The sequence below is a fragment of the Centruroides sculpturatus genome, unplaced genomic scaffold (genome assembly GCF_000671375.1).
Source record: "Centruroides sculpturatus isolate CEXI.00-Female unplaced genomic scaffold, Cexi_2.0 scaffold1528, whole genome shotgun sequence".
NCBI classification, from domain to species: Eukaryota; Metazoa; Arthropoda; class Arachnida; order Scorpiones; family Buthidae; genus Centruroides; species Centruroides sculpturatus.
The window spans coordinates 1-105,601 of NW_019385661.1; the positions used below are offsets into that span (position 1 = coordinate 1).

The 105,601-nt window shown below is 30.9% G+C and overlaps 2 protein-coding genes across 3 annotated transcripts; one reads left to right on the plus strand and one right to left on the minus strand.

Moving 5' to 3' along the window:
- Nucleotides 1–98: 98 nt before the first annotated feature.
- On the plus strand, nucleotides 99–7,204 carry LOC111640969 (methyltransferase-like protein 7A; the record flags this gene model as incomplete). The annotated part of the gene is made up of 7 exons (XM_023387068.1): nucleotides 99–166; nucleotides 236–304; nucleotides 386–474; nucleotides 557–639; nucleotides 5,233–5,321; nucleotides 6,278–6,816; nucleotides 6,886–7,204. Coding segments are annotated over 7 exons (1,210 nt in total), but the record flags the coding sequence as incomplete, so codon positions are not given.
- Nucleotides 7,205–38,979: 31,775 nt separating this feature from the next.
- LOC111640972 (zinc finger protein ubi-d4 A-like) lies at nucleotides 38,980–101,041 on the minus strand. Of its 2 annotated transcripts, XM_023387070.1 has the most exons (10): nucleotides 100,955–101,041; nucleotides 82,028–82,314; nucleotides 64,073–64,281; nucleotides 63,929–63,998; nucleotides 63,546–63,863; nucleotides 58,427–58,552; nucleotides 57,846–57,958; nucleotides 46,302–46,383; nucleotides 40,739–42,970; nucleotides 38,980–40,332 (listed from the first exon to the last, which is right to left on the minus strand). In XM_023387070.1, exons 1-9 carry the CDS (start codon nucleotides 101,005–101,007, stop codon nucleotides 42,924–42,926), a joined length of 1,305 nt encoding a protein of 434 aa, XP_023242838.1. In that variant the 5' UTR covers nucleotides 101,008–101,041; the 3' UTR covers nucleotides 38,980–40,332; nucleotides 40,739–42,923. The 2 variants fall into 2 exon arrangements, with proteins under 2 accessions (XP_023242838.1, XP_023242839.1); XM_023387071.1 differs by lacking the exon at nucleotides 46,302–46,383.
- Nucleotides 101,042–105,601: the final 4,560 nt, after the last annotated feature.

Consider the following 105,601-nt stretch of genomic DNA (forward strand, 5'->3'; position numbering starts at 1 on the left):
TGTCATTATATACGGAAGTCTTGTATCAGGAACCAGTTTCTGCTATTACATGTACCTGTATATAGAAATGAATAAAGTCCTGAAAAATATAATTTTAGGATTTATTGTTCTGTTAACATTCCTTTGTCTTGGTTGTTGTTTACTTATCAGCTGTTTGGCATTTTCGGTGAGTATAAATAATAACATAATTTAAAAAAAAATTTCAATTCTAAACATTGCATTTGTTGTTTTTCAGATGGAGAACACTTTTCAAGATATTCGGCAATTTTCGGCATGCAATTTGCATCTAGAATCAAAAATGAAAGTAAGTCTTAAGGAAATTTATATATTATACTATTAAAGAAATACAAGTTAAAATCAAATGTACGCTATTTCTATATTTCAGATGTTAAATTTCATGAAACGATTTGGGAAAGTGGCATTGAGAGTAACAATTGGTGGATTATTTATGTTAATAAGAGATTTCCATTAAGAGTATTTCCTTTGTTTCATCTGTAGATTTACAAAGTTTATGACAATCAGCAATGTTTTACGAATAATTTTAATGTTTTTTCAGATGGCGAAGTCATTGCACACTGTACACTCCGGACTGCTGAAGCTGAGAGATGTTTCTCACCATTCAAAACAATGTAATGAAATGTCAGTTGGAAATTTTACTGAAATGTAGTAACCGATAACACGTTGTATAGATCAATGGTGCATTATTACATCTGAAAGAATTGCATAAAGTAATTTTCTGTTGCCGAAATATATTTTTTTAATATTTTAATAGAAAGTTTCTTCACGTCTAGTTATTATTAATACTATAGTGCTCTACAATGTGTGTTTGTGAAGACTCGACTTGAGGTTCCCAAAAATGTAATTCCTCTTTCTTAAATAGCCTCTACGTGGAATAAATAGAGTAAAAAGAATTTTTGAAGTGTAAAATTTCTGTCTTTTATGTAATAAAAATTACATTATTTATCTTAATGTTAAGGCTCTAAAATCGTCAAATGAAGAAACTTTAAAAACAGCGACATCGGTAAAACTAAGAATTATTGCTTCATATTTGCAGAAAAATTGATTTTTTGCATTGTTTACATCGACAAATTTTATTTTATTTGTAAGAAATTTAACTGAAACTGAATCCTACATAAATAGTAAAGGAGTTAAACCGGACATATTGGTTCTCCATTTTTCTACAACCAATTTCCTCCGTTGTGAACCCGGCCTTTCTCATAATGAAAATAGAAAAATGGCACTCAAAATGCACTCACTATGGAAATAGTTTAAAATAATTAAACTAGAAAAGACATAAACCATAAAGATTAAGAATTTTCTCGTAATCAGACATTCATGAAAATTGCAATTGTATTTTACTTTTACTTCACTAAAATAAAATCAAGTTGTAACTTAAAAAATACAACGTAACGAGATTTGCAACATAATGAATATAATACAATTTGTAAAATATTTAATAACGTTTATTTGTAACCTAGATTAATCATTTAAATGTTGCTGAATTGGTTAAAATTTCTATGAATGTTGATGTCAATAAAATGAAATTTTTAGTTTTGAGTTTAGTTTTTAATTCGTGTAATTACTGTAAAATGAATTTACAATTTGCACATGAAGTTTCCTGATCTCTGTCTTTTATTCAATTTAATTTTAGCTATTGCAGAGTTTTTTCGGGGCTCATCATAGTTTCTACCATGCCACGATCATATACCTGCTGGAGAGCGATAAGCCTGATATATCAAGTCCTGTCTTTTGCCACCCAGAACACTTTACAATTCTTCAACCCATTCGTTTATGAAAAAATTTTTGGGATACTTCGTTTGTCCAAATTTCATCTTATCTCAGTTTCCAGAGCGGGAAAATTCCTCTTCTAGTTTTTGCACGTGTTGGATAGTTTTAGCAGAAGATCTTTGAATAGTCAGCACTGCTATTTTATCTTTTATTTCATCCTGCTTTTTGTGTTCATTAGTTATTATTTGTGTTCTAAAATCGATTGACAATTGGTTCCTCAATTCTCATTAGGTAGTTTTTGTTTTACACATGTTTATATTTCGTTAGGTTTAACTATTTTAGTCTCTGCAGTTTGGCTAAGGCACTTATTGGTTTTTGCTTTAAATTTAATTTCGGTTATTTTGTTCTTTACTTGTAGAATTAGTTTTTGTTGTTGTGGAGAGAGCAATATTAGCATCTTATATGTTGTGCCGAATGTACCTGATGGTGTTTTTAAACTCTTTGAAACCAGTTGGAGTACCATTTATAACCTTGAGCTTTAGGTCGGGTACCCGTAGTGCTTTCGCGTAATTTGAATAACCAAAGTTATGCAACGGGACAAGAATGATTGTTTTTTTTTTGGTCCCTCAAAACCGAGCCGTTATTTTGATTTTACAAATTTCATTATTATAAATTCTCGAGTCGATACAGTATATGCACGTTTTAGTTACTGGGAACGTTGTTTCTCAATTCCACAGTCACTCATAACCCGAGCAACGCTGAGGACACGTCACCATATAGAAAGCATATATGGCTGCAATTTGAAAAAATTGTAGACTTATACTGTAGACTTATTTCCACTGTTGTCTGTCTGTCTGTCAGCTCGTCCGCCTGTCGTTCCTTAATATCGTAAACAGAGTTATATTCTTAAAATCCGAAAAGAGATCTGGAAACAATATGTGCAAGAAACCCATTTTGTTTCCAGATGTTGTTTCCAGCTATTTTTATTGATGACGTTCGTTCTAGAGTTATTTGTGATTGTATCGTTGCCATTTTTCCCTGGCCTGCCAGTTTTCACATTCCACAATCGAGTATTTTTGGATCCAGATAAAACGCATGCTTCAGCAATTTAGACCATGAAGCGACAGTTGCAATATCCACAAGCATATCTGTCGCAGGATAACATATGGTAAATGACCTCATGACCGATGCTGTTGTGGAGACATCTACCGTTTTAATTACTGCGACAATGATATAGCGCGAAATTCAAGCGCTACATAATTACTGAGATAGTAGGTAGCATATAGCAATTGCCTGAATGAAATCCAAGGTATTACTCTGTGGAAATTTAATTTTCCACATCTAACCACTCGGGCTTTTTCATTTCTGAACGGTATTTTCTTAATTCTAATAAGCCCTCTTCGGTGCCAAATGCATAAAACCGCCGAACTCTGGTAGTTAATTAGTTTTATGTTCGGGTATGACAAACGGCTGGTCAAATGATTTTCTGGTTTTTTTAACTAAATAGGATCCAGTTTCTCGTGAAAGTTTATCTGCGATGCATTTCCCCGGCAGATCGCTCACGTTTCACGTTGAAGTAACCAAATAAGCCAAACTAATTATAATGAGCGATTATTTATTATGACATTGTTACAATGTTCTCAATTCTTTAATGGTGGTTTGCCCCTGTACATCATACTTTTTCTGTTAGCAATAAAGTCGTGCCGGCCATCTATCTAACTTCGTTCGAGGGGTAAATTTTGAATCGAAGTAACGTGATATCCATTTTAAACCTGAAGTTCCTATATAGTTATATAGTTAGTTTGGTCCTCTCATCCGTACTCTTTCTATAACTTGATTTCACATTTATCTAACTCCTGTTTCGAGATTGAGGAAGGACAGTCAGACAGACATACTGACAAACAACAGTCGAGATTTATAAGTCTACAATTTTTTTCAAATTGCAGTTTAATAATTTTTCTATAAACGCAATGTTTGCGAAAGTATACTTCCCACATAATTTATACAATCTGCTGCAAAAATATAAATACTTTATTATAATATAAAATACTTAATTAATATCCAGCTAGATGCTGCATAACCTGTGCAAAAACATCTTATTTCACCGAGAATTATTTATTAACCGTACATAAAAGTTGGAAATTTCAGATGGGATGAGAGGAAGGAGTTGAGTGTAAGGTCGAGTTTTAAGTCCGTAACGTAGTTCTATTAAATTATAAAGTCCGCATTGTATCCATGTGGCCGTACTCTATTCCGTAAAAAACTTCGGATGGATCAAACTTTTACGATAGGGATACGGAAAACTGGGCATGTGTTAAGTCGCCAACAGTCGATATATACAATCGGAAGTTGTGCCGGAAGCAACCGAAAAAACTTTGACAAATAGACAAAATGGATACTCGTCAAAAATGTGCTGCTATGATTGCGTTGTTGGCAATCAGTGCCGGCACTTTTATTACTAATAAACACCGAAAAGGTCAATGGCAAACATGCCCCATCAACGTACGCAAGCCACTTTGTCAATTCACTTTATTTCTTTATTTATATTCTTCAGTGTTATCCATTTTACTAATCGTAGTCATTGATGCCAGTCTGTTGCCAGATTAAGCAAAAAGTAACAAATTAGTTGAAACAAATTAGTCTAACTGCTGACATGTTGACGAAAGGAAATGAGAAGTCGTTTAAATCGATACTGGCCGGGGTATGCAGTTATAGCAAATGCAATAAAAGAGCTAGGTAACGGTAGCACCTATAATGGGAATGGAAGACGTATATCTAGTTTATTTTTCTTTGAACTCAAATAACGTTTCCGTAGTTAAACTGAAATTCACCAAACTACAAAAAATATCAAGCAACTGCGTGACTTTATATTAAAAAAAATAACACCCAAAAATGTCAAAATACTTTTTTATTATTAAGCGTCAAAAAGACAAAAGTCGACACTTTCGTTTTTTGAATAGATCTTTTCTCCGAGTCAACTATATATTCCAAAAAGTAACTTATACACATGCCAGGATATCACTGAGCATTTTGACACCGAAATCATCAAAATCTAACATGGAAATTTTTTTTAAAAATTAGACACGAAAGTGAAAAAGCTACTGCAAAAGCCTGGGTGAAGCCCAGGCTTTTGCAGTAGCTTTTTCACTTACGTGTTCCCCTACGTGTTCCCCTACTGCAAAAGCCTGGGTGAAGCCCAGGCTTTTGCAGTAGGGGAACACGTAATTTAGTGGTTTTTATGTTTTCATCTCTTTTCAATGTTGTATTTCCAGGCTGAAGGTAATACATATGCATCTCTCACGTTTAAACATTAATTTTTGAAAGTACTGTACATTCTCCAACCATCGCTATGAATATGGAAAAAATAGATATGTTACTGTGAAAGACCGAAATTAGAGAATGTCGATATTCTCTGGTGAATGTCGACACATACAAAATACGTCGGTGAAAGACTGAATATTTGGTTATATTATTATACATTCGAACAATCGCTGGTGTATGTAGACAAGCACAGATAAGCTTTGGTGAAGGTCGAAACCAATGTCAACAGAGAGGCGACAGTCTGTCACCAAATCCTTTATGGGTAGCCGGAGGTAGGACAAAATCGCACCTCTTTTCCCGGCAACGGTTTGATAGAAACTGCTCACTTTGTCACTGAATAGTGTTTTTGTTCTTTTGATCCCGTGAGATGGGGATCGGTTTGTCTGGTCGAATGGCGGAGGATGAGAGGGGTTGTCGGTAAGACGTCGGCGATATCCGAATAAAAGACACCGTTAACATATCAGTTCGTAATTTGTAAAGAAAAGTTACTTTCCATAGATGAGATTTCTTCTAAAAAAATATCGTTGAGAGAAGCAGCTGCAGCTAATTTGAAAAGTGGAGGTCAAGGCTATACACGCTGTCATTGCAAAAAGAAGTGTTCCACGAATAAATGCAGTTGTAAAAGCAGGGGACGCTTGTGCAATTCAAAGTGCCATAGCAATTTAAGTTGTTGCAGTAAATAAGATTGTATAACGTTAATCACATAATTTACGTGTAAGTTTATTATTGAATTAATTTCTTTTCTGATTAAGAATGTACTGTACGTTTTAGGTTCAATAGTTTATTTACATGTGCTATTACCTAAGCTTTCTCCTATTTTGACATATTAAAAAGTTACATTTTTGACTTAACGTAATAAAAATATTTTTATTCAACATTCACCATCAGTGCATGCTGAATGTCGACATTTGCCAGTGTAAGTGAGAAATAAGGATATTTAGCAAATATTTCGTACATACACGAAACGACTGTGTGAATGCTGACATTCACCGGAGAATGTTGACATTCGCCAGATATCGGTCATTCACAGTAACATATATATATGATAGCATGATCATCTTTTCTGTTCAGTTTATTAGTTTTTAAAACTTATCAAACAGTTGACACATATATGAACTCTATTATTATATAAATTATATTATCTTGGATTAAAGTCGAATATTGTAACTTCGAACTTGTGATAATACCACGATAAAGTTTTGTTTAAATGCTTATTTCGTGCCGATAGAGGAACAAACAATAAGTAAGAAATTAAAAACTTTTAACAATGATGCCGATTATATTTGGTATTTTTTAACGTTTATTTTACTCTACATTCTGTTGAAAACGTCAGAACGATTCAGTAAATTGTGGTTTGTAATTATTTACGAAATTTTAATCAAATTTGTTGTAGAATTATCTTTCAGTAAGATCAGAAAATGTTGTTTTCGAAATTTAAAATCAGAAGTATCTAATGACCCTGAACGTTCGCGTGAAGGTCGACTGAGGATTTTGGAAATAGGACCGGGTGGTGGAAGAAACTTCGAATATTTTCCCGAGAAGACTTCATTAATTTGTGTGGAACCGAACGAATTTTGCCGAAAATTTCTTGAGAATAACATAACGAAATATCCGAATATCCATTTAGAAGATTTCTACCACTCTGGAGTGGAAGACATGAAAGAAATAAAAGACGAAAGTTTCGATGTAGTCGTAGGGTCATGCGTACTTTGCTCGGTGCAAGACGTAGAAAAATCTTTGAGTGAGATCAAAAGGGTCCTAACTAAAGTAAGTACTTGAGTTTATAATTTAAAATCTTGATAAAATAATCGAGTTGTGCAATTATTTTTATTTTAGGGAGGAAAATATTATTATATGGAACACGTTTTAGATCCGAAGCCACGAATTTACTTCATTCAAAAATTAGTCGAACCTTTCTGGAGTCTAATGTTTCACAACTGTCAACTTACTCGACGTACCGGAAATTACGTCAGGAATGCTGGTTTTAGTCAAGTTATAGAAAACAGTATAAGAGTGCCCATCCTTACGTATGTAGTTCAGTATAATTTAATACGGTATTGCTGTAAAATAATCTTGTTACATTTTTTAAAATGTATTTTTGCTATATAAATGTAGCATGCTTTGTCTAATATTTTAATTAAAGATACAAAAAATATTCTTATTTGTCTAATAGGAGAAAAGGTTCGAAAGACCATTGTTGCTAATACAGTAAAGTGTCGTTTATCCGAAAGAATTCCAGTCGGCAAATTTAAATTTTCGCTAGTGCTGTGGCGCTGCAATCTTTGGCTATATCTTGGGCTACTCCAATATTTTTTTTGTTGACGTGTGTTTTAGCTGCCAGCACTGGCACTTTTGTGTGGTGTTTTTCTGAGGACTTAATGTATTTTTTCGTACGTAATCGGTTATCCGAAAATAAGTTATCCGAACAATCCCAGTCCCCAATTGATTCGGATAAACGACGCTCTACTGTACTAATGATTGTAAATATTTTAGTATAATTTCAGACTGTACTCCAGATATCAACAGAATCGAGCAAATGTATTCGGTTATTCAAGTTGTGTCTAAGGAGAAATATTCTGAATATGTACCCAAAAACATTTTATCAAGTTTCTGCCTGTGAAATTAACTATTGCAGCTGGTTTCTCTAAATTACTGTTGCAATACCAGAAATCGTTAGTATAAAAATTGAATTGAAATTGAAAATATGCGTGAATAGAAATAATGGAGCAAATATGACAGGTCTCCACTCTGGTCTCCGTAGACAAATTTTTAATTAAAATCCTACACCTCTTTTTGTTCTCGCTCGTGCCATTCTTTAAACCTTGATGTCAGTGATGCAGCGGCAACTTCTGGGAATTCGTTGATTTATTAATTGATCATTTTTCCCTCTGATACAAGAAGTGTTTGTATATGTTACACTCAAAGACCGAAATCGCTCATTGAGCGAAAAAAACGACCACAACGCGTTGTGGCTAACTCAAAACGACCACATAGCGAAATTCGCGTCGTGGCTTTCATGATATTTGACCACTATTCATTGTGGTGATTAAGAAAAGCCATAACGTATTCTGAACGTTAGCTGATACAATCAAGATACGAAGGATAGGTTGTAACTTGTCAACGGGTGCATTGCAAACACTTGCGGAGTTTGTATTGTGTTCATTCTTGACCAGTGCTGGCGTTTCTACAGTAATTACCCTTTTCTAGAGTAATTTCAACCTCTCAGAGTAAAGTTTCGGGTAGTCTCATATTTAGGGTGAATCTAGGGTAAACTACCCTGTGTTCTGATGCTATTACTTATCACTCCACAAGATTCGCTGGAGAAAGTTTTGCTCTGATAAAGCCTAAAAATCCTAAGACATTTTAGTTATTAAAATTTTCAAAAACAATAAGAATTGTTCTGATTATTATTTCACAATAATAGTACAGGGATATCTGCATCACAGAATCGTTCGTCTTATTTTTGTTTATTCGAGCTTGAGCTCGAGCTCAGAGAATTTTCTCAATTTAGGGTAATTTTCTGCAGTTGAAATTGGTTCGATTGTTTTGGTTAGGGTGACTAATGTTGATAGGGGACGTACAGCTCCCAGAAATGTTTTAGCTGTTGTTACCAGCATTAATCCATCAGGTCTATATTACTTAGGAAACAAGGAAAGTCTTCTCGATCGGCTTTATGCTCGTAATGAATTTACAATTTCTACAGTAACTTTATTAACATTCAGAACGCACCCTCAACTTTATTAACACTTCGCTCAGCATCACATGTTAACATCTGGAAGTATGCAAGGGTTTATAATGTGTCGCTGTAAAAGATACTGTATTGATAAAAATGCAAATGTCGCTCAAAGAACATAAAAATGCATGAATAATTAAAAGTTGTAAAGTAATCAAGTTAAATTTCTGTATACGGTGAATAATTTTGTTACCTGCGTATCTAAGACGATTGAAGATAAATAAATCATAATGAAAAAGAAGGTTTTATTTTCTTATCATCGCTCGTTATTAGTTAACATCCAGAACGTGTGGTGGCTTTTAACCATAATAAATCCGTGCACAGTTGTTTTTAACTTTAGCAGCTGATTTTTATTTTATCGTGTATAGTATATCAGGCACCTACAAGTACTGTATATGTAATTAGACCTATAGCACTTTTTAGCAAAACAAAAGAAACAAATGTATATTTTTCTCCAGATGTTTTATTTCTTTGAAATTTTTTTAAGTATGAAAAGTAATTTCTAGAAAAACTTGGTAGAACTAATGTTGTTTGGCATTAAAAATTGTAAATAAAAATATTTCGAGCCTATAATCCATATTTTAAAGTTACATACCACTGTGCGTCGTATGATCCTGTATCGTGGTTGCATCAGCTAATGTACAGAATGCGTTATGGAGTTTCTTAATCACCGCAACGCGTAGTGGTCAAATATCATGAAAGCCACGACACGAATTTCGCTTTGTGGTCGTTTCAAAACGACCACAACGCGTTGGGGTTGTTTTTTTCGCTTAATGAGCGATTTCGGTCTTTGAGCCTAACGTATATGTCAAGAAATTGCGGCCGAAGTTTTCATTTCTAAAACGTGAACGTCGAACGTTAAGTGCCGCCATCCTGTAAGCCTAGAAGTTTGACAATGGCGTTTGGAACGTCAAGCTTGATTCCACTGATGGTCCAAACGCCATTGTCAAACTTCATTGTAAAATTTCTGAATTAAAATTTGTGTGTAGTGTTATTATTTAGACCGAAGTGTTATCTAGGATTAACATAGCATCAAAATTATTAGAAAGATCAAATACAGTCTCATCGAAATGCACAGACGTTTTAAATTACATTGACAAAAATACTTTAATCTAAAATTATTGAAATGTTTGTATATCATTGAGAATTTTTTTCAACCCTTTTTGTGTCCGTTGCCACTAGAAAACGATCCTATTGAAGCTTAAAATTGATTAAAAAGAGATTGTCATAAGTCGATTAACATAATGTTTCGTTTTTAATATAGTCTTTAAAAGTTTATTTATTACATTATTTCTATTTATATGAAAATAATTTTCGTTTTGTTTTTTTTCTATAACAATTAACCACTTATAATAAATCTTATCGTAATATTTTATTTCGTTTCTATTGCCACGTATCTATAAAAAAGTGTTATTGCTTTTTCTTTGTCCTTACCTTACCAGCAACTCGGAAAAAATGCAGACATAAACGTGGCTCGTTTCAAGCAACAATTTTTGGGGCGCCGACCCTGTTGTGGGACGTTTGTTTGCTTTCTAAAATTTACTTTTTTTTTATTTCTGAACTTAAATGTTCTGCCCACCTTGAGTATGTGTCAGACTTGGAATATTCTCGGTAGTATGAGAGATAAGATTCACAGTAATATGACACTTTACTTTTCACGATAACACTGTTTCATCATAAGATATGAAAACGGATCAACGACGAGGATGAATTGTCAGTACATTTTGATTTCTGGAATCCAAATACCGTGCTTTCTGCCATATTGTCTTAGTGTGAAAACTTGTATGGACATTACCTGACACGAAAACACGCAGCAATCTGATTAATTCTTGAATTATATTGCCTCGATTGCTATGATTTTCAATATCAGTTTTCGGTGTTGCTCCTTCAGCAAACTATTGACGTATTCTATGCAGTCTTGCTACGCCAATGCCACTTAAAACTGGCTAACACATCACAACACTTGTGTTCTAGACCCGGAATTGGTAACTAATATAAGGGGCTTCGTATAGTGCTAAAGATGACAAAATGATTGTTTACATTTAGGCTTAATAATCATACCTAAACAAAACTAAAATGATATACATAACGATGAGTTCGCCAATTTTGTAACTTTTTTGACTGGAGGAGAAAACAAGAATAATTTTCAGTGTAACAAAAAATATGGATAAAAATTGATATCTCGGGAATACATGGAAAATGAAGCGTATATCTTTAGTTATTTTTAATAAAGTGTGTATTGGGATAGACAGAAGTTGTTCTAATTCCAGTAAAATAAGGTTCGTTTTGTTAAGCCATTCGTTCGTTCGCGTACTTGACGGCTTACTTCTATCCAGCCTGACAATATAATTCTATAAATTAATTGAGTTAATGTTAAATTTTGACATAAACTTCAAGGAATGTATGAAGGTTTGAATGTATGCTAATATGTTAACTTTAAAATAAAATATTTAGAAGATACCTCATTAATATTGCAAATGTTAATTTTTTTGCGTAGTGTAATTATGTTTATTACATTCCAGCATCTTAATTGTTAGTGTAGAAAATACAAAAGAATAAACTTTCTTGAAATTTAAAGTAAGTTGATTAATTTTTTATTCTACATATAAAAACAGTAAAATGAAATGTAAATACTGCAATGCATTAGCGATACTATTCTTACGTATATTCTAAATTACTATTGATATAATACATGAATATCTGCATTCAGAATTATACAATGAAAAGTATTTGTGTTAAACACGAAGTTTTTTCTTTATGCTTTTTCATACTGTTACACAAGGTAGTACATATGTTAGGAGTGTTTAAACCTTACCATTATCTACTTAGCTCTTACATTAAACGTTACTTTTTTAATAATTTACAGTAAGCATTTATTACTGAATAATTATAAATAATAAACCGGTGCCAATTAACTGCTTAAAATTGAGCTTGAAGCCTTGTTTGAATACAACAGTTATTTTTGGAGTCCACCCATTTTCTACTTGTCAATGCGAGCGTCATAAAAATAGAAACTTTTTGCGTAATTTAATAATAATGTGCTTATCTAAGGTTAATTAAAATACTACTACTATGGGAGCATTTTATACTTTTGTAGATGCAGCTAATTCCATGCGTGAAATATTTTGCTCTATGCAGAAAGCGGTTTAAATTTCTCAAAAATTTCTGGTTAAAGAGCTGTTCGTGCTAAAGAAGTGCAATCCAGAAATACAGGTAGACAACATTTGGTGTACTTATTAGAGAGTATTTTAGTAATATCAATGGTTAAATATCAAATGTGAATACTAAACACTTACACCATGAGAGAGCCGTAACCTACCTGTATCATTGCATCATTATATAATGACGATATCATTTCGCGATATCTAAGTCATATCCTGACTATTTCATCTGCATGATGCAACAGATAGCGCGATTTAATGGGCCTTCAAACTTTCTTCCGGTTGTCAATTGTCCACAGTCAATGATTAGAATCCCACTAATGCCAGAATATCTTGTTTTCGCTGACATGGGTATAAATCGTATGTGTCATTAGTTGTTATACATCATACATAACGATGTCTGTTCAGCGATACTATTCTGCAACCCGATGAGATAATATTCTATGATTTAATGAATAACTATGTGTTGGCTCCGGGTCGATTTTGTTTCTGTATGGTGTCACTTTGAGCGCATACTACATACTGTCATTCGTGTAAAGTCCACAAGTTCGGCGATATCTGCGACACAAAAATCACTGTGAGGGTAATCACGCCAAGTTTAAAACTCGCTTAAACCTTTACCTTTTCCGATTCTATTGTTAAATTCGTGCAAATTAAAGCAGTTATTCAAAGATACTACATACGATCGCAATTACATACAGTAATTTCCTTCAATTTGTCTCATTCTGCACAAGTTAATTTCTCAGCATGTGGTCTGCGTAAAGTGGCCAATCAGTCGAATCTTCACTTTAACAAGTACAGTATTGTAAAAATTTTGAAGATATACCAATTTCACAAATACACTTATTTCATTTAACTTTTTCAGTGTACTATTAAAAACATATCGAAAAAACACACTTAATGATATGATGTGAAAACGTCTATGTGTGAAAACATCCAGTAAAAACAGAACGCTTCATTAATAAGAGATTATCTAACGCAGTCCAAGTGCTATTTAAATTAAAAACTGCGAGTTAGGAAATTATATTTCAGTGTAGTTTCCAATTGATACATTACATTTTTCTGACTGATGCGAAACATCCCTCAGCTTCAGCAACCCAGAGTATACAGAGTGCAAAGATTTCGCCATCTGCAAAGATATTAACATTGTTCATGACATTTTGTTTAATAGAGAAGTATCCTAGATCTACAAAAATATGTGAAACAAAAAACATACTCTAAAAGGGAACCTCTTATTAACGAAGAAAAGACCACCTATTGAAAGTCTCAATGCAACTTTTCCAAATCGCTTCATGAAATTTAACAGCTATAATATAGAAATATTAAACATTTCTTTCTTCAGTTAGTAGATTTTAATTAATGCAGAATTATATCAATTGCGAAAATCCTTACTTTCAGTTTCGTCTCTAGTGGCAAATTGCATGCCGAAAATTGCCGAATATCTTGAAAAGTGTTCTCCATCTGAAAAACAACAAATGCAACGTTTACAATTCAAATACTTTTTTAATTATGTTTTTATTTATACTCACCGAAAATGCCAAACAGCCGAAAAGTAAACAAAAACTAAGACAAAGGAATGTTAACAGAACAATAAATCCTAAAATTATATTTTTCAGGACTTCATTCATTTCTATATACAGGTACATGTAATAGCAGAAACTGGTTCCTGATACAAGACTTCCATATATAATGACAAACACAAAATTCATTTTATTGTTGAACTGTGATATGAAATTCCACAAATTTTCGTGATGATTCATGAAATTTTTCAGTTCCAATTCCAGATTCAATTTTCTTCTTTTTATTGATGCAAACGCTTCTGACAAATGCTGAAATTCCAATATGGCCACTATTACGACTACGCCATATAATAATAGAGCATAAGCAATACCTCCAGTTAGGTAATTGATCCATAATGCAAAATTGATGCTACAGAATAACGCCTCGTACTCAAAATTTCTAGCGTGGTGCCATAATGGATATAAAACAACACTATTATGCATTGTTTCGCAAGACATGACGATAATGACAATGAATGATACTAGTAAACAAATCATGTTTATTGCCTTATGTATCATTATGCTTTGAAAGATCTCATTTCTCATTGAAATCTGGAAAGAAATTTTGTTCTGTTTGATAAATCTAATTGTTGCTGCACCAACAAACGCTAAAAGTAATCTAACAAACTTAACCATCGTCAGTGAACCTTTCACTGCTGAATACATTCCAATGCAAAGAGCGGATTGCTTTAGAATCGGTATCATTTGCCACATTATCATGAAAAATTGAATCCATGCTAGAATCTCGATAATTCTAAAATACCATGTTTTCAATAATTTTTTAATGCTGGAAACTGGTTTCCTTCTTTGATAATTGCATGGAATTTCGGGTTGCAAAGCGAAGATTAATGCAAAATCTAGTATTGGTTTTAAAAAACAGTTTAAGCAAACGTATCGTGAATTCGAGCTCATTTTCTGAACTAAATATAATATTATGATGCTAGTAATTATTGATGATGAAAGAGAGGAAACTTGTATAATTATATGTAATGTTTTTGGGCAGTTTAGTGAACAGAATTCATAGCGTCTTCACTAAAGTCTCAGGCTGGAGTGAACTTTGATATTGAGTCATAAATTCATAAAGCAAAGAAATGGAAATGTGCTAGAAATTTACATTTCATTTCCATGAATTATATTTATGTAAATTTTCTTAATGCCTGTTTATCGTTCGTTGTTTGTAAATATTAATGTGAATTATGGTAATGGTTGCTCGTTGATAGAATAAGCACTTATGCGTTATATAATGCAAGTGACATTAGAAGTTTATGAGATATTAATAGTAAATCAGCCATGAATAGAAAGCAACTTTAATATATAATTTGTAATGTTTTAACATTAAAAATAAAAATTAAATTTCGCATTCCCATTGAATGTTTCATTTCATAAAATGTGAAAGCTCAAATCTAAGACTTGATTAAAATCACGCCGTGATGCCGTGATACTATTTTGTATCGTTCGGAAAAACTTTACTAAAATATAATCAAGAGTGCCTAGTTTTAAGTAAGCTATTCTTTGCTCCGATCCTGTTAATTTATTACTCTATTTTGCTATATATTTTGAATGACATACTGAATGTAAAATTATTAGACTTTTGATATTAAATCAAAAATTGCCAGCGGAACCAGAATGTATCTAGTCTTATTATTATAAATATTATATAACATAGTATAATGCAATTGCAGTTATTTGCTGAATTAATAGTAATACATTAATGCATTACCTAATTAAGTAGCAATAAAAGATATCAGAAATTTCGAAATTATCTTATATTAAGCATTGAAATATAGCAATTTCAAAGTAAGATTTATGGTAATAAACGAAACGAATTATTATCCATGCTAATGATATGATGTGTGAAAACATCCAGTAAAAACAAAACGTTACTCACATATCGACCAAATTGACTGATTATTGTGTTCGTAAATGAGCGTGAACAAAGTTTCTTCACGTCTGATTTTATTGATGAATATTTCTGCATATTTTAAAAAGAGTAGTATTTTATTAGCATAAAAATCTCTCAAAAAAATGTAGAGGTAAACACTTAAAAATAGGCGAATTTTAACTATAAATTTCTACAAATAATAGTGGACAATTCAGTATTATCTACATTTATATAATCCATTACGAAATGTTTGTACTACTCTTTCACTCGTATCGCGTAGATTAGAGTGGATCGATTCGATTAGATAACGCCGCTGCATTTACAGTAGGGAATCTGCCTAGGAGAACTTACATAAAGAGAACTTGCATGAACGTCATCTCACGTGACCAAATAGTCATCGCTTCGTCTGTGTGCCTGTTGTGTTCGTGGTAGTGTAAATAGTTTGGCTTGCGTCTGAACGTTTGCCATATTTAGAAAATGAAAAAACATGCATTTTACTTTTCTGGATGTTTTATACACATCAAAGGAATATTGAAACATTTTTACATGTTTGGACTCGAGACCTTGAAACGTCGACAAGCGCAAAAAAAGACCAAAATTCGAGGTTTTATCTGTATGTATTTGTGTGGAGTAGTCACGTTTCGTTCCCCAATTTAAAGCTTAATAATTTCCATGACTTTTGCTGAAATTTCTGAAGATCTTCAGGGAGAATTTTATGTTAGAGGGATCGATGCTATCAAAGTTTGGTAGTTAAAGGTCGAGGGGATCGTGAAACATATATCGAGTTGGGTCGAACTTAATGAAGATTTTACTTGTTACTACTAACATTTACAATTTTTTTTTATAAAATTCATTTCTACCCTCCAAATTAAGCCTTTTGACATTTTATAACTAAAAATATAAAAAGTTTTTATAACAAAATTTCATAAATAATGTGTCACACACAAATTTGTTTATGCTTAATAATATAAAATTTATTTTTTAATCTAAGATTTCATAAAAGCCGGGAAAGTTACGCAACTCGTTGTTGGATTGTTTTACTAGGTTATTTAACATAACTTACTACTCAAGACGACCACTGGTACAGAAGTAAAATTGTATTGTATAGTGGAGTTGATCCGTACGAAGATGACTCGAATTCGTCTTCAGAGGGTCATAGTTCGTGGCTGAAGATAAAATGGGTTGATCCAAAGATTTTAGCAAAGACTTCTTCAGAACATACCTTTCTTAGAAAAAAAATTTTAGCACATTAAAACAAATTATTACACTTGTTCGTTGTACTGACTAAAAATGTACATTTTATGATAATGTGAGAATTCAGAGAGGGTCATTCTGAATATTCACAAAGTTGAGAAGAAGAAGAGAAAATTAATAAAAAAAATAATATTTTTCTAATTCAACGAATTTTTCAAAAACGGAATAACATCCGATTTTGAAAGGAAGTTGATTTCCTTTCCCAGGCCGACTCAGGATGAATCGAGTTTCTGCACACGTTACTGGAGAGCAAATAAAAGGGACGTTTTTCCGCCACTCGAGGCAGTCCGTTAGAAAAAGGTTGCCACGCAAGAAATCCACCATACGATAGAGGCAGTCCATCAAAGAATGGTTGTCATACGATCTCGTCTTATGAAAGAGTACTGCATTCGAAGTATACAAGAGAAGATTTAAAAGGACTTCCCAAAGAAAATATTAGAAGAGAAATAATCAAGAAAGGAAGAAGACCCTCAAATAGATATAGAAAAAGATACAATAGACTTAAAGAAGAAGGTAATATGAACTCTAATAGATTAATGTGAACTCTCTCACGCGTTAGGTGTAGAGATAATCTTAGGTTAAGAATTAGAGTTAAGATTAGGTTTAGATTCATTCTTTTGTATAATTTCATATTTTTGAACCATTAAATATTTTGATTTGTTATATAAATATGGCTTCTTCAATATTAGTGTTTAGATATTCACGAGTTTAGGGATAACGCGTGTTAATCCGCATATAAAATAATTGATTAACTGGTGTCGGGACTCCTGACGTAAGGAAAAGGTGATTACGCGATCATCAAATTTTGCTTTTAAAGTATTACATTAGCTAAAACCCTCCACCCTCGATTTTCTTTATAGAAAAACCATCCTTGTAAGACAAACAGAAGGCTATTCTAGAGAATAGTTGCCGAGTATGCAGTGGCGTAGCGTGGGTGTCAGTCGCCCGGGGCGGACGAAAATTTCGCCCCCCCCTTATTCAGTTTCGTCACAGAATAAGTAATGAAAAATTCCGTGCTAGTGTTGCCACCTTTTTAAAATCGCTGACCTGGACGGCAGGTGAGGTTTGTTCGAATAGAAGTTCCTGACGCATGCGTATGTCATTTTGCAATGCGAAGAATAACGTGCAGTGCATGCTGGTTCTAAATCAGTTATAGTTAGCGACTAGGGAGACTTGGGTAGAAGTAACGCAAGTGACTTGAAGTAACCTAGCTCTATTGGATATTGGAAGTATATATATATATATATATATGAATAAATCATACAAGCAAAGAAAACAAAAAAAGGTCGACAGGTTGCGCACGATATCCCCAGACGGTGAGTCGATTCCAATCGGTCCGAGTCGTAGGTGGACGAAAATATGAAATAAAATGGTTCAAATTCTTACAAGATATTATTATTATTTATTGTGAAATTTTGCCGCGCCCCTAAAAAGTGCCGCCCCTGCCGCCCCCACTACGCTACGGTACTGGGTTACCCTGTCGTGTATGAGGTAAGATTAGAAAAAAAACGGAAACGTCACAAACATGGCGCCGAGCACAGCGCACATGCGCAACACGTACATCCGGGACTCCACTACGTCACATGTAAGTTGTCCATATTTAGTTATTGGATACAGGAAATAATCCCACAAAACTCACACAGAGCCTTTGGCGGAACCCACAACCAGTGTTTAGAGGATTTATCTACTCAACCACTGGTGCCCCATGTCTCATGATACAGTTACTTAATCCTTGTCTGGTAGAAAAAGTAAAGATTTTACATAATTATGATTCTTCTCATTTTTGATATTCTAATCCTGATACTTCACAAAATCAATGAAACCATTCCAACTCATTTGAACAATTTTTCATACCATTTTCACCAATCTTCGTAATTTTCTACTGTTTCAAACGTCCGCTGATCACGTTTCATAGCCCAAACTAGTGTAGCGCAGGACAAATACTCGCAACCACGAGCAGAAAGTTAATGCCCGATTTTGCAAAAATTCTAAAACAAAATTTTAATTTAAAACAACATGATTCAGGTTATGGCACCATCATTGATTAAATACAGTGTTAAGAAAATGCCGGAATTTGTATTCAAAATACCGAGTCGAACAAGTCAGAACAGAATCTGCCAAATCTTTGTTTCATGTCGTATGTGGTTAACATTCTTCCTTGTTTTTCACTTCTTATACAGAAATAGTATAGCCAAATTTGCCTTATTTAAAAGTTTTTATCAACAGGAATAAGCGGAAAGAGAATGTTTAAAACCGAAAGTCAACTCAGCAACATTCACCATTACTCAAACTTCTCTTAATATAAAACTGTTTTGTTTTCTGCTTGTGAAGTCTTTGCTTGCTTTTTAAAATAAGCCTCATGTTTTCCTTTTTCTCTGCTGAAATTTTAGTGCAATTTTCTGCACACACCTACTGTATGTGTCAGTCTCGGAGTGTTCTCTGTAATATGCAAGAAAAACTTCACAGCAAAATGGCAACCCATCTTTCACATTAACATTCCGTTTAACAATGAGGAGGAACTCCTGGTACATTTTGATAATACTTTTGAATTTAAATACTATACTTTCTGTCATGTTTTCCATGGTGTGAAATCTTGTATGGACATAATCTAATATGAGAACATAGAGCAGTGTAACCAGTTCTTTTGTTATTGCATTGTCTCAGATTCTATGATCACTTTCCGGTGTCACTCCAGCAAATTCTATGCATTCTCCTATGCCAATGCCATGTAATCTGGCGAATACCTTACAACACTCGTGTTCTTAACGAGGAATTTGTAACTAATACAAAGAGGCTTTCGTATAGTGCTGAAAAAAGGTAAAATGATTACGTTTACATTTATGGCTAATCGTTATACCTATATAGTAAGGTAGGCCTAGATACAGGCCTACTTTTATTATTCAATAACTACGGTATCTTACAGTCTAGTTTGTAACGTAACTGTTAATTATATTTTATAAATATTTACGTTGTTTTAATTAATAATAACAATGCATGCATTTTTATATAATACAGAAATGTTGGTCAGCAATATGTACGTTTATTTTCGCAGATAGTTTTTCTGAGTGTTCCTAGATGGCGTTGAGTGCAAATGAAAACGTATACATCGTGATGTTTACTGTATGTCACTTTTTAATTAAATTTATTCTAGTTTACAAATATATTACAAGATGGCGCATTACTTAATTTATGTAGGAAGTTATTTCAATAATTTCCATACAAATATAGCAGAAAATTTGCCTGTAAAATTTTTATGAATTACAGTCGACCCCCTATAACACTGTTGATAATTCCGATTTATACGAATTCCACGTTGTACGAGTCACTTAGATTTTACAAATACGTGAACCGTTCGCGACCCGGCACACGTATTTGTAAAATCTAAGTGACTCGTACAACGTGGAACTCGTATAAAACGGAATTATCAACAGTGTTATAGGAGGGTCGACTTGTATGCATTTAAACTTTATATATAAATTTGGACTATTAAAATTATTGTCTTCGTAATTATATGTTAATTATTAAATTTTACTAATGCAACTTGTATAAAAGCCAATATTTATATTATTTTATGTAGGAGAAAGTTGAGAAATGACACTCAGCATTTGTTTTTTTTTTTTTTTGAGGTGACCTCTTATAAAATTTTACTTTGGACTCACAAACATACTACAAAGCAGGTTCCTTAGTAAAGGGACAAAGTTACCACTATATGAGACACTAATTAAACCTGCGAATCCGTATGGATATGAAACAGGCCAATGACAAAGCAGGAAGAACTACAACTACGGAGACAAAATACTAAGGAGAATCTTCAGACCCGTGGAAGACCATGATGATAATGTGATTATAATCAAGGGAGAACCAATATGGAGGATAACAGACAACCTACAAGCCCATGATCACACAGACAATTAAAACCAGAAGATTGCAGTAAGTAGGCTATGTCGTAAGGCTGCCTACGATGGCAACAGCATCACGGGAGCTCCATTATGTGAAGAAAAGGTCGTCCCAGAAGACGATGAATAGATAGGGTAACTGAGGATCTTCAAGACCTCAGAATCGAGGTAGCATAGGCAGTCTATGGACCGAACGAGATGGAGGGGAATTGTGACTGCGGCTAAGGGCTACAAAGGCCCATGATGTCAGACGAAGAAGAACAACTGAGGATTACTACATCTTTATTTTAAATTGTTAGTTTTAATCATTATGTATATAAACGACATATATTTATCTTCCCACTGCTGCTTTTTGTTCCATATATAATATACTGTTAGGCCAACGAAAAAGCATCGAAATATTGATACAATATGGCGATAAAGGGTAATGATGCTCACGTAAGCTACGTTCAACAACCAGTGCCTTTAGGTTATATTTCACTCGTTTCTTTTATATCAAACAATAATAAATGGTGAAAATTGAAAAGACGTAATAAAAAACTGAAAACAGCTACTCCCAAAAATCACAAATTAGAAGCGTCACAAAACGGAAATCCAAGAAAACCAGATAAAAATATAAAAATTGATGTAGAAATAACAAGGTGTAGAAATAACAAATAATTATAAATGTGGCTATTGTCGTATGTAAACCTTTGAGTAAAATTATGAGTGCCAATGCCTAATCATTGAGCGGTAATACCCGACCATGTCGAGGATTCTTGCTCGATGGATAGCATTGGAAATTGATTAATAAAACTTTTTTAAATAGCAAAGTAAATAAAATCAAACTGTAAAGAACACTTCAAACTTATATTTTACTAATAAAGTTTTGATGTTTGTATAAATTTCAGTATGTTATTTTAGTTTTCTTGGGGGCAGGCCATTACCCTACCTTTCTTAAAAACTTAGATTATTAACTATTTTTAAGTTGCAGATGTTCAAAAACGGCATCGTAAAATAGTTCTTTTATATAAGAAATCACGCATTAGAAAATTAAATATATCATATTATTTGGTTTATAAAGTGGCGTAAAATTAACACAATTTACCCATCGTATGACTTATGACCAGATTTTACATAAATTTATATATCAGTCTCTTGATAATTACGTTCCCAATCACGGAAATTTCTTTAGATTTCATAATACTTTCCTAAATTTTCTTTTCAAATTACATGTGCCATATGGAAAGATTACAACTGATATGCAAAAAACAAATGATTTGCCTCAAATTTTAATTTCTTCCCTATCCAGGTACAAAATTAAACACCAATTCCATCATGGCATTTCCTAAAGAGCCCGAACTGAGCATTCCAGATGTTCTTACTTATCCCTTTACAATTCTTACTTCCTGCACTGTCACCTTTCCTTTATACAGCGCAACAATCATAGTATCTGTCTAATCATTCGATACTCAACCTTTCTCCCAGCACATGCAAAAGAAATTCGTCAGACATACCATCACATTTTAACATATCAACTTCATACATTCAAACACATCCACAGCTTTTCCAACTTTCAGCTTGTCAATAGACCTTCTCGTAAATTTGAAATGAACAAATAAATATTAATAAATAACGATACTCGTATAACTTTTTTTCATTAATTTCTGAAAATTCACCACAGATAAAACACTTATTATTTTTGAATAGTTCACTATCATTTACCAGATTCATAAACCATTCTCGTCCACCAGTGGCCGTGTGAATAAAACAACCAAACACTGGTCGAGGGTCCCGCCTCGCCAACGGGGTGTAGAAGTGGAGTTTTCCGGGGTTTCTTCACGTTTGAAACACCTAAATAGGAACAGTTTCCCATAAAAGTCGTCTTGAGAGGCATCCCCTCAGCAGATCAGGTTGTCAAAACCAAATAAACCAAACCATAAATCATTCGCGGATTTAAGTTACCCAAATCTTACAATTTAATCACTTTCTATTTCGATCATTTTACATTTATTTTTCTTTACATTACTTTCACTTTTCATCAGCCAAAACGTTTCAAAGAATCTCGAAAATTTAGTAAATGGTACAAAGATCAGTATTGAGCTTTGCTCTTCGTTGAGCCCTTCTTTAAAGAAGACAACCTTGAACTTTAATCTCGCTGGCTTCCTAGTACTTAATGAAAATTTATGACTATCTGTAGATTGATCACGTGACACTAAAATAAACCCATCAGTACTTACAAACAGGAAATGGTAAACCATAAGAACTTTCTAATAGAAGAATAGAAAACACGTTTAACAAAACGTACAGGAGGAAAACGTGAGTAACAGCCGTGACTCTTCGTCACGGCTGTTACTGACTAATCTTCTCTTACTAGCAGCTGTTATAAATCAAATAAAAGAACAATATTAACGTATTTGTTAAAAGTGACGAATCGATACGTGCGTGTTTAAAGATTACCACAATATACAAAAGAATTGTATACAGGAAATCCCTCTCTCTAAGATTGAGAAATTACCTGGATAAAATATATAGAATTTATCCTTCTTTCTCTATGAATAATTGAAATTTCCAATAGTCAACAAGTTTGATGGCCATTTAAGGGTAATTACGATATTGAAACAATGGAGAAACAAATTTAACTTAATTTTTAAATTTGAGAAGAATGCAATAATCTGAAATACTATATAAATAAACATATCTGTAAAAGTGGGACTAATTAATTTAATAAACAATCAAAATTAGCACAAAGATCAAAGTGGAGGTTTGCTAGTGTGGCTATCAATAGTGTTAAACGCATTGCCGAAGTATCAAACCATAAACAGATATTACTTTAAACACTATTACAACGATTCCTTTAGAAAATAACTTGAAACCTTCAGCCAAAATCAGTTGAACACGACTTCAAATTTAAGAACTGGAAATTACAATGTCTATCAATTAATTTGGATACATGCCGCTGTTTATATATTCAGAAAACAACTTGCAAATTCTTTAAAATATCTCGAAACAAATAAAATAATATTTGCAAAAATTGCATACCCGTTGCAATAGCATCCCACAAATAAAGCAAGAGGTATTCAATTATAGGCGGAATTTAGGAAAGGGAAACCTGCAGATTCTGTTAAGTAAAGAAATAACCTGCTGTTACTGTCAGAAATAAAATGAATGTCGAAACAATTCGAACGATTGTTTCTACTTTCTTTCTGCGAGTCATTATGACGACAAAACAAATATTTCATATTATTCTGACAATATTTCGATATGCGCTTATAACAATTAGCAGCTGCGTAATGTAATTAAAAATTTACTTCAGTAGTTACACACTATGAAGTAATTAATTGTAACAATAGTTTCAATACTACACAACTAGGAATTTAGCAAATTTCAAATGATTATATTTCTGGAATTAATTGAACTTCAACCACTATTACTATAAAACAGTAAATAACTGATTAGACTTCATTATTAATAATAAAAATGCCATCTTTATACTAAAAGAGCCTACATTTGTCATTCATTAAGTCTTAGTTTCATAACAATTGATGAAATCTTTAAAATTCTATTAAGTTGTATACGTCACAGTAACTTAAAGAACCCTTTTGTGAGCATCTTTCCAATAGATTGGATTGAAATGCGCGATTAGACGATCGACCAAGGGAGTCTTTAACTTAAGAGGAACTTTGAGGTAAACTGGTTCCTAAGTGTTGAAAAGAAGGAAGAAACCCCGGAAAAGTCCGCGTGATCAGCCCGTTGGTGAGACACTAACCAGCTACCAAGCTAAGCATTTGGCTACTGGTGGGTGGCATCTTCCAAATGAGTTTTAGATGTATGTTTCTATGTTCTTCTGTAAGAATTTCTATAGAATATAAAAACAAACCACTAAACATATTCAAATCATTTTCTCACAAACGAATGTAAGTTCGTTAACATTATTATATATAGGATATTTCAAAATTATACGAATCAACTCAATGGGATGATTCTTCATATTCTGAAACACCGTATAATGTAATTCTTTTATGACACTAACAGTAATTGTCACTATATTCTATTGTCTTGCATCAATTAAAGGATTATATTACCAAGTAGACAATTAAAAATAGATTATATTACCTATTTACAGATTTGGAAATTGGATTTTTTAATCATTTCTAAGTGTAACTAAGTTATTACTATGCCATTGTGTTTACGTTATTGCGAAATTGTTCATTGTATTGTTACTATTTAGCTGTTCGATATTTCTAATATTATAAAAATAAAACAAAGATGAAGAGCGAGAACACAATCCTTATAAAAATCATTGACATTGAACTTCCCATTAAACCATAACCATTAAAAACATGAAGTCAATGACCTCTACAAGAAACATATTCTTATTTTATGAGCGTTTTAAGTGTTAAACATAAATAATTTTCAGTAGAATTAAAGAAAACTGTAGTCAGGTTACTTTTAATTCAGTCTGACTTCATTCTGAAGTGTTGAAGTCACTTTGCAAAGAGGGGGTCTTTCAGTGCTTCGAATCACATAAATTGATTTTATAGGAAGATGATTGGATTTCGAATTTGTTTTACTATTAATTACATTCAATACATCGTAATTTCATGGCAAACTGATAATTTTTGAAATTTTAAAACATCTCATGATAAAATCATATACAAAACCTGCATTCTGGTAAACAGGAACCTTCGAAGAACAATAGGTTCTTCGAAGATTCCTGTATTTCAATAGTAAAATAAAGAATATTTCCTGAATAAATCCTGAATATTCAATAGTAAAATAAAGCGGAAAAACCAACCTTTCAACTTGTTCCTCTATTGCAGGAAATTGTAAAATCATTTTTTAAAATTTATCCTGTAATATAAAGGAGTACAGGAAATTCACTGTTCCGCTTTGCAAAATATTCAAAAATCATCCAAAAATTGAAAAAATATAATAAAATGCATCTAAAGTAAACGAAAAATATGAGTTAATAGTTTAAATTTGAAAACAGCCAAAAAACTATCCGAAAGGGAAGCCGGAGAACCCTGAAAAAGCACCATATAAAGGTTGAAGATGCATCGAAATGTTACTTCGTAAAAATAGGGATTTAAGATCTAAAATAAGGTGTAGAGAATGAATTTTTAAGTACTTTATTGTACTTAAAAATTCATTCTCTACACCTTATTTTAGATCTTAAATCCCTATTTTTGTGATTGCAAAGTATGGATAAAACCCTTACTTTGCGATCACCAATGATTTCGAACAAAAGTGGCATTTTAGAGGAATTTCACTGTACTTTTAAACATAAATTGGTATTTTAATTGCTGAGTTTCTTTGTTTGTAAGGATTTCTTTAAAAAACATATGAAGGTTTAGATCCATAAGGACCGGTTAAACCTCTATGATACAAGTGTTTAGACCCATAAGAATGTTTAAACCTTTATATAGATATCAGAGATGAAAACAAAAATAATTAGATAAATCTTTTTACTCTAATCATTGAATTTAGGGAAATTCCCTACAAACCGATAGAAGCACTGTTACAGTTATCTTTGATTTCCTTATCCACATAACCTACATTTAATTGTAATAAACACAATTAAAAAATAAATTAAACAAGCAATTCGCTAAATTTCAAGATTCTATCCCTCTGTAAGGGGGAGTCTTAAAACATAACATAAGGTCAAAGGTTAATCAACTCTGTCTATTGGTATAATAAAAACTATTGTGTTGATAAATCCACAGATGACCATGAACAATTAGATCACGGAGAATTTCAGAAAAAAAAAAAAGTCAGTTAAAGAAATTCTACTGATTTTTCCTTGACTCCTGAAGTGTGTTACCACTCCACAAATTGGCATACAAAACCAACACTGATTTAAGCAATTTTTTTTTTAAATTTTTCTAAAAAATCACCGAAAAATTAGGCATAAAATCGTCATTAGTAGGCCAGCAAATGCTTTTTATTTCTTTTGAATTTTCTAAAAATACCAGAGAAAAGTCGGTTGGTGAGGGAACTTCCTCGTTCTAAATACTCGACAAGAGTCACGTGTTTAATTAATTAAAACAATATCTCAGGAAGTTATAAACTAGGATTTATCATCCTATGCGGATATATAATATATACGTTATGCAACTATATGAAATAATCTATAAAATAAATCTATTTTTAATACATTTAGTCACTATCAACAGTTGTTTCGTTACTACAAACAGACAAACTGATTAACGATAGTTGAGTTATGACTCAGTTAAAATCGAATTGGTATTGATTACTTATCTAAATATAAATGATTAAACGGACGAATGACCCACGCAAATTATGAAATTTTTTAGAAATTTTAAGGTCAGGGATGAGGATTTTACATTTTGCACGTGGTTAATGATGTAAATAATCAATTTCAGAGGTGTCTCCCCTGTAAAAAAGCCATCGTATTGTTCTAAAACACGGGATTTATGGTGTGTTTTTTGAACACGATACAATGCAATTCTATACTTTTCAGTGTGCGCTTCAGTGCACATAAACACGCAGTGTGTGTGTAACGTTGTTGTGTGTTAAATGTCTCTTAAAATTCTAAAAAAAAAAACATTTCAAAACCACATTCGTCTGTGTATTTTTACGTGTTTTAGTTGCTTAATTACTGCTAGTGTTTATATCCATATCAAACCTCATTTGTGACGTGTTCTCCTCATTTTCCGTCATAACAAACTTATTCGTTACGTTCAGCAGACCGGACAGTTTTAATTGAGCAGAACGTGCTACAACGTAACACAAATTATGACGTCGACACGCTATACTTCTGTAGAGGGTATTTAGGAGAAAAATGCCCAATTGGTGATAAGCAAGCCAATGACAGGCCTTATTTTATATGAAAGGAAGTGCGTCACAGACTTGTTTACTTAGCTGCTAACATCTAGATGCAGCCATTTTGATATGTCTATGATAATTATTACGCATTCAAATATTGTTTTATAAGCTGCGTATGTGAGACAGACCCACGAACGTACGTTTTAATTTATAAAAAAAAATTGAATAGCGTATTTGAGTTCGCATTTATGTGACTCAAACTCGCTTCTAATGCCAAAAAAAGTGTTAATTAGACACTTAAAACTCCATTTTTTCATGTTTTAGTGGGTTTTTTAAAGATTCTGCTGCGATTTTCTTTCCTTAGGTGTACAAAACAGCACGATTTTTGGTGCTACAACTGTTCCTACTTCTCATTTTCTTGAGAAGTTGATTTAATATTTCAAAAAACACTAACTTTAACCAATCCCGCAAGCAAATTTCCAACTTATTTCATTAAAAAAAATCATATTTTACAATATAAAATATCGAAATTGGCTTGTATTTCCTTTTGTATAATATCTAAAACTATCAAACCGTGCAAACTTCCTTCAGGAAATTCCATCTAAAAAGTCTTTCCTAAAGGAAATTTCACTTAAATTTTGATATTAGAATTCGATTTTAGCAGCAAATTTTTTTAGAATTTTACTATCAGGCATTGTATTACTACAGTAAATCAGTTGTTAAAGCTAGTAAACCGCCGTTTACAACACTAACAGCTATTATTTTTATAAATTTAACGATCGATTTTGCAATTATTTTACTCTAAAATTAACTAATTAAACATACCAGCACGACCAAGTGTAAGAGGAGTCATGCAAGGTCGGGCTAGTATGTTTAAACAGTAGAACTGATGCAACGACAGACGGACGTGCTCTTGTTTTCCTACAGACGTATTTATTTTATCTTGTGAATTTAGAAATTTACAGCTGAATAAGCACAGGGGTGACGAATACGTCTCACGTAGCGAGGTGAGTTGGTGTTAATTCTATCAGATTCTACGGCATTTAGTGAAATTTTGGAGTGAATTTCATGCATTTTATCATCTAAAAAATCAGTTTTTTTGAGACATTTCATATGAAATGTTATTAAATTGCAAGTTCTTAAGTTATAAAAACTGTGAGTTAAAGTTATTTTTAGATCTGTTTAATGAAAATTTGTGTACTTTTACACGAATTCTTTACACTTTTTACAATTTAATCCTCATTTTAAATAAATTTATCCAAATAAATCACTAAATTATTTGTATTTTTAACTATAACATTGTATTTCGTGGTATGTTTTAGTGTCTTTTTCATCGTTTTTACTGGAAATCTAGTATATTTTTTTATGTTTAAAAACATCAAAAATATGAAATTTAATTCTAAAATATAGACAACAAAAATCTCAATTTTTAAGTCGTAAATCAAAAAATAAGGCAAAACATCCCCCAAATTGAGGAAAATAGGACTTAAAAAGCAACCCAATTTTGTATAGTTTATATAATAAAAATTTATTTAAATTATATTTATACACCAAAAATCTCGTGTTTATAAGAATTTGTAAATTATTTATTTTAAAAAAATCTTATAAAATTTTGCAAGGACTTCCGTAAAGTCCTTGTAACATTTTAAGTTCCTGGTCTTGCTTGATATCTAGTAATATTTATATAAAAAAGCCCTTCCTTAAAAAATATTTATTATTTTAATCTATAAAAACGAAATTTTAGGCATTTTTCTTTTATAAAATTCACTAAATTAGTGTTTATAGAGAGAAAAAATAAAAAAAACACCTTAAAATGAGGGAGAAAAAACGAAAGTGGATCAGGAGCATCGACTTTCTAAGAAAAAAACTCAAGAAAAATCATTTAATTCTGGAATTTCTCGCCCACAAATTCCTGAAAATACAGTACAATCCTACAGGAAATGATAATGGAGAAATTATTTTAAAAAATCGCATTTAAATAAATAATTTCTTTCTAAAAAAACAAATTAAATTCACCAATGTCACGCCTAAAACTACGTGACACGTGAATCAGCATCGTTGTGAAATGGACGAATATTTCAAAATTTAAAAAAACCGTCTCGTAGCTCCGATTGGTTGGCGATTTTCAAATTCGTATTCTTCTTCACCGTCATTGGTCGATTTGAATTTAAATATGCGAACCACGTGGTTTTGGAAGGAATTTTTATCTAAAAAAAATTCTAATTAAGTGAATGCGATTTTAATGAATTGAAAGTAGGAAAATTCGAATTTTTTTTATTTTTGCGCGTCACGATATTACGAAGAATTACGTAATAATTCTTACTACGATAGTACACGTGGTGTAATATTGTTACGTACTGTACGTGATATAACAGTAGATACGTTGTGTGACGTATTGATGACTATTTAAATTCGAATTTTTAAATTTTTTAATAAATTTTAGAGGAGGGAGCAAGAGTATTGTGTTGCTATATGTTATAATACACATTTATGTGTGACGCAGACGAAATTCATGTGTTACGCCACAGGTAGGCTATACTCTGCAGTCAATTGTTTGTTTTTTGAAGGTTATTAATACAAAAGAAGGTATCCTTGATATATTGTTTTATAATACAAGGTCAGTGATAAAGATATCTAACTTTAAACACGTCACACAAGCTCGATATTTCGGCATCTAACACCTAAGTTACGATATCTTAACGGTATTTAGTTGTTAGATATGAAAAAAATTCCGGCACGTGGCATCTAAAAACACTACTAAAGAAGTGTCGTACACGAATAACGCGTGTTGGGCTGATTAAATTAGTGACTAGGAGTTAAAATTTACTCAAAAAAACATAGATTTATTACATAAATAAATAAAAAAACTAGTACAAAAATAACTTATAGTGCAACAATAAAGCTATTCACCAACATAATACTGCTTCGGTTCATAAATTAGAAGTTTGGTGAAGGAACTAGGTGGGTGATTTGCTGTGTGTTTTCCTTGGTGTTTAGCTAGGTACGTACGTAAGGAAGCTGTGACACCATTCCTTGATGCCATCTTCTTCACGACAACACTTGTTATACACCGAATGATTTTTAGTAAACTTGGCACACCTCTCGCAAAGATCACGTACTTCCAAATATTGTTTTCCCTTACATTTGTCCATCTTCTTCTTGGGTGCAGACTTAGGATCAGCAATGGGAGAACACGTGAAAATCTCGAGGAATAACACAACTAAGAGGAGATACAGCGTAATGCGTGTCATCTGGAATGAGAAAACACAAGGTTAGTAATTACAGATAGAGGAGGATTTATCAGAGTAACTTACGTGTCGTAACACTCACCTTCTATCGTTGTAGCGTGTTGAAGTGTCTGTGTTTGAGACTGGTAGGTTGGTCGTATTTAAGTCGTTTACTACGTGTGACGTCAAAAATTCACGCTAGGCAGTCTCATTCACGAGAAAGGGTATGCGAAAAATCCCGTACAATTGAAGCTATTGTAGGGATTTTTTTTAGGTCAATTGTCGTTTAAAAGGGTGAAGAGGTGGCGGATCGCGTTTCTAATTGTTCTAGGAACGATCGCTTGTATATTTTTCACGTTTAAATTACCTGCGAGATTTTTAAAGGAAAAATCGGGGAATTTGCATATTCGAGCGATCATTTCGTGGCATATTCACGCATTTTTATTAAGTTTTCGCGAAAATTTTCGGTATTTTCGTGATGTTTTCTTTGTGATTCTATTGAGTAATTGTTAAAATTAATAACTGAACGCTCTTTTTTTTTAAGTTAAATTTCTTAGAAAATCCAGTCGTGTTGCAAAATTATTTGCTAAGATACTAAACATTTGTTCTTATCTCTGTTATCAGACACCTAAAACGCTTCTCAGCTCTATTTATTTAATGAGTAATTTTTAAGATTAGTTTGTTTCTTCAATAGAAACGGGGCAAATGTTCAAACTGAAAGTGTTTTAAGGTTCGTTTGCACATTAAAAACGCATACTTCACCCATTTCTGATACTGTTTATTAATTCCGAATTTATTTTTTCTAAGCGAAATCACATTAAACAGCCATGAACATAGAGAACAGACAAACAAGAAAGGGGGACACGGCCGAGACACAAAAAGTGATTAAGGTCAAAGACATGTTAAAAATCTGTTTATGCTTCGAGTAAAAGCCTGTGTTCAGCTTGAAGTTTGCAGATCTGAAACATCACACGCCATTTAAAGTGACTTTATCAACACCTGTAAATGGACTTTTAATGTGTTTTCTGGTCCAGGTGGGTTAACCTATTCAAACCTATATTTTATCGTACTTTCCTGCCTTATTTAAGTGTTCATTTGGGGTTATGGACACATACAATACGATCTGTGATGCGCCTCGAGGCGCAACTATGCGTTGTAGATAATAATAAACATTAAATAACACCCAAATATGCAGATAAAGTGTAGTTCCGGCGCTTACACTCAACACCAGGAACGCTTATTACTCATGAAACTCATTTATCATCCCTTCTTTAGTCATCATGTCTTGAACTTTGCTGAGTATTTTCTAATATTGAAACAACAGCGAGGGAGAAATCGGGTGACGTAACAGGCGCCAGTAGTTTAACTTCCTACAATTAATAAACGATTCAATCATTATTAAAGTTCGATCAGGAACGCACAAAAATAGAGGAAGGGGATCGATTTCGTCATCAAATAACTCAATAAATCCACCCAATTTTGCTAGATTGGGATGGAATTATCAAGTTACGAATGTAGGTTAGACGAAAATTATGCCAGATATTATTTAATACGAGTCGTAACGACCTTAATATGTATACAATCGTCTGCACGAATGCTTAAATCTAGCTTAGAAACACAAGAAAAAGTGATAGAATGTGTTACTTATCAACAAAAGAACTTTCGAAGTTTGAAGTTTAATGAACTTCTCGACTTTTAAAATGAGAAAATTCCAAAATCTGGTGCAATTCCTGGTATATTTAAAGTAATTACAATTGTTTTGTTTCTGGAAGTTGAGAGACCAGGAAGTGTGCTGCAGGTGTTCTTAAACTGTTATAGATCCAGTTTTCATCATTTGGGGCCTAAAAAATGGAAATAATTTGCGTAGGGAAAGCATTTTTAACGGATAAATACGATCATTTAGATTTATTTGACCTCAACAAACCCAGTTTAGATGGTGATTTAAAGTTCAAACTAACCCCGAAATCACCATTTCTGATCCCCAAATTGTCATGTAAGTGGGTTTGTTTGACCTAAGGTTACATTATGATTTGAGGGTCAAACTGTTGTACCTGTATTTTCGTAATTTAACTGCCACTATACCCTGAATTCTATACCCATTGCTGTGTTAAAAATTCGTTAACGTACTGTACCACATTAGTGAACTGTTGTATTGTATTTTTCAATATTTTATGGGGCCACTAGACAATTTGTTTACGTCACTGCACGCGTATTTAACGACAATACATCGCACAAATACGCAAACGTGTATTGTGACGTTGGTAAAACGCTTACAAGTCGATAAATCGAGACGGTGATCATGCAAAACTTAAATTAGTCACATCTTATTTGAGTTACGAAGTACATAAATTACATAACAGAAACATCCACTCCATCGAAAAATGCTAAATTATGAAATGCCAAGCTGATTCAAGTACGTAGAAACGTTTGTAAACCGCCACATTTTACCAAAAAAACGCCTTAATTAACGTCTGGTTCCACTCGAATTCCAAAATTCGCCTTCAAAATTGTGACGCAATACCTACGAAACACAAGAACTGTGACGATTACTATAACTCTTGTTCCAGATATAAGGAATGTACACACACACGCCCAGCGGGGTTGAAAGTAGTTGTAATGACGTTTGTCCAATAGCTCTCTTTATTCTAATCGGTCATTTTATACTAAACGTCGTTGTTCTTGTATATTAATTAGTAGTAAGCGATCCCTCATTAAGATTATCTCATTGAGATCGGTTTAGATATTTCTGAATAAAAAAACATCAGGATAAACACAAACTCTAATTAACCTGCTAATAAGTTTATCTATGAACTGAAATCCCTTATTATACTATTGATTATCTCTGCAGCTATCTGTAAGTCTTCTTTGCTTATTTTGCAATCTATTCTGCCTACTCTTACAAGGAATTTCATCTGTATCGTCATGAAAGAAATTCTAACCTATTTCTCGCCGGTCACGTAAGAAATTTCACTCCTGTCCGTCTTCGCTTATATATACAAGTCGACCCCCCTATAACACTGTTGATTTTTCCGTTTTATATGAATTCCATGTTGTACGAGTCACTTAGATTTTACAAATACATGAGCCGTTCACAGAACGGCACACATATTTGTAAAATCTAAGTGACTCGTACAACATGGAATTCATATAAAACGGAAAAATCAACAGTGTTATAGGGGGGTCGACTGGTATTTTTATCTTTACTCTTTCCCCATCATATAAAATAGTTCGCCCTTAATTAACCCCATTTACGCAAGAAAGTTTTTCTCTGTGCCCATATACACAAAAACTTTCACTTCGAACCTTTCCATTCTTATAATAAATTTCACCCTTACTGTTCCCCACTCATACAACGTACAGCGAAACCTGCTAATGTGACCACTGACGGATCCAGCTCAAAGTGGTCGTCTTAACAGGTTGGTCACCTTATGCAGAAATAGGAGGTAGATGTTCATCCAACTCAACTACACATTTCATGCCTCATCCGCTCATATAACACATTTCGTGCCTACTCACCCGCTCACACAACACATCTCATCTTCATTCTATCCCACTAATCTAAGATATTTCATCCCCGTTCGTCTCCACTCACACAAGAAATTTCGCCCCCATTCTCCCCACTTACGTCAGCCATTTCATTCCCTACTCTCCTCGCTTCTAGAACGTTTGCTCCCTCCAAATCCACCCCGTTTGCTTCCCTACCAAATCCACCCCGTATCAGTATTTTCACCCTATCTTCACGAAGATCTCACTTGCTGGAGAATTTCCAAAAACTCCAGTAAATTAAACGTGGTTAGAGGAAGAAGAGGAGAATACGCGATAAGAAGAAAGACACGTGCTCCTTTCTTATTCTTCTATATAAGGGAATCGAGTAACAGACTGACGTCACATAACGTTATGCAAATGATTGTAATAACAGCGAGCGCTTTTCGTGGAACTAATTAGTGCAAAAAATACAATATCTTATCAAAAAGCCCGATTAAAGTGGATTTGCTTCCATTTTTCTGGATTAAAAACTCAAAATAATCTAAATGGTAATTTTTCTACCAGTTTTTAGAAGTAATTTTATGTTTTTAAGTGTATTTTTAGAATAACAAACGCTGCTTAAGTTACCTGTCTGAAGGTCAAAACAATTTATTTAAGTTTTGTTAAAAGGGGAGATCCTAATCTGTGCAAGTTATATTGGTAATTACTTTTAGAAAATGACAGAAATATAATAGAAAAAAACGGCAGAAAAAGGTCTAAAAACACAACGAAATGTAGCCAAAAAGCATTTAAAAATACAACAAAAATAAAGCCAAAATTTGGCTAAAAAACAGGACAAATATCGTTAAAAAAGACAAAAAAAAAGTGGAAAATTATGATCTAGTAATCAACAAAATACAACTTAAAAAAAGGAAAAGAAATCATCTAAAAGTACATCCAAAAGATGGTAAAAAGATTTTTAAATGGTACACTAAATTATAATTTTAAAAAGGGCAAACAAATTTGGCAATAAGTGATAAAACATCACTGAAAATTTTACAAAAATACAATAAATGAAAAAAAAACAGGAAATTATCTCATATCCAAACACAAATAGTAGCTCCTCCACCCTCAAGACCTAGTGCTGAGAGGAATTCCAGGTGTGTATAATAATTATTCTAATAATGTGTTTAGGCGTAGTTCTTAGATCATTAGTAAATTAAATCTACATTATTTGAACAATTAAGTTATAAAAATTCATTACCTTTATTTAAATATCCCTTTGGTATTTCAGGGTCATTTATTATTTGAAATTCATCATAGGATACAGATCATCAACTCAGAATCATCCTAGGATGAATCTATACTCCATTTGGTATCTTAAAACCATCACAGAATACAGATTATTAACTTCATATTATCATTCCAGGATGAATGTATACCCTATTTTGTATCTAAGAATCATTATAGAATATACACAAATCATCATAAGATATAGATTCATCTATTCATTAATCTAAACTCATCCTATGATAATAGCAAATTTTGATGAAAATGATAAAGAACTCTATGGCCTATGAAGCTCAACAGCGCATAGTTTAATAGAACCCGAAGAGCAACATAAAATGGCTTTCAATCTGGTTTTTGCAGTATCCAGGATGTTGCAACAAGCTTCTAGTGGTGTTGAGAGTTTTCCTAATATTTAAATTTTTAAAATATTGGCTAAGTTACTAAAAGTCAAATGTGCCGCACACACCAAAGTTAATACGATAGGGCGTTGGCTTCAACAAAAGAATGAAAAATTTCTCTAACACAGTGATTCTTAAGAGTGGTGCAAGGACCATTGTCGTCTGCCGATGACTGTCATTTGGAATGGAATCTTATGCTGTTTAGCCAGAGAAAAAAACATTTTTAAACATTGCATATCCGTTACATTAAATTACTGAATATACAAAATATTTTGGCACTCGTCTAAGATGATATTTCTAGGATAAGAAGTGAATAAAGTCCACAGATCACATGTAAATTGGCTTAGGTGACCCACAGGTTTAATAACTTTGAAACCATTGCTCTAGAGAGTAACCTATGGTATATGGTGACACAGACGAATGCAACTTTCTCAATTCGTAAACTGATCTCCACTGGTTCAAAGTTCCCAGATTCATTAATTAGTGATGTGCAATTGTCCAAGGAAAGGATCCAAGCATTATTTAGTCTTTGGACATCTCAATAACCCATTAGATGAAGATGTAACAAATCGCATCAGTTACTTCAATCCTATCTTATGCAATCAAATTTAACTTGTGATGATTTTTATTATATTATTATTAATATAATTTTTATATAAGATGGCCTAAAAATCAGTTAACTTTAATAAAGACTAATTGACAATTCACGAGCATCTGAAACATGCAAAACAGTTACTTGACTTATGGGGTATTCTGTAGTGTTCTTGTATGTCTATTCACATTTTAAGCCCATTTTTAGTTAAGTTAGAAGTGAAATTTTAATAATTAGATACTAAGACGTCACATAAAATCACATAAAGAGGAGATTTCACATAAAATTATTGTAATTACATTTTTATGTTCATTACTTTCATACACAGTTAAGAAATAATATGTCAAGAACAAGGACATAGCTTTATCTTTAATGTAAGTAAAATTACCGAATTACCAAAAATTAATGTTATCAGAGTAGAATTAAATGTTTTTTTTACATTCGTCTATAACTGATGAAAGTAACAGATGTCTGCAATGAATTTAGTGTTAGAAAGTGTGTAACACATTATCTCTAATACAAAAGGTTGGAGTTTCATGTATCGAGTGTTTAAAAGCAAGGGGTGTGCAAATGTCCGAAATATGAAGTGAGACATAGAGAGATTCACACACATTAATTGTAACTTTATATAAAAAAAAACAACTAAAAGCTTTGTTTTGTATTGTTATAGATAAAATTTTACAGCATAATCAACATTAATTTGAATGTTAATTTATAAGACAATGTTTCTAATTTAATTATCTTGATAGAATGTTTAGTATATTGTAGAGACAACCCATATGTAAATAGACACCCTAAATGACGACAAATGCACGAAGCAATATGAAAAATACATTGCCATATTGGAGAAGGATCTTCTTCCAATATTCTCCAGTAGCTGGCCAATGGCCAAAATGTCCACTCTGTCCACTGACGATAGTACTTCTTGTAGCATTGCCACAAAAACTGAGAATTAGCTGGCAATACAAGGTATCCACAAGTTTTCTTGGGCTGATTGGTCACCCGACACAAATCCCATTGAACACGCTGAAACCTGCTGGATTGTGCAGGATGACGTTTACAAAAACCTGCTTCTCATGAATAACTTTTAGACTGTTTGTATGCCAAGTGGGCCAACATAAAAGAATTCATTGATTCTGTGCCCAACTGCATTAAGACTTTGTGGTTTTAATATGATAGGTGGCATTTGTATCACATGGATACTGTGAAATAAAAGATGGTGTCTAAAAATAAGATAGATGTAACATAAGAAGTTACTAAAATGTGTAATCAATTTTTCAAAATGTGCTGCCATATACTTGATGTGGATAATTTGTAAATTTTGTTTAACCAAGTAGTTATGCCAATAAGAAACTCATTATCCGACATCTATGAAATGCAAATGATTTCATTAGAAATCATAAAAAGTTAGTTTCTAAAATATAAATTGCAGATATCTGATACTATAATGCATGGTATCTGCACAAAAATTGCTTTGGTAGTAAAAATTTTGAACTTAATTGTTTTTGTGCATTCCAGAATAATGTTATAATTGTAGCAAAATATACAGGTAAGTCAAAAAAGTTCCTGAAATATAACACTGTAATGGTTATGAAATATAAAATGCTTACCCAATCATCTTCAAAGTAAAACCCTTTGGCACATATACACTTGCCCCATTGATCCTGCAATTGTTGATCAATTGACACCATAAGGAGACTTATGGAATATTTCAAGAGTTCAACCATTGCATTTGATTTGTTGCCTCCATGGTTGAAAAATGTAGTTTTGGAGGAAACAATGCAAAATGTGTAAGGGAGAGTGGTTTCTGCATCATGATAATTCACTGAGTCACTAGTTGTATAGCAATTCCTCATCCAGACTTTCTGTCATTGCCGAAACACCTTACTCACTGACTGTTGCTCCCCTGTGACTTTTGGTTGTTCCCTATGCTGAAAATGGGTCTTGAGGAACATGTTTTGCAACTGTGGAAGACATCAAATCGAATCTGAAAGCTGAACTCCCAAATATTCCAAAAGAAGTCCTCTGATGGTGCTTCCAACAATGGCAGAATCAACGGGGCGAGTGTATGCATGGAGGGTCCTACTTTGAACATGATTAGGTACATGTGCCTTTCTGACTGCCCATGTATAGCAAGTATATAATGGTGAAATAATTGATATAAACAGAAATTAACAAGCTTGCAAACTAATAAACACAAAAGCATTTATTAGTATGCAAGCTACGTAACTTCCTAGCTGAAAGCTACAACATGCTTTCTGGTTGGGAAACAAGCAGACCTGAGTCATAAGAAAGTGGGCTTACAAAATACTCTGCAAGTGCCATTTTTGAAAAAATTCATCCATACTAATTACATTCATAAATAATAACAAGCCCGCCAGCTTGCATGTTACTCAGCTCCCTCACCAGAAAGTTAATGAGCCAATTCAATTCAACTGCTCAAGAAGGGAACTTAGCAAGTGTTACGCAAGTGCCTACTTTCAAACAGTTCCATTGTATTTTTTATTAAGAATAAACACAATATACCATTATGAGGCTAATACAGGTAACATTTTATTTGTACTACAAATCACATTTTGATTACAACCAAAAACAGCATTTCTCTTAATGAATTGTCACAACAAATGGTATTACTAGCTAGAGCACATACTGATAATGGACTAACAGAGCATTGAGCAAATGTCTTGTACTTTTTTATTTATATATATATATTTCTTTTATTTTTTTATAAATTAGCATGTATTGTACATGCCACACAAGAAGAGACAGATTTTTCTTAAATTTCTTTGGTGCAAGATGCTAAACTATTCTATCAACATCCAAAATTTTGTTTTCTTTTTATTTACTTTTGTACAATTTATCAACTTTTTTGTTTTTTAATTAATCTTGTCGTCGTTAGCCTCTTTTGTCAAATTTTGAACGATCAAATCCAACAAAATAACAATATTCTATCACACAAACAGAGGAAGATTTTGTGATTCTGCGACAAACGAAATCATCATCTCGCCGGACAATCGACCAAACGATCGATTCCTTAAAAATAAAGAGGGGGAAAGAATCGGGCGACCTGATCCATTAACGATCCCTAACAAAAAATAACATAAAACCAGGCCTTTTAGTCCCGCCGGAAGATTGTCTTCCGACACCTGTCTCGCATAAAAACCTTTTCAACAATAAAAACATTTTGGTAGACTGAAAAACTTGTAAAAAAAACCCTTAAAACTCACACAAATTTACGTAACATGACTTAAAAATGCTCAAAAATACAAACCTCCAACTTCATTATCGAACAATTCCTCTTCGTTCCGACAAACAACAACATGCAACAATAATTAATTGGAAGATTAAAAGTTGCAAAGGAAATTTGGAAAGATATACGAGATATATATATATATATATAAATTTGCCAAGCGGGAAGAGGACTGGAAATATAACGAAAAAGCAAAATGCCTCTTCTTGTGTAAGTAGAAATAGCTAGAAATTCTGACTAGTTATAATACTTTTTCTTTATATAGTATACAGAAGAATGTTATGTTTCCGGTGGTCTTAGTCACCTCAAGCAATGATCGAACGTATATAAATGGTCATATGTCATGGTGAGCGCAACGGGTGGACCGAAAAGCCACCCTAAAAAACCAACCCTGAGTTAAAGAATCAGTCATGAGCAACTATACTTTTTTAAAAACTCTAATAATTGAAGAAATAAATAAGATCGGCCCTGCAGCATAAAATACTTAATGAGGTAGCGCCAAACTACATGCAAAAAATATCTTTTTTTAAATATATATATATATATAATAACAACACAGTCAACCGTTAATTGGAAATAGAAAGCAAAATGCAAAGATCCGATTCAGGACTAGAGCAATGGCGATAATATGAGGAGAAGTCAGTAATTAGGCTATAGATGGATGCTTACTGGCAAATAAGCAAGAAAATGAATAACATAAAGCATTTGTTTTTCAATAAAATCCATATAAATACCAAGCACTTGTACAACATTCTACTGGCTTCCAAAAGCCCACTGTATAAAAATCAATAAATTGCTATTGTAACCACTGTTCTATGTGTTCCCAAACTCTTCATTGGTTGGAAAATGCCTATCTCTCAAGTGTTCTTTAAAAGTTGGAAAGATGATAATCGCTCAATATCATAGCCAGAGCATACAATAACCTTTTCAGAACATGTAATGGAGTGATTCTGACAGTAATCAAGAGATTTTCAGACATTACATAGTACAGTGGGTGATCGGTTAATGAACAAATCGGATAACGAACACTTTCGCGAAAGATTTTTATGATCGGACAACGAACATATGTTCGGATAACGAACACTTCACTGAACAAACACAAGAAGTGACGTAAAATAACAAATACCAATTGGTCTTCCTTTGTCTTTAGGCAACAATTCGAAACTTTTTGGAGCGCGGGAGACGTCGACATCGACGTTCTACCCAGTATATACNTGTTCTATGTGTTCCCAAACTCTTCATTGGTTGGAAAATGCCTATCTCTCAAGTGTTCTTTAAAAGTTGGAAAGATGATAATCGCTCAATATCATAGCCAGAGCATACAATAACCTTTTTAGAACATGTAATGGAGTGATTCTGACAGTAATCAAGAGATTTTCAGACATTACATAGTACAGTGGGTGATCGGTTAACGAACAATTCGGATAGCGAACAAAGTCTTGGAACGGATTATGTTCGTTAACCGATCACCCACTGTATTAGAATATCCTGAATATCCAGAGATTGCTCAAAAAATATGTACTGCATTAAAAAATTTCTTGCTTATTTCTCAACAAGTACAAGTTTGTAACATAATTATGGACTTCCCCTCACAAACATCTCCCTTCCATTTTACACCAAGCGAAAAATTAATTAATAAAGAATAATTACAAAATAAATTTTGCAAATAACCACACAAACCCACCGACTCGCTCGCTCCTTCTTCTGCCTCGATATTTAAAATGATATCTTAGGCACTTGCAATCTTTTTATTATTATTAAATTCAAAGGAAATTCTCAATAAAATTATGTAATAAAAATGGCTATAGGACAATACTAATACAATTACTAATACTAAAAGTTGCAAATGCAACTTGTCCTGAACAATATTATTCAAAAATTTGACAGTATTTTTTTTATATCTCAGACCTGAGAGAAGTGAAGACTACTGTGATATAACTTTTGTTTTTTTCGTATTAATATCATGCATATTGTATAAGCACCACACAGTACACAACCTAATCTTTATCACCATATCCATCTCCGCGTGCGTCTTGTGATCGAAACACTTTATCACTAGAGAAACGAGCTACATCTCTTGATGCGGAAAGGTCCTAGGCATATACGTGTGCCGAAGAATGAGAAAAAACAGGGTCGAATGATATTTTATAATGTGCACAATGCCCAACGTGCTTATCACAACCATAGTTTTGAGAAAAACATTTGAAGATATGTTAATAAAATAAAATCCAATCGAATATTTGAATTTTCAAATCAAAATTGTCAGAATGGAGACATTTAAACACGATCTTAGAACTTTTTCTTTGTATTAATGATGAATGAATACGTTCACAGACACACTTCACCCTGAATTCTGAAGGCAAGGAAGATCTTAAGAATATATCAGAAAAGTAGATGATACTTGAGTTTAAAAATGTAAATTTTTTCCATTATAGACACATGATAGCGTGCATGATTTTCATTCATTCTGCTTTTCAATTAGTCAAAAGCACTCATTACATCAAGAATATACACCAATTTTGGCTACCCTGTTTATCCTCTAACAAATTTGAAATGCAAACGAAATGGGGAAGCAACCTTTGCCCGTCTTTTGCGTAAAACTATTAAATCCTACCTTAATAAAAATGTTGGGAATATCAAAATTGTGTTATTTAAATACTTCCGAATGCTATCTAAAATTTCTTTACACAAGTAAAATAATTAAAATACACAAACAAGCTACCAAAAAACTCGATGGCCCCTTAATGGAACACCAGGAACAGCAGTGACCGACATCACTAGGATATAATTCTTGTGCCGGTTTACGGTGTAGGAACATCGACGTATGGCTACGCACAAAATATTCCAAAATTTTAAATATTAAAATAGGTAATATTCAAAATTTCTCTTTTTCTTTTATGAATAGCCAATGTTGAAGACTAGATTTGAAACGCAAAAATGAAAATATATATCTTGGACTGTTATTTTACTGAGGTAACATTTGATAATAAAGAACGATGTGTGTTTGGATACTCGAATAATCCCCCTAAACGTGTACGAATGCAGCCCATGGGCTGCAATTGGCAGCATTGTATAGCAAAGGTCCCTGCAATCCAGAAATTAGAACGGCCAAAACCCGTCCACGACGGAAACGGAGCTTCGTAACCGGAAACGGTTGCCAAAATTAAATTCCGAAACGTACCAAATTTATATAAAAGAAAAAACAAAATGACGTCGGCTTACTTTTTGTACCGTATTCTACACAGAAATCTTCCGAGACATGTATATATATATATGCATATATTCAACTAAGAACCAATAACGGAAAAATATTTAAATGAGGTATATCGATTACAAGAGAAACAGGCAGTTTCATATCAGTTGTAACAGTGTCAAAATTGGGTTAGAGGAAATTTCCTGTCACTTTCGACCATATTCTTCAATACAGAGATGACAGCTCCAAGATCCTATTCAAAATAGAAAAAAAAAATTTTTTATAATAATTATAAGCATTTTCAATAAATTTTATGAAATTTTATTTTAGCAAACTGAATGATTAACAAAGTTTTGTGAAGACTTAGACTTAAAAGATTAAAATTCACATGTAAAACGATGAAATGTTGTAATGTTGTGTGTATGTTGAACAACACTGCAGCTAAATAAATCACAAAATTTTGTTTTAGAACAGGCTTAAACTCATTAAATAATATAAATAAGTGTTGAATTACTCTAGAAGTCAAGCATTTTAATTCTATTTGAAAGCTGAGTAGCTACAAATTGGTGATAAGAGTATTCAAATGTAATAATCAAGAACTATCCGGTTGCAGAGAGTACTTGTTGTTCCTGAGAATTTGTGCTAGGTATTGAAATGCTTCATGTGCTTGCACGACAGTGAACAATCTGATTCAAGAATCAACAACTATGCCTCTCCCCGCTATCAGAAATTCAATTTGCGTTAATCTCAATGCATCCAGATTGACTACACAGACTGAGCTATTCTAAGATTGAGTGTGAATTCTCGAGAAATTTTAATACATTGATTAATTGTAATTCCTGTAATAAATTTGCTAGGTAATTGACATTATTGATAGAAACTACTTTTTAAAATCAAATAGTTTCTATCGATTCTTGGATTCAAATAATCTCGTCATTAATTAATAACTACTCTGTAGCCATACAAAGCAAATTGGCAGCACTCTGTAAAATTTCTTGTTTTTGAGAACACTGTTCTCGAGAACAGTGTTGTTTGAAAGTTCTCGAGAAGAGAGCTAGAGTCTAGATTGCTAGGAATACTGTGTTAAAAGCACTGTGAAAAATAAAAACATTTATTATGTACACTTGCCAATGTTTCTATGCTTTATGTCCATTCTATGGTAAAATGTCTTAGCTCTTGTGTGATTATAATATACAATCAAGAAATGATTTGTATACTTGGCTTATCGAGACACTTCCAGTTGTTGCAATAAGCTTATAGAAACTCACAAAATTTCCTGCTATTCAATAATTTAACACATTCACTGCCAGTTGATGTAATTGTGCATCGTTTGAAGGTCAAACAATGCAAAATTGTGTCAACTGGCAGCAAATGCCAAATCAAAGTTAAGCTAGTCAAAGTGAAGATTTCAAAATAGACTGCAAACCATTGCTATAGTGTTATTTTGATGCTATATTTGTTGATGAAAACTTTAAAGAAATAGCTACTTAAACAAACTCATGTATAGAAGAATCACAAAGACTTCAATATTTATCCTTCTAACACAAGTACAATAATATTCCATGGCAGAATCGACCTTTACTTTGAGGCTCTTCTCCACCTCAATATGTAAAAAACTGTCTAGTTAAACTTGTATTTGTAACACTTAATTAAAAAAAGATTCGACTAATGTGACAGAATGAAGCATTCTGATTGACTTCCATTTAGTTCAGATCTCAAATCACTCCAAATTAGTGCATTGAAGATGGGCTGTTATTAAATTTAATAGAAAATCACTCACTAGATTCAATACATTGACAAATATGGCTTCTAGCAATAAGTCAGTCTTTTGTATGTAATGAGAAGTGAAAAAACTAATGTTACCATCTCATATTAAATTTAACAGTTAAAAGAATTAAATTAATCTATGATTCAAATCATACAACTCCTGCAAATAAGGCAGATGTGTGCTTAATTTTATACTGTTAAAATCACTGTTCCGCTCCATCTTCATATCCATCATATCCAGATATGTATACAAAATTTAGAATATCATACAGCATTTGTTTATGTATGTATTTGGCATGTTAAGAATGGGCGTTCTGATCAAAAACCCCATTAAAACTGTGGCCCCCTTAACTACAATGCTGTATTGGTGTAATTTTAGATAAGTGAAATATAGTTTAAGTATCTACACCTTACTTCCACATATTCACTATATCTATTGAGGCATTTATCCTAATGCCATTTGAGGCATACAGCTGCATACAGTGGATGGTCCAAACACTTTACAAACCAAACCTCTGACCTAACCTATCGTCACCTTAAAGCCTGAATCACACCAAATAACTCTCATTTGGACACATGAAGAAACATGCTTAAGGGAAGTGGTTTTTATTAAACATCATAGCAGCCGAAATTTGTTGAATGTTGTTTGCAACCAGTGTGTAAGTGTGCTTCAATAATATATACACAAAACTAACATATGCACTCCCTCTCTTAAATTTTCATAAGTACCAAAGCACCCCCTTGTCAGAAAAAATTTTGCTGTTGACAAGAGAAGTACTTAAAAAGAATTACTTCAAAATGCTTTCATTATTTAAACATGTAAAACATGGAAACTTTATTCGTTTAATTTCTGTTAAGCAAGTGAAAAATTGTATATCTGTATGTACTGCTCCAACATAAAAATAGTTGGCATGCTCTAGTGTTTGGCAGTTACCGTACAGAAAACCTTACATTGCTGCATTCTTATGATTTTGTTAAAAGTTTAAGTGTGTTTTAAGTACCAAACATTAACTAAACAGGCTCTTCGCAATTGCAGATTTAGTAAAGAGTAAACCACTTCATTCTAAATACAATCATTTGAGCCTCGTTTACATATTTCACGTCAAACTTTTACACTCTGAAGCAAAATTTCATAAATATAGATGTTAAAGAGCTTTTCTTAAGCTAGTTTCCCAGAAATGTAACAAAATTCAGATGACTGATAAATTTACATTGTATTAAAGTTTTAATGTTTTCAAAACATTGTTAGACATTTTTGAATCAAAAACTGAGTCAAAAAACCTTTAACCAAACTTATTTTGAACTAGAATCGACAGCAATGCACTAAATTCTACAGAAACTAGTACAAGAAAGTTTGAATAAAGATTATTTGGTTTCGGTCCTTCAATTTTTGAATCAAAGTTCCCGATGGCAAAAACATTAGTGCCAATTTACACAGCAGCATGCCGAACCTGCAATATCGGCCGCTTAAAGACTTACACCAAGGGCTACTTTTGGACAATCAATAGAATTTCATCCCCACTCGAGTACAATTAGCGTAAATGCTTGAGCAGCTGACAATGCGGGTTTGTATGCAATGCCGCTTATACTTGTCTAAAACCGTTCGGAAACATTAAACCTTTAATAAAATAAGACTTATCCATTGTATTTCTGTCCGCTTAACATTTAAATTAACCAGTGCCGTGCTCCATAATCAATCAGTTTGCTAATTATGTTTAAAAAAAATTGTACCCAATCTAACAATAAAAAACAGATCATGTAAATACTGAATTAACAGTAGCTATTAAATATTTTTTTTGATTCAAATTCGATCTCACCTTCAGGCGGTTCAGATAACGGCGGATTTAGACAATACATGTGATAACCACGATCACAGTCATCGCAGAAAAGTAGCTGATCCTAAAAACACGTGGATTTAAAAGAATTACCATGAAATTATTTGAAACAGAAAACTAAAAAAAAAAAAAAAATTAACATAAAAAATAAAGAACAGAATTATTAGAGATATGGAGCTGAATATTAATTCTACTTTGCCAAATTAACTTAAAAAAGAATTAATTTTATATTTGTATACATTTTCTTTTTTTTAAATTAAATTTTTTGATATTGCCACTCGCTCGCCGACTAACTCTATTATTTTTGTTTTTTAATTAAAAAAATAACATTTCTGTTAATTCAGTGCTTTGCTGTTTAATTCAATCTTTACAAGACCGTTAAGAAAATATATTTAGTTCTTATTAACGCATGGGAGATAATCCAAAATGGAATTTTGACTCCAAGTGCATTAAATTTGATCCGTCTTGTTCTTTAAACTATGTATAATATAGCATGTAACTGTCCTATAAAATGCTGTGTTCTTATTTTATTAGAAGGAATAAACTTGAATAGTAACAAATGCAATGTAATGTAGAAGAAATTAAGGATTTGCTACAAAATATATAAAATTCCACAATAAAAACAAATTAATTACCTGTAAAATACAATAAAAACTATATTAAATATGTTAGATTTTAAATTTTACAACAGGACACTGGCAGTTGTCAGTGTCCTGTCGTAACCACTTAATGACTGTGGTTCCATACAATGATAACAGAGATGATAAATTCATAGCTGCCTCTATTTTCTACATTCAGATATGTTTAGATACATCACACTCTGTTACAATTGCATTGCATTTAGACTACACAACAGTACCACACCAATAGATTTATCAAAATGTACTGTATGATACTCTCTTAACAACATATTCCTCTTTGTCATTAAGTTGTGTACACCTAATTAAATCCAGATTTACATTTGTCTTCTTAGTTAACCTAAGGCATTTTTGTTAAAATATGCACATACAATAAACAGGAGTAGAATGTAATGATTTAAATTCTTGTTACGTTGTTTACACAAGTTAATTTTTAAATAAAACATTTAAATTATTCATTTAAAAACAAATTAAGGCATTAAAAATAGACTTTGGGCATTACACATTAAAACAGCATACAATACTTTAACTAAATGCTTCCATTAACCTTGAAATTGTAAAATAACAAGACTTAATCAAAACACTCCGTTAAATTATAAAGTTTCATTTTATTTTTTATGCCCAAAGTTAGTTTACTTTGGACATAAAAAATTTGGGTAAAAACATACAAATTTACATGTTTAATAATATATTAAATATATCAATGTTGTAACTGTACTCAGAACATCATTACTTCCTTCTTAGTTACGTTTCTAAAATTCTGTCTTATACATTATACTAATTTACAAATAATTATGTAGCCACTATAGCATAAGGGTAAGTTTACAGTCCAGATGCAGCACGGTGCTAAGATGGCAAAGTTTGTAAAGTTTTGTAGCATTCATCAACCTCCACTCTGCTAGACACTGAACTAAACACACAGGCTTCCGGTCTAGTGACACGTTTGATGACAACACCATGCTGCACAGACTTAGTCATCAGTCAGCGTTTGACAATAAACCATATGATGTTCTTGTCAACCCCAATGATGGGACCCAACACTGCCACTGGACTATAAACTGGCGTTTAATGTATTTTACGAGGATATTTTTAAGCTCAAAATTGTTGCTAAAAACTATAAATGTACTTTATAATCATATGATTGTAATTTTGCAATTCTCCCTTGGATTTTAATATTTTAAATTCAAATAGTTAGATAAATATAATTTGTTTGTCTCATATACATCTACTTACTGTAATTTACTTATTGGACTTTTCTTCTTTAATATATTAAAATAGAATGTAATGAATGATCATTATGTTGTACTAACTTCAGGCATTAAGCATTGAAGATGGTTCAAGTTACTATTATTTGTTGGAACGAGTACAGGTACGCACTGCTTAATGATCCGACGACACTGAGTCATTTGATGACAGCAAATGAATAATTAAAGAGTGTAAAATTTATTCCTTAAGTTTCATTAATAAATTTACATTTTTTATTAATTTTTTTTTTTGATTTCCTGGATTGGGTTAAAATTGAATAAATATACATTCATAAGTATGAAGCCGAAGCTACACAAAGGGTGTAAACAGACAACTGACAACCATCACATGTGGCTAAAACACATCCATATATGTGCAACCGCACTGTGGAGAATCATAAAAATTAAATTTGCAAGGCCAGTCGGCTTAAAGCATTATCTGACACGTATAATATTATGTGTAATGGTACAAGAATTTTAAAATATGGTAGTTCATGATCTATGCTCCATTAATTGAAAGTGTATATCAAAAATATTAAAACCTGGAATAGTTAACAGACAAACTATTATGAAAAAGACTGAAAGAAGTGCTTACAAATATGTCCTGAGCAATTAAGTTTAAATTACTTTAAAATAAATTATAGGAATTTATTTATTTTAAACAGACTTCACTAGATGCATAGATAGAATCTTTTCAAATGTACTGTACATGCTCGCAAGCATTGATGGTTACTTTTGGAGGTGGACGGAGAAGTTCCAATATACACGATTACGCTTAGTGTAAATGGTTAAGCCTTTGACAATGCAGGTTTGTGCTGCTTATGCTTCGTATAAATCCTGCTTGATGTTCATAACAGGCTTCTTCTTGTAGGCTGCCGTTAGACATTTCAGTTTTTATCTTCCCCACAGTTAAACTTTTGCTAGAACCATCATAACAATCACATTTACATAAATGTTCCAGTAGACACTTAATGATTGATAAATAAAAACTCCATCCTCTGGCAGCATCCTATGAGAAAAAGCCTATTGAAATTTGGTACAATTTTGTCATCAAGGAGCTATTTCCTCACAAATTTACACTTGTGTTCTGACAATTTATCTCCTCTATTGTTGTAGAGAAGGTATTTAAAAGCTCTACAATCAATCCATTGGTTGGTCCCATAGTATTTAATAATAAACCTTTCCACGAAAAAGGTCGTGGCACACTTCATTATTAAACTATTGCCTTAGAATTATCTATTATGTTTAAAACTGTTAGTAAATATAAATAACACAGTACATTCAAAAATGTGTATCTGGTATTAAGGAACAAGATAGCTGAATATTATTATGCACTATACTATGGAGCTCTGTAAATTACATACCGCAGATATGGATGGGTGGAAATGCTGGTAATAGGTATGATGCTTTAGAAGGGAGTGGTATGTGTTTACTAAAACATTACATAATGCTAGGGTCATGTTGCATAACCAATCATACTGTTAATGTCACTGGTTTGTATATTATACAGTAGAGCGTCATTTATCCGAATCAATTGGGGAGTGGGGTTGTTCGGAAAATTGATATTTCATATAACCGATTATGTACGAAAAAATATATTAACCTATCCCATGTTTTATTTATTTATTTATGAAAAGTAGGGAACTCCTGGTATCACTCATAGGTACGACCAGGAGGGGAAAAGAAATGAAGGAAGAGGGAGAAATGCGAAGGATAGGGGATGAAAGTGGGGGCAGGAAGAGGGAGGAAGAGGTGGGATCCCACAGCGCACGCTTCACATTTATTTACAAATAAACCAGAGTAAAAAAAAACAACAGACAAATAATGAGGACAACTGCCTGACAAGCGGTGGGGAGAACAAGCAAAGCAGTAAAACAGATAAAACAGTAGCATGTAGTGTGGCGATCAGTAGCATAACACTATGATACAGAAAGCCACAAAGGAAGTGAAAATCACAAGGTAACAGTTCCTGGGTACAATGAAGAAACACTTTTGAAGAGAAGTCCACTCAATCAGGATTTCGAACACTGTTGTTTGCGATGTGTAGACTGCTCGCTGGATTCAGTGCTGCCGTCGCTGAGAGAAAGTCTGCTAGCTTATAATAAATGTCCTTGTTTTCAAGGAAGACGTTAAAAGGACAGGGCCAGTTGAAGCCAGCATAGAGTACACTGCCAATAAGAATGTCACGGTTCTGGTTGAACAGCGTACAGTCAAAGAGGAAGTGACTGCTGTCCTGGATGGAAGTGCCATCACACTGACAGATGTTGTCTTCTAGAATATGAAATCTTTTTAAGTATGCCTTGAAGTTGCCGTGACCAGTAAGCAACTGGGTCATAGCGAAAGAAGGAGAGAAGTGTCTCCACTGAAGGCGCTGGGTGATGTTAGGGATGAAGTTGAAAGTCGTCCTGCCGGTGATGCTGCTATCCCATTCCTGTTGCCATTGGTGGATTGCAAGCTGGAAGTTCCAGTACTTAATTTTAGAAGGTGGGATCTTGTCGTAGCTAGACGGGAGGGAGGAGGCTGCGGCGGATTTAGCGAGGCTGTCGGCGGCTTCGTTGCCTGCTACACCCGAGTGGCCACGTACCCATTTAAAATGTACATTGTGGTTGTGCGTATTAGAGGCAAGATGACGGTGGATTCGAAGAACGTTATCGCCTCTGCGTCGGAGGCCAGTAATGTAGTGGATGGCAGTGATGCTATCGGTATAAACGATGATGGTTTTGTTACGGGGGAACCAATCGGTGAAAACGTAGTCGATTGCCTTAGTAATAGCAAGTATTTCCGCTTGGGGGACGGAACAATGAGGACCTAATTTGAAGGCAGACTTATGAGTGTCGCCGTTTTGATGGTTAATAAGAACAAACGCTGCCCCCACATTCTCGTTGTTCTTGGACCCATCGGTGTAGATGGAGATGTCACAGGTATCATCATGAGGAAGGGTGTAACTACTGATGGTAGGGTAGCCTACCGTCATATTAGAGTTAGCATCCTTCACCTCAATACCGTAGGATTTGATATCTTCCTTTACTTGCTCAGGGAGATCAGAAAGCATAGTATTATTCTTATTGGTGTTGCAGAGGTAGTTGCTGGTGCCTAAGTTGTTAATGTTCCAGATCCTGGCTGCCATTTTGGCTTTTATGTGGACAGGAAGCAGACCAGCAATGACCAGAAGGGCAGAGGTCGGGGCCGTCCGGTAAGCCCTGCAGATCCTAAGAGCTGCAATGCGCTGGGCCTTAGAAAGCTTCCTTTGAATGTGAACCTTCTGTGCAGCCTCCGCCCAGATCGGAGCCGCATAGAGCAAAATAGGTTCAATTGCTCCTAGATAAATGTATTTGGCTGCTTTGTATCCAATGCCCCAGGTATTCTTAGCGATGGAAAAAAGGGCGTTTGATGCCTTAGTTGCTTTCGAGACCACCATGTCAATGTGGCTGGACCATTGTAGTTGTTGCTCGAGTTTAACACCTAGGTATATAAATTCCTTGACACGAGAGATTTTGACACCATTGATCTCAATGCGTGGGCTTCTCTGTAGCGGAGTGTTTTTAGAAAAAATTATATAGCAGCACTTGTTGAAATTTTTCTCCGTTGTGTGTCGCTTCACGTTGAATTTTCGTCGATGTTAAGCCTAACGTAAACTTTTTAAAATAATAATCATGGCTATTGTATCGTTAAAAATTATTTCTTTATTTTTCAAACAAAATAAATATATTGAAAAATATATAAACAAAAAAATTATACTTTAGATGTTAATCTAGTATCAAAAACGTTTGATTCAGCATGACACACAGTCCTCAGAAAAACACCACACAAAAGTGCCAGAGCTGCCAGCTAAAACACACACATCAACAAAAAAAATATTGGAGTAGCCCAAGATATAACCAAAGATTGCAGCGCCACAGCACTAGCGAAAATTTAAATTTGCCGACTGGAATTCTTTCGGATAACCGACGTTTCGGATAAACGACGCTCTACTGTATGTGTAATTCATAAAATAATATAATGTTCAGTACTGCATGCTCATTAGTACAATTTAGACGCTTGAGGATCTGTTACGTAATTTTAAAGGTGGGTACATGCAACAGCATTACAGAGAGGTGGGACGATAGTTGAAAAGTATAAAAATAGATTACGTAATTTATAAATGTTTCCTATAACACAAACAAATAGTACTGGAATCACAACTAAGTGTTCCATTTTTTATCAACACACTTCTTATAGGGATTTCTACATGGAAATCAGCAGTTCATTATGGAAATGAATACATTTAACCTTCATTCTAAGCTCCTTAAATCAATAGTGTTATAAACTGGACAAATCCATGCACCTAGATTTGCTGGACATACAAACAAGTCAATAATTAATTTTTCCATTTATTTCCATTATGACCATAAATGTCACGACATCCGTTTGATATTGTGCACTTAAAACTGTATTTTAATGGATTTAATCTCGATTTACAAACTAAGTCTTTGGAAAAGGAAGTATCTCATTTTCTCACTGTTTATCAGAAACCAATTAGACATTATAGTAAAAAATGTGGCATTCATCACTAGTTGAAATCAGTTTTTAACTATTTCGGCACAGGAAGAGCTCATAATCCTATCATTCTATGAAAAATTACAATTTTTAACCATTAGTGTTCTCATTCAAATGTCATTTCCTTTATAGTATTCACTTTAAACGCTCAGAATAATAATAAAAAACAGACATTTTATTTCTTGCTGAACTCATAATGGGTTTGATAAAGATCCTCTAGTGCCCACAGGTCAGAAACACTTTAATTTCATAAATCGCCATTCAATAGCAATACATGTTTCAGGATCATTTATCCCTTTAGTATATGGAATTTTACATTGTTCCTATTTTGACAAGACATAAATGAAAACTTACAGGAGAAATGTAAAATTCCCTACTGAAAAAAGGTAAATAGTATAGAAACTCATCTACAGCAATTAAATAAATATCTGTTTTAATATTTAAATATTAGACCTCTACTATTAATTAGTAAGTATGATTTAATCTATTCAACTGGTTCTTAATCTCTTCTGCTGACTACTATTTAAATTTTTAAAGTGCACTCTTACACTTCCATAAAAAAACTTAATTTTCTATTTAAAGGTTTAAGAATCATCCCATCTTCTTGTTTACCATAACTTAATTTCAGACACAGCTCAAATGATTACAAAAGAAAATTTATCTATGCACATTCATCAGAAAAAAAATACATAATTACACATTTATATTTAATATTAATTCATTTTATTTCAGATTTTTAATGTTTTTCTCACCTTTATTCATGAAAATTGAGTCAATATTCTTGTAGAAGTGTTGTGCCCCGAGTTAAGTATCACCGATTTACTCTACTATTAAACGGGGAGAGGTTATTGCTTGCCATAGGCATTATATACATAAATATTAATATTAAATGAACCTTTGTATGTTACTAAACGAGTGAATTTGGCTGGATGATATTGAACAGTGTTTCCTTCCATTATATAAATTATACACATGTAAAATCATGTTACTCTTTAAGGAAGATGTTTCAAAGTTATAATCGTGTGAACATCTTTATATTATGTAATGTACTGTAATCATCAATATAGACGACTTTAATATTATCATTATAAAATCAACACAATTAACAGTGTAACGTACCAATATCGTCAATTGTCAACGAAGAATACTTTGCCGTATCCTTTGTCGACAATTTAAATATGTAAAATTTCCATATATTTTGTCGATAAATATACAGAAAATTAGCTTAAAAGGCAAAATTTTTGGCAAATTCACAATTTTGGATTATCTTCTATACCATATTACTGTTTCAAGGCATTTTTAATACGTAAAAAAATTAATTTGTAATTATAAATATTAATATATAAAATTATGATCGTTCATTTTCTTTTCTTTTTAAATTATTGAAGTTGGAAAAATTAAGAATAAAATGATTAAATATTGAAATTTTTATAATTAATAAATACATAGACTTAATTTTATGATTAAATAAAGTATACTCCTGATAATTCATGGATAAAAAAAAAATATATATATATAAATGTATTAATTAATTGAAATCATTTGGAAACAGTAATTATATGTAAAAAGAAATTTTTATTTATAATATTCAATACATGTTTATAAAAGAAATTTTTTTACCATATCAACTATAAAATATGTACACACATTTCAAATATATACAATACGCGATCAAACAAATCGTATAACTAATATAATACACAAGACATCCAACAAGTTTATCCTTCAAGCCAGCACTTATACTTAACGAAGACTGATTTAATTTGATTATGAAGAAAACGTTTAACGTTACATTAAAAATTTCTATGAAAGTAACAAGAATTTTAAGATAAATGAAAGAAAGAAAAAAAAAAACTTTGTACTCAATTCTACATAATCGCCTTTGTACTAAATCTACATTTTGTAAAGTGGTCGTTGTTTCAACCAAACTGGGCAGTGATTAAAATGCTTTGTGTTGCTGTAAGTTACACGATGGATGTTTTATCAATGAAAAAATTCAACTAGTGAATTAAATCTAAAGAAATGCAATAGACCTTCACCTTATTAAGAAGTTTCAATTATTTGTCATTGATGTTTGTCTCCATATATTGTGACTTCTAGAATAAAAAATAAATATAGGATCTTCCAAAATGAATGCTACCATTTTAAATTACTGCAATTATGTTAACTATTATGCAAGAAGTATGCAATATACACAATTGATAGACTAACCATCAGAGTTTCACCTCCCATTCACATTCGAACATCTTGTCTTCTACTACCTCTAGGAAGCACCGTAAATAATAGTGACTATGCAAGAAGGCATTTTACGTTCTGTGGTCTGCAAAGTGGGAATTGCTCATTGTCAGGCAACATGACAAATGTGCAGGAGCCTTAGTATTGTAGCTACCATGAGAGGAATGACAATAGATATGCTGTAGCAAGCATAGGAAGAAGTTGAATATCAGTTGGATGCATGCTTTGTGTTGCAGCATGAATGCATCGAGAAATTGTACTGGGCAAATGTGAAACTTACAATTTTCAAATTTTTTAATGTACACTGAGTTTTCAGATAATAATTAATGTAATTATAATTTAAAATGGTAGCAATACTTTTGAAAAACCTTGTAAATTCAGCTTAATTTTGTTAATATTCTATCAACAAAAGATCATTTATGGTCTTGTTTCAGACCATCTTCAGTGTAGTATTTTCAATTTTGTGAACTAATAATTATTATTTGAAAAAAAGTAATGTGTTAAAACTTCTAGATTATCATGTAATTACATTAATTTAGAGCCAACTTTGTGAATGAATTCAATTAAATGAGAACATTTGAAGAAGAGGACTTATTTACTCTTGTAAGAGTTGTGGAATGTCAGGAAATATCTCGAATATAATTGCATAAATCCTGAATTTCATTATTAAAGATTGCAAAGTCCCAATTCTCCAATTACTTTCTAAATAAAATTAACTGAAGAGAAAATTTCCTTATTTTAAAGGAACGTATTTAACTTTATAACACTTTGTAAGAGGTGATAAAATAGTAATATAAATTTAACCATTTGCACAAAACAATTTACTACTGTTTGTATGCTACAACAGAGCATAATTAGATAGAAATTAGCATATCGTAACAGAATCTAATGGCTTAGTAACAAGTTAGAGCATTACTTGGAATGACCTAATATGCCTTTTAAGCAATTTTTCTCAATAAAATATTTGCTTTAACATATTTTACATGTTATTTGCATTTACCAAAGATTTTGTTTCACTCGTAATAACTAATTATTTACCAAGTTGAATTAAAACAGAACTAGCCACTATAGTTACTTGGCCAAAGTAATCAATGTACCTGTAATGGCAAGTAAAGTGTAAAAAATGCTAACATCTTTGACCCCATGTAAACTGTATGTGCCTGAAAATAGTAAATTTTACTGGGTTGAAAGCATTAGCATTCTTAAACTTCATCCATGTTACAGGAGTAATGATTAATTTGACAATGCTTAATAAATCTATGCTTCATACTTTAAAAATGTGAAACAAATTGAATAATGTAATAATTGCCCTCCATAAGTTCCAACAATTTGACCCAACACATCTTAAATGACAACAATTTGATTTTTTAAATTTCAAAATACATTAAAACTGTCAAAGAGAAACAGAAGAATTTCTTGAAAAGGATTGAAAAATTAATAAAAATTAAATTAATTCAATTATTATCATCAAACTTCAATGAATTAACAAACTGAAGTTATATCCTCTGAAACATAATATGTTAATTACTTAAATATTTACATAACAAATATAATTATGTCATTATAACAATGGATGAGAGAAGTTTTAATAATGCAAGACTTCAATTGATGAACGTTTACTTAAATATAGTAAATACTAAAATCATATTAGCAGAGTCACAATATTATATGATAAATCAGTCATGCGATATTCATGCCTGTGCTGCTATTATGAAACCCTAATGTGATGAGAAACATTTAAACTAAACTTGACCAGGGAAAGATAAGAACAAACTAGTTTGCATATTATTAGCATATAAATTATTATTTTAGTATCTAGTGTCCTGTAGATTATGATGTGTTGGTACTCAGCAGGAGTAATCCTGTACATATAAGGAAAATGCATGCAAACTGCTGGAAGCCATCAAAGTTTACTTATGATCCCCAACCAGAAAAGGCTGCTTATGATAGTGATAAACTGTCATTCTCTAATGTTTTTTAAATAGTACATAGAATTATAAAGAATATAAGTGATGATATGATAATTTACAGTGGAAAACTTGCAATTTGATCAATAATTGTCTTCAAAAGTTAAGATGACTCATTAATCCTACTATATTTTCTAAATGTATTAAAGAATTGTAGAAAGTGTTGCATAGAACAGTAGCTCAATTGCTCAAAGAAAGAAGAAAAAGGGTAGTTAAATAAATCTGAAAATAAAATTCCTCATTAAACAAAAGTAGAAAATAGACTCAGAAGGCACCTGACAGGCTTTCTGGTTTGATTAAAATGCAACAATTAAATCTGCATACATTTCAGTGGCATAAACAAACAAACCAGTTGTTTAGACAAGTGGTCAGCAAGTTCTTGGAATGTTACTTACACAAAAAGTATTCAAGACTTCTAATTTATATATCTAACCTCATAACGAAACAACTGATGCTTTCTAAAACTATTTTTTATAATAAATAAATAAAAAAAGGGGCTTAATTATCTTAAAATTCTGTCAATGTCTCTTTGAATGTCTTTAAAGATCAATATAAAATGTAGTGTTTTTAACATGAATAATTTGGGAATTCATTATATCTTATGATATATTTGAAACAATGCCGAACGAGGAGATAAATCAATTTTATCTCGTAACAAATATGTCTAGCTTGAAGGATTCGAAATGAACATGAAAATAAATTAAATTCTCTGAAGCGTGAATATCACAAATTATCAGGAATCTACTGTATTTAAATACGATCTTATAAAAAAAAAATAAATAAAAACTAAAACCAAAAGTTTAAATATGCTCGTCAATATAATAATATAATAATTTCTTTAAATATGCTCATCAGTAACAAAATATAATTTTAAATATTAATAATAGAAGATATAAAACAACATACATCATTATCAGATGTACCACAAATGCCACACGATTTGCATTCAATACACTGCCATCTATACTTCTTCACCGATAAGGTCATATTGGGAGTAAATTGAAGACATGTTGGATGAGCTATAAAGAAATATAATGCAAGAAAAATAAGTTTTGCTGCAAACAATTGATGAAATATCTCTACATAAAGTAGAATTCCGAAGTAACTAATAAATACTGTATACGGCTAAACCGATAAAGAATAAACTATCGGCATCGGTCGACGTAATTATTATGTTTTAAATAGACTAATCTTTATTAATTTTACGTCGTCTTGCAGCTTTTAAATAGGACATGCACTTTATGTATAATGTTAGTGATTCGAAGATAAAGTGTGGGCGAAACTGTTTCGATACGAAGCTCCTCTTGCCGTGTACACATGGTTTATCCACGACTGCGATCGATGATAAACACCAATCTTTGAAATTCCATGTTTGTACAAAGTTCTATGCTTAATCAAATTAATTTAACTTCCGTGGTTTCTTTTCTCGGATTGCTCTTAACCAATTACGAGACGAAAAAATAACTGTTCTCTTTATATAAATTTACCCGAGCGTCCGCAGTCAGAACAAGAAACCAGTTCTTCGGCTTGTCTTGTTTTCTTATTCTCGGTGCTGTCGCCAAGACAAAAATCACAATAAGGACTTGGACTATTTCCTGAGTTTGGTTTCCTTGCTAAAGAAAAAACAAAAATAAGAAAAAAATTAGAAACTGCCATATATTTATTTATAGTCCAATTATAAAAATTAATTTTTCATTAAATATTAACTGCGTTATTATTAATAAAAATGCAAACCTAATTAATTAATTTTTCTTTATTAGAATATTCTTTTTCTGCTTATAGGAGTCTAAATAAAAATTTATACATACATTCATCTATTTGGTTAAGCATTTTTGAGCTTCTTTGCCATTCTTCAGAATCCAAGAAAATCATTATCTTTTTATATTCCATTCAAACACTCTACACTTTGGAACATTTGAAACAAAGACAAAACATAATGCACACATCTTCTTCTACATAAGTTATCAAATCTTTTCTTTTAGCCCTCATCATCTGCTGTTTTCTTGCCTCCGTTGCCTTTTCACTATCTGTCTCCGTGCTGCTAACAAATTACTGGTGTCCCTTGTTAATTACTTCACTTTTAATCTCGCCTTCTAAATCTTTATGTTTTTTGTTGACAATAGTTTTTATTTTTATAAACAGTATCTTTTATCATTTGGAAATTCAAAACGAAATTCTTCATTTCATAGACATATTATTGGTTTAAAACTTTCAGCTTTTGGTATGTTAAGATATGAGAAAGAAACACCAAACAATTACAACAAAGGAAAAACATAGTAGAAAAAAGTTTTGCGTAAGTGCCACTAGGAAGAAGTTTGGGAAACAAATGAAAGAACAGAGAAGATTTAAGAAAGGGTACAGGGAATATAATGACCACTTATGATAAGGAAATGAAAGTGGATTTTGACAGCAAAACTTGTGATGTTTGTGAGAGACCAAAGGAACCTAAATTGACCGAAAAAGTAAAGATTTACAAAGAGAATTTTAAAAATTAACACGAGGAATGTTGGTAATTTGTCGGCAGCACAGACAGCTAGCAAACAGACAATGGAGACAAGAAACAATGATAGATGAGGGTTAAAAAAAAAACATTTGATATCTTGATGTAAAAACATGTGCATTACATACTTTTTGTTTTTTGAAATGTATAAAATGTAGAATGTTTCAACAGAAAACAAAAATATAACAGTTTTCTTGGATTCTGAAGATAAGCAAGTGAGTCTAGAAGCATTCAGTCAAATAGATAAATGTACATAGACATTTTTATTTGCACTCCTATAAGAAGAAAAAAAATTGAATTAAGTTATGAATTTCAATAAAGATTTCTTTATTAGTAAAATTTTCAAAAATAATAAACTAAATAAATAATCTTTTCATAAGTTATTAACTTTTCAATCCAAAATCAATTTTGTAAAACATATCTATACAAAATTAGTTAAATATATTGGGTTAATCTACAATCTAAAAGTCAATACAAAAACATCATAATCAAATTTTTAAGTATAAATTATCAGTCAATAGTCAATACTATGTAGGGTACATCACTCAACCTGTAACAAGCAGAATATAAGTTGACAATAATTTATTATATCGGAAGTATTTTTGAATCTTTCACCAGCATCAATTGCTGATGTAGATACATTCAAAAACCTTTCTGATGCAATGAAGTACCAATTCTAATACAGTAGAGTCCCATAAACTCAACTTAATGTGGACTTAGAAGATAAGTTTTATGGATGGCAATGGTGCTAGTATAAATAGCAAAATTGTTGTAAAAGTATTGTACTTGCAAATTCATATATGTATTAACTATATGCCAGTAGTGACTATTTCTATTTGTCATTAAATTTTAATTTAACGAAACATTGGCTACTTTCAAGTTTGTGGCATTTGTGTGGTGGCATTTTGCAGTGGCAACTTGGAAAAAGGGTTGTATTCTTTGTCAACACTTGGAATTGATGCTATCATCAAGTGTCACCAGTGAATAATAATATATTTGATCCTAGTGTTTTATATTATGGAAATAAAAACTAGATTACACATATTTTGTGTTTTTGGACACGACAATGAGTTTTCTGGACTGTAGAATATCTGAGACTCTAGTTAGTTTACAGTCCAGTGGCATTGTAACAACAGAATTTGTGAAGTTCCAGTTTGATGTTGAATTATAGATGCACATTTCTGGTAGTGGCATCTATAATGTAAACCCCCATTGCATTATGCTGCTAGCCAGATTGATTATAAAAACTGGATGAAGTTCTTGTCAACTCCAGCAACAGCTAACAATCTTGAAAATCTTTGCTGCTTCTGGACAATAAACTAGCCTTTATATGTCAGTTTATTTATTTATTTTTTTCTTTGCTTATTAAGTAGAGTCATTACTGATTTATTTATTTGACAAACTATTTTTATAAAACACAAAACTTTTTTCAAGTTAAAATACTTAACTTTAAAAACAAGGCAATAAATTGGACTAAAAACATCCACTCACTGATTTGCTCAAAAACACATCTAAAATCATCTTAATTAGCATATTTTTACTGTAGTTTGTAGACAAAATTTGATGCTACTATATATGAAAATCTTTTCTAAACATATTTAACCAACTGCAACTATTATAAATTTTATCTCGTATTAAATTACAGTATAGCATTGATTATCCAAATATTGATCAACCAAAACATCAATTAACAAACAGCTTTCCAGTCGGCAAATTTAAATTTCCGCTAGTGCTATGGTGCTGCAAATCTTTGGCTATGTCTTGGGCTACTCCAATATTATTTTTGTTGGTGTGCATGTTTTAGCTGATAGCACTGGCGCAACCATGAGAGGGTAGTTAAGAACGTTCCAGGATTTGAATGAATTCCAACATGGGATCGGTTAATACATTTTTTCGTACATAATCGATTATCCAAAAAATCAATTTTCCGAACAACCTCAGTTCCCAATTGATTTGGATAATTGATGCTCTACTGTAATTAACTAAGATACACATAAACACAAAATACTAGACAACCACTCTGCAACTTGTATAATGATCACATCTTCCTCAAACCTTCAAAATATCATTACTGTGTTCACTGTTCTTGTAAGTAATTGACAGCTGTCTGTTGAAAAAATTACAGAATGCAATGAAAAAACTATTGTACCAATAAAAAATTAATGAATAGAATAATAATAGTCTACACAATCAACAGATATAATAAGTTCTTAGACGTGTACGATAAACAAAACATTACAATCAAATTTACCAAGCAAAAAATGTGGCAAACTTTTAAATTTCATATTACTGTCTTAAATTTTTATCCTATCCTACCATATGATACTAAAATTTAGAGAAATACTATAACATTTTTATATGTTATAGTATGGAACAGCAGACAGAGAGACTATAATATCTTTCATATTAATATAAAAGCTAGACATATATATATAAACAGAGTACAGAACAAATATATTTTTGCATTTTGATTATTTTGGTTCCATTTTCAGCCAAATCAATCGAGAAATTCTTGAATAAATAATTATTCCAGATTGAAACATAAAAGTGGAAGCATTACTATGATCTTCAAAAATTTATCTATAAATAGAATACAAATATAAGGTCTTCCAAAAGAATGCTACCCTTTTACATTACTGTTTTATGTTAATTATTACCTAAGAAGTATGCATTGTACACCATGTGATAGAGAAACCATCTAAATTTCATCTACCATCTGCATACAAATATATTTTTGTCTGTCACCACTAAGAAGTGCCATAAATGAAAATGGCAACTCTGCAACAGAGAAGGCATTTTGTGCTTCACAAAGTTGGAATCAGTCATTATTGTGTAACAAGAATGTTTGCTTCACATAGGATCACTTTGAAACTGTCTGTGGATTAATTCATCATGCTTCACAATAATGAGTGATTCCAATTTTGCTAATTACAGAACACAAAATGCTTTCTGTTGCAGAGTCAGCATTTTTGTTTATGGCAATTCCTAGAGGTGGAGACAAAGAGACATTTGTATGCAAATGGTAGATAAAACTTGGACATTTACTCTGTTGATTGATGTATGTCGCATACTTCTCTAGTAATAATTACCATAATTACAATATTTTAAAATGGTAGCAGTTTTCATGAAAGACCCCGTACTTTCAGAATCATTATTATACATAATTATTATTTTTATGTGAAGGTATGTAATAGCAAAATCATAAATTGATAAAGCCATATAAGAATAAGTAGTGGTTTATGAACTAGACTGTTTCACAAGTCTTCTTGGTTATTAGATCACTGAAAAAACACTCATTTGCATGAGCTTTAGCCTGAATGTCTGAAAAGCTTTTTCATTGATTAAACTGTTTGGTGTGAAAAATTCATTCTAATATCTTGTGTTTGAATTGTGCCTGGAAGAGAAGGTTTTTGTAGTAAAGATGGCCTTAGAAAGGCAAAAAAATGTGAGTTTAAAGATTTCAACTGAAGTGTAACATTAGACTGTAGTATTAGTATAAATCCAATTAATTTATTATGTATTTTCAGGTGTATCTTGTTTATTAGAAAAAACATACTTGCAGAAAAAGGCTTGTGTCATATAAAAAAATATTATTTGTTAAACTATACATAGTAGTACCAAAAGTCTCTCCCATGTTAAATGATGGTAAAAATCTCAGCCCCCTAAATGAAAAATGTTAATTACAAAGTATAGCCTATGAAAAACTACATACTATTTCCTCCTTGTACATTCCAAAATATCAAGTAAAATGTCAAATATAACAGCCTCACTGCACAACACAAGAGGCACATCACTGCATAACACATATGTAATGTGAGAGCAGCTGACTATGCAGCTAGATTTATGTTAGCAATGATATGGATATGCAAATGTTGAATTAAATAAAAAATATCAAATGCTTTTAAATAAAACTGCTGACTAAACTGCTATATCACAGCTAACCTAAGCCTAACTGCACTTTCAACCACTCCTACTTTGCATTCATGCTATACAATGATGCACTACTACCCCTTGTATATTTGCAGTTCAACAAAAGTGTTGGAAGATAGACTGTTAAAGTATTTAAAGTTTAAATTTTTAAAATAAAAATTGATTATTTTACCTACTTGTTATTGGTTCTTCCAATGGTGCAGCCATCCAAGTAAATGCTGAGCTTGTCGGCTGAGCCACAGGATGCAGAGGAACGGCAGGTTGAGGCGGCGGCGGCGGTGGAGGAGGAGGAGGTGGCGGTGGAGGAGGGGGCACTACAGGTATTGGTATTGGAGCGGGAATGGGAGGATGGCCCGTCACGGGTGTTGGATGAATGGGTGGTTTCGGAGGAATATAATTTAATTCTTCTTCGGTGTTGTCTGTAGAATCATTGTTATGACCATGGGTATAATGATAAGAAAGACCAGGACGTGTTTTGTAACGAGCACCACATACTGTAAGAGTATTTCATAAGTAAATTTCTTATCCACTCATATTTTATTTATTTAAAAGTACTTACTTTCACAACTGTATGGCTTCTCCATATCAGTGTAATCAAATCTGTCAGCTCGTTTACGACCTCTTGTACTCTAAAATGCAAAAATAATCTTACTATGATACTCAATAAAGCAAGGTATTTAAAAATTTTGGAAATGTTTCTTACTCGTACTTTCTTCTTCTTTTTACGGGCATATGTCTCTTCGTATTCCTCCATGTCCGATTCTGGATCTTCCATATCACCTATTTCGGGAATATCTACACCGGTATCTTCAAATTCTTGATACCAAGAATCTTTAGAATCGTCCGCTGCCTTCTCACCTCCTTCTTCTCCTTCTAATCGAGACGAATTTTCCAACATGCTCATCTGGCCTTCTGTTTAGATGAAATTACAAGGAACATTTCATAAATTAAGAAGAACAAACTCGTTATTAACAAAGCATTATTTTAATTAAAATAAATTGAATAATTAATTTTTTAAAGCATTTTAGTTCACTTAATACACATTAATTTGCAGTTCTTATTTTCAAATTTTGTCATTTCTTGTATACGCCTATACCAGGATGCCAAGCCTCGTCATGATAGGAAAAAAAATTACAAATACATGAGAGCCACATCCTTTATCAAAATGCATTTCAGACAGCTGCATCTATTTATATTATATACAGTTAGAACACTATAGTTATCACTGTTCTATAGTAAATATCACTATTATTTTACCAATACTTTATGACTAGATAAGCAATAATTTAACTGATTAAGCCATCTAGCTAAAATAATAGGGTTACTTTTACACCATATTAATTATTAACACATAGCCTGATAATTTTATTAATATCATCTTAGACATTTTAACCTTAGACTATAATACAGTATTGAATTAATGAAATAAGACAACATAACACTCAGGCAAGCTATAAAGCAGGGTAGATCCTGAGAGGGGTATCCATAAGAAATTGGTCCCTGTTTGGATGGAAAAAAACCCAGAAAATGCTAATGTTTGATGGTTCACCCACAGTACGTTATTATATTTTACTTGTAATAAACGTCCGACTAGCAGGAGTTGCAAAAACAAGTCAGTGTTTAAACCAATAAATCTAGCTTTTGAATTATCATCATATAAAATTAAGCTTTGTTAAATGGGGACATTTTTAAAGTAAAAAGGATGTATTTTCACAATCTCTCAGAAAGGTTTATTGAAAAGTTAAATTTATAATATAGACATTATAACATAGATGTTTGACCATATTTTATAAGTAATTCCTGTATTTTCTATAATAAAAGGCCATCCAGATTCAAGAAAATCCTTCAGGTTTTCACAAATCAACAAAAATGTCTGCTTTAATAAAGTCATAAACAATAAATTCTATTTATAATAACCTCCAAATTACCCATTTTCAGGAGAAAATATTACAAAAATGTCCTAGTAAACAAATTTTTAATATTTGTAAGTTACAGGTATAACTGGATTATTTGCAACAAATAATACATCAATGCTTGCAATAAATTGCGTAACTTTTGTATCAGCTTAAATACTTTAAAGGCCATTTAAGTGTTGTTTTGGAGAAATTTATTTATGTTAATTACATATTTTAGTTATTTTCATATCTGAAGATAAACAGAAATGTTTGGAAATGTTTAGAATTTATTCAACATGTGTGTTTAGTATACAGAGCATCTGTTTGGGCTTTGTTGCAAAGACATCAAACACCTGCAACCTAAAATTTCAAGCTTGTAGTGTCAATATTTATCTAAATAATTCAATTTTTAATGAAGTCCTCTCTAACAAATTGTCCAATTAGCTATATAATTATTTCAAATCGCTCACGCTTCAACTTATATTTACAACGTTACAATTTATCATCAGGGTGTGAGGTTAAAGGTCATATGTCACATATTATAAAAAATATGTTATAAAAAATGGAATTATGTCAACTAATGTCCAAAGTGCTCCATTAAATTTGACAGAATAGAATTTTGCTAAAATTCAGAAATCAATAAGACTTAACCAAGACACTTGACCTCCTATTTTGGTGGTTAAAGGTGGGGTGGGGGAAGAGGGGGCTCGTCTCTCCCACCTTTAAACACCAAAATTTATCATCATCAATGCCCTTATATACAAACATACTATGCTAAATTTCATTTCTTAATCTTTACACAGTCCTAAAATATCAAAATACACACAAACATCAAACTGTTTCCCTATTTTTTGAGTTTTTTTGGGTAGATAACAGTTTGAAGAAATACAAATGTTTCTGCCTTGGTTAATTGGTCATCTTCAAGCATAAAAAAAATATATGCTAAGTTAGATGCAGGATAAGAAAGATCAAAGAGTAAACAACTAAGGAGAGCTGTAATATGACATTGATAGGGGAACGAAAGATTAGGTAGAAACTGTCAGGTATAAGGAAGGCATCCAATATTCTTACTGATATGTATTTAAACAACAGAGACAATGTCTCCCTCATTTCTGTCCGACAGTTTCTCCTTATCTGTCACATCATCCATCAAAGTCATACTTCACCTCTTTTTGGTCAATTACTCTATTTTCCTTTCCAACTTACATCCTCTTACACTTTATAATGGCTCAGTGCTGAGATGTTTATAAGATGATACACTTGAAGTAGGTCAAAAGCAGATTTACTCAAAAGCATCCAGTTTTTATCTCAAATGACAGCTCCTGTTTCTTCTGATATTTGAATGCTCATAAAAGAATAGCCTCTAGCATCTTCAGCTGCTATTTTTACTTAAATGGACCATAAAGTTTTATGATTCTCAGTTAAATGGTCTTCCATAGTTTGCAAGGAGAATAGAGAAAAAATGTGCCCATCAACTCATTAGAAAAATGATAAGATAATTGATGTTTTCTTTATACAGCAATAATTTATTACATTTTCTGACAAAATACATTAATTAATATCTTCTAAAATAATTATCTTCACAGTATAAATTTAATATTCTTTTGCCTATCCCTACTGCAAGGTTGCCTTCCATTTCTAAGAAAGGGACGAGATAAGAGAAGGGTAGATAGGTTTCAACATATGAATCATCTGCCAACGGGAGTACCTTAAAGGAAGACTTTCTAAAAAACACAGGCCTGTTTAAGTGATAGATGTGTGAAGAAAATCTGGATAACCCCTATGCAGCTAACACATTGATTCATGCTTCAGCTCACGTATTTGTAAAATCTAAGTGACTTGTACAACATGGAATTTATATAATATGGAAAAATCAACAGTGTTATAGGGGGGGGGTCAACTGTATTCAGTGTAGTGTTGCCACCAGGCTGGTTTTCACCCAGACAAGCCAGGTTTTAAATCCATGGTCCAAATTAATTATTAATTTGTCTGGTTTTCATAGAAATGTGAAAGTATGATGAAACAAAATAAATTTATAAAAATATTTGTGCGTACTTTATTTTAACAGCTAAAGACTTTAACTTCACGCCCCCACCCAAACTTATTCCTAGGGTAAGGATGACAGAGAATGTACTTTTAAAATTCTAACTTGCAAATATCTCTGGCAAATATTAGGTTTGTTCCAACACAAGTCTCTAACTGGTTTAAAACTGGCATGCGCATTGTTTAGTTCTTGGCTGTAAAATGACTTTGCACATGTCTTGTACAGATTCAAATTCAAACCGGTCAGGGACTTTTTTTTAAACTCTTTCTACCCTGTGGGCACTAAGAGGGTCTCTTTTAGCAAACCCATTATGGATTTGGCCAGGTCTACAAGGGCTAACCGTGTGGTAAGGGATGGGGCCCAACATATCCGGACAAACCACCCCTGAAAAATTCCTGGGAATTTATCAACCCATCCAGATTCAAACCCAGGTCTCCCAGAGTGGTAGGCTGACACCTTGACCACTCGGCCATCTGGCCATCCCGGTCAGGGACTTGTGTTGAAACAAACCTATTGTAAAATAAATGTGACAGTTTCGTTTGTTTGTTTTATTAAGTTACGGCAACACAATACTTGGTCAATCTGCCTAGGGGATGCCTTCCAGGAGGTCTCTTTAAGGGTAACTGGCCCCTATTCAGGTGTTACAGACATGGAGAAAACCCAGAAAACTCCATGTGGCCAGCCCATCCTGCAAAGGCACAAACCCACGACCAAACTTCCGGTGTGTTCAGGGAACAGAACCGCTTGGCAACTGATGGACCCTGATTGTTTCAGTTTACAAGTTTATAATTTCTATTTTAATTATTTAATATGACAATTCAAGAGATTGAAAATCCAAAAAAGAAGAAGCAAACTTATAAATTTAATAAAGATTGACTGATACAAAACGAATTTCAAAACTGGTTATGACCAGGTCAAGACAGTGTTGCCACCTTTTCAAAACTGCTGACCTGAACAGAGTCAGCAATTTTGAAAAGGTGGCAACACTGATTTAGCAGTTTTACCCACTTAAATCAAGAGAAGTGAAAGTAGGTAAATTTACTTATGTCTGTAAAGACAAATGCCCATTACATTACATGAAACTGAAAAAATTTAAATTTTCCAATGAAATGTAAATGGAATAAACTTCAATACATTTAAAATAAACAGTAATACACAATACATTTAAACTCAAATCATTAAATGTAATAGAAAATGATGTCACCACTGATCTTTAGTATACATTTAATGTAACTTCCTGGCTGTTTTGTTAATTTTTTCATTGTACACATGTAAAATAATTACAATGAAATTTATTTTCAGAAAATATTAGGAAAAAGATTGATATGATATTTAATCCTAATCTGTGACTTCTGTTTATCATATAAGCACATTACCCTTTACATTATTACTGTAATTATTAATCTTAGCAAATAATGATGGCCTACGTACATACCTTTAATTATTGACTCACTATATTGAAGGTTTGCAGTACTATTGTTAGCATAATTATGGTAAGTTCACATTTGAGTGTACAGATAAAGAAAAATTTACCTTATGGAGTGCATACACTACACAAATAAAGGAGGGAGTTACATGGAAGGAAACAGGTCTCACATTCTTAACATTTCTACCAGCTCATATCAAAGGTTGAATACACACTTTCTTTTGCTCTAAATTCCGCTCAATTTATCACTGAAATGAAACAAAGTGAATATACACACTCTACCCAAAGTGGACACATGTATGTGTATCAAAATCCTGCAGTTGTTAATATTTGGACATTAATAAACTATACTTTGTTGTTGTTAACATTAACTTTTTTAATGATAAATTTATCCATAATTTGAATAAATTTTTAAATGTATCTTTTAAATAAAAAAAATACTAACATTATGCTATAAATGCAATAGACTCTTGCTAATCTGACATTCAATTATAAAGAAGACCCTTCAGCATATCACCCACATGTTTCCATTTCCAAGAAAATGTTAGTCATGTCATGCATTCTGTTTTCCTGCTTACTCAAATTTCGTTTCTACATATAGTGTTACATTTTGGCACGGCTTATTATTTTCCACCTGCTTTCAAATAGAATCGGTACTGAAAAGTGATAGATCGAGTCATTCATTGCATTTATGCAGGCTTCAGACTTATACTTTGTAAGTAATCTGGCATTCCTTGCACAGCCCTGCTTAATGCTTCCTCATTCAATGTAAATGCAAATGATCAGTAAAATGGTATTTTTACAGAACAGACAATCCTGGTGTGCTAACCGAGAAGGCTGAAGTGGAGAGCTTCTCCCCACTTACCGGCTTGGCTGTCAAGAAATGGCTATAGGAGGGCTAATGATATGAGTGGGGAGGAGTCGGAAGTCGTGACCAGGTGTCCAATTGATTACACAGGTTTAAAATAGACAACACATTTAATAAACAGATGAGAAATTATACATAAAAATAATAAATATAACACTCACGTATCAAGATATAAATAGGTATTCTAAAATCTATCCTAACCTAACCTAATGCTAAAGTTCGAGAGAGACCTCACGTTGGAGAAAGATAATTATGGCAAGGGTTTACCTCGTAGGAAACGTTCTCATATTATAGGGCGTTGATAAAACACTCTGTGATCATCGTCTTCTACTCCGAGGTGTCCTTTGAAAGCTATGTGGAGCGATGTCCTTCTCAGGTCGTGCGGCTATGTCCAGATGCGGTGTATGCTCCGTCGCTCCTAATCCGTAGAGAGTTCTTCCAGGTGAAGTTTGCTCGGAGGTTTCCTCTGTTAAACTCTTCGAGGAGTAATTCCGTTGTATATGGAGAGAATAGAAAATATTCAAAGTTTTACCTTTCTATGGAGTGGCGATTATGAGCTTCTTAGATCCTGACGGTGCTGGAAGAGTAGTCCACTGCATTTTCTTCCCTTTGACGATCGCTGTCCGTTTTTCCTTAGCTGTCCAGAGGGGTTTCTTCGGCGTTAGCTCCTCGGCTAAGCGCCCCGAGTAGAAAATCTGACCCCTTTATATACCCGATCTGCGTGGAAAAAATCTGGGAATTTGTTGACGTCTTTTGACATCTCTCCCTGATTTATTACCATTTCCCGCAACTTATCTCCTTATATAGTCATTCTTTTCGTCCTGTCGCTCGGACGTATGGGGGTCACATGACATCGTGGTCCCTCGTCGATGACCTTCGGACGACGAAAGTCACCCTCCGCTAACTACACAGTTAGTGTGAAAATAAAAAGTAACGTCCGCATTCTCACACTGGCATTCCAGAAAATTCCAAACTATTCAGCTTTGAACAATAATATAACAATCCAGAATTTCTGCAGTCCTGTTACAAGAGTTGTAAAAAGATAATCTTTGTATTTTCTTTTTAATATAAAAATATCACAAATACGCAAAGAAAAAGTTTCTCTTTCAATTTTCTTTCCATCAACAGTGACAGTCCAAAAAACAGAATCTTCTCATACAGAGACGACCTTTTCTTTGAGGCTTCACCTCCACAATATCATGCAAATAGAAACATCATCAGCAAACATTTAAAATATTTACTTTGTAAATATTATTGTGAACTTTCTGAATCCATTAACAGAATAAACTCTCTCCATAACAATAAAGAAGGAGATTAATCTTGACATTCTCAAGTGAAGTGTCAGTTGACATCAGATGTTATTCATCATTATTAATTATCTGAACTAAAATATATTAAGCTAAGCTTAAAGCTTTTGAAATAGAGATTGGTTTTAAGATGTTTACCAAAAGGTTGGAGGATATGTAATAACATCGCATTACATTCGCGAGAGGAAGTAAATAGCTTCTGTCGGCTCCTTTCTCTTTTGCATCTGCCTTACACACAAACATGATGAAGACAGCCTGATGTCGAGACTTCTTAATGTAACAAAAAGTAAAATGTTTTTAGAGCCATTTTTAATATCATAGAAAAATTTTTGCAGATTATATGTAGAAGCCTGTAATCTGCTCCATCAAATTTGACTGATTCCTTGACAACACAGCCTACATGTTATAGGCAGGATATTTAGTAGTAGGAATTATTAGCAGATTTTTAATGCTAAGAGTGATGTTATGAAAATAATAATCTGCTACCAAGAAATCTTTGTGAGAAAAGGAAGTCACATTTGACAATTTATAGTGAAAACTAGCTTTTGCCCGCAGCTTCGCTCGCGTTAAGAAGTATTATTATTAATTAGGTAAAGTTTTTGCGGCTTTACTTTTGTTTAGCGTGTGTAAAAAATTAGGGCCTACAAAACTTATTTGTACACAATATTCTTAACTAATCTGTCATTAGGCGCTAAAACTATCAAGCTATTGAGTGAACTTACTCGTGAGCAAGCAACATAAAACTGTCCATGAGAGAACATTCTTCAACTTCTCCATTAACGTTCAGATTTTCTTTAGCCATTTTAAAAAAGTCTAACCGACAAAATTTTAAAAATGTCTAACCAACAAAACCTATACTTAAACCAAACGAAAACAAAACAAATGCCAAATACAAAGCAGAGTCTATAACCAAAACTACTAAACCGAAACAAAGCAAATGCAATCCAAAATATGCCAAGAAAAGAACAGCCAAAATCGTCAAATATAATCCGCTAGAAATATTTAGGTATAGTATGTACTATTAGATACGGCGGCCACTCATCATCGGGTATATGTAACTCAGTGAAAACACAACGATAGCGCGTTTTAAAATACTACTAACGCCATCTATTGTCAACATTTAGAACTAAAAATTATTTTGTTCGTCTTATTTTATTCGTTCCATTAGGTACTGATAGGTTCAAACTAATACATTTATATCCTCCATCATCCCTTATTTTATCCCCCATGGGAGTTGAATTTATCAAAATCCTATTTAAGCGGACGTCTTCATCATAGTAGCTCCAATCTTTAATTTCAGTTCAATCAGTCGAAAATCTAAGATTTATACAAACTTTCATCCCCTATTTTATTCCCTTAGGGATGGAATTTATAAAAATCCTTTCTTAGGGAATGCCTACGTCATAGTAGCTTTATGCATGAAAAGTCTCAGCCCGATCGGTTTAAAATTGACAAAGTTTCATACAAACATTCATCCCCTATTTTATCCCCTTGGGGGTAGAATTGATCAAAATCCTTTCTTAGCGGATGCCTACGTCATAACATCTACCTGCATGCCAAATTTCAGCCCGATCCGTCCAGTGGTTTGGGCTGTGCGTTGATAGATCACTATGTCAGTCAGTCACCTTTGAGTTATATATATTTAGATTTCAGTACAATTAATAAAGTGAAAAACTTTAAATATAAAATTTCTAACAGAACAAATACATTTTTTAAGCACACTATGCTTGCCTTTGAGTGCATTTCACTTCCTCCCCATTAAGACATTCTTAGGAATTTATGCAGAAAAATCTTCTCTAGGAGTAATTTCACTTTTATAATGAAAATTTAATGCTTTAAAAGTACTGTAAACCTTATTTTATAGGATAGAAACTCTCTATTGCACTCCTAAAGTTAACTAAGGTTAAAGGCATTATACAACCCCAACAAAAAAGCTCAGACAGAACCATTTATGACAAATAGTACCTCAGACAGTACATTAAATGACCTGTTCCTAAATGTGTAAATGAGCCGATATGATATTTGCATATGTTTTCTTTATTAACATTATTAAAGTGTATTTGTTTAATGAAAATGGCACCTGGTAATACTGTAAGAATTGATGAACATGAAGTAATTATCATCCACCAAAGACAGGGTAAATCCTTAAGAAAAAATGCAAAGGAATTAAAAATTGGTAATTCTACACTATGGGTATTGTTTTAAAATATCAGAAAACTGGTAAAATTTATCCAGAAACATAACAAAGACTGAGCACAAGCATCTTCATGAAATAATTAAAAACAATTGAGGGACATCATTCAATGAATTGGTGAACAAATGGAATAAAGTTACTGTAAAGGAAGTTACAAAAACTTGTCATATCCATCTGCACAAACTTGACTATAGCTTCTACCAGATAAGAAAATATGATTATTTTTTACTTAACAATTGTGACAGGTGACATTTCTTAGACAAAGGCAAAACCATATCTCACAAAGCACAAATAAAAAATTGATTAAAGTGGGTGAAAAAACACCAATGCTGGACACAACAATAGTGAAAGCAGGTTGTTTTTAGTGATGATGAGGCAAAGTCTGCACTGGAGGCAATAGAAAAAAGTCATTAGGAAGCAAGAGACATCCCATCACAACTGTCTACAGAGAACTGTAAAATTTCCAGCAAATGTTATGGTGTGAGATTGCACGTCAGCCTAAGGTCTGGAAAATTTGCATTTTATCGAGGGATCAGTAAATGCAGCAAAATAGTAACAAATCCTTGAGAAAAACCTATTACCCTCATTTGAAAAGTTACAATATCATGAATATTTTATTTTTCAGGATGATGCAAGTTGCAATATTTCTAAACCACCAAGGCTTGACTAGCCAACATAATATTAATACAGTGGTACCTCAGGATACAAAATTAATCCGTTCCGAAACTGAGATCGTATCATGAAAATGTTGTAAGGTGGATCATCTTTTCCCATACGATTACATGTAAAACCAAATAATTCGTTCCAACGCGAAAAACATACTCAAATTAAAGCTAAGTAATACATTAAAAAAAATAACTGTAGTAAGAGAAACAAATGAAAAATGCGAACTAATGTAATGTCATATGGTGAGTTTTTGTTCATATCGTGGAGCAAAAATATGTTCGAATTTCATATCGTATCCTGAAAATTTCGTATGCTGGGGCGTTCGTAACCTGAGGTACCACTGTATATTAAAATGGACATCAAGCAGTCCCAACCTTTCCCCCTTAGAAAATATGTGGGATAAAATTTAAAAAGCATTGAAAAAATATCCTCAAAGAAGAGTATATAGTTTAAAGCAAAAAATCAAGTAAATTTTGGGATGAAATTACTCCAAATAAATACCAGGCTCTTGTTGATACAATGAATGATCATACAAATGCTGTTATACACAAGCTAAATATTAATTACTGTCCAAAGTATTATTTGTCAGAAATGGCTCTGTCCGAGCTTTCTTTTTTGTCGCACATGCTTTTCTCAACTGCTCATAACTTTTTTATGTATTATCAACATGAGAATTTTTTATGTAAAAAATCCTCTGTTATAATAAAAGTTTACTAATATAAAATAATTATAAGTGTACAAAATTTTTCTGTTTGATATTATTGAAGGATAAGTTAGAAATGGATTAAAATAACATGCTGTCTGAGATTATTTTTGTCGGGGTTGTACCTACAGATTTAAAATATTTTAAAACTTAGGTACTTGATGATTACATTGCCAAAATGCCGAAGATCTCAGATTTCTAAACTTGAAGTTAAGTAACAAAGGACTTAGACATAACTCCAGCTTGAAAGAAAATAAGTTATATCAGGTGCCATTGTTTGCTCTACCAGGGACAATAAATGTCATAAATCTTGAACAGGCTGATGTAATGTGTAGTAGCAAGTAAACTCATCCTTTATGTATTTCAAAGCAGAACATGGGAGAATGTGCACTTTGTCTGAATTCCACTTGACAAATGCTTCTAAACCTTACCTATGGTGCTGCCACTTCCACAAACCAGTATGGGTCTTCTGTCACAGGTATTGTCTTGGTCCCTTCCCATTATTCAAACACAGCTATCTCTTTCTACACACACCATTCCAATGTATTATGCAGTTTTCTGTCATACAGAATCTAGTGACATTATGAATTCCCAGTGTCTGTATTAGGAATTTTCAATATACAGTTAAATTGACTCTAACTGTAATACATGTTCTATCCCTATTTCGGTGTATTGCAAGCATGTCACCCCATATTTAAAACAAAAAAGTTTCAACAGATTTCTCACTTTCCGTGCTCCCAGGATCATCTCTAGTTGATCAAGTTACTTTATGACCATCCTATATACCAGCTTTTTCAACTAGTAGTAATTTTTAAAATTTTTTGAAAATTATAATCCAAGAAAACTGTTTGTACCTAATAAAACCCTGTCGAAAGCAAATGTCTCAGGTAAACTTATACTTTTACAGTTAATGTTAGGCTTCCAGTTATAAGTGAATGAACAAGTGTTTGTATATGTACATAAATTACAACGACAAACTGTCAGTCTTGCTTGATTTATCTGGCTCTTGAACAGGAGATAAGAAGACCATTAAGAAGTCCAATAATACAGTTATATGATTTTAAGTCAAATAATTTTAAATTATACTGGAATAAATAATTTAAATAATAATAACAAAGCTTAAAAGTAGTAATTTTGTCAAAAATTATAATAAAAACCTTCATTAAAAAAACAATACCGAAGATGAAAGAACACTATGATACTAGCTCAAAATTAAAATTGTGTATGGTGCCATCTGTCATAAAGTTTTATTAAAAATAACTTTTATATTATTCATTATTATAAAATGGCAAAAGGCATAATTTTGAGGATAGATATGACTTTTAAAAATATGCTAAATGTCATTGAGTAAAATTTTCATTAAGTCCAACTCAAGATTAAATACATGATCCCCTCTATCTCCCCTCTGTAACCTTTAACCACCAAACTTTAATAGCATCAATGCACCTTATATACAAATTACAAAGTCGAATTTCATTTCTTAACCTTTACTATATCCTTAAATGAAATAGATGCTGACATACACTCCAGAAATCCTCCTTTTTGGGTTCAGATCTCAAAACAGAGATCTGCAAAACGCCTGGAGAATCAAATATGGCATGTTTGATATACTTTCCTGTGTTATAACATAACAGCCAGGAAAGTAAAAATAAATTGTGTACAGTACATCTATTACATTATATAAACCACTCTTTTCTTACCAGTCCTACTAGAAAAGCTGAAATGTCTACAAGTCCACAATTCATTTCAGATTAAAAAATAAAAAAAACTGGGAGTGTATACATAAGAGCAGTGCTCATTTTTAAGTATTCACTCAAGTCACTCTCAGAAAAAATTTTTAGTCTTTATAGTTTTCCCTTAAAAGTTTATTGTAATTGCAGTGAATCTGCCATAAAAAATATTAACATAACATATTTAACTTTCGTGTAATCTTATCAACATAAATTATTACATATTTGGAGTATTGGATTAAAAATATTAGGCATTTACATTGTTATATATGAAATTTTGCCTATATAAATAAATAATAACAATATTAGGTGTATTTTAAATTTACATAAGTTTATGTATTATATAGGGTGATTCAAAAATCTTAGACAAATTTTAATGTAAGGTCAGGAATACAAAAACAAACCATTTTTAAGAAGATACAGCCACAAACAGCACCTTGAGTTGCTAGAAGTACAGGAAGAATCACACAGAAAGGAATACACATAAGGTACACAACATGTTTATTATTACACTTGGGTGGCATTTGCAGCTATATGTTCCAGGTAAAAATGGTTTGTTTTTGTATTCCTGACTTACCCTTTAAAGTTTTTCTAACACCTTTTGAATCACCTTGTATACTGTATATGCTCTGTTCTAGATGCTATATATATATATCACTATAACTAATAAGTGTACATAACAAGTAAATTCTTGTTTTTGTTATAGTGATCAGTCTGCATGTCACATGAAGAGACTTTTGAAATGAATTACACTCTCTGTTACACTCTGTACTTCTATTCAATGTTTATGCACTATAGAATGTTCAATATGAATGTATAACTTTTGTTCTATGTTTACATCCTATATCAAGTTCTGTCTTGCTAAGTACAGTAGAACCCCTCTAGTCCGCCCTCGGCTAGTCCGTCACTCCAGTTAATCCGACCGTGGTTGGAGTCAAGAAACTTGTCCTGACTCGTCAGTGACTCACCATCCGTGGCGTTCTTCTGTGTTCGTTACAGTATATGTTTTACATTGTGTGTGTTTTCAACGTGCCAGGAGTGAAACATAAACACGTTACTCTTTCATTAAATGAAAAATTAGCAGTGCTACAAAGACTGGACAAAGGGAAGATTGTTTATTTTACTTTTTTCTGATAATCTGACCTTTTTTGCGTTCCGACCATACCCCCAGTCCCAAAGGTGACGGATTAGAGGGGTTCTACTGTATACTCTTTCACAATTCTTCTGATACTGAAGAACCTCAGTTAATTTTTAATGTAATATATAAAATTTTTTTAACTTTTTTTTAAATTCCTACAATTCTGCACACATCGTTTATAAAAGAACAAAACTTTATCTGAAAACAATAGTATTTTTCAACCCTTCTATCAGAAAATATAACTTGAAAAACTAGATTAAAAAATAATTTTAGTTAATAAACAAATGAGTTAAAATCAAACAGTTTATACCTAATGTTACAAACTGATTTTTTATTTGTCATTCAGCATTAAGCAATTTCCTTTAATATCAGTTTACATTAATATCAATAAATGGCATTTATAACTCCTCCCTTCAACCTTAACTACAAACAATTTTTACTTTTTTTTACACATAATTTGAAACGGTCTATTAAAAGTAAAAATTTTCTGACTAACGATTAAAACATATGTTATTCAAACGTAGAAAATATATATTACTACAGTAACTTCAAAAATGTGGTAAGAAATTGTAAAAAAAAAAGCAAGCTATATTTGGAGTAAAATACATGAAAAGAATAGAAAATGAGTGTGTTTTTGTCTTTGTGTACACAGGGGTTAACAAAAAATAACATTCTTACTAGAGCAATGTAATAACAAGTATAAATACACTTACATAAATGTAAGAAAATCTTAAAATATTGAATATTACAATCAAATAATGTAAAATACATATTAATTAAACTTATGTTTTAAAATCATGAAGAAGCTTATATGTTAAGTTGATGATGCTTATCACCTTACTATAAATTATAAAAATTGAACTGTTACATTTAGGCAACTAGAATATCATTTATTTAAGAATGTTTTCGCAAATGATATGGCCACCTTTGGCACAGTTGTGTGTGTATATTCTTATAACACACAACTGTGCCAAAGATGGCCATATCCTTTGTAAAATAATTTGGCCATACCAAAATTATTTTAGTCTGCCTCAAGCCAAAAATGAAATAATGTCATTGATAGGTAGCACTTGAGTTGAGCTAAGTAATGGATAATGTACTATATTTAAACATTTCAAAATGGTATTAGTATTGGCTACAAACTTCCCAAGTATGCAATGCATTTTGTGATGAGTCTGGTCCAATACATTGTGAATCTGGAAGCATGTACATGTAACCATAGTGCTATGCTTATCCATAGTAGATTGAATGATTTTGACCTATGCTCTCAATTAGATGTAATGACTGAGTGTGTTTGAATGGAAATATGAATAGATGCAAAATGCCAACATGTAGAAGCTCACTGGTGATGCATTTTCTCTTTCTAACACTGAAATCAAAGATTCCAATGCCAATCCTGACTACATTACCACAGCAGACGAATCTGAAAAAAACAAAAATTTTACTATGTTCTATCAATTTACTGTCTAATCAATGTGCTTCAATTTTCTGTAGTTGCTGAAGATGCTAGAGGATTCTATGACACTGTATTTGAATTGACAGGTGAAAGTGAAAAGAACTCAGATGTTGAAGTTTATGATGGTAAATTGTGAACAAGATCACTGCAATAAAATAAGATGGAAAATGTTAATCAACTCCATGCTAATCTACTACAAATCCCAATTATCACCATAATCTAAGCTCTATCTTGGTTCATATCACCTGCTGCTGAAAAATGCCTCAATGATTGCTGATCACATTTGCTAGGAATTTTCATAATGATGCTAGGTGTCTCATAGCCAATATAGATTTTTTCTATGTGTTTTTGAGACAGTCAAACAAAAAAAATTCAGTTAGTTCCAAAATACCTCAAGTTCCTGGACTGAAAGTATTTTAAGAATAATTACAAATTTGTCAAAACCAGAAAGTTATAGATTTCATCTTTATTGGTCACCAGACATCGATTATATTCACTGCAAATTTCGTTAAGCCATTTCTTGGCATCAATTTTTTGGCCCTCCTGAAAGTGGAATGGAACCATTCAATTCCTTTTCATACATTAAGAAATTAATTGTTAAGTTTTCTTATATCTTTTTAACAGTTTCAGTTATATTAGTTATGGAAAGGAACATTAATCCATACCAATGCTTACCTTGTCATACCATCTTTATTTTGTTAATGCTATGAACTTATTTCAGGAACTTTCTTCCCCTCTTCAGTATGGCACCTGGGATATTTTATTTTTCTATTTACCAATACTATTTTAGTTAAGTTCAATTATATGAGCACTAAGGTGGCTTTTCTTTTTCGCTAGACTTATTATACCATCAATAAAAAGGAGAACAAATTTTAGAAAAACTTTTTATTTCTTTGAGTATGCATTTCAGACAATTACATCCATTTTCAACTCGTGTTACAACTATATAGGGAAAATTACATACAGGTTAGCTTAATGTATACAAGTTAGCATAAAATTATTGTAATGTTACAAAATTGTAAAAGATCATTAGGAAACTTATATGGATTATGAGAAATGCATGAGTTGTGACATTAGATAAAATATGAATGGTGATTATTGATTAACAAGTATAAGTTAAAATAATGATTAAATTGGAAATGATTTACTATAAAATTTGGAAAACTGCGACCTTGGTTATGGTAAGAACAGTAGAAAAAACCCAAAAAAAAACAGAAAAAAAAACCCAAAAAAAAAGAGAAAAAAACCTGTTCTACTATAGTGTATTGGGTTTTTTCTACTGTTCTTACCATAACCAAGGTCGCAGTTTTCCAAATTTTATAGTAAATCATTTCCAATTTAATCATTATTTTAACTTATACTTGTTAATCAATAATCACCATTCATATTTTATCTAATGTCACAACTCATGCATTTCTCATAATCCATATAAGTTTCCTAATGATCTTTTACAATTTTGTAACATTACAATAATTTTATGCTAACTTGTATACATTAAGCTAACCTGTATGTAATTTTCCCTATATAGTTGTAACACGAGTTGAAAATGGATGTAATTGTCCGAAATGCATAATCAAAGAAATAAAAAGTTTTTCTAAAGTTTGTCCTCCTTATTATTGATGGTATAATAAGTCCAGTGAAAAAGAAATACCACCTTAGTGCTCATATAATTGAACACAAAACTAGACAAGAAGCATGTCTCATAATTTAGTTAAATTGTTTATTTACATTTCTTATCAACTAGGCATTTCTGCAGTAAGTTTACATAAAACAGCAGTAACTTTTTAAAATTCATTTACTTTTCTCATCCAGATTACATAAAGGAATTGTGCAAATGAACTGTCTTTTTGAAATATTCAAATGTAGTATATAGCATCCCATGCACATGTTGAAACCCCAAAATATACATATGGGTACTAACATGATTTGAATTATATTAATAAATAGAAAACTAATTATCTAAGGAAACAAACTGAAGAAGAAAAGAAAGTTGTCAAAATATATCTATGAAAATTAAATAAAAATAGTCTGAAAAGGCAAGCATTGGTGTGGTTTAATGTTCTATACCTAAAGAAATAATTCACAACATAGAAATTACAATGTGGTTCCAAAGTACAGCTATATCAGTTATCTTGATCAGTTATATCAATTCAGAACAGATTTATCTTAAGATCAAATTTCTGTTTTTCTATATAATACACTCCAAATAAAGCTATTTTAATGTTTTTTTGTATTTTCTTTGCACATTTATAAAAAGTGTAATTATGATAAAATTCAAAATTTTAAACTTAAAAAAAATCTATTTACTTTCTTTAACAGATATAAATGTATGTGTTTGAATAAGTCCCAACTGTAAAGATCAGCATGGAATAGAATATAAAACATAGGGGTGTCAAGATTAATCAGATGACAGGAAGCATTGAAAATTGAATTGCAGAAACTTAGATACAATATTAAGAAGCCAGAACTATGTTCTCCCTTTCAGTGTAAACACAGCTCTGTGTTCAATGAAGCAAGACTAAAGTTATTACAAATGCGATATCCAATCCATACAGACACAGGGTTTCCAAAAAGTACCGTGTGGTGTGAAATTTATAATGACATTAAAGTTATACATATAGTACTACTTATGAGACCTGTAAATTGTATGCAATACCATTATATAACTGGTCAATGACACTGAATGGATAACTTACAGGTTCTCATATGCAATACCATATGTATAACTTTAATGTCATTACAAGTTTCTCACTGCACAGTAACTTTTTAGATACACTGTATTATCAAATGTCCTATTCAAATGTCTGTAATGTGTTTGATTTTATAAATTCTTCTTTCATGATATTCTTTAATTAATGTAATCTGAGAATTACTTGTTAACTGAGATCAAAATGTTTTGTCTTAATACCGTTACATTCATTTATATTTAATTTTAAGAAACTAAAAAAAAAAATAAATAAATAAATAAATTCTATAAATTATCATAGACTATAAAATTAAAACAATTTAAAAGGAAAGAAATTAGAAGAAGCATTTAGTATGATGCAAAATATAGCAAATTATTATTTATTAATGAATTCTAATGTTTCCATATTTCAGAGAATCATTAGAATCTGCTATTCATAGTTGTTTTGGCATGCTATTCTGTTATATGTTATATATACTTAATTTTAATGATTTAATATTTTATATAACCTGTATATAAAATATTACTATGAATGAAATATTAACCTGTTTCATTCATTTCCACGTCTTTGATTCGACGAGTGAGATAGAAATCATTCATGAGATACTGCCGTTTCTTCTTCCTCCAACGTCTAGCGGGATATGTATACAGTTGTCCTTCTGTCTGGCCTGGCATTCGTTGCCATTTTTGCATCCATAGAGAACAGTCACTTTGGGCGACACCTGTCTGGGCATCGAGAAAAGGTAGCCTCATCTTTCTCTCCATACATAACCTTGTATTATAACTGGCAGAATTTTCAGTTGCATCTTTATAGAATGGATCACTTAAAATGCTAAAAGATAAAAAAAAAAATTATTATATTCTAATGAACTTTGATCTACTTGTCTAAATTAATAATAAATTAAATTAATACATTATAAAAATTAATAGGAGTTTTAACAAGACATTATATACAGACAGTGTCAATAAATATTTTTCTTTCACAAATAAGAAGTATACATCAAATAGCACTTACAGAAGAATAAAAAATAATCAAAACTCTAGCATAAAATGACAATTGAGTGCATTATAAACAGCACTTATAGCAGGGCTGGCCAAACAAAGAATCTACAGACCAAGTTTACAATGTCAAGTCAATAGTGTACACCATTCTTAAGAACAAGAAAGCAATAAATGCAGCAAATGTGGATAAAGGTGTGACAATGTTGACCTCTAGAAGATCACACATTATTGAGGAGGTAGAAAAACTCCTCCTAAATGAAAAGCAATTGAATGATTATATCATCTTTGAAAGAATTATTTGTGAGAAAGCCAAGCAAGCTGCATAGTGACATTAAGAAACAGGACATCACCACTCCTTACTAAAGTACAGTATATGCAATTTTTATTTTATTCTTCAGTATTTACATATTTTATTTAATGTTTTCACATTACATCACTTAAATAAATTTATTATAGATTAATTTATTCTCTTTCATCTAAATGTATATTAATGTTTCTCTTCCATTACTTACTGTAGAAAGTTTATGGATGAAGTTAGAAGACCAACTGTTTAAAATTTGGTTCATACAAACATACCTTTAGATTACAACTGTCTATTAAAGCTACAATTTATGCTTACAAACTGTGTATATCACACTGTGCAGAGAGTAACTATGCAAAATTTGGTACAAATCAATCAAAGGGTTTGCTTGTTTGTGGGGACAATACTGGGGGAAGGAGTGAGGGTCTGTGTTTTAAAGCAGCATATATTTTCGGGTAAATTCAGAAACTGTGAAAAGGATCTATAAGAGGGACATATATCAGGTACTCCAAATTCAAACTTAAGTTCCTTGGAGCAATAGAGCGATACTTTACAGTTTTGACCCACTTGCTATCAACATAGATAAATCAATACAATTGTTTAACACATGGCCAGAAATGCCCAATAGTGCAACATTTTTTAAGAAATCTACTTTAAAGAATTAATCTTGAATGATACAATTTTCTTTCAAAATAAAAAACTGTATATTGGTTGCAGTTGCATCTTAAAAAATGTTTAGTTCCGTTTTTTAATTATGAGAATTAATTAAACCCATTATCAGTTACGGGTGTGTGCACACTAGCCAGGTGAGTAGGTGAAGGGGTCAGTTCACAAGAGAAAAAAATCTGCTTCTCTGGATGGAGGCAACATTTTCACCTGTCCAACTCAAACCGACAAAGTCACTAACTCATGTACCCATATCAGGTATTTAATTAAGGGGAATGTTGCCATTTGTGCCCATTTCTCTTATAATAGCAGACTAAACTTTAATTTCTCTATAAATTAGCTAAGTAGACAATAGGTGTCTTCTTTTGCTATCCTTTTCTTCAAGTGTGTGCAAAAGGACAACAAAAGAAGACACATGTATTGTCTACTTTGCTAAATTTATTTAAATTTTGTAAATTTTAAAGTATCTAATGGGCATCTAATCTAATCTAAAGCTTTTAATAATCAGCAGTTGACTACAAATTTAATTACTTATGGATGTTACTAATACTGAATAACACATCTCATCTGAATACTTTCATTATTTTGCTTTAAATTTTTCTCATTCTGCCACTGCAATCAAATCCAACCAAGTGCGCACACATTTGAGATTCACACCACTTTGTCTGCTCTGTCCAATGCATGCATCTGCTCATGTAAGCTTATCCTTAATCTTTAAAATGCATAATGAAGATTGAATTAAAAACACAATGAAAAATTCCAAAATAATTTTAATATCAAACATTTTGGACGTATGATAATCAAATATTCAAATTTTTACATGAAAATCTTGTAAATTTTGTCAAAACACACATTGTCAAAATATTGAATGCCATTAATTCAAAGACAGAATTTGCTTAGGAAATAATGCTTGAATATATGTAAATATTTGGAAAATGTAATCTACCAAATTTTTCTGTTGTTTATATAAAGTCATATATAAAATTTATCAAATTATATAACAAAATAGCAGAATAAAAAATTTATTTAAAAATGTACACAATTGCACAGTACTAGAACTGAATGATAAGAATAAACTAACATTTTAATCCAGTAATTAATTATAATTAAAATAAATATATTTGTCTATATGTCTTCAAGTTTGAGGTTGATCTCTACTTACGAGTAACTACACATTTCGTACTTCATTCATCACAGACTATAACTTTTAAAGAAATCAATCTTTAACACCAATAACACATTTTCTAAGACGACCATCTTCTCATCAAATAGAAAGCCAAGCTTCGGGCCTAAAACAATCATAGAAATATAATTGTATGGTTGTTAAGACAGCTATAAGTTCAGAGTGATGCTCAGTTTTTGATCTGATGAGGATGCATTGGTCATACCACTGGATACTAGATGGATGCAGTTTTTGCCATCTATTATTTTCTGTTTAATAAAGTCTATATTCAATGGGTATTCGTAACTATAAATCGTTTCTTAGAACAGAAATTAAAGTCAACTATCAATAATAATAAATGAGCTATAAAAAGAGAAATATGTCAACAAAAAGCAGAAAGGGATAACTGAAGTATAGTTGCAAAAAACCAAAAAGAAAAAGTGAAGTATATCAACAGAAATTAAAAGGAACTGAAGGAAAAAACAAGGAAGGAATTTGCATAAAAGTTAAATAACCAAATAGTAAACATCTCCAAAAAGCATTGCTTATCCCTTGTTCAACAATAAATAAAGTTTCAGATTAGAATTCTTTCAGCATACAGCTTTAGCATAGCACATTAAAAGTCACAAGAAAATTAAACAAACGGAAAGAATACAGAATTTCCATTTATAGGCAAATACCAAAGATGGAAAATAATATATTTTACTTAGTTTCTGATAAAGAGAACAAAGAAAAACAAAAAAAAATGGGCACATTCCAGTATACATCAGTCTCAGGCACAACCAATGTATAGGCGAATAGTTTAATAAACTTTTGCCAAAAGGTCTTGTAAGCTAACAAGATGGCAGAAGCAAACAGCACTATATTGGCATTTGCAGCCTTATTTTGTCAAAGTATCTTTGAGTTAATACAGATGAAAAGTAAAAACGGTATTAATAATACAACTATGGAGATAACCACTTGCTCACTGTATCCGCAGCCTAACAAATGCAATGCACATCAGTCACTTAACTGACAAATTCATTGGTGAGTATCAGAATGCATTTTAGTGTTGCAGTTCACAGATGCACATTTTGATGTTTCAATATATCCAATATTTTATATATTTAATCTTTTCGTGCTATTTCTGTGTCATATTTTCTGATTAGGAGGTTTATGAGTTATTTTACATTAATTATAATCTAAACAACCAAATGTTAAATGGTACAAGTGACAAAAACCTTTCCTAAAAAAAGATAAAGCATTTCTACAATAATATTTACTACTATCAAACTTTTTAAAATTTTGCCATCTTTATTATCTGTCTGCCTTGCTAGTCCTGTTTTAGAGCTATACACTGATGTAATTAATACTTGTCTAATTAAGATTGTACTACAATCACAGACTGCTTAAAATAATCATATTAACATACTATATAATCTACAAGTTCAAAATAAAATTCAATTACATTACATTGAAAAAATTTTAAATCTTAAACCTAAATTCAAGAAATTTAATTATTTAATATAAATATAATAAACTCTTGCTTTTATGACCTTACTAGTTCCTAAAAAAACAGACATTAAGCAATCCGTTTATAAACAAATTCCAATTTCTTAAGTACGACAGTATAAATTGTGCCTTCGTTCACACACACACTTTATTTGCAGAATAATACAGAGGAAAAAAAAAAAACACAACAGTTCGTAAATCATAACAGAAAATTTATGCTGGGTAAAACAGAGAACTATAAAACAAGAAGTTATCATCATAAAGTCATATCTTACACCTAATCTCTCCTTTTCCAGTTAAAAATCTCCAAAAATTATACTAAAAAAAAAAATTGGAGTGTACTTTAACAAGATTAAAATTATAAGCTTTCCAGATTATATCACCACAAAATCAATATTATCGTAAATGACTTTGAAATTTAAATATCAGGTCACATCTATAAATATTGATTTTTAACCTTATTCTACACATTCAAAAAATAGCATGTCTGTTAAAATATGTAATATGTAAAAATGTATGTAGAAAATTACATAATTCAATTAATTTTTGTTTATATAATTTCGTTAAATAGTTTTAAGTAAAGATGAAAACCTACTTTCATTCTGGACAGTGTGTTACCAGTCATTTTAACATACAAGTTTTGCGTAGGTTGCAAGGTGCAGTCAAGAGAAAAATGACTATACTCCACACATATCAAATCAAACCAAACTGTGGTTGGCACAGCAGAATTGGGAGGTGTGCAACATCCTCCATATAGTCCAAATTTAGCCCTCCATCAGATTTTCATTTATTCGGACCTTTAAAGAAATTTTTGGTGGGGAAATGCTTTGTGGATCAGGAGGAATTGGAAGACACCATTCTGGAGTACTTCAAACAACATTACCATGAAGGGATGTTTAAACTAATGTCACACTGGGATAAATGTCTCAACATTTACAGCAATTATGTTGAGAAATAAACAAAAGTATGCAGTTTTTGTAGAATGTATTAAATATTTTCTTTATTTATAAATATTAGTGTGATTTTGGCATGTACCTTTAATATCGGACTCCCCTTATAGTATGCCAGTCATGCCCACAATGACAGCTATTATGATTACAAGAGCTGCCACTCACCATCATGCTAATCTGCTGGTTTGTCAAACTGACTTTTCTGGTGGTTGCCACACTGACAAATTAAAATTTATCAATCAGGAGAAAGCAGCTGTCATATTTTAAAATGACATGAAAAGTACCAACAAAGTATAAATACTGTAGATGTTTTCTTGCGACTCTTAACACTGTGACAAACATTTCATTTGTATAATAGTGTTTTATGTTGTCATACACAGTTCATTTTATGGCAAAAAAATCAACAAAATTAACTTAGCAATGATTAGAACATATTTATAAGTTTTCTTATTAGTTAAATGAAGTGTTAGTCTCTGGTGCTGGACAGATATATCAATGGTTTTGTTCTTTTGCCGGTTTGACTGGCCAGCACTGCCTGCATTTCAGATTGCACTTGTTTTAGATCAGATATGCATTTTAACAGGGAGATGTCTTTCCAGCATGATACATACCTATCCTGTAATATGTACTTGGAACACTTTCCAAGTACAGTTGTCCCTCTATAGTCCGACGTTTTTTAATCCGACATGCTCAGTAGTCCGACGCACCTCCCGTCAAGGTACCCGTCCCCATTACATGTCAGCTTGCACAGAAGCATGTCGTGATGTGAATCTCCCCATCCAATTTTTACACGATGACACACATTTCGTGTGTTTTATGTGAGCAGTTCTGTTCGAACAGTTGGAGTAAAGAATATTGTAAGTTACTGCTAGCAAAACAATGCGAAATATGTAATTATTTTCAGTAATCCGAACACTTTTGGTAATCTGACACACCTTTGGTCCCATACCTGTCGGATTATCAAGGGACAACTGTACATATTACAGGATTACAAGTACATATATAGTTTATTAATAATATTTTTATGTTCTACTATACAAACAGTTAATTGTCTAGTTATCACTCCTATGTATTACAGGTTTGAACTACTGTGGGATGCGAGATTGGTAGAGGATACATATCTGAGCATTAAAAAACACTGAAAGGTGTTCTGTCAGCTAATAACCTCATCAAGTTAAGAGAAGAGATAATTGATAGGATGAACCCAAATTTTTTAAACAAATAAATATTTCAGATAGATTACTTATATAAGGGATGGCTGATGCACAATATATCAATACAGTTATCATTATCAATTGTAAACAGAACTATAAATAATTGTTTTAATTCTTATTTGCTCACTGACCCTCCAAGCCATACATTTTCTAACTTGCTTTAACATATCCTTTTAATATCTGAGTCAATAAAACCAGACTAATTGTAAAATATTCCACTAATTATAGTCTTTTTTACTTATCCTGGTTAATGTTATCAGTATAAATGAGTCCTAAAATGATTATGACGAGCAGATTTTACTGTAGCAGTAAATATTTATGAATACAATGTTCAAAGTCTATCAATTCTTTGAACAAAGCTGATTTAATTCACACTAACTGTATGTTTTCAGCAATTTTGTGTTGACTAATACGGTATTATGTAGAACAGTTCACTTGAATATAAAAAATTCATATTATACCCTTATTTATTTAACAATATTATATTTGTAAGAAAATACAGTTCGTTTGTTTATTTAGTAATGATTTATGATTATTCAGTCCTACATCATATGCAAATACAAGGTGGTTATAATTAAAGTTGCCCTATTCAGACCTGTAGAGCCCGTTCTCTTTGATATATTTTAATTAAACTTGGTATATATGTTATGGACAAAGTGATTAATTAATCGGGCATTATGAATAATGACCAAATAGGGAGGGCAGTGTGATAAATATTGATTCATTTATCAAATTGACCGGTCATTATGAATACTGCTATCACCTAGTTGGGCAAAGTGATGATAATAAGTTGAGGAGTGATCATCTGACATACGCTAGCCAATCGGCACGCTGACTTGCGTGTGCGTATCGTACAGCGTTTAGTACAGAATTTTAAATTTGATTAAAAAAACTCCACTTATTTCATTTAGAAATATTTATTTTTTGTAAATTATATCAAAGTACTATTAACTATATTAATTAAACTAATATTAACGAAAAGTATTATTAACAATTTTTGGTATAAATTATATAAAAAATTAAATGCTTTTTAGTTTATTTATTTGAGCAATTAACATTTTCATGACATTTGGAATTACATAATTTTTTTTTTTTGGTAGCATTTGCATCTATTAGATTTTCAACCAATTTTTCAGCAGCATTAACTATAGTTGTGGCCATCAGGAATTGATGACATTCTTGCACATTCTCTAAGCGAAATTTCTGCACCCGGTACATCTCCAACAGAAATAAAGTTTTCTTTACAAACAGTAAATTGGTTTCTGGAATATAATAGATTTAATATGCCATGTTTGGTACCCAGTTTGTAAAGGTTTTTATCTTTAACCGCAACAACGACACCTAAAATATTTTTTCCATCACTGCGGGCTCGATCTTCATCAGGTACACGAATCCTTACTGTATCACCAACAATAGCTGCTGTGTATTTGGAATTTGATGTATTAATCATTTTTTCTGCTTGCTTTTTAAGATTAAACAAAGCCCTTGTTTTAGACACACTTTTTATTTTTTCTTCTATTTTTGGATCAATTGTTTGGATTGTTTCTTCTTCATTCACCAATTCTGTAATACTAATAACATCCTGGTTTAGATTTTTTTCACGTGAAGACGATGTAGATCTTTGAACTTCATCAGTTATATTGCTATGTAAGGGTAGCATTATGAAATATTTTATAATGTTTTCTTGGACGGTACCCGGACTTTCAGAGTTTGAGCAACTTTGACTTACTTCGTTGATAGTTTTAAAAAGTCTCTGTAGATCCTCTTCCGTATTAACGTTGAACAACGATTCGTTGGGTATAAAATTCTTTAGTCCAATTTTTAACTTTGCTCCAAACATGGCCTCATAGGGGCTGCAATTTATACCAGTATGATTCGCTCGATTTTTCATCAGTAGTACAAAACTTAATCCTTCCGATCATTTGTTAGTATTATTAATCTCCAACCAAGAACTAAGCATATTTTCTATGTCTTGATTACATCTTTCTACTGAACCCTGACTTTGTGATTGCCTGGACTTTCCATGCACCATTTTCAACTCGGACCACATATTACACATTTCTTTGATGATATTATTGGCGAATTCTCTGCCATTATTGCTTTGTAGAATACTCGGTGCACCAAAAATTGTTAAAAAAAAACCAAAAGAATATATGCTACTTCTTCAGCCCTTTTGTTTTTAGCTCGTTTAATTGGTTGTTGAAGCGATTATTCATATCACTTCATGATTCCTCCATGATCGTTACTTTTGTCAAAGAAGAAAGATTAACTACTGGTCACATAAATTTAAAATTCAGTACTAAATGCAATACGCGTGAGCAAGTAAGATGTAAGTTCTGATTGGCTAACTATGTCGGATGATCACTCCTCAACATATTATTATCACTTTGCCCAACTAGGTGGTAGCAGTATTCATAATGACCGGTCAATTTGATAAATTATTGAAATTTATTACAGTGCCCGATTTTGTTGGTCATTATTCATAATGCCCGTATTAATCACTTTGTCCATAACATATGCATTATATGGACCATGGGGAAAAGGAAAATGCAAAAAAATAATTAGTTTAAATTTCTACCACTAGGTGAAAAAATGGCACATGAAGAACAAGAAACACAAAATGGAAACACGCAAAAGGTTTTTAAAGGTTTTTATTCACACATTTGTTCAATGTGCCTTACAATGTGTTCAACAGTAGTCCAATAGGTTTTTTGAGGAATAGCAGCAATATGGCGTGTTATGCTTGCTTTCAATTCAGGCAAAGTCCTTATGGTTGTGGGGATATCTGAAAGATTGTGTCTATACAGGAGGCATACAAACTCTGCCTGAATTGAAAGTAAGCATAATATGCCATATTGCTGCAATTTCTCAAGAAACCTATTTGACTACTGTTGAGCACATTGTAAGATGCTTTGAACATGTGATTGACGCAAATGGATTGCAGGTTGAACAAATGTCGTGAATAAAAACCTTTTTCATGTTTCTTGTTCTTCATGTACAGTACAGTACCATTTTTTCACCTAGTAGTAGAAATTTGAACTAATTATTTTTTTCCCCATGGTCCATATAACATATACCAAGTTTTATCAAAATACGTCAACAAGAATGGACTCTATACAGGTCTCAATAGGGCAACTTTAATTATAACCACTCTGTACATTTAGAGTCATCTAGATATATATTTACTTTACAGAGTCATAAAGATATCAGATTATTCACAGAAAGTGTTATTCTAAAAATGACTCTTTCTAATTCTGACAATATAAACTGTAATACATTTATGCATAAAAAATCAGTTTAAGCTTTAAGTAATTCTATTTCTGTGATTCTAAATAATTACCAATTAAATTCTAAATAGCTACAAATATTCATTAATAAAAGTCATCTTTAAAACCATCATTTAATTTAATTTTCTTTTAATATATGCAATATACAACAATTATACAAATATTTGTGCACACTTTTAATTGTTTCATAGTGTAAAGATAATTTAAAACACATTAAATATTACATTATACACTATTATTTTTATGCTTCTAGTCTGGGCACAGCATAATTTAAGATCCTCGAAAGATATCCAAGTATAATATTGTACAAGCTTCTCTTGTTGAACTTTAACTCTTTTAAAGTTATTATTTATATAAATTTGATGAAACAATACTTAATAGTTAAAGACTGATGAAAGCACTATTGTTCTAAAGACTAAAGTTTATCAAAAGTTTTTAATTTTTAAAATTATTTTGGGGTGGGTATGCACAATAACATTATTACTTCATAATGTTATTGCACATATTCTCCCCAAAATTATGTAATGCACATCCTCAACCAATCCCCTTAATTATACTTACACACTGTACAGTACATACTTTCACAACTTGTGCTCCAAAAAGGGTGAGCAGCAGGTTGTACTAAGGAATAACACACAGCGCAGAATACTTTGTCACCATTTAGCAAAACACCACAGTAGCTTAATCCCTACATATTTGACAAACACTACTCAATTTAAAGACCCTAGCAACATGTAGTACTTTTGTAAACATTCCACATTCTGTGTAAACATACCCATCCACCCATAACTGTGTTGTGTAATTTACAAACAGCCCAATAGATGAAATAAAAAATTATTTTCCCATACAAGTTCTAAACATTATCAAAATTTTTATTTTTAAACTGAGAAAGAAGAAAAGGAAAAAGATTTGGCATTGAAATTTCTATTTGATTTTCCAATAAATCAGTCCAATAATAATTTGATATATAAAATAAAAAGTCTGTTAGCATATTCTTTATACATTTTGAGTTTCAGCAAATGCAACTAAACTTTTCAGGGACCATCCTCTCAACCATGAGGAGGTCAATGACTATTTTTGGTTGAATAAACTTTAAACTAAATCTTCTACCCTAAGCTGCAATTTTTATATTATATATAAAAACAACCTTTTCATATGTTTTGTTAGAACTATAAAGTGCTGAAAATGTATGAAAAGGTGTGTTTTTATGTATGAATAAACTTCAATACTGCCTGCAACAAGCCCCTCTTCCTAGCTGACTAGCAAGATAATAGCATTCAAATAGAAAAATTACTTAATGAAAAGTTTCAGTGAGCACAAAATATATTTTTTGAGGATTTTCAAGAAAGCTAAGTTTAAATATTTCGTTCATTTTTCATAAAATTTAATTGGGCAGTTGATTACCATTTGATATTTGGCTATGAATTAGAAAAGATTGTGAATAGTGTGAAGACTAAGGATAGAAAAAATTTTTATGTTTTAAATTATCTTCTCGCAGGCAAAGCCTATGACTATTTTCTATTGAAAATCATCAATTCCTGTCTACCCAACCAATGAGATTGTGTCATCCGAGTATTGTAATCTTAGCAACTATTGCGCTCAGGGGTTTTCCAGAGAGCTACTGTATAAATAAAATAGAATGCCAGAATATATTAAAATATCCCAAACAATGCCAGACACTTTGATAATAATATATAAACATTACTAGTTATAACATATAAAGAAATGCAAAACAGTCTCATCTATTTCCTGAATAAAAACTCCAATATACAATTTGAAAATAGATTTATGAGTTATAGTGCATCGATATAAACTAATATATTCTTATATTATGTAAAACATAGCTCTGTTGTTAAACATCTTACATTGGCTTCAATTATTGCACATTATGTACAGGACAGATCCAAAAGACATCAATAGCAAGAAAAAAAATCAATAGCTTCATTTAAATTAGTTTTGATAATCCAAATTGGATTTAAACCTGGATCTTTACAGAAGTACAATATCATATTGGATAGCAATCTGGCCAATAAGAAATTTACACAATGTATATAATCATTACAGCAGTACAGGTTGAATAATTAGTTTAATTAACTATGTATTTATATAATGAAGAAAAAGAGTGCATGAAGTTGCTATCATAGCAGTATCACTGCAGTGAAAGTACTGAAAAATTCTAAACAGAAATTGCATTTAAACATGCAATTTATACATAAAAATAACATTTAACACTCATAAATTATTTTAATAGAACTGAAAGCATACTAAGCAGAGATTTTAATATACATAATATAAGTATAGTCACAGTTGGGCAAAAACTAATTTTATGATGTAAATGTATTTATATTTACCTCATAAGAACTTTTAAAAACAAGCAATAAAGAGTTGAAACTCTTTATTGCTTATTTTAAATATTTTTAATATTAAAATATAATATAATATTAAAATAATNGAATGCTTGATATTAATTCATACTTCCTATTGTTAAGTGAACTGCAGTCACCAATTGCAGAACGGACCGGTTTTAGAGCAAGGTCGATAATATGCATCCGAATAATTGAATTGGCTTAATTTCAAGCACAATAAATAGTCTGTAAATAATTAATATTTATGAACAAAATTTAAATAATAAACTTAACTTTATAAGTTCAACAATTAACTTTTTTGTCGCTGTAATTGTTCGGACAGAATTACAAAAGAGCACATCAAAATAAACAACATTATTTGCTATTTAAACAACATTACATCATCGAAACACTTTCTTAATAATTTATTCGGACAATAATTCTGAATTTAAATTAAATGAAATTAAGAAATCATTTTTAATAAATGGAAACAAAGAATTACAATATTAAAAAATGAGAAAAATGTAACTATTAAAATAATTAATAAGTAACAATTCTCTAAAGTGATTTTAATCTAATTTAATGAAATAATTTTATTTATTTTTGAAGAGGAAAAAATATATTTATATATTACATTTCTGTCACTTAATTAGATAAAAGATCTGCAACAAAAATCAATTTTCTACCAGACAATTTCCTTATAAACATTTAAAAAAAACATGATAATAATAATAATAAATTTATTTAGAAAACAAAATATATTAAGTCCTCATTTTAATGAAAATAAAAATAATCTGCTGCATTTATGAAAAAAATAAATAAATAAATTTATTCCGAAAGATGAACAGCAACGAAAAGAAAAATAAAGAAAAAAATTAACTGAATTTAAGTATTGATATTTGCAAACTCATTTCATTGATCTCCGGATATTAATATTTAATTGTCAATTCAAATGACAAATATAATTTTTCATTTAAATTCACATAAATTACTTTTTCTTTTTTTTCTTTTTAATAAAATTCTGTAAAATTGATTCAAATTTGATGTATAAAACACATAATCTGTCGTGCGGAATTTATCCTGTAAAAAGAAATGTTTAATTTAAAAATAATTACCGATAAAAATTTCAAAATGTATATGCGTAAATACATTAAATGTTGTCTTTTTTTTCTTTCTTTCTTTTAAAGTAAGTTTTATGGATGTTTTTAAAATTACTGTATAAAAAGCAAAATGCAGGCAATAAATAAATAATAACAATAAAAACAAAAACAATATAAAAATTTAAATCTTCCTCCCAATATTTTGATATATTTATATACATCTATTCGCATTATATTGCGAATTTAGTATTCCGTTCAATCATTTTTATGTCTTCGCATAATATTCAATACTTTAAAAATTACATTAAAAGGAGGAGGAGGAGAAGGAAGGAGGAGGGAAAAAATATCCAATACATTTTTTTGTCATTCATAAGAATGAAATGATAAATGGCATAAAATTCATCATAAAATAAGCATTGCTATAAGAATTGTTGTTTAGTGTACGATAGTGTATTTGTGACAGATGGTATATTGAATAACAAATCAATCTCCATTCCTATTGTGATAGATAGATATTGGATATGTGTTAACCTTGGAAGAGAATGCCATTCCAATTCTTGCTAAACATAAAAATACTACAGAAATATGTTAAAAATACAGTTTTCTATTTTTTTTTCTCCCTTATCTGGCGCAAAGTTAAGTGTATTAGGTTTCGCGCAGAAAATAGTAAATGCACTTAACTACATTCCACCTTAATGGACAATAAAGGATAAATGAAAATTTCTGATTAACCGGTCGTTTAAATTGGAATTCATTAGAAATTTAATTTTGCTGATTAAAGTTATTTTTAACGCCGGGTCATTTCTATTTTTGTTATACTGGATAAAAATATAAAAATGTAATTCATTTTGAATCGCTTTAATTTATAAATTAAAGATATTAAAATTACATTGTTCCATTTTAATAGTTATCATTAAATTGGTGAAAATCATATATATAAAATAACTAATGTAAAGTTTAAACTGGTTTGCAAGATTTTTAAATAAATAAATAATTTATCACACTTAATAAAAATTGAATTAATTTCTAATATTTTAACAGGCATTCAATGCAATTTAATTTAAACAAGTTTGTACTGTTCAATCAATTAGTTGTCATAAAATAACACAATGCACGAATGCCAATAAATTATATAAATAAAAACTAATTATGCATTCAGAATGCTTGATATTAATTCATACTTCCTATTGTTAAGTGAACTGCAGTCACCAATTGCAGAACGGACCGGTTTTAGAGCAAGGTCGATAATATGCATCCGAATAATTGAATTGGCTTAATTTCAAGCACAATAAATAGTCTGTAAATAATTAATATTTATGAACAAAATTTAAATAATAAACTTAACTTTATAAGTTCAACAATTAACTTTTTTGTCGCTGTAATTGTTCGGACAGAATTACAAAAGAGCACATCAAAATAAACAACATTATTTGCTATTTAAACAACATTACATCATCGAAACACTTTCTTAATAATTTATTCGGACAATAATTCTGAATTTAAATTAAATGAAATTAAGAAATCATTTTTAATAAATGGAAACAAAGAATTACAATATTAAAAAATGAGAAAAATGTAACTATTAAAATAATTAATAAGTAACAATTCTCTAAAGTGATTTTAATCTAATTTAATGAAATAATTTTATTTATTTTTGAAGAGGAAAAAATATATTTATATATTACATTTCTGTCACTTAATTAGATAAAAGATCTGCAACAAAAATCAATTTTCTACCAGACAATTTCCTTATAAACATTTAAAAAAAACATGATAATAATAATAATAAATTTATTTAGAAAACAAAATATATTAAGTCCTCATTTTAATGAAAATAAAAATAATCTGCTGCATTTATGAAAAAAATAAATAAATAAATTTATTCCGAAAGATGAACAGCAACGAAAAGAAAAATAAAGAAAAAAATTAACTGAATTTAAGTATTGATATTTGCAAACTCATTTCATTGATCTCCGGATATTAATATTTAATTGTCAATTCAAATGACAAATATAATTTTTCATTTAAATTCACATAAATTACTTTTTCTTTTTTTTCTTTTTAATAAAATTCTGTAAAATTGATTCAAATTTGATGTATAAAACACATAATCTGTCGTGCGGAATTTATCCTGTAAAAAGAAATGTTTAATTTAAAAATAATTACCGATAAAAATTTCAAAATGTATATGCGTAAATACATTAAATGTTGTCTTTTTTTTCTTTCTTTCTTTTAACCTAAGAATTTTATTGACAGTATTTTTAATTTAAATAAATTAATTTTCAAATTGTAAATAGAATGTTAATGAATTAAGTCATGAATGTCATGATACAAATTAATTATTAAATATGATAAAATAATATTTGATAAAATCAATGAAGCGAGGAGAAACGTCAAGTATTTTCTGCAATATATAAATATTTCTGCTTGTGTATTTTATATAAAATTATTTGTATGTTACAGACGTTTTCTGTAAATGTTTAACTAAACTTTAATTTAATTTTCCGTTAATTTTTATCCATAATATTTAATATAATTGACGAAACACCAAGAAGCATTTCAAAGATTTGCTGTAAAAATTTTTCTACTTGTTTATTTAATAATTTGAATTAATTTGTTAAAAATTCACAAACATATTGTCGTCATTTAATGTTATTTGTTAATGTGTATAGCATAACATACATTGTACTTTATCTATAATCAATTACCTGGGTAAAATCTCTTTATATGTAACTTTAAAATATTTATTTTTCATTAATATGCCAATCATCATTTGAATAAAGCCTTTTAGCTCAACCCCTCATTACATTAACAAGCCAGACAACATTTAAAACAATTAAAATGAAATATATCCTAATGGACATTAGAGAAAAAAATTCAGTTATAAATCTCTTTCGAGACTATAATTTAACAATTATTTTACATTTTTTTCTTTTGGAAAGATGCTCATGGCTAATTAACTAACTAAACTGTAATATATTCATCTTTTTTTCTTGGTTAAAAAAAATATAATTTTAATCTATCATCTCAACTACTTACATATTTATATCAAAACATGAATCAGTATGCATATAAACAGCAAAAAAAAAAAAAAAAAACTGTAATTAATGCACAAATGATACAACATTTCTATACGAAATTTCTGTTTCTTTCAATTTAAATAATATTTTCATTAACAAAAGATTATTTTTATATAAAAAGTATGATTAAATTCCAGCAAGACAGGTCAACATTCTCATCAAACAGCAATATCAAACATAATTAATTCTACATTATTTTGAAATGTTATAGTAAATATAGAATATATTAAATACATTTATCTCCTACATATTTAAATAGTTAGAATTTGAATAAATGATTTCAAATCAAATGTATCATGTTACGAAATATGCGATTTTTTTCCCTACAGTATTTTATCATTGAAGTATACAAAATATAGTAAAAAAAAAAAAAAACGAAAAAGACATAAAATATACAATTTTATTTAATAATGTTTTCAAAATACAATCTCTTTACTTTTTTTTTTTTTTTTATAAATAAGGATATTCTTCTATAGAATTTCTTAAATAAGCAAATAACTTGCAGATAAAATCATAAAGCTCATAAACAATTCATCAGTTGTAGAGTTGAGGAATATTTATATTCATATTCAGGTAAACACTCCACTTACAATAACGTAAGCTAAACATAAGCTTCTGAACCATTCGTCCCAAGAAAATGTGGAATTTGAAACATTGTAATGTACAAACAACGAAGAATTTCGCATTAAAGTTAACACAATTAAATAATAAATTATTTTTCTTAAGATTTTAATTGAATAGAATATAATTCTCTACAAAAATAAATAAAGAAATAATATTAACATGCAAAGATCTTCAACCTATACAAATTGAAAAGAATGTTTTCCTTGCTATTTTCTATGAATTTGGCAAATAAATAAATAGAAAATATTTATACAGCGTAAATATTGAATGCATTTTGAAAGTGGCTGCATTTTTTTTTATTATTATTTTTTAAAATATTACTAAATATTTAAAATGTGAGTTAGTGTATAAATATATGGATTATATAATTTATATAACATTTAAAAAAATAAAATTCTCCTATCAAATATTACATTAAATTAATTGAAAATTATGAAAATAAATAGAAATTTTTTTTTCTTTTCTTTTCATTTTTTTAAAGCAATAAATTTGAATACATTTCCTTTCATTTCGCACATTAAACATTATTAAATTTCTTAAATAAATAAATTATGGTCCATGAAATTTAATTTTAATAAAAAGATAAATAAATATATATTTTTTTTTACAAATAATCTTCCTAATAACAACATTTAACCGAATAAATTAATTTTAAAAATTTAAATAATTTTTATATCTTTATTATTCAAAAAAGCAACTACAGAATTGACTTTTCTTCCTTAATATATTAATAACAGCAGCAAAAGAAAAAAAGCAAAATTATTACATTAAAATTAGCTTATGAAAGTAATTTTAAACATTATTATGTAACAAAATAATATCAGGACATTAGCAATAAATTTTTACATAATTGGCACGTTGTAAATTGATTCTAACGACATAATTCTGCCGATAATTTATTATTTTATTACAAATATAATTATGACATTTATTACCGTTAATAACAATAATTTCGAGATTTTAATTTTTCATTTTTCATATAATTTTGCTTTAAATATCCAATCTACACATCAAAAATATGCAAATAAAGCATACAAAAATTACTTAAGAGGACGAGAATTACACTATTTCCAATTAAATTTATTTTAATAAACTGTATATTTTTTTTATATGATTTAAAATAAATAAATTTTTGCAGTTTCAACATAAATTATTCCTAAATTTCCATATATATGTAAAAATCAAGCAAATGAAACCGTATTAAAATACTTTTATCAAGCTTAATAAATTGGCAATTTTATCATCATCATCTTTCATTTATACACCTTTTTTGATTAAAAATTGATCAGATTATTATAATTTTCTTCAAATTTTGCAATTCATACTCGCAGTGGAGTATGGATATGGAATGTCAATACAAATAAAAGATAATGAGAAAAATCAAATTTTACCATTTATTTATTAAGCATTTAAATTTTTAATACCTTCAATTTTTATGCATTTATTCTTGAACGGAAGAGAGAAAAAAAAGGGAGACAGACACATCGCATTACTCTTTTTATTTATTTTCTCTTAAAAAAACAGTAATAGGAAGAGTTAAGAGACGAAACGACAAGATCTGCATTGCAAGACTCGCAGATGAAAATTTTACACACTGCATACAAACGGTGTGTGCACAGGGATTTATTAAAGGCAAATTGAACATTGTACAAATGATAAAAAAGCATGGCTTTTTATCAATTCATACCGAACATTTGATGTATTTATGAAAACATGGACTTAATACAGCAGAAATTTGTATATTTGTATGTGTATGTGTATATATATTTAAAGGGATGAATGTAAAGGAATTTAATATAAAAAAAAATAATAATAATAAAAAGTTGTGGAAGATATAAATTCTTTTATTATTATTTTATTTTTTATGTGAGCAAATAAAAAAAAAACATAAATTTATTTATTGAAAGATTTAAAAAAATAATAACCAAATAATAATAATAATAATAATAATAATACATGGTAATAGACATATTTCGAAATTCAAATTTTCAAAATATCGTTACGTAATATAATCATCGACCAATTAAATAATTCGTTGCAAAAATACGCATAAAATAAAAGAGATTTGTGGTAAACGCAGACGATCTTTTTCCTCCATGTTGTCGTTAAGACTAACAGTAGTCTTAGTTCATCGGACATTTTACTCGACAAAAACTAAACGTATTAAGTTGATTCTTGCAATTTTGAATACCCAGTGTACCACGTAATAAGAAAATCAATAGATGGTTGGAATGACAGGATATAAATTACCTTTGTAGTCGCGCTATGTAGTCGGCCTTAACGGTCAACGTATCCATCGCCATTGATTTCGGATGAGGAGGGAGGGATGCGACTAGCGCCCCCTGGATTTTAAGATGGAAAATGAAAGAAAAAAAAAAAACAAAAAATATACGAAAAATAAAAATTTAAAAAAGAAAGAATAAAAAAAAAGACTTATTTAATAATGTTTTCAAAATACAATCTCTTTACTTTTTTTTTTTTTTTTATAAATAAGGATATTCTTCTATAGAATTTCTTAAATAAGCAAATAACTTGCAGATAAAATCATAAAGCTCATAAACAATTCATCAGTTGTAGAGTTGAGGAATATTTATATTCATATTCAGGTAAACACTCCACTTACAATAACGTAAGCTAAACATAAGCTTCTGAACCATTCGTCCCAAGAAAATGTGGAATTTGAAACATTGTAATGTACAAACAACGAAGAATTTCGCATTAAAGTTAACACAATTAAATAATAAATTATTTTTCTTAAGATTTTAATTGAATAGAATATAATTCTCTACAAAAATAAATAAATAAATAATATNTAATATTAAGTAAATATTAATATTTACTTAATACTAATAATATTAAGTAAATATTAATATTTACTTAACAGTTATAATTATTCATAATGTGATAACAAGATGCAAATAATTGAAAATAAAGTTACAATTATAGTCATTAACATTGAACAGAATGAGTCAACACCAGCAGTGTACAAGGTACGGTACAATGCCACACCTACACTATAATAAATTATGATGGTTTGGACAAGGTTTGAATTTAGATTTCCATAATGACAGGCGAACAAGTGACTGCACAGCCATGTGGTTAATAAATGATTAATTATATAATTATAGATTTGCAAATGGCATGAATAATATACATATCAACAAATAATTCTGGATTATAATCAATAAAAGAAATATACTTTTGGCATTTAATTAAGATTTTTGCTTCTCCCTATTACAATATCAACATTGTACATTCTTATTTCATATCTGAATATCTACAGAATTAATTTATTTATCATAAATTTGCAAGTGGTGAATCTCTAATAAAGAAACTAGCTCTACTACTGTTTGCTAGTAAGCTAGAAAAGCTAAAATAAATGTTAATTATTTTAATTCAGAACTGTCAAAGAGAATTAACAAACATTGTACAAATATCCAGAGGTAATTTCCAGTATGTCTCTTCATTATCTTTACAAGTTTCAAACAGAAAACAAACTTAAAGACAATTTAAATTGGCAAAACATAAAACAAGGTCAAAGCTAAAAATATAAAAATCAATTTATTAAAAATAAAATTACTATATTTAACAATAAACTGTAGAACTGAAGAAGTACAGCAAATATACAAACAAGTAACAAAGTAATTTCTATAAAGAAAGATAATTAAAATACACAAATAAATTATAAAAGTCAAATTTAATAACAGAAGAGCTAGAAATAAAAATAAAAACATACAAAAATCACTTAAAATTGCATAAAATTTTCACTAAATCAAGATATAAACAAGCCTTCATGCAATATTCAATGTTTTATGTATAAATATAAAAATATTAATCATAAATAATAAATAAAAATCTTTCTTTTAGAGAAATTCAAACCACACAGTAATAATAGATAAAGTCTTAAACAATATTATGAATTACATTAAAAATAAATAAATAAATAATAACAATAAAAACAAAAACAATATAAAAATTTAAATCTTCCTCCCAATATTTTGATATATTTATATACATCTATTCGCATTATATTGCGAATTTAGTATTCCGTTCAATCATTTTTATGTCTTCGCATAATATTCAATACTTTAAAAATTACATTAAAAGGAGGAGGAGGAGAAGGAAGGAGGAGGGAAAAAATATCCAATACATTTTTTTGTCATTCATAAGAATGAAATGATAAATGGCATAAAATTCATCATAAAATAAGCATTGCTATAAGAATTGTTGTTTAGTGTACGATAGTGTATTTGTGACAGATGGTATATTGAATAACAAATCAATCTCCATTCCTATTGTGATAGATAGATATTGGATATGTGTTAACCTTGGAAGAGAATGCCATTCCAATTCTTGCTAAACATAAAAATACTACAGAAATATGTTAAAAATACAGTTTTCTATTTTTTTTTCTCCCTTATCTGGCGCAAAGTTAAGTGTATTAGGTTTCGCGCAGAAAATAGTAAATGCACTTAACTACATTCCACCTTAATGGACAATAAAGGATAAATGAAAATTTCTGATTAACCGGTCGTTTAAATTGGAATTCATTAGAAATTTAATTTTGCTGATTAAAGTTATTTTTAACGCCGGGTCATTTCTATTTTTGTTATACTGGATAAAAATATAAAAATGTAATTCATTTTGAATCGCTTTAATTTATAAATTAAAGATATTAAAATTACATTGTTCCATTTTAATAGTTATCATTAAATTGGTGAAAATCATATATATAAAATAACTAATGTAAAGTTTAAACTGGTTTGCAAGATTTTTAAATAAATAAATAATTTATCACACTTAATAAAAATTGAATTAATTTCTAATATTTTAACAGGCATTCAATGCAATTTAATTTAAACAAGTTTGTACTGTTCAATCAATTAGTTGTCATAAAATAACACAATGCACGAATGCCAATAAATTATATAAATAAAAACTAATTATGCATTCAGAATGCTTGATATTAATTCATACTTCCTATTGTTAAGTGAACTGCAGTCACCAATTGCAGAACGGACCGGTTTTAGAGCAAGGTCGATAATATGCATCCGAATAATTGAATTGGCTTAATTTCAAGCACAATAAATAGTCTGTAAATAATTAATATTTATGAACAAAATTTAAATAATAAACTTAACTTTATAAGTTCAACAATTAACTTTTTTGTCGCTGTAATTGTTCGGACAGAATTACAAAAGAGCACATCAAAATAAACAACATTATTTGCTATTTAAACAACATTACATCATCGAAACACTTTCTTAATAATTTATTCGGACAATAATTCTGAATTTAAATTAAATGAAATTAAGAAATCATTTTTAATAAATGGAAACAAAGAATTACAATATTAAAAAATGAGAAAAATGTAACTATTAAAATAATTAATAAGTAACAATTCTCTAAAGTGATTTTAATCTAATTTAATGAAATAATTTTATTTATTTTTGAAGAGGAAAAAATATATTTATATATTACATTTCTGTCACTTAATTAGATAAAAGATCTGCAACAAAAATCAATTTTCTACCAGACAATTTCCTTATAAACATTTAAAAAAAACATGATAATAATAATAATAAATTTATTTAGAAAACAAAATATATTAAGTCCTCATTTTAATGAAAATAAAAATAATCTGCTGCATTTATGAAAAAAATAAATAAATAAATTTATTCCGAAAGATGAACAGCAACGAAAAGAAAAATAAAGAAAAAAATTAACTGAATTTAAGTATTGATATTTGCAAACTCATTTCATTGATCTCCGGATATTAATATTTAATTGTCAATTCAAATGACAAATATAATTTTTCATTTAAATTCACATAAATTACTTTTTCTTTTTTTTCTTTTTAATAAAATTCTGTAAAATTGATTCAAATTTGATGTATAAAACACATAATCTGTCGTGCGGAATTTATCCTGTAAAAAGAAATGTTTAATTTAAAAATAATTACCGATAAAAATTTCAAAATGTATATGCGTAAATACATTAAATGTTGTCTTTTTTTTCTTTCTTTCTTTTAACCTAAGAATTTTATTGACAGTATTTTTAATTTAAATAAATTAATTTTCAAATTGTAAATAGAATGTTAATGAATTAAGTCATGAATGTCATGATACAAATTAATTATTAAATATGATAAAATAATATTTGATAAAATCAATGAAGCGAGGAGAAACGTCAAGTATTTTCTGCAATATATAAATATTTCTGCTTGTGTATTTTATATAAAATTATTTGTATGTTACAGACGTTTTCTGTAAATGTTTAACTAAACTTTAATTTAATTTTCCGTTAATTTTTATCCATAATATTTAATATAATTGACGAAACACCAAGAAGCATTTCAAAGATTTGCTGTAAAAATTTTTCTACTTGTTTATTTAATAATTTGAATTAATTTGTTAAAAATTCACAAACATATTGTCGTCATTTAATGTTATTTGTTAATGTGTATAGCATAACATACATTGTACTTTATCTATAATCAATTACCTGGGTAAAATCTCTTTATATGTAACTTTAAAATATTTATTTTTCATTAATATGCCAATCATCATTTGAATAAAGCCTTTTAGCTCAACCCCTCATTACATTAACAAGCCAGACAACATTTAAAACAATTAAAATGAAATATATCCTAATGGACATTAGAGAAAAAAATTCAGTTATAAATCTCTTTCGAGACTATAATTTAACAATTATTTTACATTTTTTTCTTTTGGAAAGATGCTCATGGCTAATTAACTAACTAAACTGTAATATATTCATCTTTTTTTCTTGGTTAAAAAAAATATAATTTTAATCTATCATCTCAACTACTTACATATTTATATCAAAACATGAATCAGTATGCATATAAACAGCAAAAAAAAAAAAAAAAAAACT

Bases quoted from the DNA above. Each gene is read 5' to 3' on its own strand.
- LOC111640972 (XM_023387070.1), bottom strand. From the start codon at position 101,007: ATGGCGATGGATACGTTGACCGTTAAGGCCGACTACATAGCGCGACTA. The intron at 82,315-100,954 runs GTAATTTATATC...TTTATCTTTTAG, and splicing joins TACATAGCGCGACTACAAAG to CATTTTAAGTGATCCATTCT. The intron at 58,553-63,545 runs GTAGGTAAAATA...TTTTTTCTTTAG, and splicing joins ATTGGAAGAACCAATAACAA to CAAGGAAACCAAACTCAGGA.